General features: G+C 47.6%; 2 protein-coding genes and 1 long non-coding RNA gene across 3 annotated transcripts in view; 2 read left to right on the plus strand and 1 right to left on the minus strand.

The window, feature by feature from the left end:
- The first annotated feature begins 9368 nt into the window (after positions 1-9368).
- On the plus strand, positions 9369-26191 carry LOC142291499 (uncharacterized). The gene is made up of 3 exons (XR_012750500.1): positions 9369-9451; positions 18579-18762; positions 25693-26191. It is a non-coding gene; the product is annotated as an uncharacterized LOC142291499 (long non-coding RNA).
- Positions 26192-28012: 1821 nt separating this feature from the next.
- Positions 28013-93432, minus strand: MANEAL (mannosidase endo-alpha like). Its single transcript, XM_075336066.1, has 5 exons — positions 93012-93432; positions 43264-43830; positions 43081-43190; positions 41257-41333; positions 28013-28833 (listed from the first exon to the last, which is right to left on the minus strand). Exons 2-5 carry the CDS (start codon positions 43736-43738, stop codon positions 28197-28199), a joined length of 1299 nt encoding a protein of 432 aa, XP_075192181.1. The 5' UTR covers positions 43739-43830; positions 93012-93432; the 3' UTR covers positions 28013-28196.
- Positions 93433-127068: 33636 nt separating this feature from the next.
- Positions 127069-144179, plus strand: part of UTP11 (UTP11 small subunit processome component) — a 22072-nt gene continuing 4961 nt past the window's right edge. Inside the window, exons 1-6 of the mRNA XM_075336067.1 lie at positions 127069-127199; positions 127294-127355; positions 130789-130891; positions 131822-131935; positions 135065-135158; positions 139341-139471. Of these exons, the coding sequence (XP_075192182.1) occupies positions 127137-127199; positions 127294-127355; positions 130789-130891; positions 131822-131935; positions 135065-135158; positions 139341-139471 (567 nt within the window). The 5' untranslated portion in view covers positions 127069-127136. The remainder of the gene's footprint in view (positions 127200-127293; positions 127356-130788; positions 130892-131821; positions 131936-135064; positions 135159-139340; positions 139472-144179) is intronic.

Raw genomic sequence — 144179 nt, forward strand, 5'->3', positions numbered from 1 at the left:
TCCTTCCACTTCCTCCTCCCTGACTAGACTCCACTCTCAAGCTCTTCCCTGAGCTGACTGCCTGGTTTCCCCCCGCCTCCAGAGCTGTGATCTCCTTGGTGGGCGGAGTCAACCGCCTGGCCCACCCCCTGGTGTGAATCATCAGCCTCTGGAGGAAGGCAACAAGGATTTTTGGTTCAGCTTGGGTGTGCCTACCTGGGGTGTGGGGTGTGGTGGTGTTGTGACCTGTGACCCCTGGCTTGCCCAGGGCGACACATGTGCTACCCCGGAAACGATGAACAACTAAATTAAACGATATTATGGAACCTAACGAGCAGTACACGACTCACGATTTGTGAGCGATACTGCGTCGCTAGGAGGTGTCACACAGACCGGCATCGCCAGCGATGCCGGATGTGCGTCACAAAAACCGTGACCCCGACGATCTATCGCACGATAGAGGGATAGCTAGCTTGGCCAGCTGTTTTTTAATTATTTTTTGGTAAAAAAAAGTGACGTGGGGTCCCCCCCCCATTTTTCATATCTAGTACAGGAACAGCAGCAGCTGCGGGCTGCCACTTTCAGCTGTCTGCTGTACCTTGGCTGGTTATGAAAAACTGAGGGGATCCCCCCATTTTTCTAAAACCAGCCAAGTTGCAGCAGACAACTGGGGGCTGATATTATTAGGGTGGGAAGGGCCATGAATATTTGGCACTTTCCAGCCTAACAATAGCAGCTTGCAGCCGCCCCGGAAGCAGAGCATACATTAGATGCGCCAATTCTGGCGCTTGACACGGCTCTTCCCGGTATCCTAGTGTAGTGGTAATCGCAGTAATAAGGAGTTAATAGCAGCCCATAACTGTCTCTAAGTCCTAGGTTAATCATGGCAGGCCTCTATGATACTCCACATCACTAATCTGTAAGTGAAAGTAAATAAACACAAACACCCCAAAAATCCTTTATTTGAAAAAGAAGACAAAAAAGCACCTTTTTTCACCACTTTATTAACCCCCAACACACCCCTGCAGGTCCAACGTAATCCACACGAGGTCCCATGACTCTTCCAGAACTGCCACATCTGACGCCCACAGCGAGCGCCATAGAACATGACTACCGGCTGTGAGCTCCACGTAACAACTGAATTGAGTTGCGTTATCAGCGGTGACATCACTCAGGTTAGCCGCAACCACAGCTGGAGTCCTCCACCTGTGACAGCAAATCACCCAAGTGACTGAAGTGAGCCACGCGATCAGCACTGATGTCACTCAAGTGATTTCCTGTCACAGCTGGAGTCCTCCACCTGTGACAGCAAATCAGCAGAGTGACTGAAGTGAGCCACACGATCAGCGCGACTTCACTCAGGTTAGTCGCAGCCAGATGGTGTCAGAATGAACTCAAGTGAACCCCTGACGTCACAGCTGCGCGCCCCCCACTATCGCGAGTGTCGCGGCAATGATGTTACGGGTTCACCCCGAGTTCATTCTGACACCCTGTGGCTGCGACTAACTTGAGTGATGTCGCGCTGATCGCACAGCTCATTTCAGTCACTCTGGTCATTTGCTGTCACAGGTGGAGTCCTCCACCTGTGACCACAAATCAGGCTGTAACTGAAGTGAGCCGACGATGGAGTACTCATCGGAGTCATCTCACAGCAGGCAGTCATGCTCTATGGCTGCTCGCTGAGCTTGTCAAATGTAGCAGTGCTGGAAGCGTTGTGGGACCTCGTGTGGATTACGTCAGACCTGGGGTGTTATTGGAGTACTAAAGTGGTGAAAGAAGGTGCTTTTTTGTATTTTATCTCAAATAAAGGATTTCAAATAAAGGATAAAGAATTTTTGGGGTGTTTGTGTTTATTTACTTTCACCTACAGATTAGTGATGGGGTGTCTCATAGGCGCCTGCCATCAGTAATCTAGGACATAGTGGCAGCTATGGCCTTATTACCCCGATTGCCATCGCACCAGGGCAATCGGAAGAGCCTGGTAAAGTGCCGGGACTGTCGCATCTAATGGATGTGGCAATTCCGGGCAGCTGCTGGCTGATATTTTTAGGCTGTGGGGCAGCCTAATAACCACAAGCCTCCCCAGTCTGAGAATACCAGCCCCCAGCTGTGGGGCTTTATCTTAGCTGGATATCAAAATTGAGGGCACCGCACACCATTTTTTTTTTAAAATTATTTATTTTACTGTATGATACTGTATAGACCCACCCACCAGTGTCTTTGATTGGTAGTCAGACAGCTGTCATTCAGTGTGGGAGCGTGTCTGACTGCAACCAATCACAGCCACTGGTAAGCGAGGGAAGCAGTGAATATGTATGAGCCTAATGAGCAGCTGGGAAAAAGAATGAGAGGTCACGGGAGCAGTATGGCAGCCACCCCGGTGATCGGTGAATATGAAGCGCTTGCTCCTACACCTTTGCGTTGGAATCTGGTCCCCATGGACTTTATATTGGGACCAGCATCTCGCCGGATACCGGGGATCAATCCCCCACCAACCCCAAGTCATCAGGGGATTGATCTGCCAGTCTGAAACACAGGGACAAAACGCAAAAAGAATGACATGCTGCTTTTTTTCTGCACTCAAAACGGCAGGAAAAAAAGAAGCAATGTGCGCACAGCCTTTCTGAATTCTCATAGACTTTGCTGGGGAAGCCAATGCATGCAGTTTTGGGAAACAAACTGCACCCAAAAACGCAGCAAAAAATGCAGCGTGCGCACAGAGCCTAAAGGCCCTGTCACACACAGAGCTAAATCTGCGGCAGATCTGTGGTTGCAGTGAAATTGTGGACAATCAGTGCCAGGTTTGTGACTGTGTACAAATGGAACAATATGTCCATGATTTCACTGCAACCACAGATCTGCCAAAGATTTATCTCTGTGTGACGGGGCCTTTAGGCTGGTTTACATGGCGATTGGTCATGAGTGCCTGCCCAGAACCTGCCCGAGAGTATGCAGTTAAAGGGGTGGTTCACCCATTTTTTTTATTTTCTGTCGAAGTTCTACTCACAATTCTAGGTATTTTCTCCATTGGCTTGTATTTCCATTTCTGGCACTGAGCGGCGCTATGCTGCACGCTCAGTGCCTGTCACATGACCCCCTGGAGCTGTGGCCGCCGGCATCCTCTGACGTCCCGGCATTTCCGGGCTCTCAAACAAGACAGGTACGTCACAGGATGCCGGCGCCACTCAGATTGAGTGACAGGGCTGTGGGCGGTGACTACCGCACGTCACAGCTCAGCATCGAGGGGAAGATCCGGAGGACGTCTGTGTGGAGCCGTCGTCCTGCAGATGATGAGGCACGGGGCGCCAGTGTGCAGTACAGGGGGGGGGTTCTTCAGCTGAATCCCCCCCTGCACGTAACTATGTGATCACACTGTCCACCCGCCCCGCTCTGCTGCGATGTCAGGAGAGCGGCCGGTGTCGGGCAGTGTGATCGTGTGCTCCTCCCAGCAGCAAGACACTGACAGGCATGTCACCGCTGTGCTCTGCCATCTGTCCTGCTGCATGGGACCAACTGTCCGCACTCTGTCACCTGCACCACAAGTCACAGAGTGGAGACAGTTGGTGACAGAGCACCTCTGCCCCCCCCTCTTCTTTCCCCACTCTCTTCTCCCCCCCTCTCTCTCTTCTCCCCCCTCTCTTCTCCCCCCCTCCCTCTCTCTCCCCCCCTCCCTCTCTCTCCCCCCCTCCCTCTCTCTCCCCCTCCCTCTCTCTCCCCCCTCCCTCTCTTCTCCCCCCTCCCTCTCTTCTCCCCCCTCCCTCTCTTCTCCCCCCCGCTCGCTCTCTTCTCCCCCCCGCTCGCTCTCTTCTCCCCCCCGCTCGCTCTCTTCTCCCCCCCGCTCCCTCTCTTCTCGCCCCCTCTCTCTCTTCTCCCCCCTCTCTCTCTTCTCCCCCCCTCGCTCTCTTCTCCCCCCCGCTCGCTCTCTTTTCCCCCCCGCTCGCTCTCTTTTCCCCCCCGCTCGCTCTCTTCTCCCCCCCTCTCTCTCTCTTCTCCCCCCTCTCTCTTCTCCCCCCCTCCCTCTCTCTCCCCCCTCCCTCTCTCTCCCCCCCTCCCTCTCTCTCCCCCCTCCCTCTCCCTCCCCCCTCCCTCTCTTCTCCCCCCCCGCTCGCTCTCTTCTCCCCCCGCTCGTCTTCTCCCCCCCGCTCCCTCTCTTCTCCCCCCCCTCTCTCTCTTCTCCCCCCCTCTCTCTTCTCCCCCCCTCTCTTCTCCCCCCCTCTCTCTTCTCCCCCCTCTCTCTCTTCTCCCCCCTCGCTCTCTTCTCCCCCCCGCTCGCTCTCTTTTTCCCCCCCGCTCGCTCTCTTCTCCCCCCTCTCTCTCTCTTCTCCCCCCTCTCTCTCTCTTCTCCCCCCTCTCTCTCTCTTCTCCCCCCTCTCTCTCTTCTCCCCCTCTTTCTCTTCTCCCCCCCTCTCTCCCTCCCCCCTCCCTCTCTCTCCCTCCCCCCTCCCTCTCTCCCTCCCCCCTCCCTCTCTCTCCCCCCCTCCCTCTCTCCCCCCTCCCTCTCTCTCCCCCCCTCCCTCTCTCTCCCCCCTCCCTCTCTTCTCCCCCCCGCTCGCTCTCTTCTCCCCCCCTCTCTCTCTTCTCCCCCCTCTCTCTCTTCTCCCCCCTCTCTCTCTTCTCCCCCCTCTCTCTCTTCTCCCCCCTCTTTCTCTTCTCCCCCCCTCTCTCCCTCCCCCTCCCTCTCTCCCCCCCCCTCCCTCTCTCTCCCCCCCCTCTCTCTCCCCCCCTCCCTCTCTTCTCCCCCCGCTCGCTCTCTTCTCCCCCCCTCTCTCTCTTCTCCCCCCCTCTCTCTCTTCTCCCCCCTCTCTCTCTTCTCCCCCCTCGCTCTCTTCTCCCCCCCTCGCTCTCTTCTCCCCCCCTCGCTCTCTTCCCCCCCCTCTCTCTTCTCCCCCCTCTCTCTCTTCTCCCCCCTCTCTCTCTTCTCCCCCCTCTCTCTCTTCTCCCCCTCTCTCTCTTCTTCCCCCTCTCTCTCTTCTTCCCCCTCTCTCTCTTCTCCCCCCCCTCTCTCTCTTCTCCCCCCTCTCTCTCTTCTCCCCCCCTCTCTCTCTTCTCCCCCCTCTCTCTCTTCTCCCCCCCTCTCTCTCTTCTCCCCCCTCTCTCTCTCTTCTCCCCCCTCTCTCTCTTCTCCCCCTTTCTCTCTCTTCTCCCCCCCTCTCTCTCTTCTCCCCCCCTCTCTCTCTCTTCTCCTCCCCCTCTCTCTCTTCTGCTCCCCCTCTCTCTCTTCTCCCCCCTCTCTCTCTTCTCCCCCCTCTCTCTCTTCTCCCCCCTCTCTCTCTTCTCCCCCCCCTCTCTCTCTTCTCCCCCCCTCTCTCTCTTCTCCCCCCCCCTCTCTCTTCTCTCCCCCCCTCTCTCTCTTCTCTCCCCCCCTCTCTCTCTTCTCCCCCCCCGCTCGCTCTCTTCTCCCCCCCCCGCTCGCTCTCTTCTCCCCCCCGCTCGCTCTCTTCTCCCCCCCGCTCGCTCTCTTCACCCCCCCGCTCGCTCTCTTCTCCCCCCCTGCTCGCTCTCTTTTCCTCGCTCTCTCCTGGCATGGTCAGTACAGAAATCTCTCCATCGTGGAGGGGTGAGAGGGAGTAATAAACATGGAGTCCCTACTGTGTCTGTGTATTTATTTCTAATAAAATATTTTTCTCTGTGTGATGTCTTTTTTTTTTTTTTAAACCCTTTGTTGGAGATTCTTAATGGCCAGGTTAAACTTGGCCTGACATTAAGAATCTCGGGCTTTATACCAGCTGGTAATACATAGCTGGTATTAACCCCTTATTACCCAGCGTGCCACCTGCCACCAGGGCCACTGGAAGAGTTGGATACAGCGCCTGAAGATGGCGCTTCTATGAAAGCGCCATTTTCTGGGGCAGCTGTGGACTGCAATTCGCAGTGGGGGGCCCAGAAAGTTTGGGCACCCTGCACTGTGGATTCCAATCCCCAGCTGCCTAGTTGTACCTGGCTGGACTCAAAAATTTGGTGAAGCCCACATCATTTTTTTTTTTTTTTTTTTAATTATTTCATGAAATTCATGAAAAAAAAGGGCTTCTCTATATTTTTGGTTCCCAGCCGGGTACAACTAGGCAGCTGGGGGTTGGGGGCAGCCCGTAGCTGCCTGCTGTACCTGGCTAGCATACAAAAATATGGCGAAGCCCACGTCATTTTCTTAAAAACGTTTTCAGGGAAAAACCTTTATAAAAAAAAAAATGCTTCCCTGCATTTCTATTGCCAGTGAAAGTAACACCAAACAGCGGGGGCTAGCAGCCAGTAGCTGCTTTGGTTACCCTTAGCAATAGAAAATGCAGCGGGAGCCCACAAACAATGTGATTTTTTTGTTTTTTTATTTTTAATGATTTTTTTTTTAAAAAAATCGGCATGGGCTTCGCCCATCGAGCACCAGAGCATTTTACTGCTCAATTCATCCCAAGTAATCAGATGACTCCAGTGTCGGCCGATTACTTGTTCTGTGTCCCCCTGCATCCATCGCAGCGTGTACGGGCTGTGAGGTCAGCGGAGTGGAGACAGTGACATGCTCTGCTCTGACACATAGTGTGCTGCATGTCACTATCTCTCTCCACTCTGGCACTTGTTGTGCAGGTGACCGGATGCTACATGTCACTAACTGTCTCCACTATGGGACTTGTTGTGCAGGTGAGAGTGTATACAGTTGGTACTATGCAGCAGAAATCACAGAGTGGGGCAGTTAGTGACATGTATCATCCGGTCACCTGCACAACAAGTCCTAGAGTGGAGACAGTGACATGCTCTGCTCTGACACATAGTGTGCTGCATGTCACTATCTTTCACCACTCTGGGACTTGTTGTGCAGGTGACCGGATGATACATGTCACTAACTGCCCCACTCTGAGACTTGTTCAGGTGAGAGTGTATACAGTTGGAACAATGCAGCAGAAGTCACAGAGTGGAGCAACTTAGTGACATGTATCATCCGGTCACCTGCACAACAAGTCCCAGAGTGGATACAGTGACATGCAGCAAACTATGTGTCAGAGCAGAGCATGTCACCAACTTGCTCTGCTCTGTCACCTGCGGTGCTGCATGTCACGTTTTTGCCGCGATTTGGTGCCTTTTTTGCTGCGTTTTTGCTCACTGCGTTTTTAATCAGTGCACAATGCCATTAAAGATTGTTGATGAAAAAAATAAAAAAGGTCTGATGTCATTTCCTTATTCAAAATGTTCATTGTATGCAGGAGAGCAGACAGCAGCTGCAGAACTACAAGGCTCATCATCCTCCATTCACTAGTGTATGCAGGAGAGCAGACAGCAGCTGCAGAACTACAAGGCTCAGCATCCTCCATCCAGGACTGTATGCAGTTTTTTACCCAAAAAGAAAAAAAAAATGACAAGGGCTTCGCCATATTTTTGTATGCTAGCCGGGTACAGCAGGCAGGTACGGGCTGCCCCCAACCCCCAGCTGCCTATTTGTACCCGGCTGGGAACCAAAAATATAGAGAAGCCCTTTTTTTTTTTAATTAGTTCATGAATTTCATGAAATAATTTTAAAAAAAAATGATGTAAGCTTCGCCTAATTTTAGTGTCCAGCCGGGTACAACTAGGCAGCTGGAGATTGGAATCCGCAGTGCAGAGTGCCCAAGCTTTCTGGGCACCCCCACTGCGAATTGCAGTCCGCAGCCACCCCGGAAAATGGCGCTTTCATAGAAGCGCCATCTTCTGGCGCTGTATCCAACTCTTCCAGCTGCCCTGATGCCGGGTGGCTAGCTGGGTAATAATGGAGTTAGGGCTAGCTGTATATTATCAGCTAGCCCTAAGCCCGAAATTCATGGTGTCACGCCAATATTAGACATGGCCACCATGAATTTCTAGTAATGATAAAAAAAAAACACAACACACAGAAAAATATTTTTATTAGAAATAAAACACAACACAATTAGTGACTCCATCTTTATTGAAATAAAGAACCCCCCCTCCGCAGTAATCCTGGGTTAGGGTCCCGCGCCGTCCAATCAGGATCCAATATCATCTGATCGGTTTGCTGGAAGGCAAAGCGATCAGATGATGTGTCAGGTTAAACTACGTGAATCACATGACACATCAGCTGATTGTATAAAAGCTGATTATACAATCAGCTGAAGCATCAGTGCAAAAAAAAAAAATAAATAAATAAATACTCACGTCTGTGCTGATTACCGGCAGCTCCTGCAGCGGAGTCTGATCCTGGCCCATCACTGCAGGAGCTGCCGGTAATCAGCTGATGAAGTCTCCTGACGGCAGGATCAGCTGATAGCCGGCCGGGTGCGAAAAAGCTGGCGACACCACGAGAATCGATCAGCTGATGCGTCAGGTGACTGCATCAGGTGATCCACCGCCAGGTCCTGCAAGCTTCGTGCGTGCCCCGGGGAGACTGCACACAGCCAGAGCGGCGGTACCGAGACAGGGGCTGGAAGCAGGCATGGCACCGGAACCCTGCAGACAGGTGAGTATGACATACACACACACATACACACTCACACACACACTGTATATACACACACACACTATATACGCACACACACACACACACTGTATACACACACACACACACACACACACACACACACACTGTATATACGCGCACACACACTTTCTTCCCCTGGCTGTGTAGAGCTGCTGCTGTCTTTGTGTGATTGATCTCAGTGCATCCACTGGGAAGAGGCAGGGAGGAGGGTTTGGGTGGGAGCAGAGTGGGTGTATTAGACACAATGGGTGTGTTAGATAAGCCAGACACCGCCCTAGAGCCACAAAGAATTCTGGGACTTGTAGGAACTGAACACAGGAAGTCAGAGGAGAGATTAACCCCATCAGAGCTGGAGCCAGCAATGAGCATGTGCTGCTAGTGCACAATGAAAGGTAATTTTGCTGAAAAAACATAATAGATGTGTTGAGGGGCACATATTAGCAAGATTTATCAGAAAAAAAAAAAATCAGTTTTGGTAACTGGACAACTTCTTTAAATTTCAAGAGAGACTTTAACTCCTAACACATATCTCTAGCCCATGGCCATTGATTTCTATACAGTAGTTAGGTGCTCACCTTCTTCCCTCGCAGCTCTTGACAAGCTGCTGTTATGAATCTTGTAAAACTACCAGTCTGCAATATTGGCTGCTTTCAGACCAGGTCCCTAATCATGGTCCCTGGCTCTCACTGGCTATGTGCTTGTTAAAATGCCCTGTGATATCTATGTGTAAGCAGGGCCGGATTATAGGCGGGGCAGGCGGGGCTTCAGCCCAGGGGCCCCCACCACAAGAGCTTCTGAGGGGGCCCCCACCACCATCAGTGTGAGCGCCATTTTATTAAGGTTCAGGACCACACTGTACCTTTAAGAGAATTTCAATCCGGCTGTCACTGTGCTGCAGACACGCCCACTGCATGCTGTGTGGGCTGAGTCTGCAAGGATGACGTCACCGCGCTGCTGCTTCTTCGTGCCGTACAGGAGCTTGTGGGAGGACCGGAGCAGAGGCCTCGGTGGATGATGGTGAGTGACGTCATCCATCATGGTGCCGGGCAGGAGGCTGCAGTAAGGAGGGAGCAGGACGGGATTTCATAGTGTCAGCGGCAGCTCTGCCGGCACTGTGTGAGTTATTGCAGGAGTGTGAGCTGCTGCAGATCAGGTCGGGCTGTCAGTGCCGGGTCATCGGCCTCATCCCTCCCCTGCAATAACTCACACTGATCTTCAGCAGAGACATCACTACACAGAATCCTGCACTGATCACATCTGAGCCTGCAGCACACATTACACTATATGGCCCATATTACATATAGAATATGTGAGGTCCTGTAGGCCCAGGTGTGATCAGTGCAGGGCATTGTATATCTGTGTATATACCACATCCAGTGTACAGAGTAGTGTGATACTGTGTACATTATATATCACATCCAGTGTACAGAGCAGTGTGATATACTGTGTACATGGTATATCACATCCAGTGTACGGAGTAGTGTGATATACTGTGTACATGGTATATCACATCCAGTGTACGGAGTAGTGTGATATAATGTGTACATTATATATCACATCCAGTGTACGGAGTAGTGTGATATACTGTGTACATTATATATCACATCCAGTGTACAGAGTAGTGTGATATAATGTGTACATTATATATCACATCCAGTGTACAGAGTAGTGTGATATACTGTGTACATGGGATACCACATCCAGTGTACAGAGCAGTGTGATATACTGTGTACATTATATATCACATCCAGTGTACAGAGTAGTGTGATATACTGTGTACATTATATATCACATCCAGTGTACAGAGTAGTGTGATATACTGTGTACATGGGATACCACATCCAGTGTACAGAGCAGTGTGATATACTGTGTACATTATATATCACATCCAGTGTACAGAGTAGTGTGATATACTGTGTACATGGGATACCACATCCAGTGTACGGAGTAGTGTGATATACTGTGTACATGGGATACCACATCCAGTGTACAGAGCAGTGTGATATACTGTGTACATTATATATCACATCCAGTGTACAGAGCAGTGTGATATACTGTGTACATGGGATACCACATCCAGTGTACAGAGCAGTGTGATATACTGTGTACATTATATATCACATCCAGTGTACAGAGTAGTGTGATATACTGTGTACATGGGATACCACATCCAGTGTACGGAGTAGTGTGATATACTGTGTACATGGGATACCACATCCAGTGTACAGAGCAGTGTGATATACTGTGTACATTATATATCACATCCAGTGTACAGAGCAGTGTGATATACTGTGTACATTATATATCACATCCAGTGTACAGAGTAGTGTGATATGCTGTGTACATGGGATACCACATCCAGTGTACAGAGCAGTGTGATATACTGTGTACATTATATATCACATCCAGTGTACAGAGTAGTGTGATATACTGTGTACATGGGATACCACATCCAGTGTACGGAGTAGTGTGATATACTGTGTACATGGGATACCACATCCAGTGTACAGAGCAGTGTGATATACTGTGTACATTATATATCACATCCAGTGTACAGAGTAGTGTGATATACTGTGTACATTATATATCACATCCAGTGTACAGAGTAGTGTGATATACTGTGTACATTATATATCACATCCAGTGTACAGAGCAGTGTGATATACTGTGTACATTATATATCACATCCAGTGTTCAGAGCAGTGTGATATACTGTGTACATGGTATATCACATCCAGTGTACGGAGTAGTGTGATATACTGTGTACATTATATATCACATCCAGTGTACAGAGTAGTGTGATATACTGTGTACATTATATATCACATCCAGTGTACAGAGCAGTGTGATATACTGTGTACATGGGATACCACATCCAGTGTACAGAGTAGTGTGATATACTGTGTACATGGTATGCCACATCCAGTGTACAGAGCAGTGTGATATACTGTGTACATGGTATACCACATCCAGTGTACAGAGCAGTGTGATATACTGTGTACACACATCAGATGACATATAATGTGTATATTGTATAACATCTGGTGTCTGTATCACAGTAAACCCGGTCAAATGCCGGGGCCCTGAGCTGCCGGGGGGCCCAATCGCGGTGGCAGGAGTGGCGTACCGCTAGTCAGGGGGCCCAGTGCTAGCGCTGTCACCAGCCTCCCCCCCGCCGAGGATCGCACTTTCAATTGTATCGGCATCGCAGTTGCCGATACAATTGAGAGCAATGATGAGATTGGGCGGCTCTCTCTCATGATTCTCCTCACTGTTTCTGTTGGCGCTCTGACAGCTCTGCAGCGGAGCTCGGTGACGTCATCACTGCGCGCCTGCTGATAGGTCGAACGACAGCAATGGACGCGCCGAGGAGACCGGAGCAGCGGGGGAACGAGGAGAAATGAGTATGTACAATCACTGTGGCCAGACGACCATGGGGGTACATTAAATGATATGGCGGCTGTACACTACATGAGGATGCCTATTGCTATCTGGTTCTCTGCACTGTGCTATATACTGACTGTATACTACATGAGGGTGCCTAATGCTAACTGGCTCTGCACTGTGCTATAAAGGGGCTGTATACTACATGAGGATGCCTAATGCTATCAGGGTCTGCACTGTGCTATATAGGGGTTGTGTACTATGTGAAGGTGCTTAATATTATCTGGTCTGCTCTGTGCTATATAGGGGCTGTGTACTATGTGAGGATGCCTAATGCTATTGGCTCTGCACTGTGCTATATAGGGGCTGTGTACTACGTGAGGATGCCTAATGCTATCTGGGTCTGCACTGTGCTATATAGGGGCTGTGTACTACATGAGGATGCCTAATGCTATATGGGTCTGCATTGTGCTATATGGGGGCTGTATACTACATGAGGGTGCCTACTGCTATATGGGTCTGCATTGTACTATATGAGGACTGCTTATTGTAATATGGGGGCTGCATAGTGCCATATGGGGGCTGCATAGTGCCATATGGGGGCTGTATACTACATGAGGGTGCCTACTGCTATATGGGTCTGCATTGTACTATATGAGGACTGCTTATTGTAATATGGGGGCTGCATAGTGCCATATGGGGGCTGCATAGTGCCATATGGGGGCTGCATAGTGCCATATGGGGGCTGCATAGTGCCATATGGGGGCTGCATAGTGCCATATGGGGGCTGCATAATGCCATATGGGGGCTGCATAATGCCATATCGGGGCTGCATAATACTATATGGAGGAATATTGAGGCTGCATAATACTATACCCCCAGAGTTGTATGTCCCTTCCACCCCAGAGCTGTATACCCTAAGAGCTGCATGTCACCCCCCCACCTCAGAGCTGTTTGTCCCCCCACCTCAGAGCCACTGCCCCCCTCTAGAGCTGTATGCCCCCCATTGCTCCATACCCCTTTCCTTAGTAATATTTATGCCCCCCCAGTAATGTGTATGTCCCCAGCCTCTCATGTGATGTGTATATACATCGGTGTTAGTGTGCTCTATGTGTGGCCATGTCTGTTAGTGACTGCCACCAATCAGCGTGGCACAGACACATGCCCAGGAGGAGTTGGATGGAGACAAGCGGGGAGGTGAATGAGACTGTTGCCGGCTTCCCAATATTAAAAATATATATAAAAATATAAAAATGTGTCTGTGTGTGCATGTATGATGTGTATCTGTGTATGATCTATGTATGTCATCTATGTATGTCAGTGTATATGACTGTGTCTAGATTTATGTCTATTTATATGTGTTTTTGTGAATTTCTCTTTAAATATATATGTGTATGTATGCCTGTATGTGTATGTATCTGTGCATGTCTATGTGTGGATGGGGCCCACTGAGACTCTTTCGCCCAGGGCCCACAAAAACCTGGAGCCGGCCCTGCGTGTACCAGTCATGTATTCTCCTGTACACTGTGCAGGGGCGTACCTTTGGGGGGCATGCGGCATATTTGCATATTTATCAAAGGGGCACCATTGGAAAGTGTGAGGCAGCAGTATGGTGGGAGAAAATTGTAAGTAGACACTATTGGGAAAGAAAAGTGTGAGGGGCATAGAATAGAGACTGGGTAGTGGTGGGGGATAAGCAGTATAGAGAAGGGGCGGCATGGTGGCCAGTGTGAGGGCTCAGTATGGAGGGCACAGTATGCTGAGGAGGGGGAATGTGAGACGGAGGTGCAGTATAGTGACTGGATAGAGAAGGACATAGGCAGTATAGAGAAGGGGCGGCATGGGGGCCAGTGTGAGGGCACAGTATGCTGAGGAGGGGGAATGTGAGACTGAGGTACAGTATAGAGAAGGGGCAGCAAGGTGGCCAGTGTGAGGGCACAGTATGCTGAGGAGGGGGAATGTGAGACGGAGGTGCAGTATAGTGACTGGATAGTGAAGGACATAGGCAGTATAGAGAAGGGGCGGCATGGGGGCCAGTGTGAGGGCACAGTATGCTGAGGAGGGGGAATGTGAGACTGAGGTACAGTATAGAGAAGGGGCAGCAAGGTGGCCAGTGTGAGGGCACAGTATGCTGAGGAGGGGGAATGTGAGACTGAGGTGCAGTATAGAGAAGGGGCAGCAAGGTGGCCAGTGTGAGGGCACAGTATGCTGAGGAGGGGGAATGTGAGACTGAGGTGCAGTATAGAGAAGGGGCAGCAAGGTGGCCAGTGTGAGGGCACAGTATGCTGAGGAGGGGGAATGTGAGACTGAGGTGCAGTATAGAGAAGGGGCAGCAAGGTGGCCAGTGTGAGGGCACAGTATGCTGAGGAGGGGGAATGTGAGACTGAGGTGCAGTATAGAGAAGGGGCAGCATGGTGGCCAGTGTGAGGGCACAGTATGCTGAGGAGGGGGAATGTGAGACTGAGGTGCAGTATAGAGAAGGGGCAGCATGGTGGCCAGTGTGAGGGCACAGTATGCTGAGGAGGGGGAATGTGAGACTGAGGTGCAGTATAGAGAAGGGGCAGCATGGTGGCCAGTGTGAGGGCACAGTATGCTGAGGAGGGGGAATGTGAGACTGAGGTGCAGTATAGAGAAGGGGCAGCATGGTGGCCAGTGTGAGGGCACAGTATGCTGAGGAGGGGGAATGTGAGACTGAGGTGCAGTATAGAGAAGGGGCAGCAAGGTGGCCAGTGTGAGGGCACAGTATGCTGAGGAGGGGGAATGTTAGACTGAGGTGCAGTATAGAGAAGGGGCAGCAAGGTGGCCAGTGTGAGGGCACAGTATGCTGAGGAGGGGGAATGTGAGACTGAGGTGCAGTATAGAGAAGGGGCAGCAAGGTGGCCAGTGTGAGGGCACAGTATGCTGAGGAGGGGGAATGTGAGACTGAGGTGCAGTATAGAGAAGGGGCAGCATGGTGGCCAGTGTGAGGGCACAGTATGCTGAGGAGGGGGAATGTGAGACTGAGGTGCAGTATAGAGAAGGGGCAGCATGGTGGCCAGTGTGAGGGCACAGTATGCTGAGGAGGGGGAATGTGAGACTGAGGTGCAGTATAGAGAAGGGGCAGCATGGTGGCCAGTGTGAGGGCACAGTATGCTGAGGAGGGGGAATGTGAGACTGAGGTGCAGTATAGAGAAGGGGCAGCATGGTGGCCAGTGTGAGGGCACAGTATGCTGAGGAGGGGGAATGTGAGACTGAGGTGCAGTATAGAGAAGGGGCAGCATGGTGGCCAGTGTGAGGGCACAGTAGGCTGAGGAGGGGGAATGTGAGACTGAGGTGCAGTATAGAGAAGGGGCAGCAAGGTGGCCAGTGTGAGGGCACAGTATGCTGAGGAGGGGGAATGTGAGACTGAGGTGCAGTATAGAGAAGGGGCAGCAAGGTGGCCAGTGTGAGGGCACAGTATGCTGAGGAGGGGGAATGTGAGACTGAGGTGCAGTATAGAGAAGGGGCAGCATGGTGGCCAGTGTGAGGGCACAGTATGCTGAGGAGGGGGAATGTGAGACTGAGGTGCAGTATAGAGAAGGGGCAGCAAGGTGGCCAGTGTGAGGGCACAGTATGCTGAGGAGGGGGAATGTGAGACTGAGGTGCAGTATAGAGAAGGGGCAGCAAGGTGGCCAGTGTGAGGGCACAGTATGCTGAGGAGGGGGAATGTGAGACTGAGGTGCAGTATAGACAAGGGGCAGCAAGGTGGCCAGTGTGAGGGCACAGTAGGCTGAGGAGGGGGAATGTGAGACTGAGGTGCAGTATAGAGAAGGGGCAGCAAGGTGGCCAGTGTGAGGGCACAGTATGCTGAGGAGGGGGAATGTGAGACTGAGGTGCAGTATAGAGAAGGGGCAGCAAGGTGGCCAGTGTGAGGGCACAGTATGCTGAGGAGGGGGAATGTGAGACTGAGGTGCAGTATAGAGAAGGGGCAGCAAGGTGGCCAGTGTGAGGGCACAGTATGCTGAGGAGGGGGAATGTGAGACTGAGGTACAGTATAGAGAAGGGGCAGCAAGGTGGCCAGTGTGAGGGCACAGTATGCTGAGGAGGGGGAATGTGAGACTGAGGTACAGTATAGAGAAGGGGCAGCAAGGTGGCCAGTGTGAGGGCACAGTATGCTGAGGAGGGGGAATGTGAGACTGAGGTGCAGTATAGAGAAGGGGCAGCAAGGTGGCCAGTGTGAGGGCACAGTATGCTGAGGAGGGGGAATGTGAGACTGAGGTGCAGTATAGAGAAGGGGCAGCATGGTGGCCAGTGTGAGGGCACAGTATGCTGAGGAGGGGGAATGTGAGACTGAGGTGCAGTATAGAGAAGGGGCAGCATGGTGGCCAGTGTGAGGGCACAGTATGCTGAGGAGGGGGAATGTGAGACTGAGGTGCAGTATAGAGAAGGGGCAGCATGGTGGCCAGTGTGAGGGCACAGTATGCTGAGGAGGGGGAATGTGAGACTGAGGTACAGTATAGAGAAGGGGCAGCAAGGTGGCCAGTGTGAGGGCACAGTATGCTGAGGAGGGGGAATGTGAGACTGAGGTACAGTATAGAGAAGGGGCAGCAAGGTGGCCAGTGTGAGGGCACAGTATGCTGAGGAGGGCACAGTATGCTGAGGAGGGGGAATGTGAGACTGAGGTGCAGTATTTATATCTAAATGCTACAGTGCGTGCTCTACTGTTACGGCTAAAATTGTTAACGTTATTGGGCCCCCACCAGATTTTCTGCCCAGGGGCCCCCACCAACCTTAATCTGGCCCTGTGTGTAAGTACAGTGATAATGTAGTTTTAGAATGGATGTATTTTTCCAAGTTTTTAATTCCTATTACTATATGAGAGTGAAACTTCTTTGGAACCTAGTTACAGTGCAATAAGGCCTAAGCCACACGGCGAGAAAAACAGTGCGAGTGGAGTGAGATAAAACATTGCATTCCACTCGGACCAATTCTAGCCTGTGTGACAGCACACATGAGCGATTATTGTCTCAGCCCTAATCAGACTGAGAAAACAATCGCAGCATGCTGCGATTGTAATGCGAGACTCTTTCTCTCGCACCCATTCAAGTGAATGGGGCGAGAGAAAAATCGCACTGCACTCGCGGTACACCGGTGTACCGCTAGTGCAGTGCGAGAATGGCAATAGCCGGCTACGCAGGAGAGAGGGAGAGAAATCCCTCCCTCCCCTCCTCTGTGCCAGCCCGCCCCCCGCAGCTGAGGTCTGCTCGCACGAACGGACTTCAGTTGCAAGGACACACGCATGACACTCGGCTCTGCTGTACTGCCAGCACGAGCCGAGTGTCATGCGAGGGGATCGCACTAGTCCCCGTGTGGCCCTAGCCTAACCCTTATTCTACCTTAAGGCTATATACACTCTAAATCTCTGAGTATATTCATTTTAATAATACTTATATCTATAGACACTGAAAACCCAAAATAAGAATATTATTAACATAATACCCTACTGCCTGAGCAGGGCAGATCAAAGTATTGTAGTGCGCCTGCGCAGGACCTCAATGCCAGCTAATGTGCATGACGTAGGACGCGTCATGCACCCAGGCTTCAAAAGGAGGACAAAGGTGGCCAAAAGAGGAGGCGCCGGTACCGGAGAACGGAGACACCCATCCGACTAGTCTGCACCACACCGTCAGTTAGGTGAGTATTATAAAGTGATTTTTACGTTGTACACAGTGGCCTGGGCTCTTATATACAGCATGTCAGAATGCTGTATATAACTGGTGGTGGCTGCAGCTTATAGTGTTAAGGTGAACTCTTAACCAGAGATCACTAGTTGCCTACTGCCTGGCCGAATTGGTATATACCAAGTGCATGCATAAAAGAATCCACACCAGACACAGTCGGATGTGTAATCTCTTCTTGGTCACAGTAGAAAAATGGCACCAAACAGACAGAGAAGAGCATGCGTCCTCTTGATATAGGCTAGGGGCGTACACAAGTTCAGATATGCACATTTAGTGGGACAGTTCATGGGCTAGCGAATGGGGAGATCCGTGTTGCTGTTGATGGGCGGGTCTGACTCCAGTGGATGAAACCATGACGATGGGAGGGACGTCATCTGGTGCATCCATGCTGATGGTTTGGTCTGTGATTTCCAGCTTGACCAGAGGTCTTCCCTTATATGGAGGTCTTCTTTCATCTGGACATTCCTTGCATTCCAAGCAAGGTGTGGATAACAGGAAATAGCGGCCATCTTTATATCTGTGTCATGTATATGATCTGAAACCTGAATTATGTAAGTCAAATCGACATTTCCCACAATCCCTTGTCAAGAGGTTAATTAAGTATTTAATCTTATGGCTCTCCTCAACAGTCCCCCCTAAATACTTTATTAACCTTCTGACCCTACCGTGGTCCTCTAACACATCAGCTCTAATGCTTTAACTGCAACCTTTTTTCATTTTGCTATCCGCTATACAAGCAATACTAAGCCTTTGCCCCCACTGATACAGACTGCTGATCAGAGAGTTGATCACATCCCGCACACACAGTTCACAGAGGCACAGGTAACTAGAACAGACTATTTAATGCTGACGAGCTCACTCAGATTTCGAGATTTATCGATTAGAAAGAGTAAGGCAATTGTAAGAATAAGCTTCTTACCGTTATGCTGCAGCTTTTAGCGTTACTGTTTCTGAAAGACTGATTCTCAGTCAACATCTGAGTGCTGTCCGCGTCTTCGAGACTTTTCTACCCGAATACACCTGATTGTATCACAACACTAATGGATCTCTTCTTGTCTCAGGTCTATAATCTACCACCAGGAGGCCCTTAACAAGATCTCCCTTATGCATGGATCCGATTACCTTCAGTAACACAGAGCAGCACTTTTACGGCTTCAAATACCATCAAATAAAACAATACCAGTTACCTACAAGTGTATGTTATCCTTAAGTCACTTAAACCCTTAAAATAATTGATTGGTTCAGGTAAGATAATGTTTTTTTCCACCATGAGCCCTTATTTGTGTAATGTTCCTGTACCCATTGTTCCCTTATCATGGTTATTTCCCATGTTTCATCCCCAATCTAGAAATTCTCCATAAGGTTCTATGTGAGATAATCCAGCACTATGTGTGTTGTGACCCTCATTCTGCTGGTACGATGGACTCTTTACAGCGGCTGCTGTCTCCAGATGGGTTTTCCCTCAAGCTTCATGGAAGTCGCTGTGGTTGGGAAAAGCTGGATCGGTCCACCTGATTCTGACTCAGGGATCATTCTGACTTGTCTTTTTAGGATCACCCGGTCTCCTGGCTGGAGACCACGTGCTCCTGACACTGATTTAGGATCTGGAATTGGAGGATACACATGTTTAACACACTATATAGGCAGTTGTATACGGCTCATACATCACTGGTCAGGATATCACACTGTATCTGCAGTATCTGTGAGAAATATAATCACGTTCTAGGTACTAAACCAAAAATACCTTATATAAAGATCTATTTATTAAAGGAAAACGAACATTTGTTACATGATTTGCAGCGTTCGCCATTATCTTGTGGATCGTTACATGTTTATGTTATAATCTTTAAAATTCCAAACAACATACACCCATGTGACTATAGACACAATTAAATATTCCAATAAAGGAGGGGCAGGGATTGGGGCAATAGCCCTAAACTCTCCCTACCTCGCAGCGGAGGTCGGCACCCTATAAGGCGAATTGGCGCCCCCGCTCCCCGACGGCTCGCCCTCCCTATCCCTACACTGCTAAGCTAATACGTGCTGCTAATGTCAGTGAGGGAATATAGAAACCGTGAGATACAGGGATAAAGAGGCGTCTATATGCAATTATATATATATCCAATTCATTCCCAAAGATTAAATATTCACACTCTGTATTTACATAGCTGTTTGTAGCTTAAATCAATATGATACAGCAAATTCAAGGACCAAACCCTAAAATAAATTAAATATCTCACATGTATAACATGTGCCCTCTGTATCAATATAATAATAATAAGGCCAGGTAAAGTCATGAGGAGATCTCGTCCAATCACAGACCCTCCACTGTACAATTCACACTCAGGCTAATAAAATAAACGCATATTTATCAGACACTTAGCATGAAAGAAGCGCAACGCGTTTCTCCCCTCTTCACAATGGCAGATGGGTTCATCAGGTACTGATCTCTATAATGACCTCTGCTATAGGATATGTTCTTTTACCGCTTTTTAGGAACTCCATCTTTACATACCACCAGCACCATGAGTTTTTCAGCAGTAACGCTTTCCACACTGGATATGTTTCAGAGCAGGCCTGAAAAGAAATTCACACAACACGCACAAAACTCATATAAACCTACTCATGGTAGATATATATGACTAATCTGCAATCACCGGAGCAGTAGAGCGGATGAGGGGGGTGTTTCTACGAGGTCTTTACAGTTTTTCTACCTTAATAGGCACACATCTTACAAGACTGGAGGTGTCTGGCCACCTGGGTACTGAGCAATGGTGTCGCCCATATCTTGTCCATACCAACACCTTTGTCACATGGGTTACCTGGGCCATTATTGAGTAGAGCGCTCACGGCAGAGAAAGCTTACCGCCCTTTATCCACAGACCTTCCTCAGTCACTGGCTCCCTGCGTCTCACACGCCGTTCCTTGCTGAATCGCTTGTTCCTGTAAGGATTTAAGAACACAAGGAGTGACCAATGTCACGGACGACGTGACAGGAGCCACCGAGGTACTGGTCTGCTTTGTATAAGGACTCTCAACTCTAGGCCCATTCACTGCTTCTTTGTTGCCTGCTCCATCAGTCACCGGCTCTTTTGATAACAGGAGAGCGCCTCCACCTGGGCTCATATACACTCTCTACGGTCTTTATAGATTTATGACGTCACACTCCACATTTTCCTATCTTACCCCCCTCCGCTCTACAAACCACAGTGATCGCAAATCTTCATCTCATTCTCCTATTCCGATGAGAGAAGAGCGAGTGGTTCCGCTTTTATCACCTCATGTTGTGTAACCTCAGCATATCCAGTGCAGAATCAACCAGCATCTTGGTATCTGGATCCATCTACGGAAAAACTCAAAGTCTGCATTAGCAATGGGCTCATCTGAGACATGTTCAAAACCTGACGATTCTTGTTACATCAGAGCAATCATGAGATATATGTCTGTCTGCTGTATCCTACTTACAGATAAAAATATAAAGACAACTTAATAGAAAAACTCAATCGATGAACAAATTAAAACCTTAAATAATGTGTGACTTTCCACATCATCTTTCCCCCCTTTTTGAATCTATTATCCAAAACATAATTAGATTCAAAAACTGTGTGGCCCCGGAGCTCTACATTTAGGCATGAAAGTCACATTGTATAGATTGTACCTAATCGGGAACACCAGAAATATTGTGTTTATCTGTAACTTAATAATGGAAAACCCTTTCAATGGCTTTTATAACCTTTGCTTGGACCACAGAAATCTGCATTGCAATCATTCTTTCTATAAAAAGAAAGCAGATTATTCAATACATTAAGTATAAAACACAGAATTCCATAAATCATCCACATTCCTTAAATCAAATTATTGTAATTATTAATAAATGATTATTATAATTATTATTATTAATAACTATAATAATAACGTAGCACAACCTCTGGATATTGGATGTAGGGGCGTTCATATTTGAAACATTGAGGAGATTATCAGCATCTCTGTGATACTGTCCTATAACTTGAAGGGATAAAAGAATCTAGAACAAATAAACTGGCCATGTGGGAAAACAAAATGTTGATTTGCCATAGAAAAATTATCTAACAGACTTCTATGCTTGAAAAGCTATCAATGTATCTAAACATGTCCACAGTTAACTTTTATTTCTTTGGGATAAAATTAGTAAAATAAAACTATTGTCAATGACCTTTTTCCAATATAAATTGCAATGAATTAAATGCAGAAAGCTCCCTTTTTTTTTTTTTTCTCTTGGGCTGCTCTCACAATAGATCGAAGGTGAGATAATAAACCTGCACTACAGGTTTTTTTTTTTTTTCTCTAAAAGTTGTTCCTTCCCCCAAAAGCCAGAAACACACTGTTCATTTCCCTGGACACAAGTGAAATCAATTTCCCTCCTTCTGTTGGATTTTTTTTTTTATTATTATTTATTTATTTATTTTTATTTTTTTTCCTTTCTGCAAGACAACTCAACATTACGACCTCTTTTCCCATGGATATATTTATTTATTTATTTAATTATTTTTAAAACATTCAACTCTCAGGATTATTCGCCACATTCATAATTGGAATATGTATTATTTATCATGACATCTGCCGCAAAGGTACGTTATTTTAAGGTTTTTCTCTTATTTTATTGCTTACTAAATAAGATATTCCTCCTTGTGACTGTCCCGACTCAATCCAACCTGCACACTGGATCTATATTAAGTGTCTTCCATAACTACCCAATCATTCAATGTTCCATCTTTTAGTGCTATAAACATTTACTAACACTTCATAGGTTATTCAGTGAGAGCAGTTTTGTCAGCTCCACTGAAGGGCTCCATACAGATTTACTAACAAAATGGCCACTGCCAGAATAGCACATGGCTTCTTTGTGTAAGGGCGGTTGAACCACATGAGAGGGGGAAGGGAGAAACTGATTTTACTTCTGCTAAACTTACAAGTTTAACCAATTATCCTTCCTGCCTATATTCCATACTCTATACATATACACACAGATTTACATATCCACAGTCCTGGTTCAACTACAGTTAAAAACACTAATTTTTCTGTCTAAGTATGTACTACTCCATTCAGCCATGTGCTTCATCCACCATTTTAAAATCTGTGGGAACATGTGGCAGAGAAAAGGGAAAACTGACCTCACATCTGCTCAAACTCTTTCTCCCCTCTTTTTAATAGTCTGTACTTATACATATATATATTTATACACACACATATCTGTCCTAGATCTAAGTCTAATTATGGATAAAAACACTTATTTTTCTGTCCAAGTATATAGTACTCCATCCAATCCATTGCTCAAACATTTACAGAGCACATGGTCTTCTTCACACATCCCCTGACTCACTTTGTTTTCTTTGTCTCAGTCATGCTGTAGCCATGTGCTTTGTCCACCATTTTAAAATCTTACCTAAAATGTCTGCCTCCATGACTAGCACATGGTTTATCACAGGATTGCGGCCTAGAGTCCCCACATCCCAACACAGTCCACTCATCCGGATCTTTCCGGCACAACTACACACAACTTCATCAATTTCTCCATCTTTCTTTCAAGATAAACAACACCAACAAAACCAACAAACAAACACAGGAGTAGATGACTCACAACTGACACACAGCTTGAACACTAAGTAAAGTTTTGTTAAGTCTGCAGCAGGCGCCTCGTCACGGTGTCCCTGCCCAGTTTCTACATGGTCCGTAATTCATAAAGACACCAATGGTGTCACCCCTGGCTACAAGGTGCCCGTACCAGCCGATTCACGTCCAGCGCTTTTTCTAGACCCCAAGACACCTCATACCAATTATATCACCCAAGCTTGCGCTAAGCCCCAATGGTATCCGTACCAGCCATTTCACGTCCAGCGTTAGGCCCCAAGACTACCACGTACCAGCCACAATGCGCAACTTAAACGTTATGCCCCAATGGTATCCGTACCAGCCATTCCACGCTACACTGCGCTAGGCCCCAAGATTACCACGTACCAGCAGTCCCACGTATTTCCTTACAGAGCCATAAACTGTACCACAGGCGACAACCGTATACTATACCACAGACAAAATCCTTTACCATATCAACAAATTTGAGAGCCCGTGAAAAACACGTGCCTAACCTGACCAATTGAAACCTGCCCTATATCTTTAGGTCTTGTACTAAACCGTATTAACTACTTAAGTTTCCACTAGAACCACAAACCATATCACAGGTGACAACTAACAGAACTCACAAACCCACATGCTCTCTTCACTAATACACAACAGGCAGCAGGCAACTGAATATGTGACGGTTCTTCCGAGATTAATATGGCCAATAGCCGTGAGACCCGCCTGCCCGTCAACAGATACCCCAACAAACCGGACACAGTCAGGCAATCAGTGCCACACACCCCACCGAGACCACGGGAAGACTACAGATTATGAAAAATCAGCAGACTTACCGTACTCTCGTTCGGAAGTGATCAGTTTCCTGGGGTGTCCAGCACATCATGCCATTCCAGTTGCCGGTTCATCAGGATTTCAGGTGTCTACGTCTATTGGCTCCACGTTGGGCACCAATAATGTTAAGGTGAACTCTTAACCAGAGATCACTAGTTACCTACTGCCTGGCCGAATTGGTATATACCAAGTGCATGCATAAAAGAATCCACACCAGACACAGTCGGATGTGTAATCTCTTCTTGGTCACAGTAGAAAAATGGCACCAAACAGACAGAGAAGAGCATGCGTCCTCTTGATATAGGCTAGGGGCGTACACAAGTTCAGATATGCACATTTAGTGGGACAGTTCATGGACTGGCGCATGGGGAGATCCGTGTTGCTGTTGATGGGCGGGTCTGACTCCAGTGGATGAAACCATGACGATGGGAGGGACGTCATCTGGTGCATCCATGCTGATGGTTTGGTCTGTGATTTCCAGCTTGACCAGAGGTCTTCCCTTATATGGAGGTCTTCTTTCATCTGGACATTCCTTGCATTCCAAGCAAGGTGTGGATAACAGGAAATAGCGGACATCTTTATATCTGTGTCATGTATATGATCTGAAACCTGAATTATGTAAGGCAAATCGACATTTCCCACAATCCCTTGTCAAGAGGTTAATTAAGTATTTAATCTTATGGCTCTCCTCAACAATAGTAGCCAAAACTGGTGACAGGTTCCCTTTAACTGGAACTGTCACTCAGGAAGGAATTCCCACGCTCCTAGAAACCAGAAAGGAGGATTCAAAGCAAAATACTGTAATGCGCAGGTGCGAGGAAAGGTCAAAGATCGCCTGCGCATGTGCCCTACAGTACTTTTATCTATCCTCAGCTGGGCAGAACAAAGTGCGCATGTGGAGGATCGCAATGAAGGCCTCTGTATGAATGATGTAGGACGCGTCATGCACACTTGGCTGGGCAGGAGGACGGTGATCACACAAGATGCGCCGGACCAAGAGCAGGGACACCCTTTGGACTGGACAGTCCCCTAGGTAAGTATTCTAAAGGTGTTTTTTTTATTATACAGAGCAGCCTGGGCTCTTATATACAGTATTTTGGAATACTGTATACAAGAGCCCACTGGTGATGGCTGCAGCACATGACAGAAAAATCTGGTGACAGGTTCCCTTATATTTGTTAAAAAGTAAATTTTTAACTTTGAAAACATTATTTTTTTGTCATCAGCCTACAAACTAATCATATGATAAATAAATAAAGGAATAAATAAAGGAACTCCTGGAAGAAGCACTGCAAGTGCGAAATATGCGTCGGGTGTGTGGGACACCATTACGCTTTGTCTGTGCTGTTCCTACCTGTTTTCTTTAAAACCTTTAATGACATATCTACTGTTTTTAAATTAATGTTATTCAATGTATATATGTTCATGCTTGTCCTTTGCTGCCATCTACGTGTCAGACCATTCTGTTCCCCTGGTTCTTTTCAGTCCAGCCTTTGGGAGTCTTTTCAGCCCCACATGTGACCTCACATCCTGACTCCAAGTTACTTTCACTTTTAGTCAGTGCATCGTGAGGAGCACATCTCCGTCCTTTGGGCTTCAGAAAAGGTTTTGACCGGTAGCAGCTCTAGGACAACCATCGCAAGATTACCACAGTTACAGCCACTTGATCACGTTACTGCTGCACGTTTTTGTTTATGGAGGAAAAAATAAACCACTGTTGCTTCATCGCAGCGTGTACATTTGAATCTATCCACCGTGGAGCGCTCTGGTCATGTCTGCCTCGCATAGTGGAAACGAAGTTAAGACTCCTCACACCTCTACCCAACTACCTACCTTCAATCGCCTTTAAGTGGGGACAGAACATTGTCTACCGACCTCTTTATAGGTATACTATATGTGACCATGGGATAGTTAATGTTTACCTGTTTTTCTTTATTACTTTAAACAGCACACTTGTGTTTGTATATTTTGTCTGATTGTTATACCAGGTATTAGATTATATTATTCCCAGCATTATCTTTGGTTGTTATTATCTACACGATATAGGGGGTTGTTTTGACTTGGTGTTCCCAACATAAATTTACATGTACCCTTTTGTGGGGGTCAGTTTTTTGGAGGCATCCTGTTATGTTTGTGATTTAAAAAAAATGTTATCCAATAAAATTCTATTGTTATATGTTGTTGGTGGTTTATGATGAATAATGCAAAAAGTTAACAAATATAGTCAAAAGGTGATGGCATGGTATACCTGTGGTTTATCTAATTGTGAGAAATGTTGCCTTAATATATTTTCCAAAATTCGATTATTGCTGATCTGACATTTAACCCCCTGATTAATCATGTGATTGACTTGGTTGTGGTTCTGCATTGTGTCCCTTTCATTGTTTACTACAAACAGCTAAATTTTTCGAGTAGTGGCTATGTGTGGTATTGCAACCCATGGATGGTTGATTTGATATATGGTGGCCTACCCTGAATATAAGAATATGCAATCAATTATGTATAGCTGAAAAATCCCTTTGACTATTAAGTAGTGGAAGAGTTATGAAGGGATGCCTCTTCCAGATCTGTGTATTACATACAGTGCCTTGCGAAAGTATTCAACCCCCTTGAATTTTTCAACCTTTTCAGGCTTCAAACATAAAAAAATGTAATGTTATGGTGAAGAATCAACAAGTGGGACACAATTGTGAAGTTGAGCGAAGTTTGTTGCGTATTTTAAACTGTTTTAAAAAATAACTGAAAATTGGGGCGTGCATTATTATTCGTCCCCTTTAAGTTAATACTTTGTAGCGCCACCTTTTGCTGAGACTACAGCTGCAAGTCGCTTGGGATATGTCTCTATCAGTTTTACACATCGAGAGACTGAAATTCTTGCCCATTTTTCCTTTGCAAATAGCTCAAGCTGAGTGAGGTTGCATGGAGAGCGTTTGTGAACAGCAGTTTTCAGCTCTTTCCACAGATTCTCGATTGGATTCAGGTCTGGACTTTGACTTGGCCATTCTAACACATGGATACGTTTATTTGTGAACCATTCCATTGTAGATTTTGCTTTATGTTTGGGATCATTGTCTTGCTGGAAAACAAATCTCCATCCCAGTCTCAGGTCTTTTGCAGACTCCAACAGGTTTTCTTCAAGAATGGTCCTGTATTTGGCTCCATCCATCTTCCCATCAATTTTAACCATCTTCCCTGTCCTTGCTGAAGAAAAGCAGGCCCAAACCATGATGCAGCCACCACCATGTTTGACAGTGGGGATGGTGTGTTCAGGTTGATGAGCTGTGTTGGTTTTACGCCAAACATATCGTTTGTCACTGTGCCCAAATAGTTTGATTTTGGTTTCATTGGCTTCAGTCTTTTCCTTGTTTGAGATGAAAGTTTGGAGGGACGGCTGGGTCTTGGTAGATTTGGAGTGGTATGATACTCCTTCCACTTCAATATGATCACTTGCACAGTGCTCCTTGGGATGTTTAAAGTTGTGGAAATCTTTTTGTAACCAAATCTGGTTTTAAACTTCTCCACAACAGTATCACGGACCTGCCTGTTGTGTTCCTTCGTCTTCATGATGCTATCTGCGCTTAAAATAGAACACTAAGACTATCACAGAGCAGGTGCATTTATACGGAGACTTGATTGCACACAGGTGGCTTATATTTATCATCATCAGTCATTTAGGACAACATTGGATCATTCAGAGATCCTCAATGAATTTCTGGAGTGAGTTTGCGGTACTGAAAGTAAAGGGGACTAATAATATTGCACGCCGCACTCTTCAGTTATTTATTTTTTAAAAAAGTTTAAAATAAACAAGAAATTTCGTTCAACTTCACAATTTTGTCCCGCTTGTTGTTGAATCTTCACCATAACATTAAAATTTTTATCTTTATGTTTGAAGCCTGAAACGTGGGAAAAGGTTGAAAAATTCAAGGGGGGGCGAATACTTTCGCAAGGCACTGTAGAAAGCCCATTTATTGAGATAGTTATTGCAAAGTGTGTAAAGTAAACACTGGCTGTGAGGCTAAGATAACATTAAGTCTTGTGGAGCCTTCCATTGTCCTCATAGGTTTATTTAATGCAAACTTTTTTTTCCATACAATTTCATACAAGCCCTACGTTCAATCTACCAATTAATTAGTCTTCCAGTAAACTCCAGCTGTAAATGCATGCTCCACCAAAGTATGGTGAATGGCACAACTCTGGTACATCTTACATTTATAAAATCATATGTCTTGAGCTCACATAAGCCATTGTTCTTTCTCTTTGTTGAAATGTTCTGCCCATTTTCTTGTAAGAACAAGGTAGAGATCGGGCTGGTGTGGCAAATAGTCCAAATAGAGACGGGTAGGGGTTTTCTTTGGAACAGCTTTCTCAATCTGGGTACCCTCATGCCATTCATTAAACGATGTGATTGAGACTATCTCTGGTCGGACAGTGAGGGCTGCTTGAAGAGCTGTTTCATAATACTTTCCATTAACTCGATTTCTGGTGTTGTGATTGTTCCATGGTCTGATGCTAGTGTCTATGTAACCAGGTCCAACACTTGGTACAAACATAAGATTGTTGGTATCACAAAAGCTTTTGATAATTTTCCAGTTTTGATGTGAGGATCCAAAAGAGAATCCATTGGAAGCAAAGTATGTGTAAATACCATCATAACCAGCTGTTAGGATATCATGCTTGTGTCCTTCTTCCACTAAGAGCCCAATAAAGACTCCGTCGTAAGGCGTGTTACGTATCGAATGTGAGCCAGTCACTGTCAGCAGGTTAGCCCAGGATTCGGGTGGTGTTAGATAAGAGTCATAAATGTAGAAGAAAGGAAGGGTTTTACCAGTACTTGTTTTATATCTGTAAAAAGCTGCATGAGATCCAAAGCTAAAAAGACAGAAGAATATTCCATAGTTAACAAGATATGCAAGAGTGTTGCTAACAGTATTGTAAAACGCACAGTATATATAGTTACTAGTGATGATAATGCGCAGGCGCTCAACCAAGCCAATTTATTCTACTCAGTCTCAACACAACATCATGATATATGAAGGTTATCAAGCATGTGAAACAGTAAAATCAAAATATGGACACAAATGCAGTGATTTCAGTTGGGAATGGTCAAAAGTGGTCGAGCATTTATTATCCCTTGTCAATATCCTTATGCTTCATTGCAACTGCATTGCTAGCAAAACAGGAACTGTAGAATTAGACTAATGGTCAAGGAAGATGACGTTGCAGAAAACAAACATGAACTCTTTTGCGGCGTATGGTGAAGAGGCTAATGGGGGCTCTTAAGTAGGAATGCTTAAGAGTAGAGCTGATCGAATTCCTGAAAAACCGGGACTGGTGGATCACTGCCAGATTTTAAAAAGAGTCCGATCCGGAATACGGTGCCCATATAAGTCAATGGGGACCGGAATCCGGAGATTAACCTTCGGATGGGATTAATGTGCCTGACAGGCGCTTCTCTTTTACTTTCATTTCTCCCTCCTCACCAGATTTTCAGGAAATCCCCTCTCTCCAGGTAGTCTCCTGGCTCTAGCTGCTGTGTGAAACCTGATACCACAGTTGGTCTGCAGAGCTTCAGGAGGGCAGATATACCTGTGCTGGCTTCTCAGGCTCATTGTTCCCGAACACATCACACTTTATAAGGTTGCTCTTGCTCTTTGCTCTGCAAATGTGTTTTTTTCTGGGGAAACTTCAGGATCTAATTCTGAATAATTATGTGTGTAATATTATTTTAGGTGCCTTGAAATTATATTTTTTTGCCAAATTTTTCTCTTTTTAATAACCGTTATAACACATAACTGGGGGCTATTTGATGGGAATTTTGAAATGTGTGTATTTCAGAGTTATTACTTTTATGTTGAGTAAATGGGTTTGTTTTGCACCTGATAATGTGTAGTCATTTTAATGCATCCCTATGAAGGTCTCTGATCACTTTTAGATCACAGAAATTGCAAAAATTAGATATTATAGGTATTTTTCTAGCCTGCGCCTGACAGGCACATTATTCCCAAACAAGTTATTAAAGATATTGTTCCCACCAGAGGGTTAAATACGTTTGTGGAGGGGATAGGGGGGTAGGAGCGAGCGCAGCATACTCACCAAGGCGCTATCATGGTGGCAAACTCCTTCCGGGTCACGCTTTTCCCTTCCGGAGCCAACAATTCAATATTCATTGTTTTGCCCGCCCACCGGCGCGTGTAATTGGTTACAGCTAGACGCGCCCCCGCCCTGAGTGCCAGCTGAGTGCAACCAATCACAGGCGCCAGGACGGCCGGTGGGCGGGGAAAGCAATGCAAGTGTCAGTACTCCTGTCAGAAGTGTGCGGCATAGCCTGCTGCTGTCTGAACATGAGCGTGCATGTACGTAGAAACACATGCACGCTCCTGTCAGAAGTGTGTGGCTATGCTGCGATATCAGACTTGCGGGAGTCCCTCACAAGTGTGACTACAGCCTAAGAAAAACCGCATGCGGCTTTTTTTTAATTTTATTTAAATAAATAAAACAAAAACGACATGCGGCCCCCCCAATTTTCATCCCCAGCCATGATAACGCTGGCTGGAGGCTGGTATTCTCAGCCCGCAGCCGCCCGGTATTGCCGCATCTATTAGATGTGACAATCCCGGTGCGATACTAGTCCTTCCCGTTGGCCTGCAGCGGTGGCAATTGGGGTTATGAGGGGTTAATAACAGCGCACAGCTACTACTAAGTCCTAGGTTTGTGATGGCACAGGCGTCTATGAGATACCTGCATCACACAAACCTGTAAATTAATGTAAATAAGCACAGACACAGAGAAAAATCCTTTATTTGGAATAAAGTACAAAATGCACCCTCCTTCACCACTTTATTAAGCCCAAACACCCTGCAGCTCTGGCGTAATCCACATGAGGTCCCACGACGACACATCCAGATCTGCTACATATCACAGCTAGCAGCCATAGAGAAGACTGCCCGCTCTGAGTGCAGCCTATTACTGAGCCGCGATGAGCGATGATTGCAACAGAGACTGTCACAGGCAACCAATCACAGACGAGAGGATGGCCGGTGGGCGGGGAAAACACGGAAAGCTGTGTGTATGCGATGGACAGTACAGGAAGTGAATGCGCGACCCGGAAGCAGTGTGCCGCCATGACATTGAGTCTCGGTAAGTATGAAACGCTCACTTATTTCTTCTTTTCTTTATTTTTACTTTAATTGCTGAATCCGGATCGTGTACCTGGAATTCCGCTCCCGGGTCCGACACCCAGAGAGTGTTGAAACCGTGCGTATCCGGACTTTTACAGTCCGGATCCGCTCAGCCCTACTTAGGAGGAGCAGGATATGGGTCTATGGTCTTCTAATCATAAGACCTGAAGGGTGTGCTGACTTCTCACTCCCCTCTCGGCCTGTACTTCATTAGCTTATAAGAGCTGGAGCATCAAACTGGCTATTGTAACTTGATGTAAGCAACTTTCTCGGTAAGAGGAGAGGAAAAGGAATCAAATGTCCGGAGCATATCAGGAAGAGAATAGCAAACATTGTCCTCTGTTCACCTTGGCTCCATTTACTATTATTGTGCTTGCATGGATAGGTCTTTGCAGAATATCTAAGTGGACCAGTATACCGTATATCACAAAAGTGAGTACACCTCTCAAATTTTTGTAAATACTTTATCATATCTTTTCATGGGACGACACTTACGATATGACCCTTTCATACAATGTAAAGTAGTCAGGGTCCATCTTGTATAGCAGTGCAAATTTGGTGTGCAAGCCTTAACTCTCATGGGCATGGAGTTCACCAGAGCTTCACAGGAGCCACTGGAATCATCTTCCACACCTCCATGTTGACATCATGGAGCTGGTAGATGTTAGAGACCTTGCTCTCCTGCACCTTCCGTTTGAGGCTGCCCCACAGTTGCTCAATAGGTTTAGGTTTGGAGACCTGCTAGAACAGTCCAGCACCTTTACCCTCCATTTCTTTAGCAATGCAGTGCTAGACCTGGAGGTGTGTTTAGGTTCACTGTCATGCTGGAACACTCTCCTGTGGCCCAGAGAGGGGATCATGATCTGCTCGAGTATGTCACTGTACAGGCTGGCATTCATGGTTCCCTCAATGAACTGAATCTCGTCACAACTGGCCGCAGTCATGAAGCCCTAAACATGTCACTCCCACCACCGTGCTTGACTGTAGGTAAGGCCCCTTCACACATGTGTGTAAAAAAAGGACGTTTTGCACAGTCTATTTCAGACATCCGTATGACCATCCGTGTGTTTTATCCGTGTGCTGTCCATATGTCCGTTTGACACATCCGTGTGACTGGTACCAGAAAAAAAACACATGATACTGAAATTAATGTTTTTTTTATGTGTAAAAGATAGATTGATTGATAGATAAAAAAACAGCTGCAACAGTGAGTCTTGAAACGTTGTGGGACCCCCTTTTGGATTACGTCAGACCGTGGATTAGGGTTTCTGCAGGAGAATAAATTGGTGAATGAGGGTATCTTTTGTCTTTATTTCTTTAATCATTTTCCCTTTTTAGGTCTCTCAGGTTCCCTTTTGGAGACCGTTGTGGGGCATAGCTATAGATTACAGCGGACTTTTCTTAAATACATCTTTAATAAATTGGTGAACAAAGGCTGTAGTCAGGGGGTCTTTGGTCAAATAATTTATTTTTTTATATTTCTACTGGATTAGTAATGGGGGTGTCTGCTAGACGCCCACCCATTACTAATACCACGGCTTGATGACAGCTGGCAATTCACAGCTTGCATCAACCCCATATATTACCTTGTTTGCCACTGCACAAGGGCAATGGGAAGAGCCGAGTACAACGCCACCTCTAGGGCGACTGCGGGCTGTTGTTTTTAGGCTCGTAAGGGCCAAAGAACCATGGGCCTTGCCACCCTAAAAATTTCAGCGCCCAGTTGTCCGCTGTCCCTTGGCTAGTTTTGATAAATGGCTGGGACCTATGCCATTTTTTTAAATTATTTGTTCAAATAATTAAAAAAAACAGTGTGGGTTCCCATCTATATTTCAAAACCAACCAAGGGGCATCTGAGGGTTGCAGCCCGCAGCTGCTGCTGTACCTGTGCTGAAAATTGGGTGAGAACCCCCCTTCATTTTTTCCCTAAAATTAGTCATTAATTCTGCTAAATAGCTGTACAAGCAATCTCTATCTATATAAATCTATCCATCTAGTTACTTTTTGAATTCTATATATCATTTTGAATGCTTTGAACATCTTTTACACATAAAAAAACCTTTATTACAGTAATATCCATTTTTTTCCAGTACGTGTCACACGGATGCCATCCATCTGATATCTGGATTTGACCCTTTCTGCCTTGAAAAAACTGACTTGTCTCCTTGTGACTCACCCGGAAACGCAGGTGTTTCACATAGACATAAGGCCCAGGTGAAAACACTGAGGTGTGAAGATCTCTATTGACTTTAATTAGAATGCATGTGAACAGTAGATGTGAAAATGGACTTCACAGGGAATGTAGACAGGGAGGTTTGAAAGATGCCTAAGACACACTTGTCTTTGTACTCCTCACCTGGTTGCCCCACAAGCACTTAACACCATCTAAACCAAATAAGTTTATTTTGGTCTCATCAGACCACAGGACATGGTTTCCGAAATCCATGTCCTTAGTCTGCTTGCCTCCAGGAAACTGTTTGCAGTCTGTCTTGTGCATCATCTTTAGAAGAGGCTTCCTTCTGGGATGACAGTCATGTAGCCCAAATTGATGCAGTTTGTGGAGAATGGTCTGAGCACTGACAGGCAGGGCCGTATTTACCATTAGGCACCCGTGGTCCCGTGCCTGGGGCGGCAGGATGCGGGGGGGCGGCACCTACTAGCAGTAAAAAAAAAAAATATTTTTTTTTTACACATCCATTAAATCCGCTGTATTTTCGGAGGAGGGAGGGGGAGAGGCGCATCTGCATTTATTTGTATCCACGTCAATTAAGACGCGAATGCAGACAAACTGCGGCGGCAGGGCACAGAGAGCTGATTGACCTCGGAACTGCCGGCGCCTGCACTTCCGGGGTCACAGGCGCTCCAATCAGCTCCTTCCTCTGTGCTGCGTCCAATGCTGTGTGGACATCACATGCAGAGCTCACAGCAGGACGCCGTAGAGGACGCCGCGATGGAAGCCGGTGTCAGAAGAGGATACTCACATGAGCCAGGAAGATGACGGCGGGCCCTGGAGCAGGTAAGTGCTCGCAGAGCTGAAGATTCATAAGGAGCGTGGGGGTGTCTCTAATGCAGACCGGAGATCTGCGCATGTGGTGGGGGGAGAGAGGCTGATACTGGGGGAGACTTGGGGGAAGAGAAGCTGATACTGGGGGAGGCTGGGAGGAGAGAGTCTGATGCTGGGGGAGGCTGGGAGGGGGGAGACTGATGCTGGGGGAGGCTAGGAGGGGGGAGGCTGATGCTGGGGGAGGCTGGGAGGGGGGAGGCTGATGCTGGGGGAGGCTGGGAGGGGGGAGGCTGACGCTGGGGGAGGCTGGGAGGAGGGAGGCTGATGCTGAGGGAGACTGATGCTGGGGGAGGCTGATGCTGGGGGAGGCTGGGAGGAGGGAGGCTGATGCTGGGGGAGGCTGGGAGGAGGGAGGCTGATGCTGGGGGAGGCTGATGCTGGGGAGAGGCTGGGAGGGGGGAGGCTGATGCTTGGGGAGGCTAGGAGGGGGGAGGCTGATGCTGGGGGAGGCTGGGAGTAGGAAGGCTGATGCTGAGGGAGGCTGATGCTGGGGGGGACTGGGAGGAGGGAGACTGATGCTGGGGGAGGCTGATGCTGGGGGAGGCTGGGAGGAGAAAGGCTGATGCTGGGGGAGGCTGGGAGAAGAGAGGCTGATGCTGGGGGAGGCTGATGCTGGGGGAGGCTGGGAGGAGAGAGGCTGAATCTGGGGGAGGCTGATGCTGGGAGAGGCTGGGAGGGGGGAGGCTGATGCTGGGGGAAGGTGGGAGGGGGAGGCTGATGCTGGGGGAGGCTGGGAGGAGAGAGGCTGATGCTGGGGGCAGAGAGGCTGATGCTTGGTTCATAGAGGCTGATGCTGGGGGAAGCTGGGGGAGAGAGGCTGATGCTGGGGGAAGCTGGGGAAGAGAGGCTGATGCTGGGGGAAGCTGGGGGAGAGAGGCTAAAGCTGGGGGAGGCTGGGGGGAGAGAGGCTGATGCTGGGGGACGCTGGGGGGAGAGAGGTTGATGCTGGGGGAGAGGCTGCTGCTGGAGATGGGGGAGAGAAGCTGCTGCTGGGGGAATGGGAGAGAGGGGCCAATGCTAGAGACAGAGGACAAGGGTTGAGGGATAGTGCAATGACAAAATCGATGGGGGGCAGTGTAAGGACTCAGAATGAAAGGGGGGCAGCATTGGGAGCTCATTATGGAGAAGGGGCAGCATGTGTGGGCTCAGAATGGAGTGGAGCAATGTAGGGGAGTCAATATCAAGAGTGGGGTAGTGTGTGTGTGTGGGGGGGTGTCTCAGCATAAGCGTTAGTGTGGTGGTCTTAGTATGATGAATGGGGCAGCATGGAGGTGTCATTATGGAAAAGAGGAAGGCAGCATTAGGAGCTCATGGAGAGGGGCAGCATGCATGGGACACTGTGAGGAGGGGGCAGCATGCATGGGACATTGTGAGGAGGGGGCAGCATGCATGGGACATTGTGAGGAGGGGGCAGCATGCATGGGACATTGTGAGGAGGGGGCAGCATGCATGGGACACTGTGAGGAGAGGCAGCATGCATGGGACATTGGGAGGAGGGGGCAGCATGCATGGGACATTGGGAGGAGGGGGCAGCATGCATGGGACATTGGGAGAAGGGGGCAGCATGCTGGGCACATTGTGAGGAGGGGGCAGCATGCATGGGACATTGTGAGGAGGGGCAGCATGCATGGGACATTGTGAGGAGGGGGCAGCATGCATAAGACATTGTGAGGAGGGGGAAGCATGCATGGGACATTGTGAGGAGGGGGGCGCATGATGTGAGGTCAATGTGCAGATCATATTTCATAATTGAGGAAGGTGTGGTGGGTATAATTTATAAGGGAGGGCAGTGTGTAGTTTATTAGGGGCAGTGTGACAGTCACAGTATATAAGTGGGGACGGTGTGGTGGGAATATTTTATACTCATGCTATGTTTTGATGTGCCTGTGGTGATCCCCATTGGGGGGGGTTAGTGCCCTTCGTTTCTCATTGATACTTTTTCAAGTGTTTTATAGAGTAGATCTGCCTTAAAAAGAGGTCGTGTGCGAAAACTCATAGTGTTACGTTGTCACTAAGGGGCGCGACCACTTAAAGTGCCTAGGGCAGCACGAAGGCAAAATACAGCCCTGCTGACAGGCTAAGATCCATTGCCAAAAAAGTTCTGCAAATACATATTTTTTGTCCGTTGTTAAATAACTGATGTCTGCCGGATCCGTTTTTTTAAACATTGTTAAAAGTTTATGAGTTTATGGAGAATAGATCCATTAACGGACAGTAATTTAGCCATCCATTTATTTTCCTTGCATTTGTAACTGATCCATTGTTTTCTTACAGGATCTGTTACAAATGAATGATAAATAGCAATCTGTTTAGACTCTCATGTAAAAAAAACCGGATCCGGCAGAAATCTGTTATTTAATAATTGACAGAGAAGTTGTGTTTGCACAACTTTATTGCTAATGGATCTCTGCAGAATCCGTTCTATCTGATGATTACAGGACATGAGAACTAAAAGTGGCAAAAGTCATAGCTGCTCAAAACTTTGCAACATTTCAAACAGGTGTACGTCAAAATTCTGGCACAAATTGTTGGATGAATAGACTTAACTTGCATTTTACTATGGAGAACATTTGGCTTTTTACTTACTATCTGGCTTAGGGCCGTTTCACACATCCGGCTTTTCGCCGAATTGCCGGAACCGGCGCACTCCAGTCCAGTACAGTGTGATACAGTACAACGGCAGCGCAACAAGCTCCGGTCACATGCTCCGGTCACATGACAGCATGTGACCGGATCTTGTCGAGCTGCCATTGTACTGTATCACACTGTACTGGAATGTGCCGGAACGGCAATCCGGCGAAAAGCCGGATGTGTGAAACGGCCCTTACAGATTTTTATCTAATGATAAGCATTTGCTCCTGCTCCTCCATTTCTGTATTTTTTAGCCAGTCTGTTTGTGTGCATGTTGTATAATCAGTTTTTTAAAAAGGATATTTATATTGAATATACATTTTCTCTAGTTTGATATAAAACTAAATGGACAACCCTTCTTAATCAATTCAAAACCCAAATTAAAATAATCATGGATACTCAGCTCCTACAGCAGCACTGTTTCGGTGAGGTCTGCACTGCTTTGGCTGATGTGAAATTGTTATGTCATGTGCCTGCTGCAGCCAATCAATGGTCACCAGTTGACTGCAGCCTTTACTATTCTGTAACATGAATAGTGCTTCTGTGAAAGGTGAGAATCCATTGATTTTATTTTAATTGGGGTCTTGAATTGACTAAGTGGGTGTTGTCTAGTAGTGGATAAAGTCTTTTGTAGGTGTTTATTTACAATGAAACTTAGCCCACAAGGTGAAAAAAGCCTAGCCAGATCACCCCTTAGAAGTGTCCATGACACTAGAAATGCCACATGAAATTGGCTGGTGCCAGCATAAATGAAAAACAGGCTCCTGCATTAAAAACATCCATTTTACACTAAAACACTACATAATTTCAGATAAGAACTGAGATGTAAGCAACTAAGCATTGACAGGGTGACTAGTCCAGGAGGCAGGTCTTGACAGCTTCTTCCCCCTCACTCCGCTAGATTGTCAGGTCTATGCATGTATAAGTAGAGACCTAGCTAAGCAGGTGGGCAGAAGCTAGCAGGACCTGCCTCTTAGGACGGCGTCACAAGCTACGATATATCGGGCGATATGTCGTCGGGGTCACGGATTCCGTGACGCCCATCCGGCATCGTTAGAGATATCGTACCATGTGAAAGCTACGAACGACTGTGAACGAGCAAAAATACCTTATTGTTGCTCCTTGACACGTCGTTAATTTTCATAATGTCGTTCCTCCTTCTGCGCGCCAGTTGTTCGTCGTTCCCGAGGCAGCACACATCGCTCCGTGTGACACCCCGGGAACGACGAACACAGCTTACCTGCATCCCGCCGGCAATGTGGAAGGAAGGAGGTGGGCGGGATGTTACGTCCCGCTCATCTCCGCCCCTCCGCTTCTATTGGGCGGCCGCTGTGTGACATCGCTGTGACGCCGAACGTCCCTCCCCCTTCAGGAAGTAGATGTTCACCGCCCACAGCGACGTCATTAAGGAGGTAAGTAGTGTGACAGGGGTTTAACGACTTTGTGCGACACGGGCAATGATTTGTCCGTGACGCACAAACGACGGGGGTGGGTGCGATCACTCATGCGATTGCACGATAAATCGGTGCGTGTAACGCCTCCCTTACACTAGTCATCTCATCCCTGGCCGTGCTTTCAACTACATTTTCTCCCTGAATCACTCCAGTGTTTAAGGCTAGTTTCACACTTGCGGTGTGCGGCATCCGATGCAATCCGCCACCTTGAGGAATTACGGTATCCGTTGCAGGAATTCCATTTCCATTGCAGGCGGATTGCAATGGATGGTCCTGCGTTGCATAAGCTCTGCGGCACATCAGTTGTTTTGTCGGTGACTGTCAGGCGGAAGGAACGCATAATGTAATGTTTTTTGTTGCTGTAAAAAAACGCACTCCGCAGGATTCCGTCGGGATCTGTTAAGAGGCATAATGAATGTCTATGGCGCTGGATTCCAGAGCAGGATTCTGTCACGTTCTACTGAGCATGCTCAGCATGTCTAGCAAAACGTTCTAAATCGTTTAAAAGCACTCCTGGTCTCTCTCTGTTTGTCTGTCGGTCTCTCTCTCTCTCTGTCGGTTGGTCCCTCTCAGTCTCTATCTCTCTCTGTTGGTCTCTCCCTCTCACCCCCTCTCTCATACTCACCGATCACGGGCGCGGCGCTGCACAGCTATCACACTGCTCTGGCGGCTTCTCCTGCTTTTGAAAATGCCAGCCGCTCATTATTCCATCTCATATTCACTGCTTCCCCCGCCCACCGGTGCCTATGATTGGTTACAGTCAGACATGCTGAGTGACAGCTGTCTCACTGCAACCAATCACAGCCGCCGGTGGGTGGGTCTATATCGTGCAGTACAATAAATAATAATAAAAAAAAACGACGTGCAGTCCCCCCCCAATTTTGATACCAACCAAGATAAAGCCACAAGGCTGAAGGCTGGTATTCTTAGGATGGGGAACCCCACGTTATGGGGAGCCCCCCAGCCTAAAAATATCAGTCAGCAGCCGCCCGGAATTGCCGCATCCATTAGATACGACAGTCCCGGGACTCTACCCGGCTCATCCCGAATTGCCCTGGTGCGGTGGCAATTGGGGTAATAAGGAGTTAATGGCAGCTCATAGCTGCCACTAAGTAAGTCCTAGGTTAATCATGGCAGACGTCTATGAGACACCCCCAATGATTAACCTATACATGAAAGTAAATAAACACATACACCTGAAAAAATCCTTTATTTGGAATAAAAGACAAAAAAACACCCTCTTTCACCACTTTATTAATCCCCAAATACCCCTCCAGATCCGACATAATCCACAACACTTTCGGCTCTGCTACATCGGAAGCTGACAGGAGCGGCCGTAGAACACCGCCGCTCCTGTGAGCTCCACGGAGCAACTGAAGTGAGCCGCACAATCAGCGGTGACGTCACTGAGGTAGTTCCGGTGTGTGTGCGGTGATGATGGGGACGGTAGTGCCTGCGTGTGTGCGGTGATGATGGGTGTGGTAGTGCCTGCGTTTGTGGGGTGATGATGGGGGCGGTAGTGTCTGCGTGTATGCGGTGATGATGGGGACGGTAGAGCCTGCGTGTGTGTGGTGATGATGGGGGTGGTAGTGCCTGCGATGATGATGGGAGTGGTAGTGCCTGCGTTTGTTTGGTGATGATTGGGGAGGTAGTGCCGGTGTGTGCGGTGATGATGGGGGCGGTAGTGCCGGAGTGTGCGGTGATGATGGAGCGGTAGTGCCTGCGTGTATGCGGTGATGATGAGGGCGATAGTGCCTGCGTGTATGCGGTGATGATGGGTGCGGTAGTGCCTGCGTGTGTGCGGTGATGATGGGGGCTCTCTCTCGGCTAAAGAAAAATAAAAGAACATAACACGTTATTTCCCAGGAATACGTTGCCTTTATTATCACACTATTTACAACGCATCAGTCACATGCGTCACACAACGCATTGTGATGGATGCCGCACAACGCAAGTGTTAGTCTAGCCTAAGTGGTATGACTTTTTTCTCACTTGATATCCATGTGCAATCCGTGTGCAGTGCGTTTTTTACTCCGCAGTCAATAATCATTTACGGGACCATTTACAGTTTCCGGTCCTACAGAACTGTAAGGTATCTGTAAAAATCGGATACCATAATGTGGCTCAGTATGGCATCTGATTTTTTTTTCTTGCACACATCCAATTTGGGAGTAAAATTCTGACAGTGAAAAAAAATTCATCATCAGCACTGCCCCATTAAATAACATTAAGGGCGGCTTTGCACACTACGATGTCGGTGGGGTCAAATTGAAAGTGACGCACATCCGGCATCGCATGCGACATCGTAGTGTGGAAAGCCTAGATGATACGATTTACGAGCGCAAAATCGTCGTAATCGTATCATCGGTGCAGCGTCGGTGTAATCCATAATTACGCTGACGCGACGGTCCGATGTTGTTCCTCGCTCCTGCGGCAGCACACATCGCTGTGTGTGAAGTCGCAGGAGCGAGGAACATCTCCTACCGGCGTCACCGCGCCTTCCGTAGGATATGCGGAAGGAAGGAGGTGGGCAGGATGTTTACATCCTGCTCATCTCCGCCCCTCCGCCGCTATTGGCCGCCTGCCGTGTGACGTCGCTATGACACCGCACGACCCGCCCCCTTAGGAAGGAGGCGGGTCGCCGGCCAGAGCGACGGTCGCAGGGCAGGTCAGTGCATGTGAAGCTGGCGTAGCGATCATGTTCGCTACGCCAGCTATCACACAATATCGTACCTGCGACAGGGGCGGGGACTTTCGCGTGCGACATCGCAGCATCGGCTTGCGATGTCGCAACGTGCAAAGCCTGCCTAAGAGTTATCCAATAAAAAATCAAACAGGTCTGATTTATGGGGTGTTGTAAGCGAGCCCTAAAGCATAAATGATTAGAATGCAATAGTCCATCTCTGATTCCTGCTGCCCTTTAGCTTCCAAAACGAAAACATATAATGGTAACCAAAAAACGTACTTATCAATGATGTATTTAATGTTTTCATGAAGTGTGTGGTCATCACGTCCCTTGTATGGCTGGATATGGAACGCAACCTATAATACATAGACAATTTCATTTTAAGGAAACAACTAACAGATGTCACCTGGATGCCAGTTTTGGCTCTGTGACAATGTCACACATTTTATCAGTCATGCACCATAGTTACAACAATCATGCACAGACAAAAGTTACTGACAGTATTAGTGATGACCACAAAATCAGTCATTCTGGGCAGTGCTTAAAGGGATATTCCGGTCTCAAAAATTTAAAGTGGATCTGTCATCAGATTTCACAATACAAAATGCATACATTATTAAAAGGTAATCTGTCAGAAGGTTTTGCTATGTAATCTGAAGGCAGCATGAGGGAGGGGCTGAGACACTGATTTCAGTGATGTGTCACTTACTAGGCTGTGTGCCTTTGTTTCAATATTAGTAGGAGATTCTCAGTGCTGTTCTATCTGCCCACGTGCCTCCTGCTAAAACAATGCCCCCAGCACTGATTAGCATCTCACTGTCAATAGACAATGTACATAGGAAGCTGTGGGGTGGGCGGGACTAGCTATCTGAGCTCTGCTACATTTTAAGGCCCCCTTCACACGTCTGTGAAAATCACGTACGTGTTTCACGGACGTGTCAAAGGTGCGTTTTCCCCTCCGTGTGCCGTGTTTATGGCACTACGTGTGTTCTCCGTGTGTTATCCGTGATAACACACGGAGAACGAGAACTTTCAACTCACCTGTCCCTGGCGCTGCTGTCCGTGGTGCTGAACTTCGGTCTCCAGCCCTGCCGACTCCCCGCTGCTGCTTCCGCCGCAGTAAAGTGAATATTAAATGAGCATAATGAGCGGTGGTCGGAAGCAAGGGACAGCAGCGGCAAAGACAAAAGGGCTGGAGAAGGTGAGTAAAGATTTGTTATTTTTTTCTTTGACACGTGTGTTTCTCCGGCGCGTGTCACACGGGTCCGCATCCACACTACATCCGTGTGGTATGTGTGCGGGCCGTGTGACACCCGTGCTGACGGAGAAAAACGGACATGCATTCGTGTGGCTTCACACGTGCATGCACATAAACCCATTGATTTTAATGGGTTTACGTGTGTCCGTGTCTCCGGTACATGCGGGCACGGACCTAGCACGTACCGGAGACACGTGCGTGTGAAGGGGGCCTAAAACTGTGTCACAAATGCTGCACCCAGGAATCTAAGTGATACATTGTCAGAATACATTATGCTGCTCTCAGATGAGGTAGCAAAAACTTGGTGACAGATTACCAATGAATAGAGCTTTCAGACCAGATGACCTGAGTACTTACTTTTAAAATATGTTTTAATCGCTTTTTATGTATCTTTTTAAGTTTCTCTGCCTAACGTTGAAATGAAAATAGAAAATTATTCTCATGGACTTATAAAATGTTTTTTTTTCCTTCATGATTATATAGCCATTTCTGACATTGATTTTCAGTAAATAAGTACACCAGCCTTATCAGGTCTAGGACATCTATTCATTAATGTATACAATTTATAGAATATGGTCACAAAAATGCTTTATTCCTCAGGCACATGTTTATATGTTTAAGGACCTCTTTTCATGACTCAGTAAAAGAAATGTATTCATTTTGTATACTCCCAGTAAATGTATTGGTGTGTTTAATGGTTTTTGTATTTTTATTTAAAACTTCCATTAAAATCAAGTGTTATCCCAATACATCCTAATAAATGAGTTAGGTAAAATCTACTCAGAGGCGTACAATTGTTTTTATAGTCATTTCATACGGGATTTTAGGAACACAGCATATGTTACCTTAATTTCATATCTGTGGGCAGCATCCAGAACCAATGGTGCCAGGTTTTCCACTGCTTCCCCATTCTCATCTGCTGTACCAGGGGGGTACCATGACAGTACTAATACTCCTATGATAAAAAGTAATACAGTTATTATTACTAACATCAGTTTCCTGTGATTAATTTATTTTCCTCAGCTTACCTATAGCTGCTGCCCTCAGCTGTCTCATATGTTCTTCGAGGACCTCCGAATCTTTTGAACTGTAGGGTCCTAACTCAGGATAAAAACTGGATCCGATATCCTCAGGGGGACTGTGTCTGCCTTTAGGATAACTCGCTGATATTTTTGGGTCCCAATGAGGCACCATCACATGATCCCAGTGAATATAGTTGTTATCAAACTTTGGATTTCCATACCACATGTAGTAGAAAACATGAAGATCATAGTAGACTTTTGTTTGCTCTGCTGCATTTGCAGTACCCTGTGACTGAGCAATAACATCACTAGATACAGATCGTTTCTCTGATTGTTCTCCAAAGGGCATAAGTTCGAGGCCAGGAGCCAGGTCAGAAAAGCCATCTGTGGGCTTCAAAGTTCGCAAGCCCATCATAGTTCCGAAAATGAAAAGAGTGAAAAGGAAAAGAGCAATGCATGCTTTCCGCCGAAGCCTTGCCATCTCCGGCAACAGTGTTCTGATCAATAAGCCCCAGAATGTCCTTCTTTCAATATCAGGTTAGTGTTACCCCATTAGCTTCTGTGGATGCAGATCTGGAATAGAAATATTAACATAATTGGTCACATAATTTAGCCACCCAAAATATATTAAACATCATAATGTTATAACTGGCTCCTATGCAGCAAAATACTATAGTGTTTCATAACATTACCTAGATAACCTCTTGTTATACTAAGTCAGAAGCTCTAAACCCAAGACAATTTGGCTCTGAGAGGTGCCTCCTGTCTAAGATGGTCCATATTCCCTGTGACAAGCCCTCTACAGCAACATATACCCAATAATCGGCTGACCATGAGAGGATCGCAGTGCTGGGTCTCAAATATTTAACTTCTGTTGCTCCTAGGCGAAGAACCCCCTACAAATGTCATTACTCAAACATCTTAAGAAAAAAAAAAAGAAGTTGGAATCCTGTTGAGTATTTGGGATCCAAATCTTTCATTGCCTCCAGATTCAGATGTGAATATAGGCTTATACAGATTTTTTTTTTTACAAAACCTTGTTTTTTTCCTACAATTGGAACAAGAACATTTTTTCATGCTAAATTCGAAAGCAAATGGAGGCACAAAGGTTTTTTTTTCTCACCAACTTTTTCAAATTCTAGGGGGACAATGGAGTATATCATGGGGATAACATGAGCGACCTGTATAACGATGAGCGACCTGTATAACGATGAGCGACCTGTAAAGGAGGTCATTGTTAGGTGTCAAACACAGCGATGTGTCCTGCCCAGCAGGACATCACCTTTGAAGAAAATGGTACGGACCCTTCAGCAAGCCAATGCTTGAGATGCCGAGCGCAATAGTCCCCGCCCCTGTCGCAGCAGCGATATCTTGTGATAGCTGCCGTGGCAAACATTATCGCTACGGCAGCTTCACATGCACTTACCTGCCCTGTGACGTCGCTCTGGCAGGCGACTCGCCTCCTTCTTAAGGGGGTGGGTTGTGCAGCGTCACAGCGACGTCACACGGCAGGCGGCCAATAGAAACGGAGGGGCGGAGATGAGCGGGACATAAACATCCCGCCCACCTCCTTCCTTCCTCATTGCAGCCGGGACGCAGGTAAGGTGATGTTCCTCGCTCCTACGGCTTCACACACAGCGATGTGTGCTGCCTGCTGGAATGAGGAACAACATCGTACCATCGCTGCTGCTAAATTATGGAAATGTCGGACCCTACACCGATCATACGATAACGACGCTTTTGCGCTCGTTAATCATATGTAAAAGGATTCACATACTGCGATGTCGACAGCGACGCCGGATGTGCGTCACTTTCGATTTGACCCCATCGACATCGCACCTGCGATGTCGCAACGTGCAAAGTACCCCTTAGTCCAAACTGACAACTCTAATGGCTCCAATTAGCATCCTTTCATTTGTAAATGTGGCCATTGCCTGAGGAATTTGCAGGGGGCAATTGTGTTGATCCACCTCAACAAAGGTCTTGTAAGAGAGTGTAAACAAAAGAATGTCATTCGACCTGTCTTTCTGTTCCAAAGGTAGAAATGTTAAATGACCTCTCTCTGGGACTTTTAGTGTTAAAACAGATCAGCTACCAGATTTCAAAATATAAACGGAATACATTATTCAGATCGCTTATACCTGATGAAGCTTTGAAAATCCGTCCAGAATGGCTATATAGTCCTGAAGTAAAAATGTACAATAAATGAGTTCTCCTACAGCTGGATTTATAAACTGCTTATTTTAATATCAGACAGGTAAATTTTGAAAAAAGATTATACAGCCATTCTGTCACTGATTTTAAAGTTACTACACCAACCTCATCAGTTCTAAGAAATCTCACGCCTCGTCCCATCTCCTCTGATCGCTCTCCTCTCTCTGCTTCCTGGTTGTTTTTCAGTTGTCAAGATGGATGTTCTCAGATTTTTCTCGGAATGTCATCCACAGACACTGGAAGTCACTTGACCACCTGGAGTGTATGGAATCCCTCATGACACACGACTACGACTCTTAGGATCGATATACAAAAATTTGGTTCTCCTGGTCATCATTTAAGGATGGCCTCCAGTTCTCAGCCTGGCTTGCTTGCTTGACTTGATCAGGATGTGACAGCTACCTAACCCTGTAACAGTGTGCCCCCCCCATCCTGTACCATAATGTAATCTAACAGTGTTCCCCCCCATCCTGTACCATAATGTAATCAGCCCTCCAGCAGTATCTATTGTCATTGATCTGGTTGGGGGTTGCGAGTATATTGTTTTCTGCAGGGGGCTTCCCTAATACACAATCCCTGGTGACTGTGTTCTGGAAACTTCTTTATACTAGCAGCTACAAGCAGCAAATGTTAAAGGGGTGGGTGTGATTACTTCTGCCCATCCAGGGGGTGGGTCTAAGGAGAGGTGGAGGAATCAGCCACATTTTCTTAGTTAGTAGATGCTTTGTTGGGTGAAGGGCTAGGATCTGTTGCTGCGGCCAGGTCCTGGTGACCATGTGTGGACTATTAGACATTGGAGATCGTTTGCAACATGGGATTGTGTTGTCTCGGCCAGCCTGCTGGATTTAATTAACTCATCTAAAGACTGTTGTTGCATTTTCTTTGGCATACGATTATCGGCTGGCGCTCCCGGACCTGTTCTTTTGTTGCAGACTCTAAGGAACTATATTGATTTTGGTGGTATATTTTCCTGGTCCCAATAAAGTTCCTTTGGATTATTCATCGGCCTACTGTCTCTGCCTGCTCTGTCTGTACCCCATCACAAACCCCACCTCCCTTCCTCTTCTGCCCTTTCCTATTTTCTTCCCTCTTCTCTTTCTTCTTCTCTGTATCTCCTGTGCTATAAGTTGTATTTTGTTCTTTGTATATTGTCGTCAATGATTGATCTTGCATACCATTGCGTATGTCTTATTTGATGATTTGTACGGAGATTGCTGATTTTGACTATTTTTATTATTGAGTTTTGGTCTGTGTCAGGGCTGATCTCAGTCTTACTCTTTTCAGCTCCTCTTTTGGTGTTTTAGGCATTTTATTAAGCTATTATATATATGCAACTTATTCTTGAAAATTAAAAAAAGTGAGTTATGGAAAAAATAATGTGCCCAATTCATATTGTGAAATCTGGTGTCATAATAAGTTTAAAGGAAAATTGGTAAATGTATTATTTTAATTAATAAACCTTCGATAGTATTTTATATCCTCTACACTGTCATTCATACTAACTCCTAAAGGACATCTGTTACGTGGCTTGCATTTCATCTGAACAGGCTACAGTTCTCTTTAGGGTATTACATTTCACTGAATCTTTAAGTAACAGGAGAGAAACTGAACAGAGACAAAAACAGACACAATGTGGAAGACACAGTAGAACACTGAAAGCTGATCACATAGCACTCATCCATCCTCCTTCTTGTACAGAGCATGCACATTTATTATTGATACCATTTAAAGGGGCTGCTCTATAACCTTTATAACATAAAGTAAGAGAATTGTACTAATGCTAAAACTCATAAAAGGTGCAAGTGAATGCTATATTTATCTGTCCACTACTAGGACAACCCCTTTTGATTCCAAATATTTTCCCTCGGTAAAATAATAAAGACTAAGCCTATACTCACCTCTCATACCGGCGTCGCGGTTCACATGGGGTTGCGACGTCATGCGAACCTGGCGTCCAATCAGTGCTGGCTTCCTTCTCCCCGCCTTTAGACCAAATAAGTTAATTAATTGAAAGTGAACGCAGCTGCTGCACTCACTTCCTGTTGATTGTTTGTTTGGTCTGAAGGTGGGGAGACAGTGGTGCTGATCGGACCCAAAGCTTGCATGACATCACAAACCCACATGAGCCCTGGCACTGCGGCTCTGGTAGGGAGGTGAGTATAGTCTTTATTAATTTCCAGAGGGAAAACAAGGAATCAAAAGCAATTGTCCCAGTAGTGGACAACCCCTTTAAATCATAGTCCCATTGGATTATAAATACAAATATACACTCTCCACTTCCTTGTGCCCCATGTGCTTGCTTCTCCTATCCACACCAATACCCATGTACATTCTTTGCCTCCATAACATAAGACACAAAAAAGGTACACCACTGGGCATGATAGGGCAGGAATGGCCACATGACAGCCCATGCACATGCCCAGAATACAAACTATCCATTTAAAATATGCCATGATCAATAAGGATCTGACCTGCACAATGCTAGCAACCTAAATAATTAAAGGCTATTTTAACTTCAGTTGGTCTTAGTGGACAACTTCATTTTTGTGTTACTTTTGAACATCTTTGATCCCACACGTTCATAAAGGGGCAAACACAGACAGAGGAGGGCCGCTATGCAAGAACAGTACATGGGCCCCCTTCGTGTCTTTGAGAAAGCTGGTTACTGTTCTGGAGGTGAAGTGGGCCCCCTTACCTTTTTAGCTGCATCTATTGCAGTAACGGTTTGTCTGCCCCGTGTTCATATTCTGAATACTTAGGACCACATTTAATCTATATAGCTGGGTCTTTCATACTATTTATGCTACAATTTAGAGCAGCTTGCCCCACGCAAATCGGATTCTAAGTGTAGTGAAAAGTGGGCATTGCTTATTGCTTGACCAAGGTTTGAACACCTTTTAAAAGGTGAAATAAAACAAAGCAAATGAATTGAAAAAGTCACATCCCTATTCCCTGTAGACCTTTACATAGAGTGAAGTCATTTTAGCCACTATAAATGGATGGATATACAGTAAGTTGTCACAGTCATATATTTGTCACAACATATGCCAAGGTATCAGTCTAACCTTACTTTGGGCACTGGACAAATTATTTTGCTAGATATTGGACTTAAAGTGAACCTGTCAGGTCAAATATGCACCCAGAACCACAAACTGTTCTGGGTGCATATTTTTAATCCATGCCTAACTGTCCCAGACTATAGTACCATAGATAAAGGGATCTTTATAAAAAGTATTTCTAAGGATCCTTTATAATATGCTAATGAGCGCAGGGACTAGTCCCAAGGGAGTTATTTCCCACGACTAGTCTGCCCTTTTAGCATGTTAGCACGCTCTCAGGGGTGTGCTAACATGCTATTCAGTGCCCAGTGTGGCACGCGTACCTGTGTCTGTTGTCACCGCCTCAGATGCTGGGTTTAGACTCAGTGCGCATGATCAGAAGTCCCAGTACTTCCAGTCATGCATACTAGACCTCTATGAAGCATGCATGATCAGAAGTGCCGAGACTTCTGATCACGTGCACTGAGCCTAAACCCGGTGTCTGAAGCGGTGACAACAAACACAGGAACGTGCGTCAACGCCGATGACGCTGGGCATTGAATAGCATATTAGCACTCCCCTGTGGGGGTGCTAACATGCTAAGGGGGCAGACTAGTCGGGGGAAATATCGCCCTTGCGACTCGTCCCTGTGCTCATTAGCATGTCATAGAGGATCTTTACTTACTTTTTCTAAAGATCTCTTTATGTATGCTATTATAGCCTGGGACAGTTAGGCAGGGGTTAGTAATATGCACCCAGAACTGCTCGTGGTTCTGGGTGCATAGTGGACCCGACAGATTCCCTTTAATGTTCATGTACCTACGGGTTGTTGAATTGATCTCACAGTATGCCCTAACTTTAATTTCACCTATACTGATCTAAATATTCACAAATATCACAAAACTCTCTGCATGAAAATGCTGTTTTACATTGGCCATTAAACAAAACCAACTCATCTTTAAGTACTGCTGCAAGTGTAATCTGTGTCTTACCACATTTACCAATTAATTGCAAAATGGACGACTGCCAACATTATACTGGCAGATATTTTACAGTAAAGTATTTTATTTCCTAAACCCTTGGAATACACACAGAGCTTATCCCCATGGCAACTCACAATTATATTTATATCAAATGTGCCATGAATCTCATTGTCTGACATTTCGATTTATAGCAGATATTCTGCTCCCACAAATTGTAGGATGTACTGCACAAAGTAATATAGACAGTCTGACCTAGGTCAACAGACTTATTATCAGTGACATATCCATAAGTGACCATAAATGTAGGTATATTCAGGGCCAATATAAAGATTTATGTCATCCTGGTTGCTGTTGTACAGGGGTTCTCTAGGAATAGAAAGCAAATACATAAAATATCACTATATATATATATATATATATATATATATATATATATATATATATATATATATATATATATATATATATATAAAAAGTACAGACCAAAAGTTTGGACACACCTTCTCATCTCTAGAACAACTGTTAAGGGGAGACTTTGCGCAGCAGGCCTTCATGGTAAAATAGCTGCTAGGAAACCACTGCTAAGGACAGGCAACAAGCAGAAGAGACTTCTTTGGGCTAAAGAACACAAGGAATGGACATTACAACAGTGGAAATCTGTGCTTTGGTCTGATGAATCCAAATTTGAGATCTTTGGATCCAACCACCATGTCTTTGTAGAAAAGGTGAACGGATGGACTCTACATGGCTGGTTCCCACCGTGAAGCATGGAGGAGGAGGTGTGATGGTGTGGGGGTGCTTTGCTGGTGACACTGTTGGGGATTTATTCAAAATTGAAGGCATACTAAACCAGCATGCCTACCACAGCATCTTGCAGCGGCATGCTATTCCATCCGGTTTGCGTTTAGTTGGACCATCATTTATTTTTCAACAGGACAATGACCCCAAACACACCTCCAGGCTGTGTAAGGGCTATTTGACTAAGAAGGAGAGTGATGGGGTGCTACACCAGATGACTTGGCCTCCACAGTCACCAGACCTGAACCCAATCGAGATGGTTTGGGGTGAGCTGGACCGCAGAGTGAAGGCAAAAGGGACAAGTGCTTAGCTTTTCTGGGAACTCCTTCAAGACTGTTGGAAAACCATTTCTGGTGACTACCTCTTGAAGCTCATCAAGAGAATGTCAAGAGTGTGCAAAGTAGTAATGAAAGCAAAAGGTGGCTACTTTGAAGAACCTAGAATATAAGACATATTTTCAGTTGTTTCACACTTTTTTAAGTATTTCATGCCACATGTTCTCATTCATAGTTTTGATGTCTTCAATGTGAATCTACAATTTTTAGAGTCATGAAAATAAAGAAAACTCTTTGAATGAGGTGTGTCCAAACTTTTGGTCTGTATTGTGTATATGTATATATATATATATATATATATATATATATATGAGATTAAATATTTTTAATTAGTAAATCATAATAGTTTTGTCCAGGTATACATGTAGTACATACAAATGGCTGTCATTTTGTACTGGCAGAAACTGAGAGTATTAGTGGGACCATGTGTACGTAGTAGGAAGCTCCGCTGCTCTGACCTACAGATAATTTATAAAATGAACAGTCAAGCTGCCACTCAGTACTCACTAAAGGCTGCTTTACACGCAGCGACATCGCTAGCGATGTCACTGGTGAAAGCACCCGCCCCCGTCGGTTGTACGTCACGGGCAAATCGCTGCCCGTGGCGCACAACATCGCTAGGACCCGTCACACATACTTACCTGCCTAGCGACTTCGCTGTGGCCGACGAACCGCCTCCTTTCTAAGGGGGAGGTTCGTTCGGTGTCACAGCGTCATCACTAAGCGGCCGCCCAATAGAAGTGGAGGGGCGGAGATGAGCGGGCGGAACATCCTGCCCACCTCCTTCCTTCCTCATTGCAGGCGTCCGCAGGTACGGTGATGTTCCTCATTCCTGGGGTGTCACACGTAGAGATGTGTGCTGCCGCAGCAACGACAAACGACCTGCGTCCTGCTACAGCAATGATAATTGGGATTAGAACGACGTGTCAAAGATCAACAATTAGGTGAGTAATTTTGATTGTTAATGGTCGAATTCCGTGACCACAACGACATCTCGTTAGCGATGTCGTTGCGTGTAAAGCCCCCTTTAGACAAGGTAGACAGCAAGCATGTGAACTCTTCTCATCACAGCACCCCTGGTATCTCCAGAATTAAATGAGAAAGCCAGGGTGGACAGCAGTGTAAGCAGCGTCTTCTTACTTCAGCACTCCTTGGTTCTTCAATATTAGATCAGACAGATAGGGTTTAAAGCACTGTAAGCAGTCTTATTTCACCTCAGCAATCCGGAATGTCCAGTATTAGATGAGAAAGACAGAGTACACAGCAGTGTTAGCAGCCTCTTCTTACCTCATAACCCCTGGTATCTCTATTTCTATATCACAAAGGAAGGGTGCACAGCAATGTTAGCAGCCTCTTCTTACATCACCACTCCTGATATATGCAATATTAGATCAGATAGACATGGTGAACAAAAGTGTGAGCAGCCTCTTCTTACATGAGCACTCCTGGTATCTTCCATATTGAATCAGCTAGACATGGTGGACAGCAGTGTGAGCAGCTTCTTCTTATCTCAGTACCCTTGGTACCTCCAGTATTCAATTAGAATGTTCACTGGAAGCACATTTACTTACACATAAAGGGAAGGTGCAGATCTTCCTAGTACACATGCTCACAGGTATCGGTCATACAAACATTTTAGCATAGTACTGTTATGATTACCTCCTAAGGCAAAACAAATGTGATATTCTAAAGGTATTTATGAGTTTATAAATGACTTCTTTTTTATTCTAAGACAAGCTCTTTATGCAACAGAAATACCTTTCCATATGCATTGTGTGAATGGTTTTTACAGCAAAAAAAAAGCATGTACCGTAAGTTATTTGTAAAAATGATTAATATAAAAACAACGGAGCTTTGCAGATTCCAAGAACCATACATAGGTTCATCCTTCTGTTTATAGTTTTGATTAGTTTTTATCATATAATATTGTCTTAAATGCCACTATGTTCATGTCGATCTGTAGTTGATACCTGGCTCATCAGGAGTTTTCCAGACTGGATTCTTCTCTGCATGTCCATATGTGTTAAATCCTATATTCAAAGTAAAGACACTGCTTTTATAAACCTCAACTTTGGGACAGAATAATATATTGAGTATATTGCTTTCTTCTAAGCACAACAGTTCATACTGCACATGCAAGAAAAGAATCTGTAGGTCTGAACAATGTGCTGAACAGGATGTCCAGCCTAGACTGGCGGTACCGTAGTAGCCTATTAGGCTAAGTTCACACTTGCGTTGTTTTGCATCAGTCACAATCAGATGTGTGATTGATGCAATGGATGTGTTGCAGATAGTGGCACAACTGGTGTGACTGATGCTGCAAAAAAAGATCTGTTGTTTGGTTTTTCTTTTACTGTTTTACTGGCGCGCGGCTTTTGTGAACGATCAGCTGATCGCCCGGCGGGCGGCTTTTATGAACGATCAGCTGATCGCCCGGCGGGTGGCTTTTATGAACGATCAGCTGATCGCCCGGCGGGCGGCTTTTATGAACGATCAGCTGATCGCTCGGTGGGCGGCTTTTATGAACGATCAGCTGATCGCCCGACGGGCGGCTTTTATGATCGATCAGCTGATCGCCCGGCGGGCGGCTTTTGTGAACGATCAGCTGACGCCCGGCTTTTGTGAACGATCAGCTAATTGCCCGGCAGGCGGCTTTTGTGAATGATCAGCTGATCTGAACTTACTGTGCGCATGCTCACAGTAAAAAACGATCCGCTGCACACAAAAAAACGTGACATTCAGCGTCACTCCCGCCTGACGGTCAGTCAGTAAACGACTAATCCGTCAAGCGACGGATGCAACGCAGGGCCATCAGTCGCTAATAGAAGCCTATGGGGAAAAATTGGATTCCTGGAAAATATTTTACAGGATACCGTAATTCCTCAAGGCGACGGATCGTGACTGATGCAAAACAACGGAAGTTGAAGCTCCAGCCTGCCAGAATGCACTAAGCTCCTGTGTCTTTTGTCCTTGTTTTGTGTACTGGGCTCAATGTATGGAAAGTACAATAAGAGACTGCTGACAGATCCCACTTAATTACCCTGTACATGAGAATATGAAGGCTCTTCTTCAGCACTAGGATTAGGAATAATCCGTACATAACACATAACAGAATCGACTTTCAAGTCCTGGAAATGGCCTGTGGTTATTGTCACAGCTGATCAGCATTCTCTGCCATACCGCGGGCAGGACTCAAAGTCAAGGCTTTGTGTTGCAGGACTGCTTTCAAATGCAAAATCAATAGATCAGGAACATATTTATATGGATGATTTAAGCTCCAATTAATACAGCCAGCCGGGGCAAGCAGCAGAAATCAAATGCTCTGCTGGAAAGTTTTGTGAGTGCATCTATTAAAAGGATATGCTGACAGTGGATCTCTTCTGCTCTTGCTAAGGACAGTGTCCAATTGCTAACTGAACCTGAAGGGCGTCTTATCAATGCACCTCGAGCATTTTTCCGATGAAAACTCATACACTTCTGGCTTGTATCCTTTCCTACACCAATATCTACATCGTGAGAGGGTTCCACAGTAATACAAAAGGATCTCTGGGAGACGTTTCCTAATTTTGCCAAAAAACCTTGTTTGTACCTCGTATAAGGCTTAACTGTCATGTTCCCACACATGTGTGACGCCCTGGAATATCAGGTCGTCACAGGGTATTGCACAATCTGCCCTCCTGTGCAGTATCCACCTCCTCCTTGCTTTTGGGCCCCCACTACATGGTGTTGCCTACATGAGCTAATTAAATCCTAGGTACACTGCACCACACCCACCAAGTACACCAGTGGGCGGCCTGAGTCGAATAGGGTCACCCACTTGGGGGGTTGGATAGGGAAGGTCAGGAGTGTCAGCAGGGGTGGGATTCAAATTTTTAACAGGTTCTCTGAAAACCCTGCCCATTTGAAAACCAGACCCATTCTGTAACCATGCCCATTTTGTTAGCCACACCCATTTTTACGCACTTTCCTCAACCAAAAAATACAAGTAATTTAAAGTATAATCTCTTTCCCCTCCTCTACAGTCACTCTCCTGTCCAGCACCAGTTGTTCCAGTCACTGTCACTCTTAATGTATTAAACGTTTTTTCTACAGTTTTTAAAAAATATTACTAAAGGAGCCCTGCTAAAATTGGAATGGGCGACCTTCCCCATACAGATCTTATTCCATGTGGCTCCTTTCCCCTAACAGATCCCATCCCATGTGGTCTCTTGCCTCCTGCAGATCCCATCCCATTATGGCCTCTTTCCCCAGCAGATCCCATCCCATTATGTCCTCTTTCCCCCTGCAGATCCCATCCCATTATGTCCTCTTTCCCCCTGCAGATCCCATCCCATTATGGCCTCTTTCCCCTGCAGATCCCATTCCATTATGGCCTCTTTCCCCTGCAGATCCCATCTCATTATGGCCTCTTTCCCCTGCAGATTCCATCCCATTATGTCCTCTTTCCCCCTGCAGATCCCATCCCATTATGTCCTCTTTCCCCCTGCAGATCCCATCCCATTATGGCCTCTTTCCCCTGCAGATCCCATCTCATTATGGCCTCTTTCCCCCTGCAGATTCCATCCCATTATGACCTCTTTCCCCTGCAGATTCCATCCCATTATGGCCTGTTTCCCCTGCAGATCCCATCCCATTATGGCCTCTTTCCCCTGCAGATCCCATCCCATTATGGCCTCTTTGCCCCTGCAGATCCCATCCCATTATGGCCTCTTTCCCCTGCAGATCCCATCCCATTATGGCCCCTTTCCCCCTGCAAATACCATCCTATTATGGCCTCCTCTCCTCATATAGCCACATATAGGTCCCCTCTTATGTGGCCCCTGTCCCCATATAGCAACATATAGCTCCCCTCTTATTTGGCCCCTGTCCCCATATAGCCACATATAGCTCCCCTCTTATGTGGCCCCTCTACCCATATAGCCACATATAGCTCTCCTCTTATGTGGCCCCTCTCCCCATATAGCCACATATAGCTCCCCTCTTATGTGGCCCCTCTCCCCATATAGCGGTCCCCTTTTAGGTGGCCCCTCTCCCCATATAGCCACATATAGTTCCCATCTTATGCGGCTCTACTCCCCATATAGTTGCCATGTTATGCGGCCCCTCTCCCTGCATCTTCGGCTGACTGAGCGCTTACCTGCAGCGGCGGCTTCTCCTGTGTCTCCCGTCCTCCTCTGCGGCTCTCTGCACGCTGACAGACGGCAGGAGGAGGAGGAGCTCCCTCCTCACACTGTCGTCACCTCTGCAGCATCAGCGCGTCACTGCACGAAGGGTCAGGGAGCCGACAGGCTCCACTGAACCAGGAAGTGCGGCGCGGAGGGGCGGGGATTCATTTGTGCTAGTGTCTTAAAGAGACACTAGCACAAATAAATACGGAGAACCGGATCGCCGCAGCTGTTTCTTGCCGGTTCTGGGAACCGGCTGCTATTTTAACAACTGGTTCTCCAGAACCGGACAGAAACGGCTGAATCCCACCCCTGAGTGTCAGGGAAGGAGAGTGTCGTGTTTGAAATGAAGGAGAGAGCAGGTCAGGAGCAGGACTCCTAGGAAGCTATCTAGGTAGCAGACGGTGGTCTGGGCCTAGAGGAGCTGGACCCCCGGTCGCAGGGGATAGTGGCAAGGGGCACGGAACTGTCGAGGAGGACAGCCGGCAACCTTGCACCATCACCAGGCTGGGATCAGGGCACGACGGGGTACGTGGACCCTAGGTCAGGGAGTAGCTTCAGGCAACCTGACAATTTACCCGACGAGAACGGAGCCTTCAAGATCCACTCTCCACCCGCTGCAAAATCGGGGGTACTAGCGCAACAAGGGGGATAGGACTTGCCACTAAAGCGGTCCAGAAAATCCCAAACGTGAACCCTGAAAGCAAGCTCCCACACTTAGCCATAGTGGGGAGCGGGACCCAACAAGTTCCATACTACCGGGACCAACAGAGAAGAAAACCTAGTGCCAGGAGGCAGGTCACAGATCACCAGACAGCACCATTGGGGACAGGACCCGAACTAAGCTCCCCTCAGCGGCAGCGGTATCCAGAACTTTGGTTTATCCAGTTGTCGGTGTCAGCTTAATGGACTAAGTGAGTACACAAGTGACCCCCTTAGCACTTCCCCCTCACCATCATCGAGTCCCGGGGCATCCCCCCCTACCTGTGGAGGGTTCTAACACTTGGCTGCCCCATTCCATCACCCCAGGGTATTCCCAACCGCAGCGGTGGTACTCCATATTACCACATACCACGGGTGGCATCACGAACTCTAATACAATCCCCTGTAAATACACCCTTCATTTGAGTGGCCACACGACCCCCGGGTCCGGAGACCCCTTGAGCCACCGTGGATTTGGATACGAGCAGCCCGGCTGCTGACACGGGGGTGGCACACATGTATAATGACAGGGTGCGTTGGGTGTTGCTGACGAATATAAATGGATCAAATATGGATTTGATTAGTATGTATTTAATTTTTTTTGATCCCATGAGTGAATGTGAACCAATTACATGTTTAGAAATACATACCATAGAAGGAATGCATACTATTGAAGGAAAAGTGAGCCAAAGCACATTTTCTGTTATGCATCCTGTGAATATAGGTATACACTTACCACGGGATGTTAAAATTCCCCTTAGCAAGTGTGCCGCCTATGCAGTGTCCAAGCAGTGCTCACAGTTGTACAGTTTAGGGAACGTAGATAGGCATCATAGACCATTGAACTATCCCAATGGACAAAGACACATTGAATATACAGGAGCTTACATTGGGATTCAAACCCACAACCTCACACATCCCAGCCCACAAGCTTACCACTAGACCATTGAGGGAATGTAAGTACACTTGTACAGTTTGTAGGGACACAGTCTATCTATAATGGGGAAGGGTAACACTTACTAGTCAATTTATTAATTAATTTCCAGGAAGAAAAGCAGGGCAATTACATTAGGCTGGGGATACACAAGAATATGGCATTCAATGCAATAGCATCGGATGCGATATGCCAATGACCTTCGGCTCCTGCTCTGCTGCGAGTGTAAGCCGAGTGTCATTATACTGTGATCCGATCCTGCGATCGGATCACAACTGCAGAGGTGAGGGAGGGACTAATCTCTCCATCATCAACTGATATGATTATCGTACTGCACTCCGGTGTCATCCAAGTGCATTGCGATGTTTCACTCACACCCATAGATGGCTGTGAGTGAATACAGATCAGATTACACCAGCATCATGCTGCGATTGTTTTCTGGGTCCGATTAGAGCTGAGAAAAAACTCGCAGATGAGAACGGCCACATAGAGTAACATGGGTCCGAGTGGAATACAATTGTTATCGCATTCCACTTGCCGTTTGTCCTAACCCTAAATGCAGAAATTTGAGAAAAAAAATTAATAATTTATTTAATTTATGAAGAATGCATGTCTTAATAGCTCGCATATCTTTGTAACCCCTACCAACACTCTGCCTTAATTTACCTCACAGGAAGGGTGGATGTGTATGGCGAAGGATCAGGGCTGTCAAGAGAGCGAAAGTAAGAAGAGGCTGCTCACACTGCCGTCCACCATGTTATTTCAGATCTATTACTGGAGATACCAAAGGTGCTGAGGTAAAAAGAGGATACTTACACTGAGGTCCACGCTGTCTTTCTTATTTAACCCCTTCACGACCGCGGGCAGTAAAATTACGTCCTATTTTAACGTGACTTAACGACCAGGGACGTAATTTTACTGCCTAAACTTCATTTGATTGCCGTGGCCATAGCAACGGCTTTCAAATGATGTCCCCTGCTGTTTCTTACAGCAGGGGACCTTTGCTTGACCCCAGGGGGGGTGGCATCGCCACCCCCTATCGACGATCGATGTGATTGGCTGTTCAAATCTGAACCGCCAACCACATCGATCGCACTAATTTCGGCAAAAATAATGCCCGAATTAGTGCGATCCTGTGAGATCCAGCTATGAGATGCCGCAGCTGCTGCAGCATATCATAGGTGGACCTCAAACATGTCGCCCCCAGCCCCTGCAGCACTGATTGGAGCGATCGTGCTATGACGCGCAATCGCTCCAATCAGTGTGCAGTGGGGCGGTCTGATCTGCCGGTGGCCGCCCTCCCCAGGCCTGTACTGCTCTGGGGACCCTCCCCCAACATGGCTGCAGCGTGGAGTGGCTGGTACTTTTGGTACCACGCCACCGCTGCTGCCGCCGCAGACGCCGCCTCTGCTGTCACCGAGCCAGCTCCAAAGGTAAGTATTGCGCTTCGGCGATGGCCCCTGCGCGCTCCCGTGAAGGCCCCTGCGCGCTCCCGTGAAGGCCCCTGCCCGTGCCCCCCCAGATCTGCCCCCCTACGCCCCGATCTGCCCCCCTACGCCCCGATCTGCCCCCCGGCATCCCGATCTGCTCCCCACGCGATCTGCCTGCCTCCTCTGTCATCTCTATTCTGCTTCCAAGGTTCCTTCCTTCTGCCTTTGCTTCTCCGCCCCCTCTGCTCTCCCTCTAACCCCCCCCATCTGCCCCCCCCTCTCCCCATCCCCCCCTGCCCCCCCCCCCGACGTCCTCTTACCTGCCTTCACGGGTCGTCCGAGGTCTTCACTGGCCCGATCACATCTGCCTCCATCGCTGGGTCCTTCTGCTGATCTGTCCAACGTCCTGCCTGCTGCTGGTGTAAAGCTGTCTATCTCACTGCCTTCTTGTTCCTCTGCAACTCTTCTGGTCAGTGATCCTCTTGGTACTGTGAGTATAACTTTTTTTTTTTTTTTTTTTCTTGTATCCTGTCCATTTTTACACTTCATCTGTCCGTGCGTCCCGCCAAGCGCTGATCAGGGATGCAGATAACGGATCTGCATCCGTGGTCAGTTTTTGGCATGACTTTTTTCCGTATTCGCGACGCTTTTTGTATCGCGTCCGTCCGTGCGTCCCGCCGAGCGCTGATCAGGGATGCAGATAACGGATCTGCATCCGTGGTCAGTTTTTGGCATGACTTTTTTCCGTATTCGCGACGCTTTTTGTATCGCGTCCGTCCGTGCGTCCCGCCGAGCGCTGATCAGGGATGCAGATAACGGATCGGCATCCCTGCTCAATTTTTGGCGTGACTTTTTTCCGTATTCGCGACGCTTTTTGTATCGCATCCGTCCGTGCGTCCCGCCGAGCGCTGATCAGGAATGCAGATAACGGATCGGCATCCCTGCTCAATTTTTGGCGTGACTTTTTTCCGTATTCGCGACAATTTTTGTATGGCATCCGTCTGTGCGTCCCGCCGAGCGCTGATCAGGGATGCACATAACATATCTGCATCCATGGTCAATTTTTGGCGTGACTTTTTTTTTTACGTATCCCAGACGCTTTTTTTATCGCATCCGACCGTGCGTCCTGCAGCGGCCGATCAGTGCACTGCGTCTGTGCGTTTGAAAAGTCAAATGGCGCTCCTTCTCTTCTGAGCCCCGCCATGCGCCCAAACAATTACTTTCCACCACATATGATGTATCTGCGTACTCAGGAGAAAATGCACAATACATTTTATGGTGCATTTTTTCCTGTTACCCTTGTGAAAAAAAAAGCTACCTAATTGAAGCAACCGTTTTGTGGTAAAAAAAATTTTTTTCTTTTCACGGCTCAACGCTATAAACTTCTGTGAAGCCCCCAGGTGTTCAAAGTGCTCACCAAACATCTAGAAAAATTATTTGAGGGCTCTAGTTTCCAAAATGGGGTCACTTGTGGGGGAGCTCCATTGTTTAGGCACCTCAGGGGGTCTTCAAACCTGACATGGCGTCCGCTAATGAGTGCAGCTAATTTTGCATTTAAATGGCGCTCCTTGCCTTCCGAGCACTGCCGTGTGTCCAAACATTTGATTTCCACCACATATGAGGTATCTGCGTACTCAGGAGAAAATGGACAATACATTTTATGTTGCATTTTTTCCCAATACCCTTGTGAAAAAAAAAGCTACCTAGTTGAAGCAACAGTGTTGTGGTAAAAAAAAATTTTTTTCTTTTCACGGCTCAACGTTATAAACTTCTGTGAAGCCCCCAGGTGTTCAAAGTGCTCATCAAACATCTAGAAAAAATATTTGAGGGCTCTAGTTTCCAAAATGGGGTCACTTGTGGGGGAGCTCCATTGTTTAGGCACCTCAGGGGGTCTTCAAACCCGACATGGCGTCCGCTAATTAGTGCAGCTAATTTTGCATTTAAATGGCGCTCCTTGCCTTCCGAGCACTGCCGTGTGTCCAAACATTTGATTTCCACCACATATGAGGTATCTGCGTACTCAGGAGAAAATGGACAATACATTTTATGTTGCATTTTTTCCCGATACCCTTGTGAAAAAAAAAGCTACCTAGTTGAAGCAACAGTTTTGTGGTAAAAAAAATTTTTTTTCTTTTCACGGCTCAACGTTATAAACTTCTGTGAAGCCCCCAGGTGTTCAAAGTGCTCATCAAACATCTAGAAAAAATATTTGAGGGCTCTAGTTTCCAAAATGGGGTCACTTGTGGGGGAGCTCCATTGTTTAGGCACCTCAGGGGGTCTTCAAACCCGACATGGCGTCCGCTAATGAGTGCAGCTAATTTTGCGTTCAAAAATTCAAATGGCGCTCCTTCCCTTCCGAGCTCCGCTGTGCACCCAAACAATTGATTTTTACCACATATGGGGTATCGGCGTACTCAGGAGAAAATGCACAATAAATTGTAGGGTGCACTTTCTCTTTTCTCCCTTGTGAAAATGAAAATTTTATGGCTAAAGTAACATTTTTGTGTTAAAAAGTAAAATTTTCATTTTTTCCTTCCACATTGCTTTGGTTCCTGTGAAGCACCTAAAGGGTTAATAAACTTTTTGGATGTGGTTTTGAGCAGAGTGAGGGGTGCAGTTTTTAGAATGGGGTCACTTTTGGGTATTTTCTGTCACCTCGGTCTCTCAAAGTTACCTCAAATGTGATGTGGTCCCTAAAAAAAATTATTTTCTAAATTTTGTTGGAAAAATGAGAAATTGCTGATGAACTTTGACCCCTTCTAACTTCCTAACGAAAAAAAAATTTGTTTCGAAAATTGCGCTGATGTAAAGTAGACAAGTGGGAAATGTTATTTAGTAACTATTTTGTGTGACATATTTCTCAGATTTATGGGCATAAATTTTCAAAGTTTGAAAATTGCGAAATTTTCAAAATTTTCGCCAAATTTCCTAAATTTTCACAAATAAACGCAAAAAATATCGGCCTAAATTTACCACTGACATGAAGTACAATATGTCACGAAAAAACAATCTCAGAATCGCCAGGATCCGTTGAAGCGTCCCAGAGTTATAACCTGTCAAAGTGACACTGGTCAGAATTGCAAAAAATGGCCCGGTCATTAGGGTGTTTTAGTGGCCGGGGGTGAAGGGGTTAATACTGGAGATATCAGGGTTCTTGAGGTAAGAATTGGCTGCTCACACTGTCTTCCACCATGTGTATCTGATGTAATACTGGAGATACCATACGTCATAAGGTAAGAAGAGGCTGTTCACATTGCTGTCCACCCTGTCTTTCTTATTTATTACTGGAGATACCAGGGGTGCTGAGGTAAAAAGAGGCTGCTAACACTGCTGTCCACTATGCTTATCTGATCTAATTTTGGATATACCAGAGGTTCTGACATAAGAAAAGGCTACTCATGCTGCTGTTCACCCTTCATTTCGGATCTAAATAATGAAGATACCAGAGGTGCTGAGGTAAGAGAGTCCAACCACACTGCAATCCACCCTACCTGAACTAATTCTGGAGATACCAGGGGTACTGAGGTTATAAAAGGTTTCTTACGCCGCTGTCCACCCTATGATTCTGATCTAAAACTGGAAATAACAAGGGTGCTAAGCTAAGAAAATTATGGTATTTACCTTATCTAACCTAATACTGGATGTACAAGGGGAGCTGAGACAAGAAAAGGCTGTCAACCCTATCATTTTTATATAATACTGGAGATACCAGGCTGTCTCAGATAACAAGAGGCCACACACACGGGTACCCTCCCTTATTTCATGATCTAGTACTGGAGCTACCAGGGGTGCTGAGGTAGGACGAAGTTCTTCACACTGCTATCCACTATGTCTTTCTAATTTAATACTGTAGATACAGGGGTGCTGAAGTAAGAAGAGGCTGCTCATACTGCTGCCTAACTATAATACTGGAGACACCAGAGGTGCTGCTGAGGCAAGTAAAGGCTGTCTATCCTGTCTTTCTAAGCTAATACAGGAGATACCAGGGGGACTAAGGTAAGAAGGCATCGCTCAAACTGCTGCAAGCCCTGTCGTTCTTTTGTTAAGGTAAGAATAGGTTGCTCACACTGCTACTGACCCTGAATTTCTGCCAGTATAACCAGACAACAGTCATTTTAATTCTATATTATCTTACTAGACAAAACAATAGATAATAATTGGGAATAAAGTATTTACAGATCTATTTATAATCACTGTTCCTTTAGTTATGTAATTTTTTCTATTCCCAGATAACCATCTTAAGTCTTTAAAAGGAATCTGTACCCAGGTTCTTGCTCCCACATCTGAGAGCAGCATAATGTAGAGACAGAGACCCTAATTCCACGGATGTGTCACTTACTGAGCTGTTTGCTGTCAGTTTGATAAAATCAATGTTTTCTCTGCTGCAGATCTAGCAGTTATACAGAGCTCATGCATATGGTGGACTATCTGGCAGCATGCCAAGTAGTCCTGTAATGATAATCTACTGCTGATTAAACAGTGATTTTATCAAAACTACACTAAGCTGCCCAGTAAGTGAAACACCGCTGTAATCAGGATCTCTGCCCCTACATTGTGCTGCTCTCAGATCAAGTGGCATAAACTTGGTGACAGATTCCCTTTAAATTTCAGAAAGTAGCCAAGTACGGCCTAACATATGTTCATTATAGGGAAACAGCTTCCTTTAGGTATTAGACTTTCAGTCCTAAGTATCACAATGCTAAGGCTGACAGGACTGACACAAAGTATGCTACTCCCTTTATTGACTCTCTTTAAATCCGATCAGCATTAATTACATTTTCTGCAATCTAGGCTGCTGAAGAAAGAGTGGAGCCTTTCAATCACAACTCCTTTCCCACAGGGAACATGAGGTCCATGCCCCTTTAAATACCCTGATGTACTTGCCTCATGTGGTGACTTAAATAATACAGTCTCCTTTAGGTTGCCTTTATTCTGTTTTACTGAAATGCACACGTTTTTGTAAAATGAAAAATTTGAATAGGGTTTTGTTAAAAATGTTGGTTTGTTTAATTTCTACAGTCTCTATAGCAGTATATAGTAGACTGCAGAATTATTTAATGGTGAAACCCATTGAGAGAAGTCGTTTGACAGCAGACGAACTTTAAAACAAATCAAAAGTATGATGTACTTATAGATTAAAGCTGGCAATATGGCTAAAGGGTTGTTCTCATTGTAAAAACAAGCAACTTTGCAATTGACTTATTAGGCTGCGTGCCCACGGTCAGGGTTTACAGCGTTTTGGACAATTTATTGCTGCGAAGCTGCAAGTGTTCTCTGCGGGGAGAACAGAGAGAAAGACAGCAGCTGCCTGTGCCCACGATCAGGGTTCGGGTGGTCTCCTGTGGCACAGGAGATGACACACTGCGTCCAGCTTGCATGTTCACATCATGTGCACATACCCTTACAAAAAATCCTCCCCATTATTAAGAACGTAGAGCTTATTCCTTTTGTGTGTAATGCTCATTGCCTACGTTAACGGCTTCTGCTGCAGTCCATCAGCGGTGACCCCTTTGCTAGATAAGCATCAAAACGCTTACAAGCTCTTTTCTATAGAGCTTAAAATCACTACTTTGAATCATTGGCTCTTCCGATTCTGCAGAGGCAAAACTACTTCATAAAGTAGCATTGGGGAACATATACAGTTAGGTCCAGAAATATTTGGACAGTGACACAAGTTTTGTTATTTTAGCTGTTTACAAAAACATGTTCAGAAATACAATTCTATATATAATATGGGCTGAAAGTGCACACTCTCAGCTGCAATATGAGAGGTTTCACATCCAAATCGGAGAAAGGGTTTAGGAATCATAGCTCTGTAATGCATAGCCTCCTCTTTTTCAAGGGACCAAAAGTAATTGGACAAGGGACTCTAAGGGCTGCAATTAACTCTGAAGGAGTCTCCCTCGTTAACCTGTAATCAATGAAGTAGTTAAAAGGTCTGGGGTTGATTACAGGTGTGTGGTTTTGCATTTGGAAGCTGTTGCTGTGACCAGACAACATGCGGTGTAAGGAACTCTCAATTGAGGTGAAGCAGAACATCCTGAGGCTGAAAAAAAAGAAAAAATCCATCAGAGAGATAGCAGACATGCTTGGAGTAGCAAAATCAACAGTCGGGTACATTCAGAGAAAAAAGGAATTGACTGGTGAGCTTGGGAACTCAAAAAGGCCTGGGCGTCCACGGATGACAACAGTGGTGGATGATCGCCGCATACTTTCTTTGGTGAAGAAGAACCCATTCACAACATCAACTGAAGTCCAGAACACTCTCAGTGAAGTAGGTGTATCTGTCTCTAAGTCAACTGTAAAGAGAAGACTCCATAAAAGTAAATACAAAGGGTTCACATCTAGATGCAAACCATTCATCAATTCCAAAAATAGACAGGCCAGAGTTAAATTTGCTGAAAAACACCTCATGAAGCCAGCTCAGTTCTGGAAAAGTATTCTATGGACAGATGAGACAAAGATCAACCTGTACCAGAATGATGGGAAGAAAAAAGTTTGGAGAAGAAAGGGAACGGCACATGATCCAAGGCACACCACATCCTCTGTAAAACATGGTGGAGGCAACGTGATGGCATGGGCATGCATGGCTTTCAATGGCACTGGGTCACTTGTGTTTATTGATGACATAACAGCAGACAAGAGTAGCCGGATGAATTCTGAAGTGTACCGGGATATACTTTCAGCCCAGATTCAGCCAAATGCCGCAAAGTTGATCGGACGGCGCTTCATAGTACAGATGGACAATGACCCCAAGCATACAGCCAAAGCTACCCAGGAGTTCATGAATGGAAAAAAGTGGAACATTCTGCAATGGCCAAGTCAATCACCAGATCTTAACCCAATTGAGCATGCATTTCACTTGCTCAAATCCAGACTTAAGACGGAAAGACCCACAAACAAGCAAGACCTGAAGGCTGCGGCTGTAAAGGCCTGGCAAAACATTAAGAAGGAGGAAACCCAGCGTTTGGTGATGTCCATGGGTTCCAGACTTAAGGCAGTGATTGCCTCCAAAGGATTCGCAACAAAATATTGAAAATAAAAATATTTTGTTTGGGTTTGGTTTATTTGTCCAATTACTTTTGACCTCCTAAAATGTGGAGTGTTTGTAAAGAAATGTGTACAATTCCTACAATTTCTATCAGATATTTTTGTTCAAACTTTCAAATTAAACGTTACAATCTGCACTTGAATTCTGTTGTAGAGGTTTCATTTCAAATCCAATGTGGTGGCATGCAGAGCCCAACTCGCGAAAATTGTGTCACTGTCCAAATATTTCTGGACCTAACTGTAGTTCAAGCCATATTTATAACAATGTCATTGGTGTGAACGCTTATTCAGGAGCACACTGCCCTCCAGCAAGCAGGAAGGTAGGAGGCCGGGTAGCGCTGCGCTGCTAAAGATAATGAGACAACCACTTCAAAATATTTTCCCTTCAGAACAACCACTAATCTCTAAAACATAAACTACCACTCTAGCCATCGAGACCTAACTATACATGAAAGAACACTAAAGTTCTGCGATCCACTTATCACTGTCTTTATTGTAAGAGGTTCCTCAATTAGAACTGCATGTTTAAGGCTCTGTGCGCACTGGGAAATGGAATTTTCTTGAGAAAATTCCGCATCCTCTCAAAGATTACCGCACCCGCGGTAAAAAACCGCGGGAAACCGCACCCGAAAACCGCATGCGGTTTGCCGCGGTTTGCCGCGGCTTTACCGCGGTATTGTTCGCGGTATTGCCGCGGTTTTGCCGCGTGCGGGTTGGGATGTGCTTTATTGCATTCAATGCAATAAAGCACATTGAAGAAAAAAAAAAAAAAAAAAAATACATTTAATTCTGATAGTAGATAGACAGAAGAAAAGATAGAGGGATAGATAGACAGACAGAGGGATAGATAGATAGAGGGATAGACAGATCGCTGCATTTCCCACGGTCGGCAGTGAGTTCACATTACCGGCCGTGGGAAATGACCGGTAGTTACCCCTGCTGTCTGCTGCATTCAGCCTGTGTCTGTGACAGTCGCGGCTGGATGTCAGCAGTGCAGGACGCAGGAGCCGGAGCTGTGTGGATTACGCCGGAGCTTTGTTTGGGGGGGGTTAATAAAATGGTGAACGAGGCTTGTTGGTTTTATTTAAAATAAAGGATTTTCTGTGTGTGTGTTTTTTTCACTTTACTTACGGGTTGATCATGTCAGCTGTCACATAGACGCTGCCATGATCAAGCCTGGGGTTAATGGCGGTGGTCCCCCATCACCATTAACCCCTTGTATTACCTTGCCACCACTGCTACACGGTGGCAAGAAGAGCCGAGGACACGCTGGCAGTGCCGCATAATGCATGCGACAGTGCCGGGGCAGCTGCGGCTGATATTCTCGGCTGCCGGAGGGGGAGTGAGGCGGGGGACATTAACCCTGCCCCTCTCCCTCTCCAGCCTAAGAATACCGGGCCGCCGCTGTGTGCTTACCTCGGCTGGAAGGTAAATATGCAGCGGAGCCCACGTTCTTTTTTTCCTATATTTCCGTTTTCTTTCTATGTGTGTTCTATGTGTCTGTGTGTGTGTGTTCTATGTCTGTGATGTGTCTGTGTCTGTGATGTGTGTGTGTTTACGCTGCACGACTTCCTGTTCCTGTAATGACATCACTTCCCTGCAAAACCGCAAGCAAGTGATGTACATTACCGGAGGTAAACCGCAAAATACCGCAGGGAATAACGCAGGAAAACGCAGTGAACCGCACAGAATTTGCTGCCTGCGTTATTCCCTGCGGGATTTCATGATTAACATTGAGTCAATGGAGTGAAATCCCGCAGCGATGTGCGGAAAAGAAGTGACATGCACTTGTTTTTGCTGCGGGATTCCCGCAGCAAAACATGCAGCTGTCAAATTCCGCCCAGTGCGCACAGGATTTTTTTTCTCCATAGGATTTGCTGGTGATTCACTGCAGAGATGTTATGAACATTTTCTGCAGCGAAACATGCAGCAAATCCGCGGCAAAATCCGCGAAAAATCCGGTAAGTGCGCACATAGCCTAAATGTTCATACAAAGCGGAGCGCTGAAAGGCTACACTAAAATACATATTTCTTTTCTATTGAAGATGACAACTTCATCGTATTCAAAAAAGCAATTTTAGCATTCCAGTCAGCCCTCACCTCTGTTAAACTTGATATCTTCCAAACCCTCGTATCGTCATTATCCCCCAACCCCAAACACTTATTCAATACTTTTAACTCCCTCTTCTGACCCCCCTCATCTTTGCAGAACATTGCCACACATTTCAAAGATAAGATCGACTAAATAAAGCAAGACTTTTCTGCTCAATCAACATAACCCCTCCATATAACAGACCATGAGCCTTCCCCCATAACCTTCATCCCCACTATCCCTGAAGGAGAGCTTACTGATCTCTACAGATAAAGTTCGGTTTGGGACCCGGACTTGATCTGAAGCCCAATGGAAGTCACTGAATGGCAGTTTGGGTCTCCGCCAACATATAGTACAGCAAGCCATAAGCAGATCACTTCAAGGGGTGGAGTTTTAAATCTTATTTTTTGGTACACACTACATCTGATCGTTCGGTTGTTACCTCTAGCGCGAGCCGCTCAAACACTGCAAGCAGCTCTTCCTTATCCCCTCATACCTTTCCAACCACACTTTTAGTGTCTTCCACTCCCAAACTATTTCCTCATCCAGCCCTCTCTCTGTTGATGTCCCTCAAGGTTCTGTCCAGGGACCATACTCTTCTCAATCTATACCTTTGGCCTTGGACAACTCAAAGTCCCATGGCTTCCAGTACCATCTATACGATGAGGATACTCGGATCCATCTCTCTGGTCCAGACGTCACCTCCCAGTTATCCAAAATTCTTGAGTGTTTATTGGCCATATCCTCCTTCTCCTCTCGTTTCCTAAAGCTCATTGTGGACAAAACTGAACTCATCATCTTTCCTTCATCTTGCTTATCTACCCCACCTCATCTATCTATTATAATAAATGACACCACGCTCTCCTCAGTACCTGAGGTCTGCTGCCTTGGAGTAACCTTCGACTCTGCCTTATACTTCGAACCGCACATCCAAGTTCTCACCAACTCCTGCCACCCCTAGCTCAAAAACATTTCCATTCTCTGTCCTTTTCTCAAGTGTCAGTCTATGAAAATGCTAGTGCATGCCCTCATCATCTCCTGCCTCGACTACTGCAACATCCTCCTCTGTGGCCTCCCTCCTAATACTCTTGCACCTCTCTAGTCCGTCTTAACTCTGCTGTCCGATTAATCCATATCTCTCCTTGCTACTCCACTGCTTTTGCCCTCTTCAAATACCTTTAGTGGCTCCCAATTCCCCAGCGTATCTAATTCAAACTACTAACATTGACCTACAAAGCCATCCATAATCTGTCTCCCCCATATACTGTATCTCCAAACTAATCTCCCAATATTCTCCAACACATAATCTCTGGTCCTTCCAAGACCTTCTTCTCACCTCCACACTTATCCATTCCTCATCCAATTGCCTCCAAGACTTCTCTCGAGTATCTCCCATCCTCTGGAATTCTGTGCCTAAACATGTCCAATTATCTGCTACATTCAGAAGCTTCAAATGGAAATGAAAACCCATCTTTTCAAGACAGCTTATAGCCTGCAATGTCCCTGTCACGGCCGGGCGGTCGGGCAGACCCAGGAGGTGGATCCACTGGACCGAACTCTCTGAGATGGTGGTAGGGAGTCCGGCAGCTGAAGCACTGATGGGCAGTAGAACAGTCCGTGCAAGTGAAGGCAGCGGAGGAGTCCCAGGGACCACGGAGTCACAGAAGGTGGTCTTGGTGACGTAGCTCAGGTTCGGAGGCCGAGGTGATATCAGGCGGGGTCCGGAACCTCTGGAGCAAGATGACGGGTCACCGCAGGGATCCGGGATGGTACGGACTGTCAGATGGCAGACGGACAGCGTGCGGGGATCAGGACACGGCAGACTGGATGGCGAAGCAGGCACGGCTCTACAAAGAGAGATAGGTGAGTACGAGCACAGTAACACCAGGAGACCTGACTCCTAGCTCAGGGAACACGAAGATCAGGCCCCGCCCCCTTGGACAATGACCCCTTATATACCCTGTACCTGTGCAACCTCATTTCCTGTTAATGGACGCTGGCCCTTTAAGAAAGGGTCAGTGACCGCGCGCGCGCCCTAATGCGCATGCGCGCCGCCCGGGTGCCAGAAGCCAGGGAAGGAGGCTGCGAGGAGGACGCAGGGGAGCCGGCCAGGTCCAGGGAAGCTGTCGGGCGCCGGGATCGGGGGCCCGGAGCCCTGGGACGGACGGAATCCGGTGACTGGGGAGCGGAGAGCGTGGCAGGTGAGCCGGGGAACGGGGGTGAGGACCCGGGGAGCGTGACAGTACCCCCCCCCCCACGCCCCCCTCCCCGCAACCGGGACATGAAGGCACGGATAAGAGGAGTGCCCACGTTCTCCCTGGGCTCCCAAGACCTATCCTCAGGACCATACCCTTCCCAGTCCACCAGGAAGAACTGTCGACCTCGTACGGTCTTCATGGCCACGATATCCCTTACCGCATAGATGTCATCATCGGCAATAGGAGGAGGGGCCGGACTGGCAGCAGCGGAGAAGGGACCAAGGACAACCGGCTTGAGCAGAGAGACGTGGAAGGAGTTGGGTATCCTCATCGTGGCCGGGAGCTGTAGCTTGTAGGATACCTCATTGATCTTGCTGAGGACCTTAAACGGCCCGATGTAGCGAGGACCCAGCTTGTAGGAAGGTATCTTCAATCGGATGTACTGGGAAGCAAGCCAGACCAGGTCACCAGGAGAGAAACACGGAGGATCCAGACGTCTCTTGTCAGCGTGTTTCTTCATCCGCTGGGAAGCGCGCCCAAGGGACGCTTTGACAGAGTCCCAAATGGTAGCAAAGTCACGAACTGCAGTATCAGCAGCCGGAACATCCGATGAAGGGGATATAGGCAACGGGACGGAGGGTTGAAGTCCGTAAACTACATGGAAGGGAGATTTGGAGGACGACTCACTGATGTGGTGGTTATGTGAGAATTCAGCCCAAGGTAGAAGCGTGGACCAGTCGTCGTGATGGGCGTTGACGTAGTGACGTAAGAAGGAGGTCAAGATTTGATTGACCCTCTCCACTTGGCCATTAGACTGAGGATGGTAAGCAGAAGAAAAGTCCAGAGTCACACCCAGATGTTTGCAGAGCGCCCTCCAGAAGCGGGAGGTAAACTGAGTTCCTCGGTCGGACACGATGTGGGATGGGAAACCATGCAAGCGGAAGATGTGATGTATATAGGCTTCCGCGAGTTCCTGAGCAGAGGGCAGTCCAGCCATAGGGACGAAGTGAGCCATTTTGGAGAACCGGTCCACCACGACCCATATGACTGTGTGTCCAGAGGATAATGGCAAGTCCGTAATAAAATCCATCGCTATGTGTTGCCACGGAATTGTGGGTATCGGCAGAGGCAGAAGACGGCCATAGGGCAGGTGTTTGGGCGTCTTGTTCCTGGCACAAGAGGAGCAGGCAGAGACAAAAGCAGCGACGTCCGTGCGAAGGGATGGCCACCAATAATGGCGTACAATCGCACCCCATGTTCTCTTCTGGCCTGCATGACCGGCTGTTTTCGAGGCATGACCCCAGTGTAACACCTTTTGCCTGTCAGTCTCAGAGACATAGGTCTTTCCGGGCGGTATCTGGGCCAGGGTGACAGGGGCCACCGGAATAATCTTGCTAGGAGGGATGATAGGCTGGGTAGTCTCTTCCTCCTGCTCCATGGGCATGAAAGACCTAGACAAGGCATCCGCACGTACATTCTTGTCTGCGGGTCGGAAATGGAGCTGGAAGTCGAACCTGGCAAAGAATAAGGACCACCTGGCTTGCCGTGGGTTCAGTCGCTGAGCGGACCGTAGGTATTCCAGGTTCTTGTGGTCCGTGTAGATAATCACGGGGTACACTGCTCCTTCCAGGAGGTAGCGCCATTCCTCCAGAGCCAGTTTGACCGCCAATAGTTCTCGGTCACCGATGGTGTAATTACGTTCAGGTGCAGAGAAGCTCTTGGAGAAGAAACCGCATGTAACCATCTTCCCGGAGGAGGACTTTTGCATGAGCACTGCTCCGGCTCCCGAGGAGGAGGCATCCACCTCCAAGGTGAACTGGCGGTTTAACTCCGGACGGTGGAGTACAGGAGCGGAGGCAAATGCTCGCTTCAGTGAGCAAAACGCGGCGTCGGCCGCAGGTGACCAGTCCTTTGGATTAGCCTCCTTTTTGGTCAAAGCGGAGAGAGGAGCAGTCAGGGCAGAGAAGTGAGGGATGAACTGGCGGTAGTAGTTGGCAAATCCCAGGAACCGTTGGATTGCCTTTAGTCCAGAAGGGGGAGGCCAGTTGAGTATGGAGGACACCTTCTTAGGATCCATTTGCAGTCCAGTACCCGAGATGATGTATCCCAGGAAAGGGAGAGAAGACTGCTCAAAGACACACTTCTCATATTTGGCATATAGACGATTCTCTCTCAGTCGTTGTAGGACCAGCTGGACGTTCTCTCTGTGGGTCTGGAGGTCCGGAGAGTAGATAAGGATGTCATCCAGATACACTACTACACAGACGTAGAGGAGGTCCCGGAAGATGTCGTTCACCAATTCTTGGAAGACTGCTGGTGCATTACATAGGCCGAAGGGCATCACGCAGTATTCATAGTGCCCATCGCGAGTATTAAACGCGGTCTTCCATTCGTCCCCAGAGCGGATACGAACTAGGTTGTAAGCACCCCGAAGATCCAGTTTGGTGAACACACGGGCTCCTCTGAGCCGGTCGAACAATTCGGGGATGAGCGGCAGAGGGTACTTGTTCTTTACGGTGATCTGATTCAGACCCCGGTAGTCGATGCAGGGGCGTAGGTCACCCTCTTTCTTCTTAACGAAGAAGAAGCCCGCTCCCGCAGGAGAGGAGGATCTCCGGATGAATCCCTTAGCCAGGCTCTCTGTGATGTAGGTAGACATGGCCCTGGTTTCGGCTGGGGACAACGGATATATCCGTCCTCGAGGTGGTGTTGTTCCTGGGAGCAGGTCGATGGCACAATCGTAGGGACGGTGTGGCGGAAGTACCTCAGACTCCTTCTTGTCGAAAACGTCTGCGAAGGACCAATAGGCCGAGGGCAGTTCCGGTAGGTTCTCTGGAACCGGAGGTCGTCGGATGTGTGGTATGGACTTCAGACACTTCTCATGACAAGAAGGGCCCCATCGGGTGATTTCGCCAGTACCCCAGCTGACTGAGGGTTCGTGCGTCCGCAACCAGGGAAGTCCCAGCAGGATTTGATGGGACATGTGTGGAAGGACGTAGAGAGAGATGTTCTCGGTGTGCAGGGCACCGATACGTAGTTCGACCGGTCTGGTGACCCAGGAGATGGTATCAGAGAGGGGTCTGCCATCCACAGAGGCTATCACGAGAGGTTTGTCAAGTGGAGTAACAGGCAGCTGGTACTTGTCCACCGTGGCCTGCTGAATGAAATTGCCTGCTGCCCCGGAATCGAGGTATGCCTCAGCCGTGAACCGTGTCTCTCCCGTTGACACTTGCACAGTCCACATAACCGGGTCTGAGAGAGTCCCAGCACCTAGGGTGGCCTCTCCTACCAACCCTAGGCTTTGGAGTTTCCCGGCCTCTCTGGACAGGCGCGTAGCAGGTGTGTGCCCTCTCCGCAGTAAAAGCAGAGGCCCTTGGCGAGCCGCTCTGCTCGACGCTGTTCAGACTGTCGTACTCGGTCAATCTGCATGGGCTCGTGGACGGGAATCCCAGCTGTTGATGACTGAGGTGCGGAGGGCTTCTGGGGAGGTGAGGAATGCCGTACCGGTCGTCTCTCACGAGACAGCTCTTTAGAGCGCTCCTGAAAACGAATGTCCACTCGAGTAGCCAGGGCAATCAGGGCATCTAGGGTGGAGGGCAAGTCACGACCCGCCAACTCATCTTTGATGCGACTCGAGAGTCCCTCCCAGAAGGCGGCTGTCAGGGCCTCATTATTCCACCCGAGTTCAGACGCCAAAGTGCGGAAACGGATGGCGTATTGGCCCACCGTCAGTGTTCCTTGGCGTAGGCGGAGAAGTGATGAAGCAGACGCAGAGGCGCGTCCCGGCTCGTCAAAGGTGCTGCGGAAGGCCTGCAGGAACTCTCGAAGGTTCTTGGTCACAGGGTCCTCCTTCTCCCACAAGGGGTTCATCCACGCCAGTGCCTCGCCCTCTAGGTGGGACATTATAAAGGCGACCTTGGCTTGGTCGGAGGCGAATAGATGTGGCAGCTGCGTGAAATGAAGGGAACATTGGTTGATGAAGCCCCTGCAGGACTTGGGATCTCCAGAATAACGAGGTGGTGAAGCCAACCGGAGTTGGGAAGCACCCGACGAGGCTGCCACTGGTGCGGGAGCCGTGGATTGTCCATTGGAGGACCTGGGTGCCGCAGGCGTCATGGATGCTTGTAACGTGTACAGGCGGGTGTCCACGGAGGTCATAAATTGCAGCATGCGGGTCTGGACTTCACGCTGGCGTTGGAGTTCCTCTTGCAGGGCCAATAGTGCTGCAGCGGGATCCATGGCCTGATCTTACTGTCACGGCCGGGCGGTCGGGCAGACCCAGGAGGTGGATCCACTGGACCGAACTCTCTGAGATGGTGGTAGGGAGTCCGGCAGCTGAAGCACTGATGGGCAGTAGAACAGTCCGTGCAAGTGAAGGCAGCGGAGGAGTCCCAGGGACCACGGAGTCACAGAAGGTGGTCTTGGTGACGTAGCTCAGGTTCGGAGGCCGAGGTGATATCAGGCGGGGTCCGGAACCTCTGGAGCAAGATGACGGGTCACCGCAGGGATCCGGGATGGTACGGACTGTCAGATGGCAGACGGACAGCGTGCGGGGATCAGGACACGGCAGACTGGATGGCGAAGCAGGCACGGCTCTACAAAGAGAGATAGGTGAGTACGAGCACAGTAACACCAGGAGACCTGACTCCTAGCTCAGGGAACACGAAGATCAGGCCCCGCCCCCTTGGACAATGACCCCTTATATACCCTGTACCTGTGCAACCTCATTTCCTGTTAATGGACGCTGGCCCTTTAAGAAAGGGTCAGTGACCGCGCGCGCGCCCTAATGCGCATGCGCGCCGCCCGGGTGCCAGAAGCCAGGGAAGGAGGCTGCGAGGAGGACGCAGGGGAGCCGGCCAGGTCCAGGGAAGCTGTCGGGCGCCGGGATCGGGGGCCCGGAGCCCTGGGACGGACGGAATCCGGTGACTGGGGAGCGGAGAGCGTGGCAGGTGAGCCGGGGAACGGGGGTGAGGACCCGGGGAGCGTGACAGTCCCCACTGCCACCTCATCACCACCAGAGCTGCCGCAACCCTCCCCCCAACCTACTGTTTGCTTCCCATTATTCGCTAGAATGTAAGTAAGCCTGGAAGGGCAAGGATCTCTCCCCTCTGTACCAGTCTGTCAGTGTTAGTTTGTTTACTGTAATTTGTATATGTATTCTGTATGTAACCCCCTTCTCATGTACAGCACCATGGAATAAATGGTGCTCTATAAATAATAATAATAATAATAAAAAAGGGGGTTATCCAAGTTTTGAAACTCATGAACTATCATTACGATAGATTAACAATATTTGATTGCTCACTTTTATTCATTCCACAATCAGCTGTGTTAGGTATTGCAGGTTTGTCCCATTCATGTGAATGGCAAAGGCTGAAAATAGAGGTATTGCTGCTTCAAAAATGACAGAATTGTGTAGCACGGAGCAACAAAAACAGTGAGGAGGCTGAAGTGCTATCTATAGTGCTGCCCCCTTGCCCTGTTGAACAAGTAATCAGCAAGGGTGCTGAGAGTGAGACCCCACTGATCTGATATTGAAGGTCTATCCTACGGATAATCAATGCATTTTAAAAACTAACCCTTTAAGATAAGAAGGTCACAATAATCACTTCAATACATTGCAGCGATTTTTCTAATTCAATATTACTATACCCATAAGTGTGTCATGATCTATATAAATAATAATATCCATTATGTCACACAGTTTGTTCCAGGCAGGCACTCCATAATAACAGTACCTTCACTTTGCTTAGTAAAAAAGCAACCAATCAGGCTATTTAAAGGGATTCTGTCACCAGGTTTTTGTTATCTGCCATCTACAGGAAATAACACAGTAAGGTCTGTACACATCCAGGGAATGGGGCATGCATGCTAATGCTAACACCTTATTCTCCATGATACTGGATTTCACCCCGCAACTCTAGTGTATTAACGTTTCATTTTCTGCACTCCAAATTAGGGAATATGACACTATGTTTTTGCTACCCCATCTTGGAACAGCATGATATAGGAACAGAAACCCTGATTCCACCGATGTATCACTTACTGGCCTCCTTACTGCAGCTTTGATAAAATCACTGTTTTAGGCCCGTTTCACATGTCAGTGAAAAACACAGACGTTCTTCACTGGCGTGTAAAACATGCACATGTCCCTCCGTCTGCCGTGAATCACGGCACACGTGGGTTGTCTAAGTGCAATCCGGGCTCCGTTCTCCGTGGCCCATGATTGCACTTAGAGATTAACTCACCTGTGCGCGCTCCCGCTCTCGATGGTGCTGATCGCTCCCGCGGTGCAGCATCCGGCCGGCGGTGACCCCCGCAGCAGCTGCTTCCGGGTCGGCTCTGTCGTGCATAATGAATATGCGCGACAGTAATCAGCCGGCTTAGAAGCAGCAGGGAGAACGGGCTGCAGAGAGCGTCGCTGGAGCCGGGTGAGTAAAAATGCTTTTTATTTTAAAAGCACGTTTTTTTCTGGCACGTGTTTCACGGACCACACCACTGCGTGGTCCGTGGAACATCAGTGATGCCAGAAAAAAATGGACATGGTTCCGTGCGGCAATCACGCACACACGGGTACGCTGCACGGAGACACATGCAGTGAACAATCACTGACGTGTGAGCAGACCCATTCATTATAATGGGTCTGCGTATGTCAGTGATTCTGGTACGTTAAAAAAAAAAGCACAAACGTCCCAGAATCACTGATGTGTGAAAGGGGCCTTACCTGCTGCAGATCTAATAAGTCTCTGAATGTTGAGCTTCTATAACCACGCCCACATCACTGATTGACAGTTTTCAGTGTACACTGTGTATAGGCAGAAAACTACCAATCGATGGTGGGGTGAATATAGAGGTCTATATGGCAGAAAGCCATGTCTTCTATTGATATTCTCCTGCTCGTAAGGCTCTGTGTGCACACTGCGTTTTTACCCGCGTTTTTGCTGCAGAATTTTTTTGAGAAAATGGTTGTAACCTTTCTCTAGACATTCCCCAGCAAAAGCTATGGAAAAAAAAAATAGCTGTGCGCACACTGCGTTTTTTTTCTCAAGAACATTCTTTCTGCAGAATTTCTTGAGAAAAAGAATGTGCATGTCACTTCTTTTCTGCAGGTACCTGTGTTTTTTGCCATAGATAATAGTAAAAAAAAACCAAGGGACCAACCTGCGGAAAAAACGCATCAAAAATGCGTCAAAACGTGGTAAAAACGCATGCATTATTAGTTTTTGAACGCAAGTAGACTAATCTTTCAGACTCTCAAGAAATTTCTTGAGAAAAATCCTTTTTCTAGTGCTCTCAGGGCCTTAAACAGTGATTTTTTTTCCAAAACTACATAAAAAAGACCAGTAAGTGACAGATCAGGTCTTTGCCAAAACATCATGCTGTTCTCAGATTGGGTATAAAAAACCTTTAAAGGGAACCAATCACCAGGATTTTCCTATATAACATAAGGCCAGTGCTGTACTGGCACTATCAGGCTGATTCTATATACCTACATACCTATATAGGTCAGTTCAGATGTTTAGGTTTTGAAATCTAAGAAAGTAAAGTTTATAAAATCGGCAGCTTCTTGAGTGACAGCAGCTGAGGATCAGATAATATCTGGGGGGTATTCATAATTATCCCCTCCCCCTGTTAGAATTAGCATAAGTATTATGCAAACGATTTAACTTTTCACTAGCGGTATCTGTGTGAGGTCATACCCATGTGACCAGAAGGGGCGGGGCCTCAGCTACCAAAGCTGATGCCAGGAAGCAACATTTTTCTGTTGACTGAGGCCCCGCCCCTTCTTGTCACATGGGTATGACTTTACACAGGTCCTGCTAGTGGAAAGTTAAATTGATTGTATAATACTTAGGTAGATGCTAGAATGTACGGGCTCCTGACAGGTATGACGTAACTTGTCATGTGATGGGGTGTGTTCAAAATGCAGCCCCAAGTTTCTAGCCCCAATGTTTCCAGACGGAATAAAAACATTGTTTTTCTAAGTCCACATGGGCATGGAGTTGATAATAATAGAAGCGGTGGTCTCTGGAGGTAAGACCCCACATGGGGGAGGTACAGGGAGGGTGAAGCCCAATTTGCATGATTATAGTGGACAGGAAGAAACATCGCCATGCCCACCAACCAAGCCGGTCACGTAAACTAACCTGTCAGGAGCCCGTTCATTCTAGACTAAACCATAATATTTATGGTAATTCTAACAGGGGCAGGGATAAGTATGATTTTATCTGATGCTCAGCTGCTGTCACTCAAGAGGCTGCTGATTTTATCAAATTTACTTTCTTGGATTTCAAAGCCTATACATCCGAGCTGACCACTACAGGTATGTAGAGAATCAGCCCCATAGTGCCAGTATAGCAATGGCTTTAGCTTATAATGGATTCCCTTTAAATCAATATACAGTACTTACAGACAACAGAACAGTACAATACAGTATAGGAATTAAACCACATTCATCATTAGAAGCATCATGTATCATACAAATGGTTCAATATTTATGTACCTGCAGAATGAATTCCAATTGAATCAACTGCTACTGACCTTTTTCCTACTTACAGATGTGCAATCACATGCAGAAGTGTAGCTGTTATTCATGGTTACACAATTAACTATCACCTCTGACCCCTAAGCCAATAAATCCCATACATCGCCCTCTTTGTCCTAAGCCTACCAGACCTGATACTGCAATGGCTGGGATTTGTGCACAATCGGGCACTCATCGATCATGAGCCTTGCATGAGCGACCACCAGTCCATTCAAACAAGGGGAATAAGATAGGTGATAAATGCCCATTTTAGGAAACTTCCTTAAAAATAATAAAAAAATTTGGATGATGGAATGTGGAAGCGCAGAATCAAGAAATCGTCTACATCAAAAATTGGGGATGTACAGTACATACTATACCTACTTCATATATATTGGTTCACATATACTATACCTACTTTAGGCTATGTGCACATGTGGTGGTTTTTTTCATGCATTTTTCCTTGCTTATTTTAATCAATAAAAGCAAGGAAAAAGCATCCCAGCAAAGTCTATGAGAATCCTGACTTGCTGAGCACACGCTGCGTTTTTCCTTGCAGATTTTGTTGCTGAAAAAGAAGCAGCATGTCAATTGTTTCTGTTTGGTTTTTTTCTACTGCCTGCAGATACGGACTCAGTGCTGCCCGCAGATACGGACTCAGTGCTGCCCGCAGATAAGGACTCAGTGCTGCCTGCAGATACGGACTCAGTGCTGCCTGCAGATACGGACTCAGTGCTGCCTGCAGATACGGACTCAGTGCTGCCTGCAGATACGGACTCAGTGCTGCCTGCAGATACGGACTCAGTGCTGCCCGCAGATAAGGACTCAGTGCTGCCTGCAGATACGGACTCAGTGCTGCCTGCAGATACGGACTCAGTGCAGTCTGCAGATACGGACTCAGTGCTGCCCGCAGATACGGACTCAGTGCTGCCTGCAGATACGGACTCAGTGCTGCCTGCAGATACGGACTCAGTGCTGCCTGCAGATACGGACTCAGTGCTGCCCGCAGATAAGGACTCAGTGCTGCCTGCAGATACGGACTCAGTGCTGCCTGCAGATACGGACTCAGTGCAGTCTGCAGATACGGACTCAGTGCTGCCCGCAGATACGGACTCAGTGCAGCCTGCAGATACGGACTCAGTGCAGTCTGCAGATACGGACTCAGTGCTGCCTGCAGATACGGACTCAGTGCTGCCTGCAGATACGGACTCAGTGCTGCCCGCAGATAAGGACTCAGTGCTGCCTGCAGATACGGACTCAGTGCTGCCTGCAGATACGGACTCAGTGCAGTCTGCAGATACGGACTCAGTGCTGGCCGCAGATACGGACTCAGTGCAGTCTGCAGATACGGACTCAGTGCTGCCCGCAGATACGGACTCAGTGCTGCCCGCAGATACGGACTCAGTGCAGCCCGCAGATACGGACTCAGTGCAGCCCGCAGATACGGACTCAGTGCAGCCCGCAGATACGGACTCAGTGCTGCCTGCAGATACGGACTCAGTGCTGCCTGCAGATACGGACTCAGTGCTTCCTGCAGATACGGACTCAGTGCTGCAGCAGATACGGACTCAGTGCAGTCTGCAGATACGGACTCAGTGCAGTCTGCAGATACGGACTCAGTGCTGCCCGCAGATACTGACTCAGTGCTGCCGCAGATACGGACTCAGTATTGTCTGCAGATACGGACTCAGTGCAGTCTGCAGATATGGACTCAGTGCTGCCTGTAGATACGGACTAAGTGCAGCCTGCAGATACGGACTCAGTACTGCCTGCAGATACGGACTAAGTGCAGTCTGCAGATACGGACTCAGTGCTGCCCGCAGATACAGACTCAGTGCAGCCCGCAGATACGGACTCAGTGCTGTCCGCAGATACTGACTCAGTGCTGCCGCAGATACTGACTCAGTGCAGCCTGCAGATATGGACTCATTGCTGCCTCCAGATACGGACTCATTGCTGCCTGTAGATATGGACTCAGTTCTGCCCGCAGACACGGACTCAGTTCTGCCCGCAGACACGGACTCAGTTCTGCCCGCAGACACGGACTCAGTGCTGCCCGCAGATACGGACTCAGTGCTGCCCGCAGATACGGACTCAGTGCTGCCCGCAGATACGGACTCAGTGCTGCCCGCAGATACGGACTCAGTACTGCCTGCAGATATGGACTCAGTGCTGCCTGCAGATACGGACTCAGTGCTGCCTGCAGATACGGACTCAGTGCTGCCTGCAGATACGGACTCAGTGCTTCCTGCAGATACGGACTCAGTGCTTCCTGCAGATACGGACTCAGTGCTGCCTGCAGATACGGACTCAGTGCAGTCTGCAGATATGGACTCAGTGCTGCCTGCAGATACGGACTCAGTGCTGCCCGCAGATAAGGACTCAGTGCTGCCTGCAGATACGGACTCAGTGCTGCCTGCAGATACGGACTCAGTGCAGTCTGCAGATACGGACTCAGTGCTGCCCGCAGATACGGACTCAGTGCTGCCTGCAGATACGGACTCAGTGCTGCCTGCAGATACGGACTCAGTGCTGCCTGCAGATACGGACTCAGTGCTGCCCGCAGATAAGGACTCAGTGCTGCCTGCAGATACGGACTCAGTGCTGCCTGCAGATACGGACTCAGTGCAGTCTGCAGATACGGACTCAGTGCTGCCCGCAGATACGGACTCAGTGCAGCCTGCAGATACGGACTCAGTGCAGTCTGCAGATACGGACTCAGTGCTGCCTGCAGATACGGACTCAGTGCTGCCTGCAGATACGGACTCAGTGCTGCCCGCAGATAAGGACTCAGTGCTGCCTGCAGATACGGACTCAGTGCTGCCTGCAGATACGGACTCAGTGCAGTCTGCAGATACGGACTCAGTGCTGGCCGCAGATACGGACTCAGTGCAGTCTGCAGATACGGACTCAGTGCTGCCCGCAGATACGGACTCAGTGCTGCCCGCAGATACGGACTCAGTGCAGCCCGCAGATACGGACTCAGTGCAGCCCGCAGATACGGACTCAGTGCAGCCCGCAGATACGGACTCAGTGCTGCCTGCAGATACGGACTCAGTGCTGCCTGCAGATACGGACTCAGTGCTTCCTGCAGATACGGACTCAGTGCTGCAGCAGATACGGACTCAGTGCAGTCTGCAGATACGGACTCAGTGCAGTCTGCAGATACGGACTCAGTGCTGCCCGCAGATACAGACTCAGTGCAGCCCGCAGATAGGGACTCAGTGCAGCCCGCAGATACGGACTCAGTGCAGCCTGCAGATACGGACTCAGTGCTGCCTGCAGATACGGACTCAGTGCAGTTTGCAGATACGGACTCAGTGCTTCCTGCAGATACGGACTCAGTGCTGCCCGCAGATACTGACTCAGTGCTGCCGCAGATACGGACTCAGTACTGTCTGCAGATACGGACTCAGTGCAGTCTGCAGATATGGACTCAGTGCAGCCTGCAGATACGGCCTCAGTGCAGCCTGCAGATACGGCCTCAGTGCAGCCCGCAGATACGGACTCAGTGCAGCCCGCAGATACGGACTCAGTGCAGCCCGCAGATACGGACTCAGTGTAGTCTGCAGATACGGACTCAGTGCTGCCCGCAGATACTGACTCAGTGCTGCCGCAGATACGGACTCAGTGCAGCCTGCAGATACGGACTCAGTACTGTCTGCAGATACGGACTCAGTGCAGTCTGCAGATATGGACTCAGTGCAGCCTGCAGATACGGCCTCAGTGCAGCCCGCAGATACGGACTCAGTGCAGCCCGCAGATACGGACTCAATGCAGTCCGCAGATACGGACTCAGTGCAGCCCGCAGATACGGACTCAGTGCAGCCTGCAGATACGGACTCAGTGCTGCCTGCAGATACGGACTCAGTGTAGTCTGCAGATACGGACTCAGTGCTGCCCGCAGATACTGACTCAGTGCTGCCGCAGATACGGACTCAGTGCTGCCTGCAGATACGGACTCAGTGCAGTTTGCAGATACGGACTCAGTGCTTCCTGCAGATACGGACTCAGTGCTGCCCGCAGATACTGACTCAGTGCTGCCGCAGATACGGACTCAGTACTGTCTGCAGATACAGACTCAGTGCAGTCTGCAGATATGGACTCAGTGCAGCCTGCAGATACGGCCTCAGTGCAGCCCGCAGATACGGACTCAGTGCAGCCCGCAGATACGGACTCAATGCAGTCCGCAGATACGGACTCAGTGCAGCCCGCAGATACGGACTCAGTGCAGCCTGCAGATACGGACTCAGTGCTGCCTGCAGATACGGACTCAGTGTAGTCTGCAGATACGGACTCAGTGCTGCCCGCAGATACTGACTCAGTGCTGCCGCAGATACGGACTCAGTGCAGCCTGCAGATACGGACTCAGTACTGCCTGCAGATACGGACTCAGTACTGCCTGCAGATACGGACTCAGTACTGCCTGCAGATACGGACTCAGTACTGCCTGCAGATACGGACTCAGTGCAGTCTGCAGATACGGACTCAGTGCAGTCTGCAGATACGGACTCAGTGCAGTCTGCAGATACGGACTCAGTGCAGTCTGCAGATACGGACTCAGTGCTGCCCGCAGATACGGACTCATTGCTGCCGCAGATACGGACTCAGTGCAGTCTGCAGATACGGACTCAGTGCTGCCCGCAGATACGGACTCAGTGCTGCCCGCAGATACTGACTCATTGCTGCCGCAGATACGGACTCAGTGCAGCCTGCAGATACGGACTTCGTTCTGCCCGCAGACACGGACTCAGTTCTGCCCGCAGACACGGACTCAGAGCTTCCTGCATATATGGACTCAGTGCAGGCTGCAGATATGGACTCAGTGCTGCCTGCAGATATGGACTCAGTGCTGCCTGCAGATATGGACTCAGTGCTGCCTGCAGATATGGACTCAGTGCTGCCTGCAGATATGGACTCAGTGCTGCCTGCAGATATGGACTCAGTGCTGCCTGCAGATATGGACTCAGTGCTGCCTGCAGATATGGACTCAGTGCTGCCTGCAGATATGGACTCAGTGCTGCCTGCAGATACGGACTCAATGCTGCCGCAGACACGGACTCAGTTCTGCCCGCAGACACGGACTCAGAGCTTCCTGCAGATATGGACTCAGTGCTGCCTGCAGATATGGACTCAGTGCTGCCTGCAGATACGGACTCAGTGCTGCCTGCAGATACGGACTCAGTGCTGCCCGCAGATGTGGTACTATCCTCATCACAGATCAAAAGTACCCATACAAGTCTATGGGTCTGCGAAAATCACTGACAGTACACGAATGGCATCAGTGTACAATCCATTTGCTGTCAGTGATTAACTTTGCAATGTATAGGAGAGGTTTTATAATTTATTTTTTCCTTACATGAAAATCACTGTTGAAACGCTGAAGGTAAAAACTGATACACACACTAAAACATGTATGACACTCATTGACGTGTGAATGAGGGCTTAACCTCATTTGCAGCCTATACGGTAAGGAAGGGGACCATGTCATTATGCATTCGTCTTTAAAGTCTTTACTGGCTAGCCAAGCAGTGTAGTACCTAATGCATTTCATGGAGCTTTGGCCTGCATTAAAATGATGGTTTTCTTGAAAGATGCACACTAGTGATGAGCGAGCACTACCATGCTCGGGTGCTCGATACTTGTTATGAGCAGATGAATGCTCAGATGGGCGCGACTTGAGTACCTAAGTATACTGGAAGTCAATGGGGAACTTGAACATTTTTCCAGGAACTCTTCCGATTGAGCCCATCTGAGCATCAAATTGCTCGTTACTAGTGCCAAGCACCTGAGCATGGCAGTGTTCGCTCATCACTAATGCAGGCTTTTTACTGCATCACTGCTTGAAGAAAGTGTCTTCTAAAAACTGCCAGTATATTTGGGAGTTAATTTTGAGTCCATTATCAACCCAAAAATGTCCATGTAGCTCATCTTTAATAATAACAGTACTTCACCTCCACCGTGCTGACATCCGAGTCGAAGTGGAAGTCTGTATCTGTTACGATCCATCCATCTGGTCCGTCAGCGGAGTCTGAGCAGCTCTCTTATGAAGAACTCAGAAGAATTGGGCCAAGCATTACTGTACAGGTGCATCTCAATAAATTAGAATATCATCCAAAAGTTCACTTATTTCAGTAATTCAATACAAAAAGGGAAACACATATTATATAGAGTCATTACACACAGAGGGATCTATTTCAAGTGTTTATTTCTGTTACTATTGATGATTATAGCTTACAGCTAATGAAAACCAAAAAGTCATTATCTCAGAAAATTAGAATATTATATAAGACCAACTGAAAAAATGATTTTAAACTCAAAAATGTTTGCGCCTCCTGAAAAGTCAGTACTGTAAATGCCTCAATACTTGGTCAGGGCTCCTTTTGGATGAATTACTATATCAATGCGGTGTAGCATTAAGGTGATCAGCCTGTGGCACTGCTGAGGTGTTATGGAAGCCCAGGTTGCTTTGATAGCAGCCTTCAGCTCGTCTGCATTGTTGGTTCTGGTGTCTCTCATCTTCCTATTGACAGTACCCCATAGATTCTCTATGGGGTTTAGGTCAGGCGAGTTTGCTGGCCAATCAAGCAGAGTGATACTGTGGTTATTAAACCAGGTATTGGTACTTTTGGCAGTGCGGCTAGGTGCCCAGTCCTGCTGGAAAATTAAAATTTCCATCTCTAAAAAGCTTGTCTGCAGAGGAAAGTAAGAATTGCTCTAAAATGTCCTGGTAGACGCCTGCGCTGACTTTGGTCTTGATAAAACACAGTGGACCTACACCAGCAGATGACATGACTCCCCAAACTATCACTGATTGTGGAAACTTCACACTAGACCTCAAGTAGCTTGGATTGTGGCCTCTCCACTCTTCCTCCAGACTCTGGGACCGCGATTTCGAAATGAAATGCAAAATTTACTTTCATCTGAAAACAACACTGGACGGTGGATTCCGGCAATTACTGTCCAGTAAGCCTGACATCAGTAGTGTGCAAAGTTTTTAAGGGCATTTTAAGGGATGACATGCAAAAATATATTGCAGAAAATAATATAATAACTGACAGACAGCATGGATTCATGAAAGATAAGTCGTGTCTAACCAACCTGTTGGGGTTCTATGAGGGGGTAAGTGCTTATCTGGATATTGGAATGCAGCTGATGTGATTTATTTGGACTTTGCAAAGGCATTTGATACTGTACCACATAATAGCCTTATACTGAAGCTCCAGAAGCAAGGACTAGGGGAAACTATATACAACTGGGTAAGGAATTGGCTAAAAGATAGGAGACAGAGTAGTTATAAATGGTACATTCTCTAAATGGGCTATAGTCAGCAGTGGCATCTGTGCTAGGACCGATTCTTTCTAATATCTTTATTAATGACCTTGTGGATGGAATTGATAGTAAAGGGTCAGTCTTTGCTGATGACACCAAACTATGTAGGATATTAAAAACTGACCTTGATAGTACAATATTACAAAATGATCTGGATAAGATGTCAGAATGGGCAGATACTTGGCAAATGAGATTTAATGTTGATAAATGTAAAGTAATGCACGTTGGATGGAGTAAACTCGGGACTACAGAACAGGAGAAGGACTTGGGTATTCTCATTACAAATAAGCTGAGCAGCAGCACTCAATGTAAAGCAGCAGCAGCAAAAGCAAACAATATTTTAGGGTGTATAAAAAGAGAGATTAGATCCCATGATCCCAACGTATTGTTACCCCTCTATACATCACTTGTAAGGCCACATCTGGAATATGGGATCCAGTTTTGGGCTCCACATTTTAAAAAGAACATCCAGAAGTTAGAGTCAGTTCAAAGGAGGGCAACTAGACTACTACAAGTAATGGAAGGCCTCTCATATGTTGAGAGGTTGAAAAAGATGGATTTGTTTAGCTTAGAAAAAAGACATCTCAGAGGATATCTCATTTATATGTATAAATACATGTGTCGTCAATATAAAGGACTGGCACATGACTTATTTCTTCCAAAGACAATACTAAGGACCAGGGGGCATTCCATGCGAGTGGAAGAAAAGCGATTCCGACAGCTAAATAAGAAAGGGTTCTTTACAGTTAGAGCAGTCAGACTGTGGAATGCCCTACCACAAAAGGTAGTAATGGCAGATACTATAACAGGTTTTCAAAAAGGGCTGGATGATTTCCTCAGTACACACAACATTGTTGGTTATAAATGACTAAGGGTGGCTTTACATGCTGCGATATCCGGCCCGATATCGTTAGCATGCGACCCACCCCCATCGTTTGTGCGAAACGGGCATATCGCTGCCCGTCGCGCACAAAATCTGGCACCCCCGTCACACATACTTACCTGCATAGCGACGTCGCTGTGACCGACGTACCGCCTCCTTTCTAAGGGGGCGGTCCGTTCAGCGTCACAGCAACGTCACTAAGCGGCCGCCCAATGAAAGCGGAGGGGCGGAGATGAGCGGGACGTAACATCCCGCCCACCTCCTTCTTTCCGCATTGTGGCCGGACGCAGGTAAGGAGATGTTCCTCGTTCCTGCGGCGTCACATGTAGCGATGTGCACTGCCGCAGGAACGAGGAACAACTTCGCCCCTGCGACAGCAGCGATAACTGGCAGCGGACCCCCAAGTCAACGAGGAGCGATTTTGGACGTTTTTGCAACGATCCAAAATCGCTCCTAGGAATCACACGCTACGACATCGCTACAGCGGCCGGATGTACGTCACAAAATCCGTGACCCCAACGAGATCGCTGTAGTGAAATCGTAGCGTGTAAAGCCCGCTTTAATGACAAAATGTAGAACTGGTGGAGGAAGGTTGAACTAGATGGACCTAGGTCTTTTTGCAACCTATGTAATTATGTAGCTATGTAACACCTAGGACCACTGAGCAACAGTCCAATTCTTTTTCTCCTTGGTCCAGGTAAGACGCTTCTGGCATTGTCTATTGGTCATTAGTGGCTTGACACAAGGAATGAGACAGTTGTAGCCCATGTCTTGGATATGTCTGTGTGTGGTGGCTCTTGAAGCACTGATGCCAGCAGCAATACTCTCCTTGTAAATCTCCCCCAAATTTTTGAATGGCCTTTTCTTAACAATCCTATCAAGGCTGTGGTTATCCCGGTTGCTTATGCACTTTTTTCTACCACACTTTTTTGTTCCACTTAATATTCAATTAATATGCTTTGATACACAGCACTGTGAACAGCAAGCTTTTTTTTTAGCAATAACCTTTTGTGGCTTACCCTCCTTGTGGAGTGTGTCAATGACTGCCTTCTGGACATCTCTCAATTCAGCAGTCTTCCCAATGATTGTGTAGCCTACTGAACCAGACTAAGGGACCATTTTAAACTCTTAGGAAGCCTTTACTGGTGTGTTATGCTAAAATTATTCTAATTTTAGACTTTTGGGTTTCATTGGCTGTAAGCCATAATCAACAACATTATCAGAAATAAACTCTTGATATAGATCCCTCTGTGTGTAATGACTCTATATAATATATTCATTTCCTTTTTTGTATTGAATTACTGAAATAAATTTACTTTTTGGTGACATTCTAATTTATTGCGATGCATTCGTATGTAAAGGCTCCTTTACACACTGAGACTTTCTAGCGATCCCACCAGCGATGTCGACCTGGCCGGGATAGCTGGAAAGCCTCTAACAGTTGCTTGTGAGCTGTCAAACAGGCATACCTGGCCAACGACGCAGCAACGATATGAACCTGCAGAACGACCTCGCTGAAAAGGGAACGCTAGCATGCTAACAATGTCATTGTAACGGTGTCAAACACACCGATACATGCTGCGCAGCAGGAAACAAAGGACCAAAGAATGGTCCTGAACGACTTGCAGTGATCAGCGACCTCACAGCGAGGGCCAGGTTGCTGATGCGTGTCACACACTGCAATGTCGTTGGGGAGGTCGCTATTACGTCACAAAATCAGTGACGTTACAGCGATATCGCTAGCGATGTTGCAGTGTGTAAAGGGGCCTGTAGAGTCAGGGGAGATAGCTGTTGGTCGAATGATTGTATGGCTGACAGCTATCTAATGTGTTTGGGGGACATTAAATGGGTTGTCCAGTGAGAACAAATTATCACCTAGCCACAGAATAGGTGATAACTAGCCGATAGGAGTTATCTGACCGCTGGGACCTGCACTGATAAGCAGAATGATAAGCAAAATGGGGAACTTTTACTCCCATTACTAAATGAATCAACTACTAGAAAAAGCCGAGTGCAGATTTTCACAGCCCCATGTGGAAAAATGAACTGTAGATCGTGCACTGCTGCTCCATTCAAACGGGCATAAAAGTTCTCCATTCTGCTGATCGGTGCAGGTTCGAACAATTGGACACCCATCAAATCATCAAATTACTTATCCGCAGGAGACTGTTTTAATTGGATAACCTCCTTAATTGTATTCATGCTTGGAAGCAATGATATAAGATAAAGTTATATTTCCTGCATAAATAGTGATACCACAAATTACGTACTCCACCTTGCCTAGAAATACTCCTTAGAAGTGCTAGGAGGAGTATTTTTAACCCTATGTAAAATATGTAGAGTGACCTTTATCTATGTCATATAGCTGGGGTCATATATAATATACCTATGTCACAAATATTAATTCCTATGTCTTATAACTGGAGGCATATACGGTATATTATATCTACATTATATATCTTGAGTTGAATACCTACACCATATATCTGGGGTGAAAGATACTATACCTATATGATATGTCTGGGGTCATATATACTTTTCCTATATCATATATCTTATAACTGGGATCATATATATGCTAAATCCACAATATATCTCTGGAGTTGCATACCCTATACCTATATATATATATATATATATATATATATATATATATATATATATATATATATATATATATATATATATATATATATATATATATATACATACATATACACTATACATCATATATATAGTAAGTAAAGCACTATTAAATATGTTGGCACTAACGAAATAAAGATTATTATTATGTATCTGGGGTCATATATACTATACCTAGGTCATATACAGTGGGAGACATAACTATTGAACACGTCACCAGTTTTCTAAGTGAATATATTTCTAAAGTTGCAATTGAGATGAATCTTTCACCAGATGTTGGTAACAATCCATCCAATCTACACATGAAATCAAACCACAGATGTCCATAAATTAAGTTATGTGTAATGATAAATGACACAATGACAGGGAAAAAGTATTGAATGCGCTTACTGAAATTTATGTAATACTTCATACTAAATCATTTGTTGGTGAGGCTTCAAGACGCTTCCTGTATGGAGAAACCTAGTTGCATGCATTGCTCAGGTGTGATTTTGGCCATTTTCACACAAACTCTCTTCAAATCCAAAAGCTTCTGTGGGCTCCTTCTATGAACCCTGAGCTTTAGTTCCTTCCATACAGTTTCTTTTGGTTTCAGGTCAGATTGGCTGGGCCATTTTATCAGCTTTATTTTCTTTCTCTGAAACCAATTGAGAGTTTCCTTGGCTATGTATTTGCGATCATTATCTTGCTGATATGTCCACCTTTGTTTCATTTTCATCATCCTGGTTGATGGCAGCAGATTTTCTATTAAGAATGTCTTGGTACATTTGTCCATTTATCAATCCTTCAATTATATGACGTTTGCCAGTGCCTTATGCTGAAAAACATCTCCACACCATGATGTTCCCATCTCCAAACTTTACTGTTGGTATGGTGTTAAAGGCCTCCACATATTGAGCGTATTATGGCATCCAAAGAGTTCAATTTTGGTCTCATTTGGCCAGACTATATTTTATTTCTATAGCTCTTCATGGGTCATCCTTGGCTCTTGGGCAATTCTTCTGATAACCCGTTTCACTTTTCTGTTTGAAATCGTGGGGAGCTTGTCGTGGCCAGTTTATGGTGAAATGATGTTCTTTCCACTTCCGCATTAAACCCCCTACAATGCTCAATGGAAACTTCAGTAGTTGAGAAATTCTGTAAACAAAGTCATCAGTATGTTCAACAATAAGGTTGCAAAGGTCTTGAGACAGCTCACTGGTTTTACCTATCATGAGATGTTTCTTCTGTGGCACCTTGGTAATGATACATCTTTTTATAAGCCATCAGTTAAACCAGCTGATATTATTTTTTAATAAGTGGCAGGATTGCTTTCTAATTATTGATAGATTTCAGCTGACTTTTTTTTTTTTTACTTTCCATGGCTTTTTTCACCTTTTTTTCTGCACGTGTTGAATATTTTTCCCTGTGTCATGCCTCATTATTACACATAACTTCATTTGTGGACATCTATGGTTGACTTCTTTGCCAGTATGGATTAGATGGGTTGTTACTGACATATGGTGAGAATTTAATGTCAATAGCACCTTTAGAAATATATTTACTTAAAAAATTGATAACGTGTTTAATACTTATTTGACCGTCTGCATGTGGAGTGATACATACTATACCTACGTCATATATGGGGTCACATATACTTTACCTATATCATATATCTGAGGTTCCATCATTCCCAAAAAGACTCATGGATTTACTAGCTCAAAAGGTTGCTTCTACTCAATACTAAGCAAAGGGTAGGAATACTTATGTGAGATTTCAGTTTTTCTTATTTAATATATTTGAAAAAATTTCTACATTTCTGTTTTTTTTCTATCAAGATGGGGAGCAGAGAGTACACTAATGAGAAAAAAAATGAACTTTTCTGAATTTACCAAATGTCGGCAATAAAACAAAGAGTGACAAATTTAAAGGGGTCTGAATACTTTCCGTACCCACTGTATATTATAAAACTGGGGTCAAATATCCTATACTTATGTTATATATCTGAGGTTATTTATCCTATACCTATGTCATGTATATGGAGTATTATATACTATACCTATACTACATCTGAGGTTATATATCCTATACCTATGTTATATATCTGGGGGTCATATATCCTATACCTACATCATATATCTGGGGTTGTATATATTATGCCTACATCATAAATCTGGGGTCCTATATACACTATACCTACATCATATATCTTGGATGGTATAACCTATACCTATGTCATATATCAGGGGTAGTATATCCTATACCTATGTCATATATCTGGGGCAGTAATATAATAATATTTATTCATTTATATAGCGCTATTAATTCCATAGCACTTTACATACATTATAGTACATACTATACCTGTATTATACATCTGGGGTCGTATATCCTCTACCTATGTCATATATCTGGGATAGTATATCCTATACCTATATTATACATCTGGGGTCATATATCCTATACCTATGTCATATATCTGGGGCAGTACATACTATACCTATATTAGACATCTGGGGTCGTATATCCTATACCTATGTCATATATCTTGGGCAGTACATACTATACCTATATTATACATCTGGGGTCATATATCCTATACCTATGTCATATATCTGGGGCAGTACATACTATACCTATATTATACATCTGGGGTTATATATCCTATACCTATGTCATATATCTGGGGCAGTACATACTATACCTATATTATACATCTGGGGTCATATATCCTATACCTATGTCATATATCTGGGGCAGTACATACTATACCTATATTATACATCTGGGGTTATATATCCTATACCCATGTCATATATCTGGGGCAGTACATACTATACCTATATTAGACATCTGGGGTCGTATATCCTATACTTATGTCATATCTTGGGCAGTACATACTATACCTATATTATACATCTGGGGTCATATATCCTATACCTATGTCATATATCTGGGGCAGTACATACTATACCTATATTATACATCTGGGGTTATATATCCTATACCTATGTCATACATCTGGGGCAGTACATACTATACCTATATTATACATCTGGGGTCGTATATCCTATACCTATGTCATATATCTGGGGCAGTACATACTATACCTATATTAAACATCTGGGGTCATATATCCTATACCTATGTCATATATCTGGGGCAGTACATACTATACCTATATTAAACATCTGGGGTTATATATCCTATACCTATGTCATATATCTGGGGCAGTACATACTATACCTATATTATACATCTGGGGTCGTATATCCTATACCTATGTCATATATCTGGGGCAGTACATACTATACCTATATTATACATCTGGGGTCGTATATCCTATACCTATGTCATATATCTGGGGCAGTACATACTATACCTATATTATACATCTGGGGTTGTATATTCTATACGTAGGTCATATACTTGGAACTGTATATACATTACCTACCTTACAGATGGGTAACAATACCACTACTATCGGTCCAATCACCCAAGAGTTGCAGGATGCAGGTTGTGCTCATTGTGTCCAGCCGAGGCTTATAATGAGGGGGGCTGCAGCATGCCAGTCATGGTGGTGCTGTAGCACGGAAGGCTCCTGTGTCCTCCTGCAATGACCGTGCCGCCATAGAGTGTAGTATTTAGGAGGAGGCGGCAGCACACAGCATCCTCACAGCCGACATCACACCTCCTGCTCTTCCCCACATCCCCGCACTCCTCATCCTGTGTCCATCCTGCACAATGCTTTCATTAGAAAATGGCAGAGGCTTATCATCACTCACACGGGGGAGCTACAACAGGTGCATATTTTATGCAGATAAGCTACGAGTTCTTTACAATGTCTCCATATAGTGTAAATATATATTACTATGGGTACAATATGGAACCTATGATGTATCGTGTTGTAAAGAAGAGTATGGAGCTATCATAAGGAATGTGCCCGTACACCCCCCTGCCTTCAGCCAGTGGTACATCCCATATGAGCACTCTGCAGTGTGAACAGAAGGCAGCTTTATGTGGTGGGGAAGAACTTGCATTGTGCCAGTGTATTAGTATGTGGGGGTTATGTCATAGATATGGTGGCAGACTATTAGCTTCTCGTGGTGAAGCCATGCACATAGTGGCAGTGTTTTATTATACAGTGGTGATGTCATGGACACAGTGCCTGTGTATTAGCATGTGGTGAATGATGTCATGGACACAGTGCCTGTGTATTAGCATGTGGTGAATGATGTCATGGACACAGTGCCTGTGTATTAGCATGTGGTGAATGATGTCATGGACACAGTGCCTGTGTATTAGCATGTGGTGAATGATGTCATGGACACAGTGCCTGTGTATTAGCATGTGGTGAATGATGTCATGGACACAGTGCCTGTGTATTAGCATGTGGTGAATGATGTCATGGACATAGTGCCTGTGTATTAGCATGTGGTGAATGATGTCATGGACATAATGCCTGTGTATTAGCATGTGGTGAATGATGTCATGGACATAATGCCTCTGTATTAGCATGTAAAGAATGATGTCATGGATATATTGTGTCACAATGACTCTGTGATAACGAGGAACTTCGGCCCCTAACCTGTCCCTCAAGTTAGAGGACCCTATGCTATTCCTATTCTCAGGGATACCCCTAATGGTGAGGATGGCTGAGTATCCTTCCTGGCCTTGCTCCTGACCAGTCCTGGTAAGTTTCCCTCCCCCAGGACAAGAGGGTAATAAAAGTCACAGATATAGACAGACAAGTAAAAAAACAAAACTCTGTCACACAGCGCCCATAGACATTGGCAAAGACAACAAGAGATTCAGGAGGAAACACAAGGGAAGGAAGGAAGCTACAAAATAACAGGGATAAACGTCCACAACCTCATCAACTAGCACAATTGTCACCAGAGAATTTGGGACACCACACAGACCTACTTAGAAACTATAGCTGTCATGGGTAGAAGATTTAATCAACTTACCGTATTTTCCGGACCATAAGGCGCACCGGATTATAAGCCGCATTAGCAGTGAGCGAACAAAAAAGTCTTCAGCTCACCTGCTGCCCGGACTGCTCAGCCTTGCGGGTGCCTGGGATCCCACGGTCTATCCTGACCGGTAGCAGAGATGTGGAAGGAAGAAGGAGAGGGAGTGATCCAGCACGAGTCCTCCTTAGTTTACCAAGTCAAATGATAATGAATGAACAAAAAAAGTCTTCAGCTCACCTGCTGCCCGGACTGCTCAGCCTTGCGGGTGCCTGGGATCCCACGGTCTATCCTGACCGGTAGCAGAGATGTGGAAGGAAGAAGGAGAGGTAGTGATCCAGCACGAGTCCTCCTTAGTTAAACTAAGGAGGACTCGTGCTGGATCACTCCCTCTCCTTCCTCATTAGCAGTGAGCGCCAGCTAAGGCGCCTAGGTTCATATATAAGGAGCATCGGATTATAAGCTGCGGCGCATTAAAGTGAACCTGTCCCCAGTTTTATGGCCCCTAAGCTGCGGCCAGCACCAGTGGGCCGGCGAGTGTGTATGACGCGTCATACAGAATCGCCGGCACTGAAGTCCTGCACCTGCGCAGGACCTCAGTGCCGGCGAGTGTGTATGACGTGGTCGCGTCATGCACACAGGCTTCAGAAGACAGAGGAGCAAGATGGCCGAAAGAGGAGGCGCCGGTCTCAGAGAACAGCGCCGCCCATCTGGACAAGCAACACTGAAGTGACTGGTTTCGGTGAGTACCGTATTATAAAGTGATGTTTATGCTGTACAGCGCGGCCTGCGCTCTTATATACAGCATGTTAGAATGCTGTATATAAGAGTCCACTGGTGGTGGCCGCAGCTTAGGGGCCATAAAACTGGTGAAAGGTTCACTTTACCATAAATGAAACAAAGCTCAGACTGTACTGTAGGTCAAAATTTATTTACGGTAACTCTTTCACAATACGTACGGTAACTCTCAACTTGTTCAGTTGTACGGTAACTGCAAATCAATACATTTTCATTTCATTCTTCCTCCACAAATCCATCAAATTCTTCATCTTCAGTGTCGGAGTTTAACAGTTGGGCGACTTCTGTATCAAGCATTCTCGGGTCCCCCTCATCATTATCTGAGTCGGTCTCGTTGCAGCTGCTTAGCTCTTCAGTGATGATTCCAGCCTTCCTGAAAGCTCGGATTACACTGGAGACTGATACCTTTTTCCAGGCATCCACGATCCACTGGCACATAGTGTTAGGACCAGGTGGACGGGTAGGCCCAGGAGGTGGATCCACTGGGCTGAACACCTCACCGAGGGCAAGGTGCCCGGTAGCCGGAGCACTACGGGTAGAAGGACAGTCCGTTCAGAGGAGTGGAGTGAAGAAGTCCCTGGGACCACGGAGTCTCTGAAGGTAGTCCGGGTGACGGAGCTCAGGTTCGGAGGCCGAGATGACGTCAGGCAGAACTGGAACCAACGGAGCGAGGAGGTGGGTCACCACACGGATCCAGGGATCGGAGATGGTAGGGACTGACGGGATGGCAGACAGTCACCGTTCGGGGTTCGGGAATCGTCAGGACCGGTTGGCGAGACAGGAGCGACTCTACAAGAGAGATAGGTAAGTATGGCACAAGACACAAGGAGACCTGACTCCTAGCTTAGCAAACACGAAGAACAGGCCTCGCCCACTTGGAAAGGATTCCCCTATATACCCTGTACCTGATTCTTCAATATCCTGTTGGAGGACACTGGCCCTTTAAGAGAGGGTCAATGACCGCGCGCGCGCCCTAATGCGCATGCGCGAGGCCCGGGTGCCAGAAGCCAGAGCAGGGAGCGGTGCACAGGAGGCAGGAGTGCCGGGCTGGCTCAGCGTTGCCGATGGGCGCCGGGAGCGGGGACCGGGCTGCCTGGAGACCGCAGGTGATGGGGCATGGAGGCTGTGGAGCGGGGGACCGGGAAACATGGCACGGGAGTGACGGAGCGTGACCTGAGAGCGTGGAAGCGTGGCAGGGGAGCCGGTGAGCATGGCAGGGGGGCCGGGAAGCATGGCAGGGGAGCCGGTGAGCGTGACACATAGTGACATAACTTGCCCGGCGTTGCCTCCCTGTGTTGGTGAATGTGTGGTCACCTTCTGTCATCCAATGCTCCCACGCAGCTCGCAATTTAACTTTAAATGACCTGTTGATGCCGATATCTAGTGGCTGGAGCTCTTTGGTTAATCCACCCGGAATTACAGCAAACTCTGAATTAGTTTTCTTCACTTGGGCTTTGACATTATCGGTCACATGGGCGCGCATGGAGTCACAAACCAATAGGGATGGGGATTTGTGAAAAAAACCATCCGGTCTCTTGACGTAGACCTCCCTCAGCCACTCAATCATCTTCTCCTCGTCCATCCAGCCCTTTGGGTTAGCTTTGATGATGACACCAGCAGGAAACTTTTCTTTGGGTAAAGTCTTTCTCTTGAAAATGACCATGGGTGGTAGTTTCTGGCCATTAGCCCGACAGGCGAGAACTACAGTGAAAGAGGACTTCTCGTTTCCTGCGGTGCGTATAGATACCGTACTGGTCCCTGTTTTCTCAACAGTAAGATTTACGGGGATATCAAAAGTGAGGGGGACCTCATCCATGTTAGTGATGTGTTCTGGCTGGATGTTCTTTTCATTTATCTTGGTTCTGCAGTAGGTGCGGAAAATGGCCAGCTTCTCTTCATAATCCTTTGGCAGTTGCTGGCAGACAGTAGTTCTGGTGCGGATGGAGAGATTACATCTTTTCATAAAACGAAAGCACCAAGAAGGACCTCCTCGAAACGCTGTGATCTTCATGTCGCGTGCTAACGCTGTGGCTTTCAGTCGAATAGAGACAGTGGAGACACTTCTACCAGCGGTTCTCTGTTCGATAACCCACTGTTCTATTTTGTCCTCCAACTGTGGCCATCTTGCTTTGTTTCCTCGGAAACTCAGTTTGGTCTTCTTTACCTGGCGCAGTGCATCTTCTTGTTTCCTCCAATTACGCACCATAGATTCATTTATGTTGAATTCTCTTGCAGCTGCTCTATTTCCATGCTCTACTGCATGATTTATAGCTTTAATCTTAAAATCTGCATTATAAGCATGTCGCTTAACAGGAGGCATTGTTGGGGCACAGATAACCCGCGCTGCTCCCACGCACAGATTTGTACATATCACCGCACTCAGTGAGGCTCCTGACTACGGTAGCCGTAATGCTCAATCGATGTACTGTACTGAATCCATATATAAAGCGCACCGGGTTATAAGCCGCACTTTCGATTTCTGAGAAAATCATAGGCTTTTATGTGCGCCTTATGGTCCGGAAAATACGGTATATAGAAGGGGAGCAGATGTGATTGGCCTCCCCAACACATGTGATCAAAAGAACTTAACAAGTAGACTAGCAGAGATTAACTCTTGCTAGCCTGCCTATGAATCAGCACACAGCAGGTCAATGCCCGAGACTTTATGTGTTGATCCCAGACACCAGAGAAACCATGGGGCAGAGTATCAGAATCTGCAATGTGAGCAGAGCCTGATGCCGCCATGACAGTCGGCTAAGTTTGTGCAAAACTCCGTATGACAGTGCTCCGCCCTCTAAGAGGGGCCTCTAGTCCCTCAGGATGCGATCAGGACGAAGACTAGGGCCGGCTACAGGTTTTTGTGGGCCCTGGGCGACATGCACAGATACATACACATACAGGCATACATACACATACATATTTAAAGAGTATACAGCCCGTGTAGTATATAGCCCGTGTATAGCACAATGCAGACCCTGATAGCATTAGGCATCCTCATGTAGTATACAGCCCGCATATTGCACAATGCAGACCCAGTTAGCATTAGGCACCCTCATGTAGTATACAGCCGGCATATAGTACAATGCAGACCAAGATAGCATTAGGCACCCTCATGTAATATACAGCCGGCATATAGCACAATGCGGACCCAGATAGCATTAGGCACCCTCATGTAGTATACAGACCCATATAGCACAATGCAGACCCAGATAGCATTAGGCACCCTCATGTAGTACACAGTCCACATATAGCACAGTGCAGACCCAGATAGCATTAGGCACCCTCATGTAGTATACAGCCCTCATATAGCACAATGCAGACCCAGATAGCATTAGGTACCCTCATGTGGTACACAGCCCTATATAGCACAGTGTAGACCCAGGTAGGCACCCTCATGTAGTATACAGCTGCCATATCATTTAATGCACCCCCATGGTCGTCTGGCCACAGGGATTGTACATACTCCCTTCTCCTTGTTCCCCATCTGCACTGGTCTCCTTGGCGCGTCCACTGCTGTCGCTTGCTCTGACCTTACTGCAGGCGCACAGTGATGACATCACCGGGCTCTGCTGCTGATCTGTCAGAGTACCGACAGGACAGACAGAGCGGGAGAATGATGAGAGAGGGAGCGTGCCGCTCCATCTCATCATTGCTTTCAATTGTATCGGCAACTGCGATGCTGATACAATTGAAAGAGCAATCCTCGGTGGGGGGGGGGAAGGCCGGTGACAGTGCAGACACCAGGACCCCCTGAGTAGCAGTACTCCACTCGTGCCACCGCAAGTGGGCCCCCCGGCAGCCCAGGGCCCTGGCATTTGACCGGGATTGCCGGGTGCCGACGCCGACCCTGACGAAGACGATACAAAGTCATACCCAGGCTCTCACCATGGATATCTGAGGCTGGTACCCAAGGCCTCTGCTCAGGGCCACAACCTTGCCAATGGACCTAATACTGTAAGGACTGGCTAATGAAACGAGAATTAATGATTTTAGACACCTGAAATTCTAATGACTCATTAGGACTAGGACCGGAGACGGAGGTAATGGAAGAGAGGATTTCCTGAAGCCACATACTGTATTTTTTGTAACAGAGATTTATGGAAAGCATTATGAATTTTGTAAGATGCCCATTATGCCAGGCAGAATGCAATCAGATTAATGACTGCTGTGACCGAGGTCCTTAGTGAAGATATCTTAAACTTAATGTTTTTTGTAGACAACCACACCAGATCACTCACATACTGGTCCGGATCAGGCACACGTCTTAGACGCACATTTATACTTGGAACCAAAGTACAGACCAAAAGTTTGGACACACCTTCTCATTCAAAGAGTTTTCTTTATTTTGATGATTCTGAAAATTGTAGATTCACATTGAAGACATCAAAACTATGAATTAACACATGTGGAATGAAATACTAACAAAAAAAGTGTGAAACAACTGAATATATGTCTTATATTCTAGATTCTTCAACGTAGCCACCTTTTGCTTTGATTAGTGCTTTGCACACTCTTGGCATTCTCTTGATTAGCTTCAAGAGGTAGTCACCGGAAATGGTTTTCTCTTCACAGGTGTGCCCTGTCAGGTTTAATAAGTGGGATTTCTTGCCTTATAAATGGGGTTGGGACCATAAGTTGTGTTGTGCAGAAGTCTGGTGGATATGTACCGCCCCGCGCTCAGCTGCAGCCGAGCCGCTCGGATCTGGGCTCGCCGGTGGGTGGCTCGAGCGCCTCCGGACCCGGGGTCACGTTGCTCTGAAAGGATGCTGGCGCTACGTAGGGGGTTGGTAGGTAGGTTTACGGCCGGGGCCGTGGGTTGAGTTAAGTTTGTGACACCACCCACGGGTTGTGGTGAATGTAGACACCACCGCTGCTGTTTACTAGGCCCCCGGGGATGGTGTTGCGCAACCAGGTGTTGACCCCTCTGTGGGCAGGGGGTGATGGTCCCGAGGCCCGGTTGTGAGGGTGCGGGCGGATTGTTGTGGTGCGGGGCGGTGCGCGGCCTGAAGGCACAGTTGTACTCACTCTAACAGATACATTGGAGTCTCTGGTAAACCAAAAAGATGGTGGTCGGTGCCTGCAGCAGGCTGCGTCTGGTCCTCCACCCGGTTTGGTGGTACCCGCCTTTCTCCTGCACCTTGTTTTGTAGCTGTGGATTGCCTGCGCTTCAGCGACGGGAGTCCACTCCCCGGCTGTGTGTGTGTCGGGAGAGCCCGTTTGCCCACAGATGCTGGCCCGTGGGATCTCTCTGCCTGAGCGGTGGCTTTCTATCCCCCTCGTTGGGCTGTTGTCTTCAGTCGGGACTTGGTTGGGAAAGGACCTAAGGTCCAGACCTCAGTCAGTGAATTAACTTAGTCTGGTAGATTTGGGACCTCGTTTCAGGGTCTGAGTACCCTCCTGTGTGCTCCGGTTTCCAGTAGGTTCCCCGGTTCGGTACCGGCGGGCCACTACCCTGTCCAGGTTCCTTATGGTTCCACCAGGCTGTCTTCCCGGCTCCTGCAGGCGGCGACCACCATCTGCCTCTTGGCCAAAGGGTGTCCAGGCTATGACCCAGACCCCTGTCAGACGTTTACTCCTCTCTCTTTCACCTCCTAAACTAATCTGCTGTCTTTTTCCCGCCTCAGGCAATCCGAACTCCTCGGTGGGCGTGGCCAACCGCCTGGCTCCGCCCCCTGGTGTGATTGTCAAGACCCGAGAGGGGTGACCAAAGTTTTAGGTTGGCTGCTGTTACCTTTTTAGGGGGACGGGTGTTTGTGCAAGGGCCTGTCTGTGACTACCTGGCTAGTCCAGGGCGTCACAGATACACAGCTGATAGTCCTACTGAATAGACTGTTAGAATTTGTATTGTGGCAAGAAAAAAGCAGCTAAGTAAAGAAAAACGAGCGGCCATCATTAGTTTAGGAAATGAAGGTCAGTCAGTCTGAAAAATTGGGAAAACTTTTAAAGTGTCCCCAAGTGCAGTGGCAAAAACCATCAAACGCTACAAAGAAACTGGCTCAGATGAGGACCGCCCCAGGAAAGCAAAACCAAGAGTCACCTCTGCTGAGGAGGATAAGTTTATCCGAGTCACCAGCCTCAGAAATCGCAAGTTAACAGCAGCTCAGATTAGAGACCATGTCAATGCCGCACAGAGTTCTAGCAGCAGACACATCTCTAGAACAACTGTTAAGAGGAGACTTTGTGCAGCATGCCTTCATGGTAACATAGCTGCTAGGAAACCACTGCTAAGGACGGGCAACAAGCAGAAGAGACTTGTTTGGGCTAAAGAACACAAGGAATGGACATTAAACCAGTGCAAATCTGTGCTTTGGTCTGATGAGTCCAAATTTGAGATGTTTGGATCCAACCACCGTGTCTTTGTGCGACGCAGAAAAGGTGAACGGATGGACTCTACATGCCTGGTTCACCCCGGGAAGCATGGAGGAGGCGGTGTGATGGTGTGGGGGTGCTTTGCTGGTGACACTGTTGGGGATTTATTCAAAATTGAAGGCATACTGAACCAGCAAGGCTACCACAGCATCTTGCAGCAGCATGCTATTCCATCTGGATTGCGTTTAGTTGGACCATCATTTATTTTTCAAGAGGACAATGACCCCAAACACACCTACAGGCTGTGTAAGGGCTATTTGACTAAAGGCTGCTTTACACGCAGCGACATCGCTAGCGATGTCGCTGGTGAAAGCAACCGCCCCTGTCGGTTGTGCGTCACGGGCAAATCACTGCCCATGGCGCACAACATCGCTAGGACACGTCACACGTACTTACCTGCCTAGCAATATCACTGTGGCTGGCGAACCGCCTCCTTTCTAAGGGGGGCGGTTCGTGCGGCGTCAAAGTGACGTCACACGCCAGCCGTCCAATAGAAACGGAGAGGCAGAGAGCAGCCGAAAGAAAGTGATGCCCACCTTGTTGCCGGAGGACGTAGGTAAGGTGTTGTTCCTCGTTCCTGGGGTGTCACACGTAGTGATGTGTGCTGCCTCAGGAACAACGAACAACCTGCGTCCTGCAACAGCAATGATATTTGGGATTAGAGCGACGTGTCAACGATCAACGATTAGGTGAGTAATTTTGATCATTAGCGGTCGTTCGTACGTTTCACACGCAACGACGTTGCTAACGAGGTCAGATGTGCATCACGAATTCCGTGACCCCAACGACATCTAGTTTGCTATGTCATTGCGTGTAAAGCCCCCTTAAGGATGGGGTGCTGAAACAGGAGCAAATCCAGAGCCTTAGAAGGGAGACTCAAATAGTAAAACTCCAACCTTTATTTAATCCAGGATAAAAATACAAAAATACAGACCACTTTGTGGGGGGACAGGAAAAAATTAATGATCCAAGGACAGAGGAAAAATTCCTACATGTTTCGACCAGTGAAGGTCTTAATCATGATCATTACCAGAGGAGTGGGGATGTGGACTTTACATGTACAATTTACATGTTTCTCTAAAAATAACAGAATGGCTGCACTCCGCCAAAAATCTTTCCGGGACGGGCAGTTTGCGTACGGTTGATCCAGAGACAGATTGTGTCGGTGTGGCCGACTTTGCTTGTTGCTATACCGCCCCTTTTAATTCAGCCACCTGGAGAGACAAGTTCTGCAATTGCTTTGATAGCGCAGCAACTTGGTCCATGCTGGAGTATAAAGTATGGCGAGTTATAATGTCACAATGACTCTGAGATAGCTTGTCCCTCAAGCTAGGGGCCCTGTATTATCACTATTCTCAGGGATACCCCTATTTGTGGAGATGCCTGAGTTTCCTTCCTGGCCCCTTTCCTGACCAGTCCGGACAGGAGTGTAATGAAAGTCACAGATATAGACAGACAAGGCAAAAAACAAAACTGTCAAAACAGCGTGTGTGGCGCCCTGGACAAGCCAGGGGCCACAGAGAACAACACCTACACACCCCACACTCCCGGTCAGGCACACCGAAGTCAGACAAAAACCCTTGTTGCCTCCCTCCAGGGGCTGATGTCCACACCAGGGGGTGGGCCAGGCGGTTGGTCCCGCCCACCGAGGAGTTCACAGTCCTGGAGGCGGGAAAAGTAGGCAAATGAGTTGAGGAGTGGAGAGAGATCAGTTTGGAAGTGAAAGTGGAAGGAGGGAAGTAGCAGTTGAGCAGACAGAAAGGGGTCCGGGTGTGTGGCCCGGACGGATCAGCAAGGTTGGCAGATGGTGGTGACCGTCTGCAGGAGTGGCCTATTGGAGCTAACCGTAAGGACCGTGGACGGGCGGTGGCCCGGCGGTACCGGACCGGTACGCAAAGAATAGCCAGCACCATCTGGCAGGGGCTTACGGACCCCGACAAGGCTAGGAGTCGCCGTGAATTTGCCAAATCCGTTAGCGAAGGGAACCTCCTGGGTTTCCCAGCAGCCAAGTCCCGACAGAAGGCAACCGTCCAACCGAGAGAGGGAAACACAGTCACCGCCAAGGCTAAAGTTCCCAGGGCCAGAGCCTGCGGGCAAAAGGGGCTCCTTCAGCAACCATCCAAGCTGGGGAGCGGGTTACTGGTGGGAACCCATTGGAACCGTTACACTACATAGGTGCAGGGAAAGGCAGTCACCATCAACCTGCCGGGAGAAACAACACCGCAGCCGTCTGTGGGACCCGTCCATCCAGCCGTGTGTTTTACCGGGAACTGTGTCCTCATCATTGGCTGAGTGAGTACCACCGTGCCGTGCGGCACAGCGCTGCCCCCGCGACCCTGCACCTCACCAGGCCCCGTAACTAGAGATGAGCGAACCAGCCGTGGTTCGGCTCGAGTTTGGTTCGTCGAACGGAGGTCTCGTTCGAGTTCAGTTCGGCGAACGTTCGACGAACCGAACTCGAACCAATAGGATATAATGGGAGGCAATCACAAACACATAAAAACGCATTATAAATGTACACATACAGTTAATAAACATTGCCATAACACTTACCGGTCCCCGCGATCCCTCCTGCACTCTGTCTCCTGCCAATATTCCATCCGATGATCGCTGAATCCTCCTGGTAACCAGCACTGCCAGCAGAGATGCAGGACCTATCGTGACGTCAAAATAGCCATCTGACCAGTCACGTGGCTATTATCTCATTGGCTACAGACTGGTCACATGACTATGACGCGTCATGTAGGACCTGTCATTACACTCTCCGGTACATGGTGCACATTTGTGTATCGCCGTGTACCGGCGACATGCTCTAGCACACGGTCGACTCCCCGTTCCGTTAGGGACCGGCTGACACAGCCGGTCATTAACAGAGATCACCGTTGCCATAGCAACGCAGTTAGCGGTGACGTCACCGCTAACCGCGGCTCCGGGAATCACATGATCGGAGCCCTGTTGCTATGGTAACGCGTCTGTCAGCGTTACCGCTGTTACCGCTAGCAGCACTGATCTCTCACGGAGTGAAGGCTGCACGCTGCTTCCCGTGCAGCCTTCACGGAGTCTATTGTGAAGGAGAGGGCCGTGGGGGGATCAACGCTGCACAGGTACCGTGGGACACCGGGGAACACCGGTGGTGTTATAGGGGGTGACCTGGCAGGGCCTGGGGAGGAGTTTGGTACATGGCACATGCGACAGTAATCAGAGGAGTAGGGTGAATGCGGCCGGCGCGCTGCTGTGCGCGCGGCCATCTTGGATTTCTGGGAGGGCATCAGGGGGGGCACTTTGGCGACACCGGGGGACCGGAGGGGACCGGGGAGGAGATTTATCATGTTTGTTCATGCCAGATGGGAGATATATAATTTTTTACCGGCGCTGTCATTTACTGTAACGTGATCATCGGTGTACGGTGTAAACCTGTGATCACGTGAGCGGGGACCGGAAAAACCGTCCTGAATCATGATCTCCAGGGTCTCAGCTAGCCCTGAGACCCCGTAGATTTTCTGACGCTGGGGGGCGTTATTCACTTATTTCTGCCTGCTGTTTATAAACGGCAGACCAGAATAAGGCTACATTCACACGACCGATCCATTTTTGTGGTCTGCAAAAAACAGTCTGTTTTTTTTCACGGGTGCATCCGTGTGGCATCCGTTTCCGTTCTGTAGACGGTCCGTATGTCATCTGTTTGTCATCCGTGTGCCTTCCGTTTTTTTTGTGTACTGCAAAAAAACTGAAGGAGGGAAAATACATAAATTTACCCAGGATCCATAGCTTCATCCTACATGAGGCGGTCACATGTTCACTCCAGTGCCATTTTCTACTGCTTTTCACAGCGTAGAGCGCTCTGGTGATTTTCTTGTGCTTGTACACTTCATATCAGTCTTTTTTGTCATTATAATGGCAGAAAGACACATAATGTCCCACTCTCCTGCATTTTGTAATTTTGCACCCTTTGGTGCCTTTCATGTGTTAGCTTTGTATTTAGCCAAAAAAATGAAAAAAAAAAATGACGTAGGGTTCCCCCTATTTTTGTAGCCAGCTAGGGTAAAGCAGACGGCTGCAGCCTGCAGACCACAGCTGGCAGCCTCACCTTGGCTGGTAATCCAAAACTGAGGGCACCCCACGCTGTTATGTTAAATTAATTAAATAATTATAAAAAAAAACAACACGTAGGGGTCCCCCCAAAATTGGATCACCAGCCAAGGTAAAGCAGACAGCTGGGGTCTGATATTCCCATGGTTATTGGACTCTCCCCAGCCAAAAAATAGCAGGCCGCAGCCGCCCCAGAATTGGCGCATCCATTACATGCGCCAATCCTGGTGCTTCGCCCCAGCTCATCCCGTGCCCTGGTGCGGTGGCAAACGGGGTAATATATGGGGTTAATACCAGATGTGTAATGTCACCTGGCACCAAGCCCTGGGGTTGGTGAGGTCAGGCGTCTATCAGATACCCGACATCACCAACCCAGTCAGTAATAAAAAAAAATAGACGACAAACACATTTTTATTTGAAAAAACACTCCCCAATACATTGCCTCTTTAACCAATTTATTAGAAAGAAAAACAAACCCAGGTCTGCTGTAATCCAAGGGGTTGCCATGACGATCCACACTGTCCCAGTCAATGAAGAGCAGGATGTTCCCCATTGGCTGGGAGAGCAATGCAGTGACCTGAGCTAACATCAATGGGTCAGCCCAGGTCACTGCAGGGGATGACAAGTGCTGCTGTCAGCGAGGTACATTACCTGCGCTGATCTCCTGCACACTGACTTCAATCATCTTCACAGCCAAGTATCGCGAGCGGCCGGTGACGTCACCGCTAGTCAGTCTCGGGTCGGAAGCGAGAGAAGGTGATGTGACAAGTGGCGGCCATGGAGGACAGTGACAGTGACTCGCCCACCCCAGGGCTATGGGACACCCGGTGCCGGGCCGGACTAGTCCGGTGGTAGTCAGTGGTGGCTGGGCCCGGCTCCGTGGCCCTGGTGGGTGTCAGTAGAATATGTGGCTTGCTGAATAAAGGTTGACGCCACCTGTGGTATGCGGCTACTAAGCCGCCGCTGCTGGGTGAGGCCACCGGGATGATGTGATGGCAGCTATGGTGGTACTGCTCCCCACAGGTGGAGCAATGCCCGGGGCACTGTTGGTGCTTGTGAATGTCTATGCAGCTGAAATAACAGAGACCACTTCAAGGGTGCAGTTCAAGTTCTTTACTCACACTTCTTGTCACAGCTGCAGGGACCCTTGGACTGCTGGGACCACTGTCAAGGACCTCCGCCGTTTCTGGGTGATTCTGAGAGTGAAAGCCGGTGCCCTTCTCTTAGTGTCTCTTTCTTCCGCTGTCTTCCTTAGCCTTGCCTTTGTTAGGATTAGAGATGAGCGAACCGGTCCCGGTTCGGCTCGAGGCGGTTCGCCGAACGGGGGGTCTGGCTCGAGTTCGGCTCGTCGAACGTTCGACGAACCGAACTCGAGCCCATAGGAAACAATGGCAGGCAATCACAAACACAGTAAAACACCTAGAAAACACCCTCAAAGGTGTCCAAAAGGTGACAAACAACTCACAACACAACACAAACACATGGGAAAGTGACAAGGACATGTACTCATGCGAAAACAAAACAGCTGGACAAGGAAAAAGAGGAGGACACACAGATATAGGCATGGCACGCCCTTCTAAAGTCATGTAAAACACCGCAAGGTGACTCCAAGCGGAGTCTCCCTTTTTTCCAAAAATTGGGCCCCACACACCCACCCCTTCAGTGGCAGCAGTTGTGCCCCAGTTGTACACTTCACAGCTAGATTTGCATCAAGCACATTCAAAAATACGCCATTCTTATCCGTCCCCAGGATGACACCGGGGTAGGTAGCAAAGTCTTTCCTGATCCCAGCTCTGTTCATCTTGGCTTCTTTTAAAAACACAGCAAGCAAGGGTTACTCCAAGCGGAGTCTCCCTTTTTTCCAAAAATTGGGCCACACAGACACCCACCCCATCAGTGGCAGCACTTGGGCCCTAGTTGCAAACAGGATGTTTTGATTTGCATCAAGCACATTCAAAAATACGCTATTCTTAGCCGTCCCCAGGATGACACTGGGGTAGGTAGCAAAGTCTTTGCTGACCCATGACTTGTTCATCTTGGCTTCTTTTAAAAACAATGTAAGCAAGGGTTACTCCAAGCGGAGTCTCCCCTTTTTTCCAAAAATTGGGCCCCACACACACCCACCCATTCAGTGGCAGCAGTTGTGCCCCAGTTGTACACTTCACAGCTAGATTTGCATCAAGCACATTCAAAAATACGCCATTCTTATCCGTCCCCAGGATGACACCGGGGTAGGTAGCAAAGTCTTTCCTGATCCCAGCTCTGTTCATCTTGGCTTCTTTTAAAAACACAGCAAGCAAGGGTTACTCCAAGCGGAGTCTCCCTTTTTTCCAAAAATTGGGCCACACAGACACCCACCCCATCAGTGGCAGCACTTGGGCCCTAGTTGCAAACAGGATGTTTTGATTTGCATCAAGCACATTCAAAAATACGCTATTCTTAGCCGTCCCCAGGATGACACTGGGGTAGGTAGCAAAGTCTTTGCTGACCCATGACTTGTTCATCTTGGCTTCTTTTAAAAACAATGTAAGCAAGGGTTACTCCAAGCGGAGTCTCCCCTTTTTTCCAAAAATTGGGCCCCACACACACCCACCCATTCAGTGGCAGCAGTTGTGCCCCAGTTGTACACTTCACAGCTAGATTTGCATCAAGCACATTCAAAAATACGCCATTCTTATCCGTCCCCAGGATGACACCGGGGTAGGTAGCAAAGTCTTTCCTGATCCCAGCTCTGTTCATCTTGGCTTCTTTTAAAAACACAGCAAGCAAGGGTTACTCCAAGCGGAGTCTCCCTTTTTTCCAAAAATTGGGCCACACAGACACCCACCACATCAGTGGCAGCACTTGGGCCCTAGTTGCAAACAGGATGTTTTGATTTGCATCAAGCACATTCAAAAATACGCTATTCTTAGCCGTCCCCAGGATGACACCGGGGTAGGTAGCAAAGTCTTTCCTGATCCCAGCTCTGTTCATCTTGGCTTCTTTTAAAAACACAGCAAGCAAGGGTTACTCCAAGCGGAGTCTCCCTTTTTTCCAAAAATTGGGCCACACAGACACCCACCCCATCAGTGGCAGCACTTGGGCCCTAGTTGCAAACAGGATGTTTTGATTTGCATCAAGCACATTCAAAAATACGCTATTCTTAGCCGTCCACAGGATGACACCGGGGTAGGTAGCAAAGTCTTTCCTGATCCCAGCTCTGTTCATCTTGGCTTCTTTTAAAAACACAGCAAGCAAGGGTTACTCCAAGCGGAGTCTCCCTTTTTTCCAAAAATTGGGCCACACAGACACCCACCCCATCAGTGGCAGCACTTGGGCCCTAGTTGCAAACAGGATGTTTTGATTTGCATCAAGCACATTCCAAATCCACAAGCATTTACTCTCCCCAGGATGACACAGGGGTAGTAAATTCCTTCTGGATCCATGACTTGTTCATTTTGATGAACGTCAGTCTGTCCACATTGTCACTGGACAGACGCGTGCGCTTATCTGTCAGCACACACCCAGCAGCACTGAATACACGTTCAGAGACAACGCTGGCAGCTGGACACGACAAAATCTCCAAGGCGTAACTGGAGAGCTCTGGCCATTTTTCTATGTTTGAAGCCCAAAAGGAGCAAGGCTCCAGTTGCACAGTCATGGCATCGATGTTCATTTGGAGATACTCCTGTATCATCCTCTCCAGCCGTTGAGTATGTGTCAGACTTGTTGTCTCTGGTGGCCTTGCAAAAGAGGGTCTAAAAAAATTATGAAAAGATTCCATAAAATTGCTGTTACCGGCACCAGAAAAGGTCCTACTGGTACGGGTAGACTGTTGAAGATGACGAGACCGTCCCATGTTTGTCAAGTTACAACTGGGAGATTCACTCCCTGCACCTGCACGGTTGTTTGGTGGAAAAGCCGAGCTAAGATCTAGTAACAGCTTCTGCTGATACTCCTGCATACGTGCGTCCCTTTCTATGGCTGGAATTATGTCACAAAATTTGGACTTGTACCGGGGATCTAATAGTGTGGCAATCCAGTAGTCATCATCACTTCTAATTTTGACAATACGACTGTCATGTTGGAGGTAGTGCAACAAAAAGGCACTCATGTGTCTTGCGCAGCCATGCGGACCAAGTCCATGCTGTGTTTGTGGCATAGAGGTGCTACCCGTTCTTTCTTCCTCTGACATCTGACCCCAACCTCTTTCAACTGAAATTTGACCAAGGTCTCCCTCATCCGCTGAGTCTTCCATGTCCATGGACAGTTCGTCCTCCATTTCTTCATGTTCTCCTGCACCTTGCTCAACATTTCGCCTGCTACTATGCGCCCTTGTCGATCCCTGTCCCCCATGGTCCCATGCCTGCTGCGTTGGTGATGATGAACGTCTGGACCTTCGTGATGTTGTTGTCCCTTGCGCATATGAATCCTCCTGTAGTTCCTCCCCTTCATGTTGTCCCACCCCCTGACTCCGAATAGTGTTTAGCGTGTGCTCCAGCATGTAAATGACTGGAATCGTCATGCTGATAATGGCATTGTCAGAGCTAAACATATTCGTCGCCATGTCGAAACTGTGCAGAAGGGTGCATAGGTCCTTGATCTGAGACCACTCCATCAGGGTGATCTGCCCCACCTCTGCATCTCGTTGGCCCAGGCTATACGTCATGACGTATTGCACCAGGGCTCTGCGGTGCTGCCACAGTCGCTGTAACATGTGGAGAGTTGAATTCCAGCGTGTCGCCACATCGCATTTCAGGCGATGAACCGGCAGGCCGAAAGACTTCTGGAGCGATGCAAGTCGCTCTGCTGCGGCGCTTGAACGGCGGAAGTGAGCTGACAGTTTTCGTGCCCTGTTCAGAAGGCCATCTAGGCCGGGATAGTGTGTTAAAAATTGCTGCACGACAAGGTTCAACACGTGAGCCATACAAGGTACGTGTGTCACCTTGCCCAGGCGAAGTGCCGCACCCAGGTTTGCAGCATTGTCGCACACGGCCTTACCAGGCTGCAGTTTGAGTGGAGACAACCATTTATTAAACTCGGACCGCAAAGCTGACCACAACTCCTCAGCTGTGTGACTCTTATTACCAAGACATGTCAAGCTAAAGACCGCCTGATGCCGTTGCGCTCTGCTGCCAGCATAGTAATGAGGGGTGCGTGATTCCTTCTGCGCAGTGAGAACGCTGGTGGCCTGACCAGGCAGGCTTGGGGCGGAGGTGGAGGACCCAGATGAGGTGGAGGATGCAGAAGCAGTGGCGGAACTTGGACAGACAGAGGATTGACACACAAGTCGTGGGGACGGCAAGACTTGTGCAGCAGACCCTTCACCATCTATCACCATAGTTACCCAGTGCCCAGTCAGCGACATGTAACGTCCCTGTCCATGCTTACTGGTCCAAGTATCGGTGGTGAAATGCACCCGTTCACACACAGAGTTTCTCAAGGAAGCGGTGATGTTGTGTGCGACATGCTGGTGTAGCGCGGGCACACCTTTCTTAGAGAAGTAGTGGCGACTAGGCATCTGGTACTGGGGCACAGCGACAGACATAAGGTCTCTAAAATCCTGTGTGTCCACTAGGCGGAAAGGCAGCATTTCGGTAGCCAACAGCTTACAGAGGGATAGAGTCAACCTCTTAGCTTTGTCATGGGTCGGAGGAAGTGGCCTTTTATTTGACCACATCTGAGGGACAGAGATCTGGCTGCTGTGTGTAGACGGTGTTGAGTAGGGTGTCCCTTGAAAAATGCAGGTTTGTGAGGAAAGTGCAGGCGGAGACATGATGTTGCCTTCATCCAACGTTGGTGCTATCGATGTCTGAGAGAGCTGTACACACTCACTTGTTTCCCCTTCCAAACCAACTGACGACCTTACAAGCAAACTGCCTGTTGCGGTTACAGTGGTGGAAGTTTTGCGTGGAAAAACAGGTGTGGCAGCTGTCCCCACAGTCCTAGAAGATGAAGAGCGCGCGGATGCAGTGGAAGGGGCGGGCGGTGGATGGTTCGCTCCACTAGGCCGCATTGCAGCACGGTGAGCTTCCCACCGGGACTTATGATATTTAGTCATGTGACGATTCATGGAAGAAGTTGTCAAACTGCTGAGGTTTTGACCTCTACTAACAGAATCATGACAAATGTTACATATCACATGAGTTGGGCGATCTTTTTCGATGTGAAAAAAGGACCAGGCTAGGCAAGGCTTAGAGGCCATGCGACCTGTTGATCCACCCCGAATAATGCTCATAGGCAGAGTGGTGGCTGAGGATGCAGTTGTAGACGTGCTACCAGTGCTCCGACTCTGTCCAGGAAGGCGCAAGGTAACTTCGTCGTCGGTTGCATCCTCCTCCACCGCCTCTGTTGACCTCCTCGAGTGCCTGACTGGGGGTTGACAGTAGGTGGGATCTAGAACGTCATCATCAATTGTTGTGTTTGCACTCCCCTCCCCCTCAGACCGAGCCTCTTCTTGCCCTGACCGAATATTTAAGTTGTCATCCCAATCGGGTATCTGCGTCTCATCTTCATCAGTATGTTCCTCATTGTCTATAACCACAGGTGTTACAGTTTGTGACAAAGGGTCAACATTATGCTCAGAAACTTGGTCCTCACGGCCTGAATCTGAGTCACAAAGGTTCTGGGCATCACTGCAGACCATTTCCTGTTCTGTACTCACTGTAGCTTGGGAGCAGACCTCTGATTCCCAGGCTATAGTGTGACTGAACAGCTCTGCAGACTCAGCCATCTCAGTTCCACCATACTGTGCAGGGCTGATGGAGACTTCAGAGCTGGGAGAAAGCAAGTTTGATTGGGATGACAACTCAGAGGACTGGTGTTTTTTGGATGCGGTACTTGAAGTGGCAGAGAGGGCACTTGTTGGACCACTTGAGATCCATTCAAGCATTTTCCTTTTTTGCCCATCATCTACCTTTGTTCCTGTTGTTCGTGTCCGTAACAAAGGGAGCACATCGGATTGTCCACGGTAAGTAGTAGACATCTTACTTTTGCTGGTAGATGGTCTATCTTCAGCAGATGATAATGGAGCTTTGCCACCTTCCCCACGGACAAAACCTTTTTTGCCTTTTCCACCACGCCTCTTCCCCTTTCCACCAGCATCTGTCATTTTGCCACTCATGTTGATTGCGACAAGATTGTGGACTGAAAATGTGGTAGTAAAAATTGAGAGGTGGTGAAGATTGCAGTGGTGGTCTAGCTTTATTAACAGCAGAATAATAAAGAATAAATATCCCTGACAATGCAACTTAGTTATAATTAGTTGGAGTGTGCAACGCAGGCAGACGTGCTGCAAATGTCTTTGCACTAGTGGGACTATAGCAAAGTCCAATAGCCACGTATAGGATGCCACTAGGTACACTGAGTGTTTGCTAGTATAATGGCTTGGTTAGAATGAGTTGTAGTGTGCAACGCAGGCAGACGCGCTCTGCAAATGTCTTTGCACTAGTGGGACTATAGCAAAGTCCAATAGCCACGTATAGGATGCCACTAGGTACACTGAGTGTTTGCTAGTATAATGGCTTGGTTAGAATGAGTTGTAGTGTGCAACGCAGGCAGACGCGCTCTGCAAATGTCTTTGCACTAGTGGGACTATAGCAAAGTCCAATAGCCACGTATAGGATGCCACTAGGTACACTGAGTGTTTGCTAGTATAATGGCTTGGTTAGAATGAGTTGTAGTGTGCAACGCAGGCAGACGCGCTCTGCAAATGTCTTTGCACTAGTGGGACTATAGCAAAGTCCAATAGCCACGTATAGGATGCCACTAGGTACACTGAGTGTTTGCTAGTATAATGGCTTGGTTAGAATGAGTTGTAGTGTGCAACGCAGGCAGACGCGCTCTGCAAATGTCTTTGCACTAGTGGGACTATAGCAAAGTCCAATAGCCACGTATAGGATGCCACTAGGTACACTGAGTGTTTGCTAGTATAATGGCTTGGTTAGAATGAGTTGTAGTGTGCAACGCAGGCAGACGCGCTCTGCAAATGTCTTTGCACTAGTGGGACTATAGCAAAGTCCAATAGCCACGTATAGGATGCCACTAGGTACACTGAGTGTTTGCTAGTATAATGGCTTGGTTAGAATGAGTTGTAGTGTGCAACGCAGGCAGACGCGCTCTGCAAATGTCTTTGCACTAGTGGGACTATAGCAAAGTCCAATAGCCACGTATAGGATGCCACTAGGTACACTGAGTGTTTGCTAGTATAATGGCTTGGTTAGAATGAGTTGTAGTGTGCAACGCAGGCAGACGCGCTCTGCAAATGTCTTTGCACTAGTGGGACTATAGCAAAGTCCAATAGCCACGTATAGGATGCCACTAGGTACACTGAGTGTTTGCTAGTATAATGGCTTGGTTAGAATGAGTTGTAGTGTGCAACGCAGGCAGACGCGCTCTGCAAATGTCTTTGCACTAGTGGGACTATAGCAAAGTCCAATAGCCACGTATAGGATGCCACTAGGTACACTGAGTGTTTGCTAGTATAATGGCTTGGTTAGAATGAGTTGTAGTGTGCAACGCAGGCAGACGCGCTCTGCAAATGTCTTTGCACTAGTGGGACTATAGCAAAGTCCAATAGCCACGTATAGGATGCCACTAGGTACACTGAGTGTTTGCTAGTATAATGGCTTGGTTAGAATGAGTTGTAGTGTGCAATGCAGGCAGACGCGCTCTGCAAATGTCTTTGCACTAGTGGGACTATAGCAAAGTCCAATAGCCACGTATAGGATGCCACTAGGTACACTGAGTGTTTGCTAGTATAATGGCTTAGTTATCAGTTGGAGTGTGCAGAGGACAAGAGGGTACAGTGGCAGGATTGTGGTGCTCTGGGTAGAGGAATGGAAGACTGCCTTTCTATTCCCTCCTAATGGTGAAATGCAGGTAGGAAATCCCTGACCTGGGCTACACAGACGCTGTTGCTGTTTGCAGGACCTGTCACCTATGGCTCTCTGACCCTGCCGGTTGGAGCCCTTAAAAGGACTGCTATAAAGTGCTCTCCCTAAGCTGTCTAACGCTGTGTATGCAGCGCATACAGCTGTATCGGCTATAGGACTCAGGAAGACGGAGCTGCGACAGTGATGTCTGACACCAAAGACGCAGAAGGCAGATAATGGCGTCCGTGAAGAAAATGTCCGGTTTTATAATGCAGGGACATGTGACATGCAGATCCTATCACACATGCCGTTGCTTCTCTGGCTCAAAGTCCACTTAGCTGTGTGTGTGTCTGGGATTGGCTGACATGCTGGCCCGCCCCACAAGACGCGCGCACTTAGGGAAGGAAGACAAGAAAAAAAAAAAAAAAAAATGGCGATCGCCATTATAGAAACAGCAGTGATCTGAAGGCGCTGTTCACGCACACTATACACTGAAATGTGATAATAGTTTGATTCACAGAGTGACTTACACTATTACAGCAGAAACCAAGCTATGATTTAGCTGTTTTTTGGCTGCTAGAACCGTTCTCGAACGTTTCTAGAACTACCGAGCTTTTGCAAAAAGCTCGAGTTCTAGTTCGATCTAGAACATGCCCCAAAATCACTCGAGCCGCGAACTGGAGAACCACGAACCACGAACCGCGCTCAACTCTAGTTAGGATAGACCTGGCTTGGCCTCCACTACAGCCTCCAGGCTGGGGGGTCACCTGTCGGCTGATTACCCCTTTTCTGGAAGTCTGCTATGGGTTCTGGCCCTGGGAGCTTACAACGTCCCTGGGCCTCGGTTTTTACTGTTTGGAGATGATTTTGCACTCCTCCAGTCTCTAGGGACCGTCCCCTGTCGCAGCTTAATCCTTCCACCGATGTTACTGTGGAACAGGCCACCGCAGCCTGCAACTACCCGTGGCACTTCTAGGGCCCTCTCTCCTTGGTACCTCTAGGCCTGCTCGTGATACTTCCAGGACTACCCGCGGCCCTGCGACTCCTTCTGTTCCTACGTGGTGTCACCTGGACCTCTGGGTCCCAGGGTCTTCACCAGGAAGCGTCTCCTTCAGTTCCTCTGCTCCGGTCTGACTTGGAGCTTTCTTTCCTTCTTTCTTTCTTTCTTTTCTTTCTCCTCCTTGCCTGCCTCCAGCAGGCCTCCTCCTCCCTCCTTTCTCTCGTTCTTGTTCTCCAACTACATGCTGGCTCTTCACCCTTGCTCTCCCTGAGGTAGACTGACTAAACTTGACCTTCCTATCTGTGTCTGCTCTCAGATGGCTCCTCCCACCCCCCAGTTGCTAAGCTGTAACCTATAGGAGCAGGGATGGGTCTTACGGCCCCTCCCAGCATGCAGCATGGGAGGGTTGCCTGCCACTTTCCCTGGTCCTAGTATGTACCTAACAATGGGTGTAGTGTGGATTTACCAGGGGACCGGAGTTCACTCTCTTCCTCTCCCAGAATGGGGCATCACACCGCTGATGGGGTGCAATGAGCTGTGGCGACGGAAGCCTCAGGGGCGCCACAACAGCGCTGAGGTCGGGACTTCATCACCGCAGGTAAGCCGAGCGGGACCATGTGTGCAGAGTGCCAGGTGGGCGGAGCCTAGTGGGGCAATGTGTGTAGAGTGCCAGGTGGGCGGAGCATACCGGGACCATGTGTGCAGAGTGCCAGGTGGGCGGAGCCTAGCGGGGTAATGTGTGCAGAGTGACAGGTGGGCGGAGCCTAGCGGGACCATGTGTGCAGAGTGACAGGTGGGCGGAGCCTAGCGGGACCATGTGTGCAGAGTGACAGGTGGGCGGAGCCTAGCGGGACCATGTGTGCAGAGTGACAGGTGGGCGGAGCCTAGCGGGACCATGTGTGCAGAGTGACAGGTGGGCGGAGCCTAGCGGGACCATGTGTGCAGAGTGACAGGTGGGCGGAGCCTAGCGGGACCATGTGTGCAGAGTGACAGGTGGGCGGAGCCTAGCGGGACCATGTGTGCAGAGTGCCAGGTGGGCGGAGCCTAGCGGGACCATGTGTGCAGAGTGCCAGGTGGGCGGAGCCTAGCGGGACCTTGTGTGCAGAGTGACAGGTGGGCGGAGCCTAGCGGGGTACTGTGTGCAGAGTGACAGGTGGGTGGAGCCTAGCGGGACCATGTGTGCAGAGTGCCAGGTGGGTGGAGCATACTGGGACCATGTGTGCAGAGTGACAGGTGGGCGGAGCCTAGTGGGGTAATGTGTGCAGAGTGTCAGGTGGGTGGAGCCTAGCGGGACCATGTGTGCAGAGTGTCAGGTGGGTGGAGCCTAGCGGGACCATGTGTGCAGAGTGACAGGTGGGCGGAGCCTAGCGGGACCATATGTGCAGAGTGCCAGGTGGGCGGAGCCTAGTGGGGTAATGTGTGCAGAGTGACAGGTGGGCGGAGCCTAGCGGAACCATGTGTGCAGAGTGTCAGGTGGGTGGAGCCTAGCGGGACCATGTGTGCAGAGTGACAGGTGGGCGGAGCCTAGCGGGACAATGTGTGCAGAGTGACAGGTGGGCGGAGCCTAGCGGACCATGTGTGCAGAGTGCCAGGTGGGCGGAGCCTAGCGGGACCATGTGTGCAGAGTGACAGGTGGGCGGAGCCTAGCGGGACAATGTGTGCAGAGTGACAGGTGGGCGGAGCCTAGCGGGACCATGTGTGCAGAGTGACAGGTGGGCGGAGCCATGTGTGCTGGCGGCGGAGTGCGAAGTGGGTGGAGCCTAGCGGGGTCATGTGGAGCTGAGGACGTCAGTGTCGTGGACTGCTTGGCTGGGGACAGGTGAGTGTGTTTGTGTGTGTGTGTGCGTATGTGTGTGTCATGCCACGTTCAGGAGGGGGCGGAGTGAATTGAGCGGGGAAGTGTGGGCTTCCTGCACGTAACTAGGATAAATATCGGGTTACTAACCAAAGCGCTTTGCTTGGATACCCGATGTTTATCTTGGTTACCAGCTTCTGGCAGGCTGCCAGCGATGGCTCCTGCACACTGTAGCTGTAAAAAGCCCTGCTTTTTGCTGCTAGAACCGTTCTCGAACGTAACTAGAACTATCGAGCTTTAGAAAAAAGCTCGAGTTCTAGTTCGATCTAGAACACCCCCCAAAATCACTCGAACCGCGAACTAGAGAACCGCGAACCGCGCTGAACTCTACCCGTAACCCGCCTGCCATCCATCCCTACCCCATCACCGGGCCCCAGGACAACCAACCCCCTACCCACGGAGGGGAGAACTAACATCAAAGCTGATCCCTGTCACCGCTCTCGGGATCCCCGTCCAGAGCAATGGTGGTGTCACCAACTTCACCACAACCGTGGGTGGCGTCACGGACAATAACCAAATCCCTACAATCCAATCCCCACCCTTTTCTCTCACGGGCGAGGAGCGCCGCTCGAGTCCCCGGGATCCGGCCCACCGCTCGAGCCACCACTGAGCAGCAGCAGCCGCAGCAGCAGCGGCCGGACCCGAGCAGTGGGAGAGCACAGCGTCCCCTCCTCGGCCCGCAACACGTGCATATGGGAAGGGCCCTTGCAGAGGTTCCAAAATTGGCTGCAGCGCCCACATCTGCATTACCGCCATTGCTGTGTGCCAGCTCCATCTCTGTGACCATACCCTGATCGCAGCGCCACTTGTAACGGTGCCAGTGTGCACCAACTAGCAGCACTCAGGTACGTTACAACAGATGAGACAAAAATAAAAGAACGGCTTTACTGGCAAACAGAAAATTAATGGTGGGTGTATTCACAATAACAGTACAAACACTTGCACGATTAACTAGAAGGCGGCCAACCGTTTGCACTCCAGCTATTAAGGGTACTTTACACGCTGTGATCTCGCTAGCGAGATCGCAAGCGATCGTACCCACCTCCGTCGGTTGTGCGACACGGGCAAATCGCTGCCTGTGGTGCACAACCTCGCTTACACCCGTCACACGGACTCACCTGCCCTGCGACGTCGCTTTGGCCGGCGAACCGCCTCCTTTCTAAGGGGGCGGTTCGTGCAGCATCACAGCGACGTCACACGGCAGGCGTCCAATAGAAGCGGAGGGGCGTAGATGAGCGGGACGTAACATCCCGCCCACCTCCTTCCTTCCGCATTGCCGGTGGAGGCAGGTAAGGAGATGTTCATCGCTCCTGCGGTGTCATACACAGCGATGTGTGGTGCCACAGGAACGACCAACAACATCGCTAATGACTCGCCCACCCCAGGGCTATGGGACACCCGGTGCCGGGCCGGACTACTCCGGGGGTAGTCAGTGGTGGCTGGGCCTGACTCCATACCCTGGTGGGGTCAATTAATATGGCTTCAGTGGGGTTGATTAAAGTTTGTATTTTCATGACGCCACCTGTGGTTTGCGGCTATTAAGCCGCCGCTGCTGTATGAGGCCTCCGGGGCTGGTGGTATGGCAGCTCGGATGGTCCTGCTCCCCACATGTGGAGCGGTGCCCCGGGGCAACAGTTGGTGCTCGTGAGAGTCTATGGTGTGATGTTGTGTGAATAATACGGTGCAGGGCCGACAGGCAGTGAAAGAAACAGGCACAAACAGTAGTCTCTTTACCTTCTCCTCTTTTACTTGGCAACAGTTTAGTCCTGGGAGACTGTCACAGGTGGTAGAGGGCTCCGGCCGGCCTGGAAGTAACTGAGGTATCTTTTTGGCCACAGGAGTATGAGGCCTACTCCTGTTCTTTCTTTACTGTGATAGGACCCTGCTCTCTGGCTTAGCAATGGCCCTCTTGCTGCTGGGACTGGTGGTACGTCCCTCTCCCTGTGTGGTAGGCTGCGCAGGCCCTCTCTGGTGCTTCTCTGCTGGAGTCCACACTGGGCCCTGGTGATGCAGCTGTACCTTCGGGCTGTTTATGGGCCAGGTGCTTGCAGCTCTCCTGCCCTTCGGATTCGGCTACCAGGGAGTATTTTAGGCCCTGGTGGCCACAGACTCCGATGTCCGAGTCTCTTCTGTGCCTCTCTGCTCTTCCTGCTTCACTGGGCCAAGCTATTCCAGCTCCAGGCCCCAGTCTGCAGGACAGCACTACTCTGCGTCTGCTTTCTCTCTACAGACTGAACACTAACCCCTCCCTCAGGTCAGACTTAAGGAATGCTCCCTGGAACTCCAGGTTCAGAGCTCCCCATGCTGGCCTGAGGGAGAAACTGCGTTGGATGTTAAACTTACTGGCCAATAGACCTCCCAATTACCTCCAGGCTCAGCATTAACCCTTTGGAGGGGCAATGCTGTTGTGTCGACCAGGTCCTGGGGCGCCACACTAATAAGCAGAGAACGATTTTTGGTTTCAGGACGACCTCTCTGCGGCAAACGATTTTGACCGCTTTTGCGATCGTTTAAGGTCGCTCGTACTTGTCACACACTGCGATATCGTTAATGACACCGGATGTGCGTCACAAACACTGTGACCCTGACGATAATTCAGTAACGATATTGCAGCGTGAAAAGCCCCCTTTACACTTGAAGTTCACTATCAGCAATGAAAACAATCACCAATGGCTACTCTTTCTTAATCCCTACCTGGCCTTTACTACCCGGTTCGAGCTACTACAGCACCCTAACTACTGTGGTCTTTGCTAACCCTAACACTGGGATGCCCCGATATAGCACTCACGGTGCTGTAGGTAGGAAGAGTCTTTCTACTTTAGTTCGGTCTCACATCCTGGTGCGGACTCTGTGGGGAGTATTTCCTTCATGAAGAGGATTCCTGTCAACCTCTATGGCCTGCAGGCATCTAGACACACCACTTCGGCTCATCTAAGTAGACCTTCTTCTCTTTCGGTCCGGCTAAACGGTCTCCTGGTAACTGAGTGTCACGTTCTGTCTTAGGGCCTCTGTTCCAATTCCCTTTTTGCCGCACAACCTCTGACCTCTTCTTCCCATGCACATACCTTTTTCCAGCTCTCTCACACCACACCCCAGCCTCACCTAACCAATCATCAGGACACACGGGGACTAAGCCAGTCCAAGTACACACAGTTCGATGTGGAGCATGGTTCTTAAAGTCACTGTGTGATTTAATTCTTCACAGAGGCTAACCCCCTACACATAGACCAGAACGGGCACAGGATGGGGCCATACATGTACCAGGATCGGCACAGAATCGGGCCATACATATATCAGGATGGAGCCACACATATACCAGGATGTAGCCATACATATACCAGGATGGAGCCATACAAATACCACGATGAGTACAGGATAGGGCCATACATATATCAGGATGGGCACAGGATGGGACCATACATATACCAGGAAGGACACAGGAAGGGGCCATATATACCAGGATGGGGCCACATATACCAGGATGGGCACAAGGTGGGGGCCATATATACCAGGATGATGGGGCCATATATACCAGGATGGGCACAGAACAAGGGCCATATATACCAGGATGGTGCCAAATATACCAGGATGAGTGCCATGTACCAGGATGAGGGCCATATGTACCAGAATGAGGGCTATATGTACTTGGATGAGACTATATATACCAGTATGGGCACAGGATAGGACCATACATCCTGCTCTTACATTTCAGCTCTTTACACAGATTCTCGATTGGATTCAGGTCTGGAATTTGAGTTGGCCATTCTAACACCTGGGTACGTTTATTTATGAACCATTCCATTGCAGATTTTGCTTTATGTTTTGGATCATTGTCTTGTTGAAAGACAAATCTCCGTCCCAGTCTTAGGTCTTTTGCAGACTCCAACAGGTTTTCTTCAAGAATGGTCCTGTATTTGGCTCCATCCATCTTCCCATCAATTTTAACCATTTTCCCTGTCCCTGCTGAAGCAAAGCAGGCCCAAATCATGATGCTGCCACCACCATGTTTGACAGTGGGGATGGTGTGTTCAGGGTGATGAGCGGTATTGCTTTTACGCCAAACATATTGTTTGATATTGTGCCCAAAAAGATCGATTTTGGTTTCATCGGACCAGAGCACCTTCTTCCACATGTTTGGTGTGTCTCCCAGGTGGCTTGTGGTAAACTTTAAACAACACTTTTTATGGATATCTTTGAGAAATGGCTTTCTTCTTGCCACTCTTCCATAAAGGCCAGATTTGTGCCCTGTACGACTGATTGTTGTCCTATGGAAAGACTCTCCTACCTCAGCTGAAGGTCTCTGCAGTTCATCCAGAGTGATCATGGGCCTCTTGGCTGCATCTCTGATCAGCCTTCTCCTTGTTTGACATGACATTTTTGAGGGACGGCCGGGTCTTGGTAGATTTGCAGTGGTATGATACTCCTTCCATTTCAATATGATTGCTTGCACAGTGCTTCTTGGGATGTTTAAAGTTTTGGAAATCTTTTAGCAACCAAATCCAGCTTTAAACTTCTACACAACAGTATCACAGACCTGCCTGTTGTGTTCCTTGGTCTTCATGATGCTCTCTGTTCTTTAAACAGAACACTGAGACTATCACAGAGCAGGTGCATTTATACGGAGACTTCATTACACACAGGTGGCTTATATTTATCATCATCAGTCATTTAGGACAACATTGGATCATTCAGAGATCCTCAATGAACCTCTGGAGTGAGTTTGCTGCTCTGAAAGTAAAGGGGATGAATAATATTGCACACCCCACTTTTCAGTTATTTATTTTTTACAAAAATGTAAACTAAACAATAAATATAGTTCACATTCAAAATTGTGTCCCACTTGTTGTTGATTCTTCACCATAAAATTATTTTTTTTTATCTTTATGTTTAAAGCTTGAAATGTGGGAAAAGGCTGAAAAATTCAAGGGGGCCGAATACTTTCGCAAGACACTGTACCTGTATGGGGCCATACATACCAGAATAAGGGCCATATGTACCAGGATGAGAGCCATATGTACCAGGATGGGTAGCATATATAACAGGATGGGGCCATATTTACCAAGATAGGACAAGGATGGGGAACATATGCTAGAATGGAAGAGATTAGTACAGAATTGGGGTACATTACCCACATAACAGTGTGCCATGACAACATTTTTGCTTCAACTTTTTTCCCCTACTTTCTGCCTCTAAAACCTAGGTGTGTCTTATGGTCCGATGCATCTTAAATCCCAAAAATATGGTATTTAACTTTTGGGGGGGGGGGGGCATCAGACTTTTGTTATGGGGCCCCATTATTTGTATGTATACCCTTGGAAGTGTGCTGCCCCTGCAGCGGTGAAACCGCTCGGATCCGGTGGTGATTACTCGTGGCTCGAGGTTCTCCGGACGTAGGGCGATGCCCCACGACTCGGTGAAGGGGGTGCCGTGGGATGCAGGGATCACTCTTGTACTCACTCAGTTCATAAGTAGACACTGACAACCGGGTAAACCAAGTTTCTGGGTACCGCTGCTGCTGAGGGGAGCTCATCCGGGTCCCATCCCCAATGGTACTGCCTGGTGATCCGTGACCTGCCTCCTGGCACTTAGTTTGACTGCAACTTGATGGCCCGGTAGCATGGAACTAGCCGGGCCCCGCTCCCTACTATGGCTAAGTATGGGAGCTTGCTCTCAGGGCTCACGCTTGGGATTTTCTGGACCGTTTTGGATTGGAAAGTCCTATCCCCCTCGTTGCGCTAATGCCCCGATTCTGGAGCGGGTGGGAACAGATCATAAAGGCTCCGTTCTCCTCAGGTGAATTGTCGGGTTGCCTGAAGCTACTCCTCGACCTAGGGTCCGGGTACCCTGTCGTGCCTTCGGTCCCAGACCGGTAATGGTGCTAGGCTGCCGGCTGTCCTCCTTGACAGGTCCGCGCACCTCGCCACAATCCCCTGCGACCGGGGGTCCGACTCCTCTAGGCCCAGACCACCGTCTGCAACCTAGACAGTTCCTTCAGGAGCCACTATTACCGACTTCCTCTGACCTCCTCTCAGCTCAAGGGCTACTTCCCAACCTCCCTCCTTCAACTCTCCAAATCGACTCACTACACTCCTCACCTCCCCTCCCTGACCCCCCAGGTGGGCGACTCTATTCCACTCAAACCGTCCATGGTGTGCCTGGTGGGTGTGGTGCAGAGTGTATCTATGATTTGATTTGCTGTTGGAGGCAACACTATTTGGTTAAGGACCCAGAACCAAGAGGGAGGCGGAATACTGCACGGAAGGGCAGCTTGTGTAGTACCCTGTGACGACCTGATAGTCCAGGGACGTCACAGAAGGACAGAGTGGTCAACTGGAGATGGATCCTGGGGCAGTACATCTAGCAGTACGGTCCTAAGTTTATAACTCAGAGGAACATGAGACAAATAAAGTGCCACAGGCTGGAGTTCCAAAGTGTCAGAAGAATAGAAATTAAGTACCGGCCATTTTGACAAACTAGTTTCTTTAAAAGGGAAGAAGACGTGGATTGAGAATAGGACTCTCACTAATTGGACTGTAGTACTGAGCCGGGTTTTGGTGAAGGCAGGAGAGCCAGTGGAAACAGAGTGCAACTGAATTAAGAAAAGGAATTCAGACTGTGTGTAGAAATGTTTCTACTGCGAAGGAAACCTTCTTTTAACTGTGTATCCGCTATCCCCTGTACACAATCCTCACCAAGTTATCGTGTAGTAAAAAGTTTATTTTCCAGTGGTGGTCTCTTTCATTGAACGGGTCAACATCTGCTAATGGCCCGTTAAAGTCACTGTCATCATGGAGTCTGCGTGGTGTAACGCCTCCTTAGCACAAGTGCACACACCCACCTTCATGTAAGGTGCCGGGGCATAAGAGACGAGTAACTCGTCACATTACAATAGGGCACTTATTTGCCCTGTCTGTAAAAAACATCAAGGTGTCTGTGATTTTTTTTTAAAGCTAAAGAAACGTATGCAAATTATTTTTATTGAAATTATCAAAATTTTTTAATTTACAGTGAATGCAGTTCATATCAGAATTATGGGCTGTATATATGGATCACTTACAGTTTACTATAGTTTTCCAATTTGTCCATAAAAAAATATGGTCTGTCATTTTTTGATTAGCAGTTAAAAAAATAAATACAAAATCAAGTTGGAAAGAATCTGCAGCATAACTGCAGCATGTGAACGCACGCTTGCTCGTGCTGTTAAAGTGTCCTCAGCTATTTCTTGGTTAATAGAACTTATTGGCTGGCACTGCTTTGTTGGCATGTATTGGACTTATTAAGAGGGCACTCACACTAGCACAGGTTGTGGGGGCATTGTTAAAGGGGATACTGTGTGGTTGGCTGGCACTCAGGGGCGTAACTACCGCGGTCGCAGAAGTCACGACTGCGAACGGGCCCGACAGCTTAGGGGTCCGCAGTCGCCCAGCAGACAGCTCCTTTCTGTGAGAGGAGCTGCGCTGTTCTGGTCAAGACCACGAGGCCGCTATATGACCCGGTGCCGCCGCCACTGACACCGGGTCCCCCTGCCTGATGTCAGCGGCTGTGGCACAGGGCCCCCCTCCCTCGTCATCACGCACAGCAACAATGAAGCGTGGAATGGCCAGTGCTGCTCCATGCTTCATCATCCCCCCCCCCCTCGTGCCTGCTGGCGACGTCACTCCTGTGCGACTGCTGTCCTGAAAGTGCAGAGCGCAGGACGGGAGGACGCCGACCGCAGGAGCAGGGGAACAAGGAGAGGCGACACGGAGCAGCGCTGGAACGAGGAGAGAGGTAAGAACTTGTTGTTTTTTTTTTAAAATCAATGTGTACACAGTGGCCAGAAGAAATGGGGGGCTGTATTATACATGGAGCATGGGGGGCTGCCTGCATTATACATGGAGCATGGGGGGGGGGGCTGCCTGCATTATACATGGAGTATGGCTGTATTATACTTGGAGCATGGGGTGCTGTCTGTATTATACATGGAGCATGGGGGGCTGGCTGCATTATACATGGAGCATGGGGGGCTAGCTGCATTATACATGGAGCATGGGGGGCTGGCTGCATTATACATGGAGCATGGGGGGCTGTCTGCATTATACATGGAGCATGGGGGGCTGCCTTCATTATACATGGAGGTCTATGGGGCTGCTTTATACAACATGACGGACACCTTATACATGGACTGTATGGGTGCATTATACATGGAGGAGTATGGGGCTGCACAACACAATATAAATGCTTTATGGGGCTGCATTATAATACATATAGGACTACGGGGGCTACATTATAATATATGGAGAACTATGAAGGCTACCTTATACATGGACTATGGGGGTGCATTAAAATATATGGAGGACTATGTGGTGCAGTATAATATATAAAGTACTATGGGTTACATTCTAATATATGGAGAACTATGGAGTGAATTATAATATATGGAGAACTATTGTAAATTCATTATAATAATTGGAGGGCTATGAGGGCTACTTTATACAGGGAAGACTATGTGGTGCAGTATAATACATGGAGAACTATGTAAAATGCATTATAATACATGGAGGACTATGTAGCTGTATTCTAATATATGAAGGATTATGTGGGACCCTTTATACTATATGGAATGCAGGGGCCATTATTGTATTTGGAGAACTATATACGAGGGGGACAAAGATACAAGCATGGGATGGGAACGTTTTGTGCTGAGGGAAAAGGGCTTTTTCCCTCAGCACCCAGCTTTCCCATGCTCTGCTATACATCTCTCAGCACCCAGCTTTCCCATGCTCTGCTATACATCTCTCAGCACCCAGCTTTCCCATGCTCTGCTATACATCTCTCAGCACCCAGCTTTCCCATGCTCTGCTATACATCTCTCAGCATCCAGCTTTCCCATGCTCTGATATGGGAAAGCTGGGTGCCGAGGGAATGATGTATAGCAGAGCATGGGAAAGCTGGGTGCTGAGAGATGTATAGCAGAGCATGGGAACGCTGGGTGCTGAGGGAAAGATGTATAGCAGAGCATGGGGAAGCTGGGTGCCGAGGACAAGATGCATATCAGAACATAGGAAAGCTGGGTGTTATAGTGGGATTTCAGATCATGGGAAATCTGGGTGCTGAGGGTAAGAGCCAAGTGTCAGCGTCATTATCCCGTCCCCCTCCCCCCCGAGTGTCAGTGTCATTGTCATGTACCCCAAGTGTCGGTGTACGTTGAGGGTGGGCCCAGGTCTGAACTTTGCACCGGGGTCATCAAACTCTAGTTACGCCACTGCTGGCACTGTTTTTACATGGACACCCTGTCTATAGTTATATGGGTGTGTGCCTATTATAATGTCTCTGTGAAGGCTATTTTTCTAAGATGGCACTGTCTTTGACTAGACTTATCCTCTTCATCAGCAGGGAAGGTGAGAAAAGCTATTTGCCATTCCCATCAGCTGACCTCCACACCGTAGCAATACCAATACAAACAAATAGGGAATTGGTACCTATGTAAGTAGTAATAGCGCCATCTACTGGAAGATCACCATGAGTGTCATAGTACATAGCAAGACGCTATGGAACGCACGCAACCAGGCGCAGAGAATAGACGTCACCAGGCGCGCCGGAAGTGCAGACTAACGTGTTTTATGTGTGGACCGCAGGATCGCCGTGAACTCCGGTAGTCAAGATGTCTGCAGCTTTTAGGAAAGCGCTGAAGTCCCGGCAAAAGAACCATCATGAGAGGTCACAGGTGAGGAAGCGATCACAGACCGACCAGGACAACCCTCGCTACATTGCACGTGGTAACGCAAACTATGATAATGATATCTTTCTTTTTTGTCCAGCTGGGCTTCCGTAAAAACCTAGGGCTTCTGGAGAAGAAGAAGGACTACAAGCTCCGCGCTGAGTGAGTATAGTCTGAATATACACTGTGTGATGAAACTTTGGCTGCATTCTTGCTGTATAGAGTAAAATGAAGGCGCTTAGCGTATAAATTGGCCAATTCATGTGCATCCACGGAGAGAACTGATCCCAGATGAACCTTTTGCCGACTCCTGTATGAGTATGTGTGAAAAACAGAGTTCTAAGTGACCTGCAGGAGTTGGAAACCCCTCTGAATGTGTGACTTCTGCCATGTTATGGGGATGATCAGCTGAAACGTTTTATAGCCGTTCTCTCGCCTATAGTGATGGGTGGACACCTGGGTGTTTGGGTTCTGACAGACTTTAGTTGACAGTTCGGTTCTAGACCTGAACTTGACCCCATATCCATCCCCCATAGAAGTCTATGGGGACCTGAACTTGTGTGCTGTAAAATAGTCGTACTAAGGGCTAGGGAGCTGCAAAAGACAGCAAAATGTGGGACAGTTACACATACTGTGTTTCCAGGAAGATAACAGAGTAGTCAGACTCTTTTCTCCACTGGTCATTAACCCCTTCACGACCACGGACGAAACGGTGTGTCCTAAATCATGAAGGAGTGATCACCTCTGCTGCTGCGGTGATCTCTGCACATGTCTGCTGATTTGAACATCTGACATGTGCGGCTAACAGGCGCAGGTGGATCCGTGATCCACCCCTACCTGTTAACCCCTTAAAATAACACTTTTTTAAAATGTAACAAAGCGATTTAAATCGCCGCAGCAGGGAAATCACCTTTCCCCGTCGCCATCGGAGACCCCGTGGCATGATCACGGGGAGCTCATGGTTGCCATGGTTGCACAGGGTCATGTGATGACTCCAGTCGCTATCATAACGTAGTTCCTGTTAGGCCTCTTTCAGACGTCCATGTTTAAACATGTCTAAGCTGCACGCACCGGTATGGTCATCCGTGGGACATCTAGGTGTCATACGTGTGACGTCCATGTTTGCATCCGTGTGACTGGTACCGGTAAAAAATACATGATATTTAAATGTTTTTTTTGTAAAAGATGGGCAAAGCCTGAAAAATGATGGATGGGTAGAACAGACAAAATAAAGATGTATAAAGAAAGAAAATAAGAAAGAACATATAAAATAGACAGAACAGCTTGCAACATTTTTATTTTTTAAATAACATAAAAATAAGGTAAGGTCCCCCCCCCCCCCCCCCCCCTCCAATTTTCATATCCGGCACAGGAACAGCAGCAGCCGCAACCCTCAGCTGTGTCCTGTTCCTTGGCTGGTTATTAGACAAAACAATCACTGATCTCGGGGTGACCAGCCAGAGAAAATACTGCCTGCAGCCAGCGAGGGCGCTCAAGACAGTGTAATCCTAGGTATATTGCCCCCTGGGAAATATGCAAATCTAAAAAGTCCGTGGAGCCTCTGTTAGGAGTCTCAACACAGAAACCAGCCAGATATCCCTCCGGGAAGGGCCCGGCCTTTTTGACAAGATTAAAGATATGACAAGGGAAATACCAAGGCCACTCCTTGGCTGGGTCCTTCCCGGAGGGATATCTGATTGGTTTCTGGGTTGAGACTCCTAACAGAGGCTCCACAGACTTTTTTGATTGGCTGGTTATTAAAAATAGAGAGGATCCCGCGCTTATTTTTTACATTTTATTTAAAAAAAAAACAAACGTGGGTCCCCTCCATTTCTTTAAAAAAAAAAACAATCGAGGTGCAGCAGACAACTGGGGGCTGATATTATTAGGGTGGGAAGACCCGTGGTTATTTGGCTCTTTCTAGCCTAAGAAGAGCAGCCCGCAGCCGCCCCAGAAATGGTGCATGTATTAGATACGCTAATTCTGCTGCTGGACCCGGCTCTTCCCGTTGCCCTGGTGCGGTGGCAAATGGGGTAATATTTGTGGGGTTGATGCAAGCTCCAGCTGGCATCAAGCCCTGATATTGGTAATGGGTGGCATCTAGTAGACACTCCCATTACTAATCAAGCAGTTGAAAGTAGAATAAAAGTTTATTTGAAGAAAAACCTCCCGACTCCAGCCCTCGTTCACAAATTTGTTTTTTAACAAAAATAATAAAAAATAGAGGTCCACTGTAATCTATGGTGAGGCCCCATGACGTTCCCCAAAAGCGAACCTGAAAAGACATAAAAAGAGAAAATTATTCAATAAATAAAGACAAGAGACACCCTCTTATCCAATTTATTTCTCTGTCAAAGCCCTAATCCTGGTTTGCTGTAATCCAATTAGGGGGGCTCACATTGATCCCATACTGCTGGCACATTCAATGGAGAACAGAACATTCCCCATTTATTGTACGAGCAGCCCCTGTAGACACACACACACACACACACACACACACACACACACACACACACACACACACACACACACACACACACACACACTTCTGTGTGTGCTTCCCTGTGGTGACCTGGACCTCATAATGTTAGCCCAGGTCACCACAGGGTCACCCTCAGCAGTGTGTGCGGTCACGGCAGTGATGTCACAGGTTCAATAGAGTTCACTATGAACTCTGATGAACATGTGAAGTCACTATCGCGACACCAGTGGTAGCGCAGATGTCACGGGGGTGTTATCAATAGGTCATCAGAGTTCATTGTAAACTCCAATGAACCCGTGATGTCACCGCCGCTCCCGAACACACACTGTTGAATACTCACCTGTCCCCTGTGATGCAGTCCCAGGCGCTGCTGCTGCTTCCAGTCCAATGTACAGTGCATATGCAATGAGCTTAATCAACGGGAGTCAAAATCAAGTGACAGCAGCGCCAGAGACTGAAGCATTGGGGACAGGTAAGTATAGAAATTCATTTTATTTCAAAGGCATGTGTTTTCTCCATTGTGTCACACTGATGTCACACGGATCTCATCAGTGTACAGGCCGTGTGACATCAGTGCTGCCGGAGAAAAAATGGACATGTGTTTGTGTGGGGTCACACGGTGCGTGTGAAAACACGTGTGTGAGTTAGCCTATAGAATAACATGGGTACGTGTGGCATCCGCATAAAAAAACGGATGTCACACGTACCTGAGACATGGACGTCTGAAACTTACAGCCGGCAGAGCAGCAGCTGTAACAAGAACACAGCATTTCTGCTGATCAGAGCTGTGCAGCTGAGGGTTGCAGTCTGCAGTTGTGTTTTACCTGCGCTGGTTATAAAAAATAGGCAGGAGCCCATGCCACTTTTTTTTTTTTTTTTTAAATCTTTATTGTTCGTACAGTTATCTTCCGCATGCATTAAGGCTTGTTGACTGGCTGCGCTGCAGCCTTTCAACAAACTTTATTTACATACAAACAGTATTCGAACAACGAACCCCGAACTTTACAGCTACGATCCCCTACTCGCCATACATACTATATACCCCTTATTAGGGTGAATGTTGTAAAGTTCACTTTGATCTTGTGATTTGATAGATTTATTTTTTAATTCCAGTGACTATCAGAAGAAAAGAAGGACGCTCGATGCCTTGCGGAAGAAGGCCCTTGAAAAGAATCCCGATGAATTCTACTTTAAAATGATCTCAACTAAATTCCAGGTAATTGCCAGCCTCTGGTTATTGCTCCTGTACCTCTAGTTAGAATCATCTGCTAAAGCTGAATTTGATTTGTCAGGATATTTAGCCAAAATGCCCCAAGTAGTGCCAGACCCCACAATTATTAGGGCTGCATATTCTAGTGATCAGCGTTTTGTTGTAGATTTAATACACTCTGAGCAGTGAAAGCGTCCTGACTATAAAAGGGCTAGCTTTCAGGATGTTTTAAACCTATGCACTTAGTAGTATGGATTTATAGGCGCTTGTTCTTCTATACAAATTAAATGGCTTGGTGTATTCGCAAATATCTAAGCTATACTCACTGTGCAGACTGCTCTGTTTTTTTTCATTTACACTGGAAGAGGGACTTTACTTCGCCATTACACCAGCAGCAAGGACCACTGCGGTGTGTGATTGGCATCCACTATTGAGTGCTTTTAACAGCAGATCTTTGATGTGCTAATAACTCATAATTGAGAAAGAGTACTAATGCTCTGAAAGGGGTTGTCTTGTCTAAACCCATAAGTCTGCAGTTGCACTGTGAGGATTTGCCAGGGTCATTGCAGGTACGGGTCAGGGGGCTACGAGTATGCGATATGCATATTCCCAGCTATATTCTGACTAGAGGTGCGCAACCTCACTCAATACAAGTGTATTGAGCAAGGCCATGGCCATTTAGTCGGATCCTGGCCAGTAGTATGCGTATTGCATACTAGCAACCAAATGACCGCTGTTCCCGGCTCTGACACTGGTGAATCCTCACAGCGCACATTGTGTGTAATGTGAGGATTCACAAGTCCGCAGTCACATAGTGACACATAGTGACTGCAGACTTGTGGCTTTAGACAGGACAACCCCTTTAATTATTGCTTTTCATTGCCTGACATCCTTTTCCATAAATATATGTGCTTATTTTCTGCTCTGTTTCTGAAGGATGGAGTCCACTTGATGAAGCAGAAGTCTGAAGAAGTCACAGATGAGCAGCTTAAGATAATGAGGACACAGGACATCAAATATGTGGAGATGAAGAGAGTAGCAGAGGCTAAGGTGAGCTGCATCTTGTAACTGATATAGGCTGGTGCTTACAATATACTAACATGTATCAAAGGGGTTTGTCCGAAGACTGAAGACATTTCAATCTAAATCCTCGTCTATTTATTGCCCCAATCTAAACTAATTTCCAATACGCTGAATTAAAAATTCCCTATTGTTCCCTCACTACGCTAACTACTTTTGATCCCCCCCCCCACTTCCTGTGTGATGATGCTTCATTTGAGAATCCCAATCAAGTTGGGATACTCAAACGAAGTGCCATCAGGGGCAGAGGCTTCAGCCACAGATCTGCCCCCTCACTGAAACAAAGCATCATCAGTGACTTGTTTTAGCAGCTGACCAGGTTCCATCATGCTGTCATTGTGCAATTTGCACAATGCCTACGTGGTCTATGTTGCCGGCTCAGATCAGTAGAGCCAGCAACAGAGCAGAGCGCACTGTGAGTGCGCCGTCAGAGTATCCGGCAGCGTTCAAAGACCAGCGCCACCCTCGCAGTAACATCCCTAGTTGGAATGCTGCTGGACTCTGCACGCAGCTGACTACTCTAACACCGCACACTGATAGTTGCTCTACTGATCTGAGCAGGCAGCACAGAGCACCCGGTCACAGTGCAAATCGCACAATGACAGCCTGCTGGGACAAGGCCAGCCGCCGAAACCAGAGTTACTGATGACGCTTCGTTTCAGGAAGGGGGAGCTGCTGTGTTAATGACTACAGCCTCTGCCCCCTGATGATGCTTCCTTTTGAGTATCCCATCAGTTGACAGGAAAAGGAGGGGGGGGAGGGATCAATAATTAGTGTAGTCAGGGAAGGGTAGGGAATTTAATCCAGCTGTATTAGATATTAGTTTAGATTGGGGTAATAGGTATTAGATTAAAATTTCTTCGGCTTATGGGGACAATGTGTTTTTTACTCAAATGTGCGTATTTTTGTCAAAAACGTTTATTACATTTTTGTACTGTTTTGCTTTTCCAGGCTCTTTATTTTCTTGCACATTGCTGGCTTCAGAATGAGTTAAAGGGGTTGTATATCCAAAACACTATAAAATTAATGTAATAGTTGTGGTAGTTCCCCCCCCCCCCCCCCTCTTATTTCATGTCATCAGCCGTAGGGGAACACTTGCATTTTCTTATGTGCAGTGTCACAGTACGCCAAGTCATAGCACATCGAGCGGACACACATACCATTGGAGAGTAGGGTCAGACTCTACCCACTCTTCTATGCTGTGAGCTTTGTGTTTCCCCGAATGCCCAGCTCACAGCTATAGAGAGGGTCAGGCGCCATTTTATTATAGCCCATTGCTATGTGCTGGGCTGTAATTTTCCTCTGTCACCGCTGCTTACAGTATGCAAAGCGCAGCAGTCAGGTCATATCTGCTGTACTCTGTAAGTAGTGGAGAGGGGTAACAGCAGGTCGGGCACCAGGGCTGTAGCAGTGGATTCTTCTAGAAGTGAGAACCGGTCTGGTACAATGCAGACTGACCCACCTATCCCCATCACTACGTGTCAGGGACATGTATTTCCCCATGATCTTGCATAGCTTCAATTCAGAGAACCTCCAGAAACCTTTACATACATGGGTATGAATGATCCTGGCACAGACAATTCAGCAGGCCTGCTTAGTCCTAAGATCTTTTTGCTGAGAATGTTTGTAACCTAATGTTTGTAACCTTCATTGGACTAGCCATTGTTATATACTTTAATTATAAACTGACCTACCTAGGTTTTAGAGGAATAAAATAGGAAAAACAATTTTGACCCTAAAAATGTGGTCATAAAACATGGTTATAGGGGGAACTGCTGCTGACACTGTTATGGGGTAATGTCTCTTAACTCTGTATTAATGTCCCCTATCCCAGACTCATTCCTGGTGCGTGTGCCTCCCAGCCTGGTGCGTGTGCCTCCCAGCCTGGTGCGTGTGCCTCCCAGCCTGGTGCGTGTGCCTCCCAGCCTGGTGCGTGTGCCTCCCAGCCTGGTGCGTGTGCCTCCCAGCCCGGTGCGTGTGACCTCCCAGCCCGGTGCGTGTGACCTCCCAGCCCGGTGCGTGTGACCTCCCAGCCCGGTGCGTGTGACCTCCCAGCCCGGTGCGTGTGACCTCCCAGCCCGGTGCGTGTGACCTCCCAGCCCGGTGCGTGTGACCTCCCAGCCCGGTGCGTGTGACCTCCCAGCCCGGTGCGTGTGACCTCCCAGCCCGGTGCGTGTGACCTCCCAGCCCGGTGCGTGTGACCTCCCAGCCCGGGCCTATCTTTGTATATATTACGCTTTTTTTTGTGTTATAAAAAAAATGTATACTTGCCTTCCCTCCGATTCCCAGGTGCGCAGTGTCCTCTTCTGATGCTGGCAACTGACTTTGGTGTGTAAGTAGCAGGCGGCACATGACATTATTGCCAGGTGCCCACTGTCGCATGCCGATGTCAGCTGCCGGCCAAGCGGATGTTAATCCAATATGAAACTGCTGCCTATGCCCATAATCCTGCCCACCTGTATCAATGATAGTAGCAATCTTCACAGTTATTTACTATGACTGACTGCAGTGCAGAGAAGTGGGTGTGATTATGGGGAGCAGTGAAAAGTGCGTGTTATAGTCGTTGCCAGCACCTATGATCGCTGCTTGTGTAATGACGCGTTTTATAGCTGTTTCCTGCATGATGGCTCCCTCCACTGCATTATATGGAAGTCCTAAGTGGCGGAGATTGCCCAGCACAATGAATGCTCCGGCATGTGGCCATTCTCACCTTAGTGTACATGTGACTTATTCTAGTATATTACACCAATATGGTACAGAAGGCACAGGAATTGAAGGAGCCGACAAATATATTCTTCAAAGGCCATTGGTGTACACCCACAGGAGAGAAACTGCTACATGATGAAACACTGCAGGGAAGAACAAGACCCCGCACATCCATGTGACATTTCGGGGGTAACCTCCCTATCTCACGCAGGACTTGTTCCTAATGGCACTTTGGCAGCAGCAATGACATTGCTAGTTTGTGTAACTTTTTCCTTTTATATAGATGTAGCTCATTCTGTAAAAGCTAAAATCACGACTACATGTTGATGGACACTATATTTGTTGTGATGTAAATACACCTCGTGCTCTAAGCCTGATGTTTAATCTTTACAGAAAATTGAACGCCTTAAATCTGAACTCCACCTGCTGGATACTGAGGAAAAGCCTAAGAATACACACACATTCTTCTGTGATTCCAAGAAAGAAGGCGAGTCTTGCTGTTTCATCAACCATTGCATAGTAGAAAGCCAGTACTAGTTTGTGAATAAATGTGGATTTAGACGACCACAAATAGGGCCAAGATCAGACCGAAATACCTGGACTGGCCATGACTCTCCCAACCCTAGTGTGATATTTCTATGTAGCTGTCACACTCAGGTTGGGAGGATACATGGCCAGTCCGAGCATATTTCGGTCTGATATCAATCAGATTTTTTTTTTTTTTTTATGGTGTCTGAATACACCCTAACCAGTATTCTTATCGTATTAAATGTGTATTCCCTGGGGTTTATAAAGGACTGTTTCCCAATAATGATGCTGTCAGGTGTGGCGCATGCACGGTTGGCCAAAGCAGTGGCTGAAATTTGTCAGCACTCCAGCAAGCCGCACTGAGAAGGGGACAACCCCCTACAGATGTCCTGCTCTGGCCATCACTAAGAGTAGGCGTCAGCGGCACCCGGCCGCCGGCAAGCCACGCATGCGGACAGCGGCATCACTATTGTACCGCGCCATCTTGTGAAGGACAATTAAGGGGTACTTTACACGCTGCGACATCGCTAGCGATGTCGAGCGCGATAGCACCCGCCCCCGTCGTACATGCGATATCTTGTGCTTGCTGCCGTAGCGAACATTATCGCTACGACTGCTTCACACGCACATACCTGGTCGGCGACATAACTGTGACCGTCGAACAATCCCTCCTTCAAGGGGGAGACGCGTTCGACGTCACTAAGCGGCCTGCCAATAGAAGTGGAAGGGCGAAGATGAGCGAGACATAACATCCCGCCCACCTTCTTCCTTCCGCATTGCTGCTGGACGCAGGTAAGGAGATGTCTGTCGTTCCTGCGGATTCACACACAGCGATGTGTGGTGCTGCAGGAACGACAAACAACATTGTATCAGCAGCAGGAGCGACATTATGGAAATGAACGACGTGACACAGATCAGCGTTTTTTTTTGGTCACTTTTGCGCTTGTTCATCGTCGCAGGTAGGATTTACACGTTGCGATGTCGCTAGCGGCGCTGGATGTGCGTCACTAACGACGTGACCCCGACGATATATCGCCCGCGATGTCACAGCGTGTAAAGTACCCCCAAGACCGCATCTCAATGATAGATGTTAGGCGCCATGATGGGAAGGTCACTGCCTGTATGGCTGGATAAACATGCAGACCTGAAGATAGGCAGACAAACAGTGCTCTCAGTGCATACACGCACAAGGTTGGATTGAAACCATATATAAAAGAAGGACCAATACAACAATTAGGTAGAAGGAACACATTGCCACTCAATTATGCATGACCTGCTGTGAACAGAGGTTTATATATAATATATATATAATAAAATTATGCAGTAGTGACATCACTGACAGACTCGTTGCATCAATCATAACAGTATGTTATTTGAGACATCAAGTTGCTACCAATAACAGGAGTTATGTGCATAGAGCACTGATATATCATCGGGTCACCTGCATGCTACCGTGTTTTTCCAAAAATAAGACCTCCCCAAAAATAAGCCCTAGTAGGGATTTTCAGCATTTTCGGAGAAAGGCTTAAATATAAGCCCTCCCCCGAAAATAAGCCCTAGTCCTGGATCAATAATGAAGTGTCCGTGCAGCTAAAAAAGATACCGATACTGCAGGACACTTCATTATACACAGCGGCACCCGGCGATTACACTCACCCGATGCTGAGCGGCAGGACCTGCAGTGATCACACACCCGCACACAGCAGCTCTCTCACACACACACACACACACACACACACACTTACACACACACACACAATCAGATCTCACACACAAACATCGGATTGCACACAGATCTCACACACAAACATCGGCTCACACGCAAACAACAAATCACACACACACACACACACAAACATCGGATCGCACACACATCGGATCGCATACACACTCACCTCATCCGGTGACACCGATCTCTTCTCGCCGGGAGAATCCTGAGAGGCAGTGCGGTGCAGCGCGACGAACAGGACCTGCGGCCGGACACGTGACTTGCTTCATTCTCTGCTGCCGTAAGTGCTGGATGGGATGTGATGTGGGGTGTGTGTGTGTGTGTGTCTGCGATCGGCTGTTTTTCTGCGATCGGATGTGTGTATCTGTGATCGGCTGTGTGTATCTGTGATGGCTGTGTGTATCTGTGATGGCTGTGTGTATCTGTGATGGCTGTGTGTATCTGTGATGGCTGTGTGTATCTGTGATGGCTGTGTGTATCTGTGATCGGATGTGTGTGTCTGTGATCGGATGTGTGTGTCTGTGATCGGATGTGTGTGTCTGTGATCGGATGTGTGTGTCTGTGATCGGATGTGTGTGTCTGTGATCGGATGTGTGTGTCTGTGATCGGATGTGTGTGTCTGTGATCGGATGTGTGTGTCTGTGATCGGATGTGTGTGTCTGTGATCGGATGTGTGTGTCTGTGATCGGATGTGTGTGTCTGTGATCGGATGTGTGTGTCTGTGATCGGATGTGTGTGTCTGTGATCGGATGTGTGTGTCTGTGATCGGATGTGTGTGTCTGTGATCGGATGTGTGTGTCTGTGATCGGATGTGTGTGTCTGTGATCGGATGTGTGTGTCTGTGATCGGATGTGTGTGTCTGTGATCGGATGTGTGTGTCTGTGATCGGATGTGTGTGTCTGCGATCGGATGTGTGTGTCTGCGATCGGATGTGTGTGTCTGCGATCGGATGTGTGTGATGTGCTGTGTGTATCTGCGATCTGCTGTGTGTATCTGTGATGGCTGTGTGTATCTGTGATGGCTGTGTGTATCTGTGATCGGATGTGTGTATCTGTGATCGGATGTGTGTATCTGTGATGGCTGTGCATGCCTGAGATCTGCTGTTTGTGATCTGCTGTGTATATCTGCGATCTGCTGTATGTGTATCTGTGATCGGCTGTGTGTATCTGTGATCGGCTGTGTGTATCTGTGATCGGCTGTGTGTATCTGTGATCGGCTGTGTGTGCCTGCGATCTGCTGTGTGTGTGTGTGTGTGTGTGTGTGTGTGTGTGTGAGATCTGCTGTGTGTCAGCTAGCAGCAGGGTAGGACGGCGTGCAGCACCGACCGGAGATCACAGAAGGACCTGGGAACCACGCAGACGTCCTGGTCTGGTGAGTATGAGTCTCCTGGGAAGTGCGGGGGTCTGCTTTTTTGGGGGGTAAACTTACCCCCAACCGTGTTTCTCCAAGAATAAGACCTCCTCCAAAAATAAGCCCTAGCGGTTTTTTGGGGGGCAAAAAAAAATAAGACTGTCTTATTTTTGGAAAAACACGGTACCTCTACCTACATAGCTGTTTGCCTGCTTTTACACCATTAAAGGGAAGCTGTCCGGTTCAATATGCACCTATTACCACGAGCAGTTCTGGGTGTATATTACTAATCCCTGCCTAACCATCCCTGTATACACTAGCATACATAAAGAGATCTTTAGAAAAAGTATTTCTAAAGATCGTTTATGATATGCTAATGAGCACAGGGACCTGTTGTTAGGGCGTTAGTTTCTTTTTTCCTTCCGCTCTTAGCATGTTAGCATTGCCTAGTGTCCTCAGCGGTGATGCATGTACCTGTTGGTTGTCACGACAGGCTTAGGGTCAGTGCGCATGATAAGAATGCTTGGCACTTCCAGTCATGCACACTATGAAGCCGGGTATACACGTCTCTGCTTCAGAGAGGTCTAGTGTGCATGACCGGAAGTGTGGTGACTTCAGATCATGTGCAGTGCCTGGTGTCTGATGCGGTGACAACGGCCTCAGGTACGTGAGTCACCGCTGATGATGCTGTGCAGTGGGCATTGAATAGTATGTTAGCATCCCCCTGTGGGTGTGCTAACATGCTAAAAGGGCAGAATGAGCACAGGAACTATCGCCCTTGCGACTAGTCCCCTCGCTCATTAGCATACGATAAAAGATCTTTAGAAATCCTTTTTCTAAAGATCTCTTTATCTATGCTAGTGTATACAGGGACGGTTAGGCAGGGATTTGCAATAAACACCCAGAACTGCTCGTGGTTCTGGGTGCATATTGGACCTGACAGGTTGTTTAAATTTTAATAATTTTTTTTTCAACGCAGTTATTAATTTTTTTAAGATACATTTTAAGTTTTGAGAATTTTGAGTGATATTGACGTTCATTTCTTTTTATTTTTTCCTCTAGTGCGCAACTTTGACCTGGCAGAACGATTGAACACCGCTCCAGAGTTGCTGGACAGAGTGTATAATAGACCTACTTTAGAAACTTTACACAAGCAGACGATAAAAGGGCCAACAAATGCAAAAGTGTTAAAAGTAAGACATCTTTGCATAGACTGTCTTTTCTTCTTTTTGTAAAGCTGTATCACTTGATGTTTTGTTGTTACGTGTATTGAACAGATTGTGTCTGCACAGATGGGTACTAACTATGACTTGTGTATGCCTTATTCATACATGTTTGCACCATTTTTTTACATCTTGATTCCAGGTTTGTGTAATGCAGACTACATTTCCTTTGATGCCGCTGACTTTTCAGGGAATGTGGAATTGCATTGCCTTTGCTCCTGCCTTGTGGGTGCTACGATAGACCAGTCCCATAGACCTGCTATACGTTGATGTACACAGCACCGTCTTGGTGCCTCCCTTAGGCGCCGCCGTCTTGGTGTTTTCCTGTAAATGGCGCCGTCTTGGTGTCTACGTGATTCATCTTTATGCTCTCCTATTTTATCACTGCTTTCTTATATAAAGCAGAAATAAGCACATTTAAAAGGAATGTGTCTTGATTTTTATTTTTGTATTAATAATTATCTTTTTTTTTTTTTTTTTTATTTGCTGGTGTGTTACTGCAAATAAGGCAGCCCCTGGGCATAGACTATGGTCGGAGTCCAACTGCATTTCCTATGCTGTGGCTGCCTCCGCTGTGAACTGAGCATGCCCCCTTTGCTCTCCAGTTCACTGTTGAGAAGGGAACCAGATACCATTTTGTTGTTGTCCACGGCTGTGTTGTGAGATGTAATTTTCCCATGGTATCACTCACTGAATTCAGCGGCGAGTGGTGACTGCAGGATGTTTGCATTTGGTAATTGGTGAGCATGTACTGCTGTCAGGCTGTCAAGCTGTTCTTAACTCTAGAAGAAGTACCGGTGAAGGCCTACGGTGAGCACACTACTGCGGCTGAGACTTCTTCCATTGGTGTGAATAGCTCGGTAGCATGGGATTAATAATACAGTGTCATGCTGCTGAACTGTACTCAATACAGTTTACAGAGCACTGCAGTGTGATCATCATGCTGCTGTGCTCTGAACAGGCTCAGCTCTGCTATGTCAGTGTAATGCTTCATTCAGATGTCACTGCATTACAGACTTTATGCTGACATAGCAGAGCCGTTTATTTAACCCCATAATGTGTGATACAGCCCATAGAGCCAAGTATCTATTTCCATCATGTGTGGTACACTTCGCGTCTAAGCCCAGTGCGTGGTACAGTCCGTGTGTTTTAATTCCAGCTTGTGGAATGTTGAGCAGCACCAACTAACAGAACTGGTTCTACCATGCGTCCTCAATAACATTGTCCACGGGTCAGAATCCTTTTGCAGTCTCCAACACGATGTGTCTGCACTGTGATCCTAGACTTCATCCTCCCGTCTCCATTTGCAAGTACCCAGAAAGGGAGTGGAGGAGTGACAGCAGACATACTATTACTGCAGTCTTAATAGGAGCTAGTACTATACTTTCATGGCAAATTTCAAGCAGCTGCTCCCCCTGGTGTTTAAATGTGGAAAATATGTAAACGTTTTATTAATATTTCAAATTTCTTTGTCGCTCCATTGGGAGACCCAGACAATTGGGTGTATAGCTTCTGCCTCCGGAGGCCACACAAAGTATTACACTTTAAAAAGTGTAACCCCTCCCCTCTGCCTATACACCCTCCCGTGCATCACGGGCCCACCAGTTTTTTGCTTTGTGTTGAAGGAGGCACACATGCACACAAGCTCCACATTTTAGTCAGCAGCAGCTGCTGATTGTATCGGATGGAAGAAAAGAGGGCCCCCCACAGGGCCCCCGGCATGCTCCCTTCTCACCCCACTAAGTCGGCGGTGCTGTTAAGGTTGAGGTACCCATTGCGGGTACAGAGGCTGGAGCCCACATGCCGTTTTCCGTCCCCATCCCTTAGAGGCTCTGGGAGAAGTGGGATCCTGACCGGTCATCCATTCACTGGGACCGGGCTCCATCCGCAGCCCCTGGGGGAATCTGACGGACAGGAGACTGGATATCATCAGGGACAGGACCCTGCATCCATAAGGTACTCTGTGTCCCCTTAGGGACGGTGCATGCAGCGCCTGTGTTACAGATGCCGCAGCGGCTGCTGTGTGGTTTGTGAGACCGGGACTACCGCGCCGACCGCGCCTGTTGGCCGGCCGCGCTTTTAACTTTAGTCCCCGGCTTTTGCGGCCTAGTACCATGTACTCCCGGGCCTGCCAGTCAGGGGTAAGGGCGGGACGGCCGACTGACGTCGGCAGTGAGGGCTGGAGCATACTTTGGTATCCTTCTCCCACCTCACTGAGCACTGTGGGGCACCAGTTCCCGCACTTTATTAGGCACGCCCACGGCTCCATCCTCCTCTCAGAACGCTGGCAGCCATTGTTATAATCATTGCTGCCGGTGGGGGATTTCAGAACGAGCTCTGCAGCTCTGGGAGAAGTGGGATCCTAACCGGTCGCCGTTCACTGGGACCGGGGTCCCTCCGCAGCCCCTGGGGGAATTTGACGGACAGGAGGCTGGATTTCATCAGGGACAGAGCCCTGCATCCATAAGGTACTCTGTGTCCCCTTAGGGATGGTGCATGCAGCGCCTGTGTTATAGACGCCGCAGCGGCTGCTGTGTGGTTTGTGAGACCGGGACTACCGCGCCTGTTGGCCGGCCGCGCTTTTAACTTTAGTCCCCGGCTTTTGCGGCCTAGTACCATGTACTCCCGCCCCCGGGCCTGCCAGTCAGGGGTGGGGGCGGGACGGCCGACTGGACGTCGGCAGTGAGGGCTGGAGCATACTTGGTATCCTCCTCCCCCCTCACTGAGCACTGTGGGGCACCAGATGCCCGCACTTTATTAGGCACTCCCACGGCTCTCTCCTCCCCTCAAGAACGCTGGCAGCCATTGTTATATTCACTTCTGCCGGTGGAGGATTTCAGAATGAGCTCTGCAGCTCTGGGAGTCCCAGGCAGGGAATCTGGTGGACACACCACCGCTTTGGGCGGTTGGTAAGCCACACCAGTTGTCAGGTGCTGGCCCCCCTTGGGGTGCCGAAGTGTGTGTGTGTGTGTGTGTGTGTGTGTATATATATATATATATATATATATACAGTTAGGTCCAGAAATATTTGGACAGTGACACAAGTTTTGTTATTTTAGCTGTTTACAAAAACATGTTCAGAAATACAATTATATATATAATATGGGCTGAAAGTGCACACTCCCAGCTGCAATATGAGAGTTTTCACATCCAAATCGGAGAAAGGGTTTAGGAATCATAGCTCTGTAATGCATAGCCTCCTCTTTTTCAAGGGACCAAAAGTAATTGGACAAGGGACTCTAAGGGCTGCAATTAACTCTGAAGGCGTCTCCCTCGTTAACCTGTAATCAATGAAGTAGTTAAAAGGTCTGGGGTTGATTACAGGTGTGTGGTTTTGCATTTGGAAGCTGTTGCTTTGACCAGACAACATGCGGTCTAAGGAACTCTCAATTGAGGTGAAGCAGAACATCCTGAGGCTGAAAAAAAAGAAAAAATCCATCATAGAGATAGCAGACATGCTTGGAGTAGCAAAATCAACAGTCGGGTACATTCTGAGAAAAAAGGAATTGACTGGTGAGCTTGGGAACTCAAAAAGGCCTGGGCGTCCACGGATGACAACAGTGGTGGATGATCGCCGCATACTTTCTTTGGTGAAGAAGAACCCGTTCACAACATCAACTGAAGTCCAGAACACTCTCAGTGAAGTAGGTGTATCTGTCTCTAAGTCAACAGTAAAGAGAAGACTCCATGAAAGTAAATACAAAGGGTTCACATCTAGATGCAAACCATTCATCAATTCCAAAAATAGGCAGGCCAGAGTTAAATTTGCTGAAAAACACCTCATGAAGCCAGCTCAGTTCTGGAAAAGTATTCTATGGACAGATGAGACAAAGATCAACCTGTACCAGAATGATGGGAAGAAAAAAGTTTGGAGAAGAAAGGGAACGGCACATGATCCAAGGCACACCACATCCTCTGTAAAACATGGTGGAGGCAACGTGATGGCATGGGCATGCATGGCTTTCAATGGCACTGGGTCACTTGTGTTTATTGATGACATAACAGCAGACAAGAGTAGCCGGATGAATTCTGAAGTGTACCGGGATATACGTTCAGCCCAGATTCAGCCAAATGCCGCAAAGTTGATCGGACGGCGCTTCATAGTACAGATGGACAATGACCCCAAGCATACAGCCAAAGCTACCCAGGAGTTCATGAGTGCAAAAAAGTGAAACATTCTGCAATGGTCAAGTCAATCACCAGATCTTAACCCAATTGAGCATGCATTTAACTTGCTCAAATCCAGACTTAAGACGGAAAGACCCACAAACAAGCAAGACCTGAAGGCTGCGGCTGTAAAGGCCTGGCAAAGCATTAAGAAGGAGGAAAGCACACGTTTGGTGATGTTCATGGGTTCCAGACTTAAGGCAGAGATTGCCTCCAAAGGATTCGCAACAAAATATTGAAAATAAAAATATTTTTTTTGGGTTTGATTTATTTGTCCAATTACTTTTGACCTCCTAAAATGTGGAGTGTTTGTAAAGAAATGTGTACAATTCCTACAATTTCTATCAGATATTTTTGTTCAAACCTTCAAATTAAACGTTACAATCTGCACTTGAATTCTGTTGTAGAGGTTTCATTTCAAATCCAATGTGGTGGCATGCAGAGCCCAACTCGCGAAAATTGTGTCACTGTCCAAATATTTCTGGACCTAACTGTACATATATTATTGTAT

This window comes from Anomaloglossus baeobatrachus, chromosome 2 (genome assembly GCF_048569485.1).
Source record: "Anomaloglossus baeobatrachus isolate aAnoBae1 chromosome 2, aAnoBae1.hap1, whole genome shotgun sequence".
Classification (NCBI taxonomy): Eukaryota; Metazoa; Chordata; class Amphibia; order Anura; family Aromobatidae; genus Anomaloglossus; species Anomaloglossus baeobatrachus.

Bases quoted from the DNA above. Each gene is read 5' to 3' on its own strand.
- MANEAL (XM_075336066.1), bottom strand. From the start codon at position 43,738: ATGGCAAGGCTTCGGCGGAAAGCATGCATTGCTCTTTTCCTTTTCACT. The intron at 41,334-43,080 runs GTAACATATGCT...TATGTATTATAG, and splicing joins CCCACAGATATGAAATTAAG to GTTGCGTTCCATATCCAGCC. The intron at 28,834-41,256 runs GTACGTTTTTTG...CTGTCTTTTTAG, and splicing joins ATTAAATACATCATTGATAA to CTTTGGATCTCATGCAGCTT.